General features: G+C 45.6%; 2 protein-coding genes and 1 long non-coding RNA gene across 12 annotated transcripts; 2 read left to right on the forward strand and 1 right to left on the reverse strand.

Annotated features, from left to right (window-relative positions):
* Positions 1–16021: 16021 nt before the first annotated feature.
* USO1 (USO1 vesicle transport factor) lies at positions 16022–53066 on the reverse strand. Of its 2 annotated transcripts, XM_055795301.1 has the most exons (25): positions 52911–53066; positions 52390–52476; positions 52205–52269; positions 45584–45663; positions 39754–39854; positions 37622–37724; positions 37405–37460; positions 36653–36773; positions 34716–34894; positions 33791–33931; positions 32886–32974; positions 32029–32183; positions 31569–31780; positions 30144–30164; positions 26676–26786; positions 25881–25999; positions 25303–25484; positions 24226–24347; positions 23064–23202; positions 21585–21748; positions 20893–20982; positions 20038–20124; positions 18358–18456; positions 17667–17882; positions 16022–16475 (listed from the first exon to the last, which is right to left on the reverse strand). In XM_055795301.1, exons 1-25 carry the CDS (start codon positions 52974–52976, stop codon positions 16398–16400), a joined length of 2883 nt encoding a protein of 960 aa, XP_055651276.1. In that variant the 5' UTR covers positions 52977–53066; the 3' UTR covers positions 16022–16397. The 2 variants fall into 2 exon arrangements, with proteins under 2 accessions (XP_055651276.1, XP_055651278.1); XM_055795303.1 differs by lacking the exon at positions 30144–30164.
* A 2979-nt stretch (positions 53067–56045) lies between these two features.
* G3BP2 (G3BP stress granule assembly factor 2) lies at positions 56046–86066 on the forward strand. 2 transcript variants are annotated; one of them, XM_055795706.1, is made up of 12 exons: positions 56046–56261; positions 64182–64300; positions 69183–69264; positions 70325–70498; positions 71399–71489; positions 72407–72509; positions 74030–74210; positions 75184–75282; positions 79692–79794; positions 81892–82020; positions 82210–82328; positions 83096–86066. In XM_055795706.1, the coding sequence occupies exons 2-12, from the start codon at positions 64206–64208 to the stop codon at positions 83366–83368; spliced, it is 1449 nt and encodes a 482-aa protein (XP_055651681.1). In that variant the 5' UTR covers positions 56046–56261; positions 64182–64205; the 3' UTR covers positions 83369–86066. The 2 variants fall into 2 exon arrangements, with proteins under 2 accessions (XP_055651681.1, XP_055651682.1); XM_055795707.1 differs by lacking the exon at positions 75184–75282 and having other exon boundaries at positions 56047–56261.
* Positions 86067–88547: 2481 nt separating this feature from the next.
* On the forward strand, positions 88548–106480 carry LOC129783909 (uncharacterized). Of its 8 annotated transcripts, none has more exons than XR_008746004.1 (3): positions 88548–88915; positions 90564–99406; positions 99508–99730. It is a non-coding gene; the product is annotated as an uncharacterized LOC129783909 (long non-coding RNA). The 8 variants fall into 8 exon arrangements; XR_008746003.1 differs by having other exon boundaries at positions 88548–88906; XR_008746005.1 differs by lacking the exon at positions 88548–88915 and adding an exon at positions 103781–106480 and having other exon boundaries at positions 89592–99406.
* The last annotated feature ends 36429 nt before the right edge of the window (positions 106481–142909 follow it).

The raw sequence follows: 142909 nt of genomic DNA on the forward strand, positions 1-142909 counted from the left end.
GCTTCCTCCTTGTGGAGTACTGGCCATGTTTACAACTGTTCTGCCTTAGCCGTAAAATACACACTTCTGCCTGTTGCCCTGCAATCTTTGTCAGCTTTTGGATCTCTGTGAAGGAATAGTAAAGGTAGGAGCAAGGATATTTATTGTAAGCAGCGATCCTTGAAACATCGCATCCCAGTTCTACCAAGAAATCTAGCCTTCCTTGCAGCTCGTGGACTTAATTCCCTTTCCTCATCCCTCAGCCAGCACTGAATGCCCTGAGGCTGTGACACAGCTGTGTAGAGAGATACTGGCTGGTAGAAGTGCTCCTTTGACACCTGCATCATGATGAAGTGCCATTGACTCAAGGAGATCAGGATCAGGCCTTCAGAGAGGAGGGAGGTAGCAAGGGTTGATTTTTCACTCATTTGATAACGTACTGTAGAACTAAGAGTGAACGTCACTCACATTCAGTCATTTGCAAATAATCGACCTAAAGTAAACCATCCCCAGTAACTTCTCCTTCGGGTGGAGACAACTTCCAGGTCCTGGCTGGGTGGGGGATTTCCTGTCTGCGTTTAGTTTGTACCTCTTCCAAGGCTTGTGGTTTGCCAGGTGCTTCGTGCCTTCCGTTAACACCTGCTAGATATTTAACCCTTTCTTAATTTTGTGACTGGAGGAATGAGTTGTGACTTCTGCGGCTGGCAGAATTCATCCTGGCAGATGAATCTCTGCCACTTTTCTCCCTGCTGTGAGCCAGAGGGTTTGCTCAGTTTTATTTCACTGAAAAATGCCTTGGTAGTGTAGAAATGGAAACCAAATAGACAGAAAGAGAACAACGCAGGAACATAGCTTCCGAGTGGTCTTTGTTAATTTGCCAACGGGCTATGCAAGCCTTGCATTCTTTCTGCAGACTCTAAAACAAAGCACCCTCCACCCTCACAAACAGAAAGGAAAACTCATGAAATCTTCCCTGGCTACGCATGAAGCTGCTTCAGATGAGGCTGGATCAGTGATGCCTGGGAAACCTTTTCCTGGGCACAAGAGAGGAACCAAAATCACCCACTTTCCTAAACACCTGTGAGCTGCCAGTATTTATGAGTACACGTAGTCAGTTTGTATTCTGAATTAATAGGGAACCAGCTTAACCCTCTTGTTACCCAACTCCAGATCATACCAGATCAACACAGTCAGCTACAGCAGCCTCCTCTTTGGAGCAGGCAACCACAGAAACTCACTGGCTTTCAGATGGGACTGTCGGTTTCACCGAGCAGAACGGGCACTTTGTCTCGGTCCACTTTTCAGTCAAGCAGCGTTTGCACCTTGTTGTCTGGTGGAGCTGCATCACCTTGGAAGTGCTGCTTTTATTTTTCAGTTTCTGCTTCACAGAGTAGATATATTTAAAATATATCTGCTGTGAGCAGATACATTTAAAAAGCTAGATTGAAAGAGGCATTTTCCTCTAAGGAGGAACAAAAAAAAAATAATCAAAGACTGTCTTTTGCGTCAACCTGAAAGCATGTTTTCCCCAGAGTGAAAGAAAGACTCATAAAAACTTTGTTTGGTGTCGACCAAAACATTTCCTTTTTTCAGCATCTAATCCCAGCTATTTTTGCCACAAACACATTCAAAAAGGAAAAAATCCAAAAGGTTTCCTTAAAAAGAAGCAAAATGATATGAAAACAAAACGAAACAAAAATGAAGAGTGCCACCCCCTCCTCGTCCTTGACTCAACCAAGTGTATTTGCCAAATCCAAGCTATAATCCATGTTTCCTCGGAGTGTGTTTCTTTGAGCATAGAAATAATCCACTGGATTAAAATAATATTAATGCATCCAGGGGTAGTATTTGAATATATTCTTACCACCGTTCCTTTTCAAGTTTCACACCACAGTAAAAGATCTTTACTGTTTTGACAAATACTAAGTCACAGGCTTAACAGGAGCTTCTCACCAGCAGCTGGGCGTTGTGCCATGGTCCCATGGGGGTGTCCTGGGGGCAGCTAACCCCAGCACCACAGTAGCTCTCTTTCCAGATAGATACTGAAGAGGAGCCCCCATCAGTACGGTTTCTGAGGTAACGGGGAGGAGCCCCCCACCCTGGTGATGCCAGCTCTTGGCACGGAGGGATCTTTGAGGCACGTGGAGGTGTTCCATTGGACCTGTGGCCATGGCAATACATTTCGAGTCCTAGGCAGTTTAAAGGTACAGTAACGGATGTGCGTCTCCATACTCATGCAAAATCCATTTCTGAGGTGCAGTGTTTGCTTCGCATGCCATAAATCCATCTCCAGGACACATCTCAGTCTGTATCATAAATACGCAGTTGGCATGAATGCAAACAAGCTGCTTTTTAAAGCACCTCCTTTCTTGAGCCCCATTCAAACCTTCGTGTCATAATAATGATAACAAAATGCTTCTACGAGGCCCCTGTTGTAATGACTTTTGAATTGCATGGAGAGGAGCTGGAAGGTGTTAGCGGACAGCATCCTGAATACTAAGTCACAGCTACCACATCTGATTTGCTTCTGCTAAATCCAGAGCAGGCTCACTTTGGCTAACCTCTGGCTTTTCAGCAGGATGAGCAAGTGCGTGTATGTAGATATACACACATACAGATGTATTATACATACATTATAATATATATGCAATTGGTTTTGTTGGTTCAGGGAAAACTGTGAAGTCAGATTTGGGAAAATACATGCTCATTCTATAGTTTCCTCACCGATACCAGGTATAACTAAACTTCTGGCATTTTGGTGTTAAACAACAGGCCTCCCCACACAGCAGAGCACAGCTCAGATAAACCAAAACTGCTTAGCACAAAGCCAGAAATCGCCAGAGACCAGGACACCAGAGATGCAGCTGCCCTGTATGCCATCTGCCATCGTGGTCTTCAGAGTTGCCGGGTCTGCAACTCCCAGGAGTGAGTCGTTGTGTCTTGAGGAAAACAAAGACCCTGGTACAGGAGGGCAAAACTGCTTCTTGTACCCTCTGCTGTCAGCATGGGGTGTGCAGGATGTTAGTGTGAGGCCGTGTTACCTGTAAGTCTTTATTCTGCAGTGGCTGGAAGCTTCTAAAGAAATCCTCCGCCACTTAGGGCTGGGCAAAGGGAGCACAGCTGAGTCAGAGACCAGCTCCTGGCACCAAGGTCTGCGCGGCGTGTGAGGGATGGCTGCGCGTGCTCCGGTCATGGAAAGGCAGTGGGAGGGCTGGGATCTGTCCGAGCAGCCCTGGGTTCCCGAGTGCCTTTGTTCACACAAACCGAGCAGCTCCCCTCTGCGGGTGGCGATGGGACAAAACCCAGCTCCACACAAAACAAACACCCCAGCAGAAACTGTGATTTTACAGAATACCTCCCACTGCCAAAATCTCGCAGGAGATTGCTCACCGTTTACTCAGGAGACAGAGCTTGTCTTTGCCCACTTGGTCTTCTGCCAGGCCCACTCAGTTACGGGCTGCTGCCCGTTGCTCTGACATGCAGCTTTTGTCTTCTGAGGTGTTACAAGAACCTGGCTTGCATGGGGCAGCTCCTTCCTCCCTAATTTGCCTTCTGCTTTGATCCAGAAAACATTGAGTGACAGGATCTCTCCTGCTTTCGCTCGGCTGAGGTGTTGGAGGGGCTGAGCAGCAAGGGGCTGTGCACAGGTCACATGAATGACATTGTCTTTAGGCCACAACTGCAAGGTGGTCCCCATTTCTCTCCCCATTAGGGTAGCTTTTCCATCACACCAGCAACCCTCTCTCTCTTGCTCTCGTTCTTTGGACAAAGAATGGAGAGATGGAGGGTTGAAATTGTTTTGTCCCATGCTTGCCTGTGTCCGAAGGGACTGGACATAAGGGGCTGCTGTGGAAAGCATGTAGGTGGCACATGCATGGTGTGAGACCTTTTAGGAGAGAAGCCTTTTGAAATGGGGATTTCCCTCCCTCTGTTTCTTTCCTGAGGAGTCTAAGACTCTTGTGTTTCTTTGGGGCCTAGATGGATGCAAGACATGCACACATGCCTGGAAATCTGCCTGGAAAACCACGGTCAGAGACGCAGGGAGAAAGCCCTTCGAAGTGGCTTCTTCCTTTCGAGCAGCACCACGGTCTCTGGCAGGGCCACAGGCTCCATGTGTGAGCCCGCAATAGAGGCAGGTCCCCAGGTCTTCAGCAGGCTCATGAACTCTGCTGGATGCCTGGCACAACAGGCACTTAGAAGCCCGTATTTGCCAGCATCCTCCAAGGAAAGGGGTGCTGCTTTCCCCTGCTGGCAGGGAGGGCTGGATGTAAGGAATGGCACTGGCAGAAAGCAGGGATCTTCTGTGCAGTTCCCGGTCTCACATTGACTTATAGCTTCTGTAAGTCCTGTCATCTTCTCATAGATAGAAAGATAGGCTACATCAGTTCTGTTGCCCTGACGCTTCATTTGGGACATTCTTCAGGGAAATACAGCAGCAAATCTACAAGTATTTGTAGGTAGGTCATTCCTGAAACAGCAGGTACCTGGAAGCAGCTGTTTTGACTAATGTCCTGTCACATACCATGAAGCAACAGGGAGGAAAGAATAACAGTCACATTATCTGCTCAATCAGAAGTCAGCACAAACCTCTGACAAGGAGCTGGGAATGTCACCAGGAACATTCAAACAGGAGTTGAAGGCTGAAGAAAAATCCCATATGTTGAACAGTATTGTAAGGAACATGGTAAAAGTTACATTTCACAAGTAAAAGCAGAAATGCAAGGGAATTACTCACTTGGTCTTTTCTGCTGTCTGCTGAGGTCAGAGCGGGAGATTTTGAGAGCAAAGGGCAGACGTGACTCAAACATATATGAAACTTCACCAGGAAATTGTCTCAAGTAGTCACGTCAGAGCACTTCACCCACAGCACTGGGCCCAGCTCGGACACTGGCACGCTCTCGGTGCAGATGGGAGGAGTACCTGTCTTCAGATGGACAAGTCAGTGATTTGTACAGATGATGCAACCAGCCCAGGAGTGCACATCTAGAGCATAGCTTTGGACAAAGGGCATCCTTTTGAACCTCTCAGGTGTCTGACAGAGCTGCCATAAGTCCAGCCACTTCTGTGGGCTTGCAAAGCGCACTGTAAAGTAACTGAAAAAGTAAATTTGTGACACTTCTTGATGTTGGGATAGCCCTTCAAGGCCACCGACTCAGAAGAACATAGCACTGTTGGCAGGACGGCTCAGTACCATCCATTCTTCAGGGAACAGTAATGCAGAGTCCTCAGGGCTGCACAGAGGCTTGAAGCGAGGCCACGTGCGCAGTGGCACAGCCACGTCTTGGAGCCCACTCAGTCGGCCAGTGCAGGCAGGACAACCTGTGGAAGTGGGACCTCACCGCCCCCACAGCACAGTGGTGCCACATGGCCGTAGCTGACATACGCTGGCTTCAGCGTACCCAGCACACAGGATGGGAGGGTCAGGCTGAGCGGTGGCACATGATAGTGTCAGTGATAGGTCACTCTTCAGCATCCCGGCTTTATTTTAAAAGCAAGCCAAACCAACAGATGCCTGTGCTGTATCCAGCTACGGTGGTTGTGGTGGAAACACCACCAACACAACACACCTGGTCACCACCAGGGCAAAGCCTGATCTGCCAAGAGCTGGGAACGACAGTCCCAAGGGGCCTTGTTACCCTGTTCCCCTTTGGCTTTGGGCATGCGCTCACATGTGTGGGGAATTGGGAGCCACATGGGCTGAACATCCTAGAGAAAAGGTGCCTCTAGGTCCGCTCTTGGATTATGAATAACATTTGGAAAATATCGTTGCGGATGAATGCATAATCTCCCTGCTGAAAGCTTCTAGCCTGTAGATGAAAGGTACTTACCCTTCTCGTACAACAGAGCAGACAGTGGGGGACAGAAGCAGCAGTTGCTCCGGGGCGTAGTGGTGGCAGGAGGAAGGCAGACCTGCTTGGGTGGCCCAGAAATTGCCACAACTCCCACTAAGTCAAGCCTTTCAGAGCCCAGCCCCAGCCCCATTAGTTCTGGCAGGGCAGCCGGTTGTGTGGCCCACAGCTACACGTGTTCAGAAGTACTTTTAAGAGCAAGTAGACTGGGCCCGGCCAGGAAGAGGAGTGAGTAAGTGGCTACCTGCAGCTGAGGTTGCTCAGAGTGGAAGCCTTGTGTCAGTTGCCCAACCATCACCCCCTTCCTTCCCATTGAAGTGCATTGCGTGCAAGATAAAATCAGTTCCAGACAGCTTATGACAAAAAGTTGCGTGTAGGTGTCTGAGAGATTTTAAAAAAATAATAGAGAAAGTTTGTTCTTATCCAAGCGGATTTCCTGGAGTGATGAGTGAGCCTGGCATGTTTCTACTCTACCTTTGGCATGTGCCCGTACACCTGGGCGGGCTGACACAACTCTTCCATTTGTACTGGGGCAGGAGCAGTTACGCTTACAAGTACTCTGTCCTTGCCTCTGCTGCACCAGCCCTTGTGCGTCCCTGCTGTGCACCCTCTGGAGTGACTGCGCTGGAGGGAGCAGGGCAGAACCAACCCCCGTGGAGAGCAGCTCAGCGCTGTCGCCTTGGGGTGCCGTACCTGCTGTCTTTGCTTGCTACTCTGGGCCAAAACCCACCATCTCCTGCCATGAGCAGCTCTGGGAAATCAGGCCCTTGGCAGCCTCCCATATTCCTGTACTCGCTGGTGGCTGTGACCATCAATATAATATATTTATATTGCTGTGACAGGCAGGAGGAGCCCTTTGTGCATTCACCAGGCATCCTAACAGATGCCCTCTTCTGCAGCCACCTGGGAAAATGTTTTTCCCACCACGGATGTTTGGGAAAAGAGCTCCCCCAAAAAGAAACCAAGAAACAACCCTCCCAACAAATAAACAACTTCCTACGCTTAAACCTTTGAGGCAGTCCATTCTGGTTCCTGGTGTGTGTGAGCAGAGAGAAACACTGACACATTTCGCAGGAAAAATGTGGAAGAGCTAGCATTGGCTTTATTTCCAGATTTCTTTTCCTTTTTGGACTTTAAAGCAGCTTAGAAACTTTTAACAAGATACCTCGAACACCCTCGCCTGCCACTGGCGCCCTGTGTGATCTCAAGCATGCCGATATTTCTGGTCAGATAAAGCTCTTCATCAACCTGGGTGACTTTTTACTAATTCCTTGATTTACTGAGATATAAGGAAACGAGAAGCCCTCCAGTCACCTTTCAGTGAACTCAGGAGCAGCAACTTAACAAAAAGAAGTCGGGGAGAGGGGGGAGGAGAGGATGGGAGGGCAGCACAGTGCCTGAGCTTGTCCTCAGCCTGGCAGCTCGCTGCACCTGCTTTCTCACCTGCATGTCCCTGGAGCCCCCCAGCCAGGGACGTTTGCTCCATAGCCACATACAGCACAGCGTGCATCACTGAAGTTTGCAAAAACCCAAAGGAAAGAAGTCACGTGGAGGTTAAGGCAAATCAAGCCACTCATTTGTGGAGGTCGCACAGTGGATCACTGGCAAAACAGGTCTTTTGCCTTGATTCAGCACTCTCCCTCTTAAAACTGTTGCTTCTGCGTCGCAGAGTGGAAAGACAAGCCTTCAGGTTCCCACGTCTGTCACCACAGCGGTGAATGGCGTTTGGAAGGTTTCAACCCAAGTGCGCACAGCGCTGGCTTCAGCCAGGCAGCTGGAGCAGCAACAGGCTTCCTTCTGTCCCACCTAAGGAGTAGGGACAGGGCGACCAACCCCCCTGAAACTGCCAGGCACATCCGTCTTTACTGGGGAATTCAGCAGGAGAGCCCCATCCGCTGCTTACCGGATACCCAGCGGAAACCCCAGGATTTCAGAGGCCACCGGGCGGGAGCACCCTAACGGGCCACCACCGTGGGCATGCGACGAGGGTGCCCAGGAGCAGGGAGCCCACGCTGGCTGTGCCCTCCCGCAGGTGCAGGCTCAGTGTGCACGCCCGGAGCAGCACAGCTCTTCCAGAGCCCAGCCTGGCGCAGGGGGCCCAGGCACAGCACAGCCCCTGCCCCGGCCGCACTCTGCAGGTGGGTGCCCAAGCCAGGTCCCATTACCAGCTCCGGTTCCAAGCCCAGCACCGAAGCCAGGTCCCGTTACCAGCTCCGGTTCCAAAGGGACCTACTGCTCGGCTCAACTCGGACTGTGCAGCTGCTAGAACTGTGTGTGGTTGAGAATGACTAGACTTCGGTAGCGGAAGCTGTATTACAGCTGTTTGCTCTGCAACTCTGTTTAAAACTAAAAGCAGCCCCCGATGGAGCGGGGAGCCCCCCCCTCCCCCGCTCGGCGCCGGGGCTGCGCGCCCGGGGGCTCCAGCCGCGCGCGTGGCGACCGTGACCTCTGGCGGCCACGCTGCAGCTCGGCCACCAGAAGCGCTCCCCAGCATCGCTGTGGCAGGCCCAGCGAGCTGCAGAGACACGCCGAAGGATAAACGAGGTCTGACTAATTACCTCCGCAGCTTCCTCCCGCCCGAGCCACACGCCGCCCGCCCGAGCCGCCCGCAGCAAAGCTGCTCCCTTGCATCGTCATTTCTGGGCCTGAAAGCGTGCGGATGAGGAGCAGGGTCCCCCAGGAGGGCAGGTGGAGACCGAGCTTGCGGCTTTGCACTGTCACCAGCCAGCTTGCCTGTGTTGTGGGAGATGACACGAAGGCAACATTTGGCTGTACTTTGGGCTCAGTTTAAACTGAATCTTGTCATGAGCGGTCAGCAGCGAGAATCTGTCACCAAAGGTGCGCTTCACCTTCCGGAGGTGCAGGAAGGCTCGTACCGATAGCTTAAACCTGAACATGTCTCAGGACACCACCCCCACCCCCCATTTGGGGGGAGCCCCATTCCCCCTTTGCATTTGGACCTTATCCGTATCCAGGAGCTAAGCTCTTTACCCAGTGACATGTCCAAATCCAGGACGGATTTACTGGTGTAAGTACACGCCGCAGAGGCAGCCTGCAGCGTCAGAGACGTGTGCGTGCAGCGGTGCGGCCCTTCCTCCGCTGAAGGGGCAGAGATCCTACCGCTTTGCACCTGTTCTGTGTCTTAAGCTGCAAATAGCAGCTATGCAGACCCTGCGTTCCACACCACGCTTTATTCTGAAAAAGGAAGTGTGAATAGACAGGACAGGCTAAAAGCTGGGGTAAATCAGATGCAGAATGAATAAGAAAGGTCTTTCAGGTAACACCCCTGGAAATACATTAAGATACAGGCAACAAATCTGTCTGCAGGGGGAGGAGCAGGTGACTGGGAATTCAAGAAGCAAATTTAGTCATGCAAGTGCTGGCAAAGCTTCTCCTTAGACTTGTGCGCTTCTGCAAGTTGGCTCCTGCTCTGTTGGAAATCTGTGGCCATCATGATTGAGAAGTGCACAGGCACCAGCTGTCTTTGCCCTGGCGTGGCCCACATGGAGAGCCAAGAAGCTGAAGAGCAAGCTGGTTTCCTATTGTGGATGCAGAACTTGCCTTCCTTGGGCTCACCACACGGCTCTGTGGTGTAAGACAGGGTGTTTAGAAATCCCTGCCCTGCCAAGAGACTTGGCTACACCAGACAACTCAGCAGCCATCAATCAGGGAAGCTCTGGGAACCCCTTGTTGTGAAACTTAGATATCTAAGAGCCTTCTTGCTCTCTGGATGTGGGGCGTAGTGCTCCCGTGCCGATGGGTTTAGATGAGGGCAGAGACTGCGGAGCCAGGCACATATCCATACTGCCCAGCTGATTTTCTTGGTGATGCTTCCAGGCGCAGCGAGGGACTTGCATAAAAGTCAGATTGTTCTTCCCTTGCCTAAATGGAGACGCAGCAACAGGAGAGGCAGAAACTGTTCATTCCTGTAGCATAGGCCTGATTTTGCAACGTGTGTGCTCAGTGCCAGCCCTGGGTGCTGGGAAGCACCTCTCCCACCTGGTCTGTCACGTAGCCCCAACACTCCGGGTCAGTACGGAGATACTGATCTGGCTGCCGACATGGCTGGGGGGGGGGTGTCTCAGCTGTCCTGCACCTCAGGTCTCACTGATGATAGGGGCCAATTCATTTTTCTTTTTGCTAAGCTCATCTGTCGCTTGCTGTCACAGAGGTCAATCTGAGGCCCCTGTAACACTAACCCTTGAGCACACGCTTTCTCAAGAATCTTCCCAGATCCCTGAGAACGCAGCAGCCTGAACAGCAACGGCTCTTCCTGACCGGTGCTGCTATCTCCCTCAATCAAGCAGGCTGTCTGCCCCACGATTTATTACCGCTACTAGTGAAACACATGCTGCCTGCAAGCAGCCGTTGATGACCACTGCCTGTCCCCTCTTTGCCCACCAGTGAAACTTTCAGTTTCAAGGCGCAACACTATGCACCAACGGTATTTTCAGCCTTGGCCTGACCTTCACATTAACCTCAGGATCCAAGTCTGTTGCATCACAGTTTACTCCCGGTAGGATGTCCTTTATCACGAACAGTGTCATAAGGTTACGGGTTTCTTATAGAAGTGGTAGGAAGTGATCACAGGCTTGGCCAGACCCATTTCTTGTTTCTGAAATGTCATTTCAAACAAACGTCATATTCTGTGCCTGCTTCATGGAGCAAAGGAGTCCAATATGTGCAGAAAAACCTACAGCCTTCCCCACAGGGCTATATATTTAGCAGAGAGCAGTTTGGAAGCGGCACAGCTACCTACATAGTGACACAGATTTACCACTTGCCTCCAGAGAGGGCCTATGGTTTTTCAAAAACCAGTTTTGTTGGATCGGTGAGCTACAGCATCTTGGTTGCTGGGGAGTCGAGCTGTAGCTGTCCCTTCCCAACACCCTTTTCTGCAAAGGGTGACTGACGGGGCTGTGTCACACAGGCCACACATGCATTGCACACACACAACAGTGCCACACAGGTAGGTGTGATTTAGAAACATGCAAAATGGCGTAACAGAGAGAAACAAGTAGTGTAACAGAGTCCCACCTTAAATAGCAGTTGAGAGGGATAGCCAGCAAATAAAAAAATGCATTTCACATCTCTTTTCAGAAAGGAGTTGCACTACAGATGAAAAGCACACTGCTCAGCCAACCGCCGGGGCTTCGCTCTTGTTTGGTGGCATCATCCTTCTGCATCTGCCATCCTTTCACTCATGAAAAGCAAGAACAGGAGACAAGGTCCTGGTTCTCCTCTAGAGTCTCTTGGGGGCTGGGGGAGGAACCACCCTCTGGGATAACGGCAAACCTTGCACATGGGATGGATTGGTTCAGCGAGCAAAGTGACCAAGGGAGCGCAGAATGGTGAATAATTCCTTCTCACTGGAAGGGAGAATGATGCTGCTGGTGGTATGAGTGCAGCTGACCCATCCTGAGAGGCATCAGGTTTGCCAGGATCAAGTCCCACTCACGCTGCCGAACACTGACTGCGCTGACAGCTGGCCGAAGGGCTTTAGTGAGCAGCCGTGTCTCATGGACACCCACACCTGCACGCTGCACAGGCCGGGGATTTGATTGCTTGGCAACAAATTCTCCCCCTCGACCAGTCTCCAACCTCTCAGCATTCAAATTTTCCCTTATTCCTATAGTTTAAAGAAAGGAAGACATTAATTCTAGTAAAGTATTTACAAAAAAAAAAAAAAAGAATCTCTTCAGCCTGCACACACTGCTGAACACTCTAGTTTGATTTCATTTTCTAGGAAGAACTTCACACAAATGAAGAGGATTTAGCAATTTTTGAGCTTGCAGAAGACCAGCGGCAAGCGGAGACCACGTAGCACAGGTAAGGCTGCTTTTACTTCCCTTAAGTCCTTACTTTGCAAACAACTGATCCAGAAATTGGTGTAGCAGCCATCTTAAAGAAATTACAAAGCCTTCCCCTGTTCAGATCAGGCAGCACTGGACCTTTCCTGAAAACCCTGGCACTGAAAGGGTATGTATGAAGTGACCCACACTGCCTGGGTCTAGACATGGTGCATAAGCACCAGCTCTGGACTCCAAGCAGGTTATGTTGTTCTACTGTTAGCATACAATAATGAGTACTTGCTTCTGCTCATCACTGCTGGTACTCGCTGCAGCTCAGTGCCCTTGGCCTGTTTATCTGTATCAATGTCAGTACGCGAAACAAGCAAGCTAGAAATCTGTGATGTATTCACCTCCTGACTATCATCAGCTGCTTGCTTTGACAAAGAGACTATGTGGAAAGGATCCAGACACTGCGCAAAATGAGGAAAAACACCCCGCATTATGTCCCAATCATGATGGAAAAGATTCCAAAGAACTAAGAAGAAATCTAATTTTCCTGACACGGCCAAGAACGAGATTCACAGAGTCAAGCGAATACCTCCTGGGCAAAGGCCACCCATCTGACAATAATACAGTTATAATCCAGACGTGTCTACTACCTGCAGGAAGATACACCACTAGAATGATGCAATAAAATAATCAACAAAACAGGTTTTCTAATTGGGAAAAGCACTTTGAACAGGCTTTAAAACCTGTTTGTAACCAGTTTGTCTGTCTCCTGAACTTCCTACCCCACCTAGTTGTCTCTTCCTTCGTTTTTTGCAATTTCAAACATTTAGAAGTTGCATCCAAAAGGACAAGCTTCCCCCCAGCCTAACACTGCAGCGAATGGCAACAAAATAGCGTTGCAGCATGCCATCTTTCGGAAGCAGCCCCGATATCCAGGTGATAGCCAGATTAGCAGCTCCTTATTAATATCTGACCAGACCATCAATCCCATGCCTTGTTCCTTCACATACTGAGTCTGTGTTTATGCTTATTTTCCAGCTGGTTCCACCTGATCAGCATAAGGAAAAGGTTCATTTATTTTCCCTTATCTTCCTTTTTCTGTTCCCTTTCCCTCTCCTTTGGAGAGGCACGCCTGCCTCCTAGGGCACGGTCACATTCTGAAGAGCAACTAAGAAATACCTGTATATTTCTGCCCACAGCATTTTGAGAGACCTTGCAGAAAGGCACCCAGAAGACGAAAGTAAAAACATCTGGGGCGATGTCAAAGGTGTATAGAACAGACAAAGAGCCTGCAAGGTCACAAATCACCTAGTGGGATGTGGGGAGGGAAAAGCAGATTTCCTGGCTGGTCCAGCTCCACAGGCCGCATCAGCTTTCCAGGCTCTCCGTAGGTGACAAAACCACGAGGCCTCCCAGCACCACTCCACTCCTCCACTGCCACCTTCCCTCTCTACCAAAGGATCCAACACTTCCAAAGAGAAGCACTGCTTCGCAGGACAGCTGGCAGTGATGGGGAAAGAAATTCAAGCAGACGTAAATAAGTAGGTCTGCCTTGTCAAAGTAGGGTAGGAGAAGCTGTCGCCGCGTTTGCAGGGGTGGTGCTGCTGACAGCAACAAAAGGCAAGGCAAGCGCTCGCAGGACACCCGCGTACTGAAGCTGTCGCCTCTACCAGGGTTCCTTAAAAAACGCATTTTTTTCAAACTGACTCCCCAAGACATGCAGAAAGGAGCTCCCATTTCTTTGGGCGATAACACAAATGGCTCCATGCAAACTTAAACTCCTTAACAAGCGAGCCTGCCCTTCCTTTCCACTGTCCTATCGAAGTGCTGTTCATACTGGCATCAGAGGCCCAACACGCCCAGCTGTGGCCCTGGTTAGATCAAAGCACCTCTCAGTGACCTCCAGCAAGCCCCAGGTTAGGCTCTGGGTTACAGTAAAAATCTCTCTGCAGTTCTTATCACCACCATTTATGTAAAGAGACATTGAAACTAGCAGGACAGGTCCATCCCCAGTCTGATCACTAGCTAATCTAATTGTATGTTTCGACCACGGTGGAATTAAGTCCAGTGGGAATAGTTAACAGGCCTTGCAGCTGGTTGGGAGACAGCACAGGGAGCAAACAAATACAGCAGTAAACGAGAGCAAAACTATCTAATGCTTAAATGCACTGTAAGGAGAAAGGGAAAGGCACATGTGGCTGCCGATGCTCAAAAGTAGTTCAGTTTAAAGCTTACAGAAGACATCATCATGGCAAAATTAGATTTAGGCAAGTCTCACCTCACACGAGCATTAGAGGACCTAACAACTAAAATGGTCTAGTCACTATAGAAAACCAATACCATAAAGTCCAGATTTAAGTTCACTTTTTCTTTAATAGATTATAGGCACCATGCTTAAAGACTCCCATTGCATAGTGCCTGAACAAGAAACCTTGTCGCAGAATTTTCAAGGGCTGAGAAATACCAGCCTATATCCATGCACACAGTGGGAGCTCGATACTTAAATTCTTCGGCTATTTGTAATAATCCCAATCTTGTGACTGTACTACCTGTGAGTAAGGATGGTAGCATACCTATTTACCTACTTTGTTCTAAATCCCAACACAGAAAGCCTGGGCATCAAGGATGGTAGTGTACCAATTTACCTACTTTGTTCTAAATCCCAACACAGAAAGCCTGGGCATCAAGTTACACTACTTTCTATTATTATTCCCCTGCTGACTTTAAAAGCCATGTATCTCTCAATCCTGTTTGTCACAAGAGCTCCAAAATACCCTTGGCAAAGCAAATACCCATCACTTCTCTTTGCACTGGAAAAAAAAAAATAATAATTAAGACCCGTTAGCTGACAATGCTGCTATTGTACCACCTTCTGCTTAGTAAGTGGCCACAAGGTACTCTTCTTCTGTTTCATGTCAAGAAGTGAGCGTAGTCACACTAGGAAGAGAGACTTGCCTAACTCACTAAATTGGGCTGAAGTCATCTAATGTCTCTGTGATGAAGGTTTGCAAACAGCAAAGCTGTCCGTTAATGTAGAACTTCTTTACGTCACTGAACAAGCAGCAAAGCACTCCAGGCCACCTGTGTTGTTTTTTCTACCTGTAGTTTGCACAGCTCCTGCCTTTAAAAAAAAAAAAAAAAAAAAGTACTGCCTCAAAACCAAAGTACACTTACCAATAAATCTATCTGCAACTCTTGCTGCATCAGAAAACATGGCAAAAGTCATCTAGAATATCGTTCAGGGGCCTGCATGCTTCTGTCCTCATTTTTGGATTTTGCACAGAAAAGAGATGGTGGAGAGGCAACACTTGTGAGCTGCTCACTCACAGTTCCTCGTTGGTGTGCAATGTTCAGCAAACAGCAAGTCACACTGAAAATAAGAACCAGGCCTTGTTGTATGGAAGTAAGCCCCCCCCAGTCACACAGTATTTCGGCTCTTGTTCTACTGTTGCTTCTCATCCTTGCTCTTTTCCAGACAAATCTGCCCCAGGACAGAATGCAAGAGTGGAGCTCATTTAAACTACTCCTTCCAACATTTTTATGTTAAACACACATTTAAGTGTATGACGTGACTTCAAAAAGTCTTTCTTTCCTGGCCTTCCTCAAATTATCATGATTAAGGAATCATTTATTTTTAAAAAAAGGTGTAAAGGAGGTTAAGCAACTGCTGCAGTCTATATTGGCAAAAAATGCAAAAACTGAACCAGCACCCCTATGTACTCATGTGATGACAGCCCCAGTACATGGTGTTTTATTACTTTCATCTGCTACCCTAGACTAGTTTTAGACAATTTTACGTGCATATTAAAATATACTTTATTAAAACAGGACAAGAAAATTAAATGAATGAGGACTAAGTGGACATACCTATTTTTATTACCAAAAAATGAAATAGATGCATTTACTGTATTGTTTTTTCTTTTAAAATTTTTTCTTTTATTCACTCATCAAGAGCCAATAAGTTATATAAATCATAGTAGTTTTCATTTCCTTACTGAAGTAGTCTACAAGATTTTTACTTATTGTTATCACGCTGACTCGGTAGCACATTTGAACTCTAGAAAGAGTGTATTGGTCTCTGTTTTTCCATAAAGATTCTTCTTAAAAATGCTACCTTTCTTGCGCAGGTTTCCGTGAAACCTCTTCGACGTTACCAGCATAGCGTTGCGGTTCCCCCCGGGAGGTTCCGAATGCAGCCATATCAGGTGTCAAGGCACTCGACGCTGTGCAGGTCCGTTCGCACCTAGAGAGCCAGCCCACGAGGCTGGCAGTGGCCACCACACACTGCAGCCACCCCAACCCTTCTACCTCACCACGGCTCTTTAAAGGAAGCCACGAATTATACTGAAGCTCCATGCTGAAGGCAGGGGCAATGATTCCATTTGACAGATGTTAAACCAAATACTTTCGTATTTAATTATGTTAAAGAGTTCCAGAAGGTTAAAACCGTAGACAAATGCACAGAACTTCTGTCAATGACAATGAACTGAGGCAGCAACATTGTCATCCCCATGCTTTAAACTGTGTCTAAAGCAACTTCTAAACAAGTACAATTTGGGCTACTCATGTAGAACTTAAACAGTGATTTTTTGTTTGCTTTACCTAGTATGAAGGGGTTTCGAACACTTCAGTAACTTATAACTAGTCCCACGGTTGCCATTTTCCCATCTGCTCCTCATCAGCAGATATTTTGCTTTGTACACCAATAATACATTATTTTTTCTGCCAACAATGCAATCTAGTTTTCATGGTAACACTCAAAAGCATTCTAGTCTTGCTCCTCTTCATCCCCATCCTCATCTTCATCTCCTTGATCTCCAGATTCTATATCATCCTCATCTTCAATCTGAAATTAGGAAAGATCTGTTGTGAGCAGTAACATCCCTTAAATCTGATCCAGCCTTCTCAAGGAAAGACAAATGCTGACAGAGTGAAAATATGCTTAAAACTAACCAAATGTTATCACACTGTAACAATTAGTGCTTAATAAGGGCAACAGTCATCTTGTAATGTCACACAGTTTTTAACTTCTCTGCTAAGGTCGGCTGACAACTGGGGACAACCGCCTCCACTCAGCACCATCGGTTCTGCCCCATACATTCGAGGAAGCAACTTTATATACGCTTCATTTTCCCATACAGGTGCATGAATTAAACCCCACATTCTTCACCAAATAGGCTGGGGAGGAAAATGTGTCTGTCCAGTGCTTTGCAGTGCCACAAGTGAAACTGCTAACGTCTTCTAGGGTACTCTTTTTAAGTCATTTAAAAGTCAACAGACTCAAAGATTCCGTGGCTGCACCTAGAGGATCTACACTTGCCACACATGCCATTCAACAGAAGTAATGCCTCTGCCCACCGCAGACTCTTTAAAACCCAATTCCTGCAGCTGAAGCTAAACCACATGACTGCCAAATACCAAAACGTACCCTTCCTTTCAGAAGGATGGCATAAATGACAGAATTGACAGTCTCCCAATTGGAAGCCCAGGCTCTAGCCTGGTGTTGATCCACAGTATCTGCAGCACAACAACTAGTTCCATCCACCTTACAGACACATCCCCAGCTCCGAGTCACAAGGATTCTTGAAAGAAACCTCCTGGAAGACAAGGCTCCCAGAAACTGCCCCAACAGTCTGCAGTGCTGCTTAAGAAGCAAACTAAAGCTTTCTGGTTCTCACTTGTATTATCTGTGGAACGATCCCTTAGGATTGTAACACAGCCGTCATCCGCTTTCTAGTTGGCAACCAGGACAAACTGCAGCAAGGCCAGGTATTGTTCCAGACATACACATGACAAGTAGTTTTCCTCACAGGAGTTTGGTGGGTACCTCTCAACATCCCTAAGCCAAACACTTCCTTCAAGAGGCAGTTACCATCTTTTATTGATGGCTGCCAATACAAGTTGAGAAGGCAACTCCGGTAGATTCGACAGCCCTCTATCTATAGAAAGAGGCCTCAGCAGACTTACTGGATCACGTACTGCTGTACTCAGACCTGACTCGGACCAAAGAACTCACTGGACCCATTGTTCTGCTTACCGGTACACCAAGATCCTTCAATTTGACCTTCAGTGCAGATAGTTTCTGATCCTGGTCAGCCAAGAGCACCAGAAGATCATCCTGCTCTTTCTTTGATTCTGCAACTTCTTGTTGAAGTTTACTTTTCTCATCTTGCAAGATAGCAACCGTACTACTGGATGAATCCAGGTGCTGTTTTAGTGATTCTTTTTCCTCAGAAAGGGCTTTGACTTCACTCTGGCAACAGGAAAAATCCCACGCAGAGTTACACCATAAGCACAGGACCAGCTGAAGCCCCATTTCCTACAAACACATGCCACATGCTACCTGTAAGAGCTCCAACGCCACTAAGGGCCTGGTGGCCTTGCTCCCACATACTTCCTTACCCAAACTCCCCTTATTACCCACTAGGAGCAAGGTAGGCAGGAGTCTTAACAGTGGCTACTTTCTTCCCAGGCAAACTGGACTGCCCGTGTCAGAATAAAGCTATTGCCTAGACTGTGCTTACCAGCTCTTTGAAGGCAGACAAGGTCTACATTTCCCAAGTGAAAAATGAAGGAGGAGACTCATCTGGCTTCCCCTACAGAGCCTGAAAAACTTCAGATGCTGAGGAAATAAACCACTTCCACCCAAAGTCTTTCCTGTTGTAGAAGTCCTCCTAACTAAAGGCCGAGTATCAAGCAACTTGGTTTGATGTTCATACACTACCAACCTTCAATTCTTTTATTTCTTGCTCAAGTCTTCCCTCCAATTCAGAGTTGTTTGCTGCTGTTGCACCGCTGCCTCCTAACACAGGATCTGCAGTTGCGTTCTGTGGACAAGAAATTTATTATCAGAGCATCGCATGCCTTGCACACAAAGACAGCAAGCTAAGATGTTATACAGTCAGTCACAGAATTTAAAAGCCTATTTTCTTCTTACAGCATAGCCAAGGTGTGGTAGTTACATACATCCTGCAAGGCATCAGGAAAGATCTGTGCTTCCTGGAGTCTCCATAAACACATAGGCACGTGCGCACAAAAAGGAGCCTTATTTCATCAAAATGCACTCTATAGAAGCTGTGAGGTTTTTTCTAGGCAGACCCTGTCTATTACAGGCCACCAGCCTTCACCGAGATGCTTCTTGAGTGCCAAAGATGATAGTTTTTTTATCAGGCTAAACATCCAGCTCTTGTATGGGACTAGTAAAACTAGCAATAGTTTAGTCTCAGACAGCCCTTTCCAAAGTTTTTCTTTACAAAATGCGGCAGCTGACTTTCAGCTAAAACTGCAACACGGCATGAATTCAAGACAGTTACTTCTGCGGTTATGCCACAATTAAGCCAAAGCTGTAGGAAAGGCAGGCAGTGTGGAGGATGGCAGTGAGGTGGTCTGACAACTGGTGACAGCACGGAGCACGTGAATGTGCCTCTGCATCCTGAGCACACAAGGCCAACGCATGCAACGGCATCCTGTATCGGAGCAGCTGAGACTTTCGACATTGGAAGTGTTAAAAGCTGCCTTCTCTCAGATCATCTGCACATTAAACACCTGGTATTTTGCCCACACCAGTCCTCTCAGAATACCAGAATTAGAACTTGGTGCATAAGTCAGAACCAACCAGCCAGAACCAAGAGTTTAAGCAAGTCCAGCTACCACAGACCAGCTACCCTGTTTTCATTACAAGCAGACTTGTCAAGCAGGGCAGGCAGGAGCTACCCTCGTTCTGTTTGAGCACTGAACATGACGCGTTGTCATCATGTCAATCATGTGACCCACACTCCTGCAGCTTTATCTGTTAGCTCTGCCGTGGAAAAGTCTAACATTTTCATGCAACTCATTTGAGTTCTCTAGCTCAACATTCACTTTCGAATGATAGTTTTGAGGACACAATCACATCTATTTAGCTATTCTATAAGGCTTTATTAGGTAATTTTTCAATACATAGCTAAAAAAAAAAAGAAGCTCTGAGGCATTCAGAGGTCTGTACAGGCAGATGCACCCACCATTCGCCATTGAAATAAATGTATGTCAACTTCCAAATTAGTATCATCAACTTTGTAAGAATAAGGATCCCTCCAACATACATGACACCATGCCTGTGTCACACGAGACTCTTCCTTTTGATTAGGGTATAAGCTTAAAACACTGCATAGCTGGTATTTCTTTGTTTAAAAATACCAAGGACCCATGGTCGCATGGTACACTGACTTACCTGGAATTCCCATCTTCCCTCATGAAAGATGTTGTCAAGTTAACACAGTACTTCATTTAAAACACTGTTGGAATCAATTGCTAATATACATTCTTAAAACAAGACTGGTTTAGGACAATAGCTACAGACAGCATAAGCAGGAAACAAGCCTTCAAAATTTAGTCCCCAAAGAGAAAATAAGGAACTTTCTCACTGGTACCATTACTTGTAGCTTTTGATTTTCAATCTGAAGCTTGGAGATTTCTGCAGACTGTAGTTTTATCTGACTCCTGAGCATTTCTAATTCCTTTAGGAAAAAAAGACAAAACATACTTTTAAGTTAATTCGGTAAAGCAAGGTAGTTAAGTCTTAAGTTGAATGCTACCAGACTAACAGCTTAATACTAGCACACATGAGAGAAAAGCTGTATCCTTCAAGAAGGGCACAGGAACCATTTCTCTGGAAGAGAAAACTAGCCAGAAACACACACCATTTCCCACCCTGCTCTTACGGACCCTCTTCTGTGGCATGCCCAACCAAGGCTCCTGTCCAAGCCTCACTCCTGTTTCTAAAGGTGTTTCACACCACTAGCGCTTCCATTAGCATCCTCTACGCACTACTGTTCTTGGCACAGAAACCCACGGTGACTTATTAATCCAGAGATTATTAGCTCTCCAATCAGAACCTTTGCTAGGTATTTTTTGAGCAACAGCTACCCTAAATTACTGAATCCACAGATATTTAAACACTTGATCTATACTGTACATCTAATACCTGGAAGATTTCATATCAACATTTAAAGATACACTTTACAATGGATAAATAGATTTTTCAGGTCTGAAGAGTCAGTTGAAGTGTCTTCTGCTGGTTCAAACCTGCTTAGCAAAACCAGCTGATTCATTTTTGGATGCACCATCTTGATGCGCCAAGTAGTACCATCATCACATAAAGGGACACCATTAAAAACATCAACATGCTCAGGAATCAACGCTCCTCCCTGAAGTTGGGCAAAGCTCCCTTCCCATCCCGAGCTACTACTGTTCACCGCAGCTTGGCTGAAATAACACAGGTTCACCTTCTGTAGTTCATTATTGTGCTCCAAGCCACCAGATTTGCTGGTCTGTGAAGACTGCTCCATTGTTCCCATTTCCAGCTGTGAAGACTTCTGTAATAACAACAGGAAAATCAGCCATAGAACTAGACAGACTACATACAGTCATGTTGTTAGAACACAAAGCAAACCATGTGCTTGCATGATCAAAGTTCCCAGCAGAGAAGGTGCAAATGGGCTAAGATATGCACAGCACAAAGCTCTGATTAAATGAGAACAGCTGGATGGTCCCCTCTAAGCTGGATGCAAGTGTCTTTCACCAATTCAAATACAGAGGACGCGCACAAAATAAAAGCAGCATGCACCATCCTGCGTTGTGACAAGCAAGCCACTAAATGTGTGTCTTAGGCATTACCCTCACTAAGCTCCTAGGAGACACCAATCATTTTTTTCTCCCCAAAACATGAGGGGGAAAAAAAAAAAATTAAAAAAAAGACTGATTCTACAGTAAAACAGGTCAGTGGCACAAATTTCTCTTGGGAATAGTGTGAAACAGAAAAGGCTCTGCTCAAGCCATCTCCCACCATATTTCCTATTATCATCATTCTACCGGTTACTTGACTACTGTCACAATGAGGATTTACACAGCTTAAAACAAATTACATCTGAAAACAGGAATTGGAAGCTGCATCAAGTTCTGCCCAGATAGTGCTTACCAATTTTTCAATCACTGAATCCTTTTCCCTTAACTGCCCTTGCAGCAGTTCATGCTTGTTTTTCCATTCTTCCAACTCCTCTTTCAATTTGCTCACTTCTTCTGTCTGAATACCATTCATCTGAAATGTATCACTGTGGGAATTATGATGCTGATTGTCCTTTCCTGAAAGACAGAGTTCATAAACAAAGGTCATAAACACCAACATTATTTTGAAGTTAGCTTCACACACACCAATTGAAGTATTTATTGGCTGTTCTCCTCCCACCCCACAGGGCAACACAAGCCATTTAACTCAAGAATGAAAGCAGAGTATTTAAGAATTCTCTACCAAAAGCTGAATAAAGAGCTCTAATTTGCCATCCCTTCAAGCATGTACTCATGACTGCACCTGCATGCTGCTTCAGTTGTTCAGTTCATCCAGAGTAAGTTCATAGACAAGTCATTCTATAGAGGAAGGACAATTGTTTCCTTATGTATTTTTAATCATAAATAATCCTGAAGGCAGAATTACTTTTTGAAGTCATGTCATATCCAGTTTATCAGGCATCTTGACCTGGGAATATCTTGAATATACTGCCCTGATTTAAGCATTCAGTTAGCAGTCTCTCCAGTGACAGTAACAGGCCTCATCTTGCACATCTGCTGTACCACTATTCTTCCCCAATTCACGCTTTCATTCACAGACCTGAACTTCAGCACACACCATGGCCCATCTGTTCATGTTCCGAGTGTTCTGCACAGGCAACAACTGTTTTGGATTAACTTAAGAAACAAAGGTGTAGAAATCCTTTACCAGCAGCTCTCTGGAAGCCCACAGTTCCTACAGCAAGCTTCAGCTCTTACACCTCTCCCCAGGCACACCTGCAGGAAAGTAGCTAGGGTGGCAAGGAAGGGCTTGGCTTGCCATTGTGAGCAACCAAAGTGATACCTAGATCAGGTCAGAAGCTATTGCTAATCCCAGTATTTCCACACATCCATCTAAGTGAACTGTCTGGTTTACAGTGGTCTTCTTCAGGTGCTTGTTTGCCCCAAGACCAGGCCTATGTGGTAGACAGGTCCTAGCTCAAGCGCTCAAACAGATCTTGCAGAAAACAGTACCATTATTTCAAGAGACCCAAAACTTAAGCAAAAAGCAAGAACAAATTGTATCTCATTCACATTTTCAAGTTGTCTTCTCAGTACTCGCTGTGCTTCATTCTGTAAGTTTAAAGGCACTTAAACTAAAACCTAGTACTTCTAGATAATGAAGCAAATCTGATGCTTAAACAAAATCATTTGCAATGCTGAACATCAACTTGGGGAAAAAAAAAAAAAAAAAGAGTATTTTATCTCTACGAATAGTTTTCATATGCTGCAGAACATATAACAGCATGCCTGAAGTGACAGAAGGTTGTCTGCTGGGGCTGTAGCTTGCCATAAATCACACAAGATCTTTGCACTAACAAGATTATTTTTTATTATTCTTTCTACAGCCTACCTAGCTGTACTTTAAGGAGATTGTACTGGTCCTTATGCTGTTGGATCTGCGACACTTGCTGTGTAACTGTTGCTTGGAGCTGTTCATTTTGAGATGTTAAGGTGTTAACGCGTTGTTTTAATTCTTCAAGCTCCTGGTCCTGTGAAAGGAATAAAAAAGGCACTTAAGAGTAACAACACTTTTGAGTACAATGCTGTTGGGAAGGCAAATAAAGACAGAAAAACTTTTAACTCCACCATTACACACTGTTGCCTAGTGACACTGTTAGTGATACATGTGACAGATGAGCAGAAAAGCCTCATGCAAACCTGGATAGCTATTCCTAGGAAAAAAGCCTGGGAAAGACAGAAGCAGCCTGTCACACCAGACCAACGCCTTCCAAGTATTTTGGAAGAGACCTCCAGCATCCCCACACCAGAGACAGCGGGGCGGGGGAAGGAAATTATGAAATCTGACAATTGTACTTTTTCTCCACCGCACTGAAGCCTGCACACGCTTGATCCACATCAAGAGTCTTTAAAGAAGTTGTGGTAATTGCAGTCACCCCATGTTCAATAAAGCCTCACTGGTGGCTCAAAAGTGCCCCTTAATTCCACATGTACCACTATACTCTGCATCCATTCCAGATCCCTGAACTCTATTATAAACACCTGCTCCAGTTCCCTGTTAGCTATTTAAGTTAATTAACTTTGCTCCTCTACTTCTCAATCTAAGCTGTGGCAACAAAACAAATGAACTACTGTTGGACAAAAATTTTGAGAGTCCAACCACAGGCAGGTATACTCAGCCTTCACTGAAAAACTTAATTTCTTCATTCAGCCACACTTCATCTGTCATCTTCGCAAAGGTGAGAGCACAGAAGTAAGAACTGTATCTCTTTCTGAAGGGCTATAAGACCTCCACTTACTCATTTGGAAAGGAACACTTAAACACAGGAAAGAGCAGATGTGCTCCCAGGCAAAGAATTAAACTTAACCAGTATTCTAAACACTGGTATTTCAGTTGAACCAGAACTTGGATTAAGTGTTTTTAGAAGTGCTTCTGCATTGCTATTTTCTTGTTACTTGTTTTGGAACATCAGGTATCAAACCGCACTGCAGCACCTCCGAAAGCCAGAACAAACAACTTCTAGAGGCACACATACAGTGTAACTCCCTCTTACCTGCTCTCTAATGACTTTTTTGTAGTGAGTCACGATGTTGTCATGCTGTTCCAATGTCTTCTTGACCTCCTCCTCCTTTTTATCTTCCTCACTTGACTTGTAAATAGCTTTACTTATGACACCTGTCAAAAACAGTTTCTGTTAACCAAAGCCCAGTTCACGTATCCTCAAAACAGTCTCACAGCCTCACTCAGTTTAACTGCGTTCATGGTCTTAGAAACTCAACCTGCACTTTAAAAAATAATAAATACAAGTGTCACAAACAGGCTTAAGAAAATAGGAAACAGTGGGGTTTTAATAGCAAGGTTTGCACAGTTACTGCTTTACTGTTTCAGAAAAGCAAATGGGTGTTTTGAGTCCTTCCTATCAGAGAGGGTGCATTTGGCTTGCATTATGGCTCCACTCCACTACAACTGTTACCCAAGTGGCTGTGCAAGTAAGCGAAGGACTTACGACTACAAGGGCAACATGCAGAGGAAACATGATTGGGCAAAACTGCCTTTAGTGTTGCTGCTTCAAGGTGTTTTCCAACTCTAGACTGATTTAAGCCAGGCAATATTAAGAAACAGGACATTAGATGTTACAGGTGACAATCTGTCTCTCTTGTGAGGGACAAAAACCACAAAAGAATGTGCCTATCGTTTTCTAACAAGCCAGGAAATTCAGCATTCATAGTTTTTCTTAATGACTCAAAGAGCAAATATCTGGTTTGCATACTTCCACGAATCAAGCTCCTGTGACCATCACAACGTGCTCAATACTTCAGTCTCTTTGTAAGCACAGGTAAATACACATCTCGGCAACTCAGAGCATGTACTAACAATCACTTCACCCAAGAACAGTTACCCAGTTTAGTACAAGCCCTGATTTTGGGCTTGTACTGGGAGTATTTTTCCTAAATACCTGAACAGCGAGCTTCGGTATATTATTACTTACAGCTATTACTGTAACATTGTTTTTCAGAATACTCCATTTTAGTATCATCACACTGCTTTCAAGAGGGTTACATTCACCACGTTTAGTAGTTCAGTCATCAGTTCATCACGAAAACTACAGAAGCGAGCCCAACATTCTCACCTTCCAATTCCTTTACAAGCTTGGTAAATTCATGATCAAACATCATGTGGTCTGGACTAGAGAAACTAGGCTGGGGTTTCTGAGCAGCTCTAGAATAAAGTTCGTGTTTGCTAATGAAGCCAAGCTTCTCAATGAAGTTCTCCCTGCCAATCCTCTTCTCAATCAGCTGTTTCAGCTTCTCTCTAAAAGGAAGAAACAAATTAATCTCAGTGCCATGCTCGGAAAGAAATAAACCCATCCCTCCCCTCAAGGTGGTTTTTGCAGTTATAACTTTGATTATCTGTCTCAAGTCTTAACCGCACTAGATGCTTTGCATTCAAGATGGGATTTTTCGGTGGCCGCTGACATCTGTTCTCAGCCCAGGAATACACAGGTCAGGAGGACCTATGCAAAGTAACTGCCTGCTTTGCCTAGCTAGAGGTGGGTCAGTCATTTTGCATCCCATAAGGAACACGCATAGGAAACATTCAACCAAATTTCTCAACTGCACCACCTCAGTTAAAAGCCTCTTAAACCACCATCTGCCATTCACAAAGCCTTTCCCTACAGTCCTCTTATTACTTCTACATCATACTTACTTCCTATAATTTTCAAGGGAATTGTCATTGTAGTAGATGGAAATGCCAAGCAAAAGTGCACACAGGCCTTGGACGAGCTGCTCCTCTTCTCCAAGGTTTTCGGCTATCTGCCCTGTGAGCTAGAGCTCTTGTTAAGGATATTTTGAGATACTTCATAAGCACAATACATGTAACATACTTCTCCCTGTATAAATACCCAGTTAAAATTATTTTCACATGTAAAACCAAGCTTGATTAGGAAGCAGGCAGAACAGCTGATGAAATCCTTGCAAAAGCTGGCTTCTATTCTGAAGGACTCTGGTAATCTGTGGTTTCCATGAAATTTCTTTTCCCGGTAACTGCTTAACCTAAGAGATTTAGTTGTTGCAAAACAGACTTCCAGTTTGGATCAGGAGACAGTTTAGCTTTATGTACTTCAATCAGATTTTTTCCTGGAAAGCTAGCATAGAAGTAAGCTCCAACAGTAGAAGGAAGCATTCTTTCTACCTCTGGGGTATAAGAGTAAGTCACACTAAAAACATCAACAGGCTTGTCGTAATAAAAACCCCACACTTTGCTAGCAGAATGCTGGCAGCTTTCCACTGTACTTAAAATTTACATCTGCATCTTATAGACAGGTCAGCGTATGCAGAGCACTGTCAACAACAGGCTGGTTACAGCTCTTGCCCCAGCGCATTTTCTTTTATGTCATATGGTATCACTGCAAACTCATCTAGATAAACATTTAAGTGGAATGTGAATAATCCAAATAACTTCTATGCAAGTGGTTCTACTCTGCAAGCAGGTCAAGGATACGAAAGGTATATTGGCTGGGTTGTGAAGGAAGTGCGTGACAGCAATTGAGCAGTTGCTTAGCCAAGTGCAAAGCAACATCAGTAGTCCAACCCTGGTCTGTACTTTGCTTCCCTTTGAAAAGAATAAAACCACCCATTGTTATCTTTCCACAGTGGAGGACTAAAACACCAAAAAAATCAGTACTGATTCAGAACTCCCCCGCTTCCACCACAACATTTTAAAAAACACAAGTCATGTCTTTCAAAAAACCCATTCGTTAGTGATACTGAACACAGCTTTAGTGCTTTGATGAAACAACTATTAAATCAGTCACATTTGACTGTTCTCAGAGCAAAACAACAAGCAACACAGATGTGAAATAGGACTCAATGCAAATTAACATCAATATAAAATCATAACAAATTAGTTCTGCATTTATAATTAATACTAGGGTAACATGAAGGAACATACACACAACCCCTGTAAAGAATGAACACGGTGTAAATTAAGTGAGCTAAGGATTCCCTGTAATAAGACTTCCCCTGCTGACTAAAAATAGCCATGTGTCCTAATAGTATTTTCTAAGTAAAGATAGAGAATACCAGAGTGGCTTTTGGTTTGGACAATACACACGTTAAGCCAGCAAGAAGAATGCCAACTGCAGTATTTGTTTTCGCTAGCTAGGGAAAATTACGTTTTCATCTGAAAATTGACTGCCTCTTTAATTCTGTCTACCTTATCTCTGCTGCACTTATCATGGGCACAGCAGCATTAAGACAGCCATACCTCTCTTCCAATAGTCAATATTCAGAAAGCAACCAAGAAAAATGTTCCCTGCATGGAAAACTAAGCTTCACACAGCACCAAGTACATCGTGTGAAGCAACTGGAAGCTCAAGGCAAGTCTTGAAGGCAAGATAAGGCATATAGAACTACTGGGATATCTTCAAAAGAGGGCAAGAAAATACACTGCAACAAGTGGTCACCGGGATCAAGACAGTGGCAAGAGAGAGAAGTATTCATCAATGACAGAGTCTGTGCTTGAGACATTGGACTTCCACCCTTGCTTCTGATAGCCCCTATGCTTCAGGGCTGAAGGCAGTGTAGTTTTTAACTTTAGCTAAGCATCTTAAAACAAACAAACAAAAAAACCACCAAGGTCTTTGTGTAAGCCAGTTTGCCCATCAAGATGGCCAGTGAGTAGCAGCCTGGTTAGAAGATCTTCTGTAGTAGGCTCCCAGCTACCCAACAGCCCCTACAGACCACAAGACAGACAGGAATTGAATCTAGCAACTCTGGAAAAAAATACCAAGCTCTGAAGAGACTGCCTTCAAGGACTTCCTTCTGAGGTCCTGTGATTTGCTGCAGTATACCACCATCACTAAGATGAAACCATCTCCTTAAAGGAGAACTCAGACTACAGATGGAGACTGCAGCGGCCATCCCTAATGCTGCACACTTAGGTAAGGGAACATATGGCCCTTTTTTATCACCATCACTACTTCCAGAAACCCAAGCGCACAAAGTCAGAACAGCAGAGAACACAGGTGCCCTCACCAACCACACAGCACCTGCCTGTTGTGTTTCATGAGGAGTACTACATGCCCTACTAGCAATCATTGTTTAGTCTTTGCTATAGGTTTGTCTGCAGCTTTGTTGTGACCCTGTCACGCTGCATACACATTATCTTCCTGGCTGCTACGCTTCTAGTTGAATGCCACAACTGGTGTCCACTGACCTAGACCTCACTGCGAGTTACCTAGTCCCCACCAAACTATTTTCCTCTTGCCCTCTCTCTTCCTCTGGACTCGCTCATCTAGCTTTCCCCATCACTACTGTGCATTTCCCCTACCCACCCTGTAGCTGGTAATTAGTTAACGACTTGCATGCAATGTGACACTTTCAGATCTCTGCTCATGAGGTGATATTTATTTCCAAGACAGTCTAACAACAAGACACGTTTAAGAGCTACTTGCATGCAGCAGGTTTACCCACAAAGGCAAGACAGGATGCCCAAAGAGCTGTCTCGCCACTTTTTACCCGCTAGGTAAGGCTAAGGACTGTGTTCACACCCCAGTCTTCAGGTGAAGCATGAACAAAGACACAAAGTGGCATATCATAGGTTTTACAAGCTTATATAGAAAATCGTCTGCCACGTCACATTGGTGTAGTGACCTACAACAGTATTGTCTTGTCAAGCACCTCAGCTGAAGAACCTGCTGACAACCACACAGGCCCTTCCAGCTGCACCAAATGGCTACATCACCATTATCTGCGCAAAGACATCAGCCACGTGAACATTTGTCAAAAAACCAAGTCGATTCTCCCCTAGCTGAACAAAAACAAATGCCTGCTTCAAACAGAACAAACAAGCAGCACTACAAACCCTTTTCCCCTCACTTACGTTTACAAATGCAGGCTGTTACTGTCCCAGTACTATTATGCAGTTCATACTCACTGGGAATTACTATAACTGGCAGTCTTGCCCTGCAGCACATGGGCACACCTTGTGCTTCAAAGAACACTGGTACAAGTGTCCCTTGTCAGAAATGCAAAGTTACTTCTGCGAGCGAGACCTGGCATTTACAGCACATTATCTGCTGGAAGCAGTTGCAAAACACATTTTTTCTCCAGTGCTGCATGATATTCCAAGGTCAAATTAACATGTTCTGCCTAAGTGTTTCCACACAGTCCAAAACACTTGCCTCAAAAAAACCTCCACGCAGCTATTTTCTAGGCATACCATGATAACACCTAGTGTGATAGATGACACCTCCCCATGGCTGCTGTTCTACAGTTCAGGGCTGGTAACAATACAGCCCCAGCCCTTAGAACAACTGTGGTAAATAAAGCAGACGATTCCACAGCAGCGGTATTTCAGAACTGGTTTTTTTCTGCCGCTGATAACCAGCTCAGCAGTGCTGTATGTAGCACGGCCTGAATGTCAAACTCACTTCAGGGGTCTCAGGGGTCATCTGCTACTAATGAGATCCCCACTATTCACAACTAGTAGCTCCAAGTTTAAAACTTCTACTGGTAAGTAGAATGTACGAAGTGGCCAGAAGGCAGGTAAAACACCATTTTTCTTTTAGCAGTCAGGAAATCAGCAGCATGTGCCCACTTCAGATCATACCAGCTGTTTGCTACAGGCCAGTTTGAGAAAACAGTATTTCTAACAGTTACAGTTTTTCTTACAAGAAAGCACATCTGTTAGGCGAACAGATGGTGAATGAGTCCACCCCACCAGAAAGAAAGCACCCGTGCTACCCAAGATCTTTATCCCATAGTTTTGTGGAGCACCCCCCGAGAATCCCCTGGAGACACAGAAAGAGCTTGTTATGCTAGGAAAACCCCAAACCCAACTGCAACACAAAGCTGTAAGTGGAAATATGTCAAAAAGCAGTTAAAACCTCCCCAGCAAAACCCAAGACAAGAGGAAAAGGCCTGCTTTTGGCAAGAAAATGCCAAAGCTGTGCCAAAATATACATACCCGTCTGTCGATCTTATCACCCTGCAAGTTACATACATATTACTTGAGAACCTTGAAGCGGAACACATTTCAGAAACATCCCCCCAGAGCCTGAGTCCCTTACATCATTTAAAGCTAAAGAGCCACAGGCAGTTTTACTGACTCAAATTTACCTCAGACAAAAATGCCAGGAAAAGGATAAAAAGGAACACTGTCTGTTTTCAGGTAAAGCAGATTTTAAAAAGTCACATGAACAAATTCAGGATTCCACATTCTGCCATTATTCTTAATCACAGAAAAGTCTAATTGCTGACAGAATTAACTAGCTTATTATTACAACCATTTGGGGGAAAAGTGTGCCTAACAAGCCAATGTCGCAAGAAAGTGCGGGCTAGGAGGTGAAATTCAGGCACTTGCCATTTGCAATGCCAGGTGTTAAGCAAGTTCAAAAAATGCTTTTAGCTTTGAATAGCAAAACCCACAACAATCAATACATGGGAGCCTGGTATTTTCAAGATGTTTCAAGTTAGCAGTTACAGGTTAAATACTAATCAAGCAGTTCTTCAGCAACAAAACGTGACTGGGGATCCTGCCAGTTTGTCTTGTCTTTTAAACCACGTTTAAGGTCTAGATGCTTTAGGACCCTGCCCTGGTTTCAGCTGGGATTGAGTTAACTTTCTTCTCAGTGGCTACTGCAGTGCGGTGTTTTGGATTTGGTGTGGGAACAGTGCGGTTAAGGACTTTTTGGTTTCTCAGGCCTTGCCAGCAGGAGGGCTGAAGGAAAACAGGGAACTGTGAGGGGACACAGCCAGGTCAGCTACCCTGAACTAGCCAAAGAAGTATTCCATACCACGGGACATCATGCTCAGTATATAAACTGGGGGGTTGGCTGGGGCAGCAGATCATTGCTCGGGGACTAGCTGGGCTTCGGTCAGCACGTGGTGAGCAGTTGCACTGCACATCACTATCTTTCTTTTCTCCCTTCCCTTTGGTTTTCATTGCTCTCCCCTTCTCCCTCCTTCTCATTATAATGGTTATTGTTATAACTATTGTTCCTTTGGTTTTAGTTTATCTCAATTGTTAAACAGTTCTTATCTCAGCCCTCAAGTTTAGCATTCCTTTCTGATTCTCCTCCCTGCCCCCCTGGGTGAGGGGAGAGTGAACAAGCAGCTGCGTGGCACATAAATACCAGCTGGGGTTAAACCACCACAAACCCTCTGCCTACTGAGAGTAGACAACATTAAGCAGCAACTGCTGATGAAAAAGCACAATTTGCTGCTTTTCTCCTCCCCCTGAAGCATAGAGCACTTTAAGCAAAACATAAAAACAGTTCGCAAAACAGAGTGAACAGTCATTCATGTCTTGCTGCCACACGCCCGCACAGAAGCAGCGTTCTTCCTAGATACCAGAGTTTTAACCCAAAGCGGGGGGAAGTCAGTGCTGTACCTGCGAGAGGATGTTGGTGCACTGCTGCAGCAGCGACACTGGTGGGTTGCCGATGCTCGTTGCTAGCTGAACCCTCAGGAGCTGTTCTTTCAAAGTGGCGTTTTCCTGTAACGCGTGGGCCAGGGCCACAGCGGCGCACCAGTTTGAAAGAGAGTCCGTAGAAAAGAGGCCCCCACAGAGCAGCTGACCAGCTGAGACAGAGTTACCTGTCGCTACCAGAACAGGCAAGAGGTATAAGCACGATTAAAACAAGCCACAAAACCAGCAAAATATTTACAACATCAACAGTTAAAACACAGAAAAATTAAACCAGTGAAGTTTTAGAGAAATCATAAGCCAGATCCTCTTGCTTGGATCAGACACTTCATGGCAGGTAAATAATTTTGCAGAACACATCGGTTGATGCATTACACCTCAGAGCTAGTACACAGCTCACTGCAGAGACGTTAGCTTTGCGTACCGTCAATAGTAGATGGCAGAAGCGTTGAAACGATTTCTCCTTGTCCTTTTTGGTTTTTGTATAAAAAGCACTGGAAACAATAAAGAACGGCACAGCGTAGCACAAAAGGCTGCCTTTCGTTTACCATGGACATGAGAAGGACTACAATTGCAGGCCTGTTTGGAAAGGGAAGAAGAAAACTGTTAGGACAAAGTTGTGAATGAAGACAACAGCAGACACAGAATTGGGAGTGTAGACTTCTGTCTACTCTGTAAAACCATTGATTTTACTACCAAAGTTTTTCAGTTACTTAAACCACAAAACAGCATATTCATTATACATGACTGCACTGAGCTACTGCTCCTCCACAGTATTTTCATTTCCCATCAAGTCCCCCGCTGCTCCCTACTAGGTTCAAAAACACTGCAGAAGATGTCTCATAAGGCCACAAGCAACTCTTAAGACAGAATGCTCTTTTTCTACCCACACTCATATTCAAATGCTGAGATGAAGATCTCCTTAAGCTAACACTTGCTGCTCCCCAGTCTGAGTAAATATCAATTAGCTGCCTATTTTCTGACCCTCTAAATCCTTTTGTAGACTGGCTAACAGCGGCAGTTTGTCCTGATGTAGGAATTTCAACTATTGCTCTTTCTACTTTTCAGGTACCACAGAACAAATAAAATCAGTTCTAGGCCTCATCTCTGTGGAAACACACCTGACACCTTCATGCTATATCTAATACACCCAGTGTGAACTTGAAGCTGTCACTCTGTATCATAATTCCAAACTCTGAATTCAGTCCTCTGGATTAGACTACCATTCTCCCATACCAATACATCATTACCTAACACAGTTAAACACTTTTCTTCCTCTACCTTGGTGGATTAGAAGGTGCATTTACAGAGGCAAAGTAGTCTTGATTCATCTGGCATCCTCGAATGACTTCTGATACTGTATTAATGGTCTAAGAAAAGGCAGAGAAAAATATTAAATGGATAGTTAATTGTGAGCCATAGTTTACTACCTAGATCACTCAAAATTATTCAAGACTACCCTGACAGCTCAGTATCAAAAAACACACACCAAGTCTCAGCATAGAGATTTGTTCAATAAAACCATTTCAAATGAAATCCCAACAGCTAACAGCTGTGAAGCATGCTGAGCAAAGCTTAAGGGGCAGAAAGCTCAGATGGGTTTATTATACCCTGTTACCTCCAGCTTTACTTTCTATGTCAGATCAGTTTGGCTATGACAGCCAGTTAAACTGGATATTTTAAAGAAGTCAAAAGGTGAAACCTTTTAAGAAGTAAAGAACTGGAACAGAGGCTGCTCCAAAGGAACCGGTCTATGCTCAATCTAAGCACATCGTTGTATCAAGAGGCAAAAACACCTCATCCTAACGGCTGACAGGGCTTTCTAGAAGCTAGAAATCCCTCATCACTGGAAACCAGCTGAGGCAGAATGGTTCTAGACTCTCTAAAAAGAAAAACAACAACAAAAAAACCTCACCCCCAAAACAGGAATCAATTCAGCCACTCTGGGATATGCTGAAATCCAACAGAAGGAATAAGCAAACCCGAATACATCCTGGTCACAGAATATCATGCAGAAGACTATCTTACGTGTACATTGCCCACACAGGAAGCCGACATCTCTGGCATCTGAAATACTTTCTTAGCAAATACTGTAATTTCAGTTTGCAGCAACCAGCTATCCCTGTAGACCCCTGCTTTCACCCGTTTAGTTGTCCCCACCCCTACATCCTTTTGCTCCCTCTTACTTCTGTCAGGATATCAGCAGGAACTCCAGTTGCCATCAGGATTGTGCAGAGCTGCTCTAACAACCCACAGTGAAACATTGCCTTCTGACAACTGCTGGTAGCTCCAGGAGGATTTGTGGGAGACACGAGTACCCGCACAAGCTAGAAAAAAAACCCCAAAACATTTCTATGTGAAGAGAGCCTGAGGCCTTCTGAAATGCAGACCAAAGCAGATTTACCCATTTAAAGTTTAGCCATGAAATACGTTTGTGCCTAAAAATGGAGGTAGAAGACAATTAAAGAGCACATTCATCTCATTACCACACGTGGCTGTTTGACTTCAAATTCATTGAAAGCCTCTAAAATCTCCCAATATTGGACTCTGTCGCAAGTAAGCGATGAGAAATCAAGCTGTAATTATTCTGTTGTCCTGGCAAATGGTGAGCCAAATTACATTTCATGAAGTGAGAAAATGCCTTCATCACAAATGTTCAGCTTCCACACAAAGTGCCACAGAACAGAAACAGCTTATTTCATTTATTTTTTTTTTGAGGGGTGAGCAGAAGGGAGGATGCCCAACACACAATAATTACGAACCCATAGTGAAGACAGCTACTGAAATTCAGTTAATGCACCACAGCCATACATGAATTCATACAGAAGGATTCTTTATGTAGAACAACCCTAATTACGTATTTAGCTTAAATCACTGTTACATCTTGTTACGTGAAATGAAGTTACGTGATATGCCAACTGTTACAAATTGACAATTTGGCAGTAGTATTTGTGCCAAAAGCAGTACACCTCATGCATGTTGGCAGCTAATTCTGAGCTAAAGACAACACGTGGATTTTGTAGTCACCTGTTACCTTACACTTATTCTTCATTGCAAGAGAGCTGAATAAGCGTTGACATCAGCACACAGGAGTTAGATGAGGTGTTTTACCTGCAGCATTAGATGAAGATTAGTTACTTTCTGTGCAGACCACCCACAGTTGTCATCTCCAACTTCAAACCAAGGCTTCATACGCTGAATGTATGAGCCTTCTTTGAAGAAATTCTGATTGGAATTATTATTCTTCAACAAGCTTTGTAATAGGAGGAGACAGTCTTCCACTACTATTCCTGGTGAGACAAAAAACCCCAAAAGATTAAGCAAGAGGTAACATGTAGAAAACTAAATAGCTTCTCCACGCACTAAGTATGTTCTAGATGGAACAGAGCACACACTTCTAAACTCTTCATTCTTAACAAACATTAGATTTGGATCAAGAACTGTGAAACTTATGCAAGAAAAAAATAATTAAAAGGTCACTCTAAATTAAATACATCGATGTTGATCCAGCATATTTCCAAGGAAGCTGTATTTGTGTTTCTTCCACAAGTCTGAAGCAAAAATGTTATTTCCAAAGAATACATAGTTTGTATGAGTTAATTGGGTAGGAACGATAAGAACTTCAAAGCCTCACAATCGCTTTGTGTCTTGAAGTATACCTACTTCAGAGTCAGGCTACATAACTGTCTCTCAATATTGTAAGCACTAAAATGACATTCCTCTTGAACTGCATCATGATACAAATGGCAGTTCTTACTGGCTTACAGATTCACTCTCTTTAATCACTAGCTACATCTTCAACTCATGTCAAAGCTACTTTTCAGGTTATTTTGGTGGAGAAGAAATTCTTAGAAGCAGCCCTTAGAAAGAACCAATTCAAACTCAACACCTTGGATTTGCAACAACTTTTTTTTTTTTTTTTTTTTTTTTACCCTCAGGTTTTATCTGTACTTAAAAAGCACTACAGCTGCTAATCAACTATCTACTCTGTAAAGAGAAAAATATTCAGACAACGCTGCCCAGACAACAACATGAATAAAGGCAGCCTGCTTCTGGTATTGCTGGGATGCCTCCAAATCTGGACTCAACAGAAAGGATAAAGACTTCCTCCTTGCATTTCTGAGAACACACAGGCAGTGCCAGACCCAGGAATGGGAGAACAAAGACCAGCTGTCACACTCCCCCTTCCCACTCCTGCTGCAGAGCCACAGCTGGTAACCCAGCCCTCGGCAGGGCTGTGGACAGGAGGAACAGACACGGAGCAGGGAGGAGGGGGAAGCAGAGAATTCTTAGTACTCAGGAATTTACATACCAAGTCTCCTAAAATTATTAGCTGCCTAAAAATAGCAGCTTTGAATCAAAGGCTTGCTTAATCCTTCCATGCCAACATACCTGGAATAATTCAGCTGGGAGAGAAGCATTAACTGCTCCTGCAACCCACAGAAAGGTCACGGATCAGCAAAACTGTCTCGTTACTGAAATAGATACTGTACCAAACTACAGTTGGTGGTAAACTCATCATGTGTTGCTAACCAAAAAAAATAAACAAATCACACCTGAAGTGCTACATCATTTTTGCTCGGGTTTTTTAGCCTTTTTTCCTATGCCCTAACATGTAAATGATTTGGCAAGGAGCTGACCAGAAAGGTGAAGTTATTAGTGAGGCTGAAGAAACTAAGCAAGCTTTTACTTCCAGTCACTCCAAGCATCCAAGGATCTTGCAGGAGGAATACACATGCTTAACTCTGTAAGTGACAAATGCAACACTCACATATCTGACACTGTCATTCAAAACATACACATTCACAGACTTACTCATGCTCAGAGAAATTAACTGATGTTTTAACTAAGTACCTCAAGACCAGTTTTCAAAAGATGCTGAAACCCTGCCTACTTGCTCAATCAGGTTTTGCTTGTTTTGTTACAGCTAGGCTGTCTGTTTTGATCCTTCTACCCACTGACCTAGCTCCAATTACGTACTAATGTCAGCCTCTGAACACTGTCACCTAATAGAAGCACAAGAGTGTAAGTCTTAGATTTTTCTGTACCTCCATCACTGTTTCCTTCTTCTGTTATGATATCCAAAAGTCTCTCAAAGGCATTTTCAAAGGCAACAATCTTCTGTATGGCTGCATTGCTTTTTGTCAATTGCTGTAACAACAGGACTCCCTTGACAGGTTGCGGAGAGAAGAAATCAAACTTAAGTCTTATTAGAACTACATTGCTTTTCACAAGTCACAGCTCTTACAAGGACACTAAATCAGCAGCATAATTCTTGGCCAGAATCACAGGACAGAACTGCATCTAACAGCTCAGCGCATCTAACAAAACCCACCGTGGACACCACAGAAGAGTTCCCTTGTGCCTCACTGCACTTCGAAATAGAAGCACAGTACTGTTAAAAAGGACACTAAGTGGCCATAGAGAAGAAAGAGGAAACCTGTAAAGAAACTCATCTTTTCTGTAGTAATTAAAGCATTTTGGCATCCAATGAGTAAAAAAGAAGAACTGAAGTTAACCTGGCAGAAGGCCAAGAGAAAGATCAGTTAACACACCAGAAAAACCCTACCCAAGGGTCAATGTTTGCATTTAATACACAGTAACAGTTTGCCTTTCTTAATGTGAATTGTGGTAAGACATCTGAAAACCACACAACTGACATCTTAAATGTTTTCAATTAGCAACCACAATGGATTATTCACATTTGTTTAACTTAATCCAAATTCTGCACAAGTGCTAAGCAATTCAACTGGCAGTTACTACTTATTAAGAGAATAAACTGCCTTTGTTCTGTACTTACATCATTTCGTATAACCTCCCTGGAGTCTGCTAGTAAATCCATGAGTCTGGAAACACCTGTAAGAAGTGCATAAAAAAAAAAAAGTATAAAAAAAGGTGCCGGGTTTTTTATCCTGCAGGTCTTTAAAACACCTTGCTTGAGACTCCTCTAGCCTTCTGCCATAATGTGTGCTGAGCTTCCAGCTTCAAATTTAGCAGCAGTAAACTCAACTGCTTACCCATAGGGCTGACAAGAATTATCTGCTGCACTTGAGGTCCTTGCTGCTTTAAAAGAGATGTAAGTAGTTTCACTCCAGGCCAACGAACATGGAAATCAAATTCCTGCAAAGATGAAAAGGAGTACATTAAGTAATAAATTCCTCAGTATTCGGCTTTCTCTTCTACACACCAGTTATGAACAGACACCAAACAGGTAAGGGATTTAATCTCTTCTCAATTGCTTTTTCCATCCATCCTATTACAGCACATGGCCAGCAACTCAAAACACTGTTGTATTCTGTGGTTCTTTCTATTTTATTATCAGCAACATGAACTCCCAGCAGTTTCCTTTCCTCCATCTCCTCTCAGGTAGCGTTCCTAGCTATTTCTTCCTTCAAAAAAACAGTAAGTCACATACTCCAGGGGTCAGCCCATACTCCCCAGAAATCCAAAAGGGAAAGGAAAGCAAGCCCTTTCGTATCTTCTTCCTATTCCAAAACAGTAACAGCAGCTTCTTTTAAAATTGGGTCTCATCAGCAAGAGAAAGCTCAAGAACTAAATGAGTCCATTGAGCTCAGACTTGACCAACCACAACCATTTGGGCTCCCCAAGTCAGTTCAAACTCATTCAACAGCAGTGACTGGACCTACATCTCAACTGAATCACCTCACAGAGCTTTCTGTACTTCTAATCCTGCTCGTTTTAAAGCATCACCTTCAAGTAAGCCAGCAGATCACTAATTTTGACAGGCAGTCTTATTTTAACTCTGTTCCAAGTTACAAGTGAAAGATGAGTGCATGTCATCCTTTCCTCAGCACCCTACCTACCTCAGTCACTGGCTGAGAAAAACACCTCCACCTGCTGCAAAAGAGAGGTGGCAGCTAATCAGTCTTCTAACAGTCTCACCAGACTAGATGATTTATAAAGCTTTTTCTAAAACTGACTCTTGTACACGACAAACCCTGAATTGCATGTATTTCTAGCAAAGAGGATGCTGAACTAAGGCATCTGTAGAGAAAAAGAATGGATAACCTACAAAACACATTGCAGGCTTCCAGCTCTGCAGAATGCTATACACCTTTTTATCAAATGACACTTCTGTGTGCGCTTGTACACCAAGCTCATTTCAACAGTCACGCAGCTACACCTATAGGTTTCACCCATCTTTAGGACAAATGCTTGCTGTTTTGAACTTGCAGACCTCAAATTTGGATCAATAACATCACCAGCACCCTGCTGCAGAATAAGACCCTAGTCTACCTTGTAACAGATACATCAAACAAGTATTTTAGGAAAATCCAGGATGTACATATTGCAATTACGCATCTCAGGAGTGTATTTATAAACCAACCTTTCACACTCACGAAGTAGTTTTACAGGACTGTCAGCCACAAACAAAAGTTTCAGAGATAACTTTACTAACTCACTAACCATAGTCTACAAAACTGCTCCTGATTTGCATTTCTATCTATTGAGGCCATAAGCTGGCATTAGGGGATATAAGCCTCAGATATACTGACAAATGTTTAAAACCGCTGAAAACATGACTTAAATTCCATACAGAAAGAGTAGAACATCATCTTTTTACTAAAGATGGACTCCAAGGAGGGGGAAGAAAAAGAAGAAAAAAAAAAAGGAGGAAAATAGATTCACATTGCTCTTTCTTTCAAGCAGGATCATATTCTTAGTTTTAAAACAAAATTTTTAACAGCTGAGAACAGAGACAGTCCTTGCTTGAGGATAAAACCACTGGAAAAGGAGTTAAACATCATGCTGATAGAAAGCAGTCACTCTTTCTACTTCAACTGCATTTCAACAGATGATATTATCTCATTATCATTTAATGATCACCTGAAAATTATACTTGCACATGTGACAACAGTTGCAGTTTGTGGAGCAGTATTTTTCACTGTTTCCAATCAAATATCTAAAACCCTTTCAGTGTTACCCTGCTTGAAAAGCTGCACTAACGGCATACATCCAGGTCATAGTCTTCACTCACCTCCAACCCCATGTTCACTATGTCTAAGAATAGCTCACAAATGACACAGGCTTCACTAGAAAGACAAAAACATAGCTTTATCCATCAAAATAACCTCCCTGGACAGTGCTACACATCCCTCAGTATTGCCAGTATGATACTGTTACTCACCTCCACAAGAGTCAACAAGAGTGTGACATTTTCTTGTTGTTTAATGAAAATCTCTGTGAACTGACTTCCCAAATCATCAACTTGTTTTGGTAAGTTTTCTTCTGTAATAGTAAAAAAGTGTGTTACAGCACATAATTAGAAGGACTTCAGGTAGCTGTGATTTGTATTGTTACAAAAACAGGACCATGGGTGACAGTTTTATAGAGTCACTGCTATAAGGTTAACTGACTTATTTTCAAAACAAACACTGCTGGCAAGCTTTGCAAAAAAGAGAAAACCTACATTATTCTAAACATAACTTCTATTGAGAGATACTTTGTTTTAAATGCAGGAGGAAACCAAGAATCTACTAAACAAATTCATTTCATCATTAAAAGAAAAAAACCACACTATTTCCATTGATCATATCCAATCAGATTCACAGTTCTCACCCCCATAGCTGCCTGTTAGAGATATAATCAAGCACATGCCTAAGTGAGGAGAGAATTCCGGGAGAAAGAGAACCCTCCCAGCAGAGGAGGCACAGAAAGTCTCAAAGCAGCTACGTTCACATGCAGCTGAACTGATCTGGTAGAGAAGTTCCTCATAGGGACCATTCACTAACATGCAAAAGCAAAGTACATTTCATGCCAAAAGGCTTGAAGCGAGCGGTGGGGAATATAAACCATCTAAAGCTAAATGGCTCAAACACCTCATTTACTTATTTTGGTTTAGCAATAGAAAAGACTCAAAATCAGGAAAGGAGAGTAAGTTTGAAACAGATGAGCATCAAAACCTCTCAAGTCTTGAAATCTGAATTAATTTCACATGGGTGAGGAAGTGCCATTCTGTTATTTACTCTTCAGTTGTGCAGAATTGGGGTAGCACACAAATTCTGTCTTACACCATTGCTTCATGTGTCATTGTTGCACAAACAAAAAACAAATGCAAAACTGTCCCACAAAACAATAGGAAACATGCCAACAGCATCTCTGCACTGCTGCTGTTTTTCTAGGCTGAGTGACAATTTACAAAGCTATTTCACAAAACAATGCCATGTAGGTACTACTCATTAGTGTAGTTAAGGAATTTCCATAGAATTGCTCTTCCTCAATTTTTCAAATTAAAAGGGAGGTTTTTCACTATACTTTCATTTTGGACAGGAAGAGAAGACATTTCACTCAAATCCAGCAGAGTTTCTGAGACTTCAGCATTTTAACTACTCAAGAGGAGTTCAAATCCAGCCCCACTCAACAGGGATGGGAATTCAGTTGTACATGACACCACTGGCTACCCCGTGTGAAAGGAGTCTCTCACTTTCTTAAAAAAATAGGTTGGTTCTTTGCTTGGTCGCCTTTACACAAGGCCTCTTGCAACAGTACAGAAGAGTGGTGAGCACAGAGTAACTGCTGGGAGGGCAATACAGAAGGACATGCGCACTTATGTCTGACTCCAGCCAAGCACCCTTCTCCCTACAAAGCTTCCTCGCCCTGCGCATCCCCTAAACCACTTGCTGCTTTGCTGCCATCTCTCTCCAAACCTCTAAGCCCCTCCTGTCCCACAGAGCATACTGCCACCCACCCAGGCTCTGCTCTGTGTTTTAGGCAGCTCAGAGAGCTCAATGCTTCATTGAAGAGCCACAGCAAAGGCAATACTGTGCATCTTCTGAATCAGGTTGCCCTGCAAATCACGCAGATGCGCGTTCAGTGCTGCGCCATCCCATGCTAGCTGATCAAACCACAGGCACAGGAACAGCTTGAAGCATATAGCACAGAAAAAACATGGAAAGCCACTGAATTTCTGACCAAACCCAAAGGTCTGATTTGATTAAGTGAAGGCAAAACAGGGATTTTCCCTCCTCCTTACACTGCAGGATTTACAGCCTTATCAAGGAATCACCAACAAATTGTTAACAACTAAGCAGCTATAAAAAGGGTCAAAAACCACCTGTAATTTTCAAACTCTGTACTTTGTTAGGGGTATGGCAAAACAGAGAAATCAAAAGACTCTACCATAAAAATCTGGCACCAAGAAAACAATTCTAATTCCACCAACGCAATTCAAACTGTTGGCAATGACAATTCACTGCAAAGTATCGGGTTTTAAGATATAATTTTTAAGGATTTCCAATACAGGAAAGACATCAGAGTAGCCAATAATTTCTTTGATGTAGTACAACTCATATTTCTCCCTTAAAGCAGGCTTACCGGTAGGTAGCTTACAAGAGGGAGAGAAAAGTAGCATTAGTCTGCTGTAAATTCTTAGCTGCAGAAACAATAAAATACTAACAAAAGATGACAAAAGGGAGAACAGACTGGGAAAATAACTCTGGCCCAGGCACATAGCATCTAGCAGAATACAAGTCCAATACTGAGCTCTCTGAAGCTGAGGGGCTTATCCAGCCTGGGTTGCTACTAGTTTACATGAACAAGCAAAACAAACAAACCAACCAAACCAAAACCACAAAACCAGGTAAGCCAACTCCACAGAAGTTCAGTTGCTGCACCTGCTATTGTAGAATAAGAGGCAGCTCAGCTGAGAATCACACACACTACAGCTTGCTGCAAACCAAGGAAAGCCCACAGACTTAAACTTTTTTTGTTTTAAGTAGATGCTTAAGTTAATATTTTACTTCGAATTTTCTGCGAGCTGTGACTGAACACCTTTTCATTTACCCAGACGCAGCTACAAATAGCAAGTATTTGAACTATGTATTCCTCCTAATGCCAGCTCTTAACCTTGCACAAGCTGCAGGTGCTAAGGCAAAACCTGAGTAATATACACAGCCTCTTACAAGTTTGATGTAGTTTCTATTTATTCCAAAAGCTTGACTCTAGTTCAGGATGTTTAGGGTTCTTCTGTAAAAGGGTCAAATTAAAGTTGTGGTAGATTTTTTTTTTCCTTCTCTCGACACTTGCTTTTTCCTATCAGTATTTCTTCTATTAAACTTAAAAATTAAGAAACAGAGGCAAAGAGAAACTGCATCTTCTGCTTCTGCGGATATACCACAGATCTCACAATTCCACCCATAATCGCTTCTTAAATCCACACATTCACAGTGCTCAAATAAAGAGAATTACTTCAGTTTGCTAAGATTAGCTCTTAGGGATTCACTAACAAGCAGCAACACAAAATAGAATTTAAGCTTAAAATAAACAGATGAAGTGCATTTTGATAAAACCAGTTTAAACAAGGAGAACACGTTAGTGGTAACTTAGGGGAGAAGTGAACACTGTATTTTAACATGCATTGCTTAAAACAGACACTGTGAAGAATGCTTACATGCAGTGCATGCACTTGTGTCGAACTTCAGGGCTTCTTGAAAACAGAAACTCTGTTTACAAACTTTTGCCCATTCAAATCCTACCAGTTCTGAAGCTGCACGCTTTCATGACATCCCAAATGAGAATTTATCATTATTACAATTGCTGGTGATCTGCTGGCATTCAACATGCCCAAGTCACGTAAGAAACAGATTTGGGAAGACACTTCAGCTCCAAATAAAATGCGTAGAGCAGAAAGCAAAAAAGCTTTCAGTAAGCTGCAATGCAATTCTTTACAGTGTCCTTTTCAAATGGCAGCGAGTGTTATGGGTGTGAGTAGCAACCAGACCTAAAACAAAGAGCCATATTTATGTAAGTAAAGGTTCTTTTACCTTCAGAATCATCTGTCAGTGCAGATAAAAGAAAAAGAAACAAGAGAATGGTTTACAAGTTGAATAGCTTTCCAAACAGCACAACCAACAGCAGCATAAGCTCAGATTTTCAAAGCAGCCATCCTAGCTTTCTACAGCAGCAATTACTCCTTCAGGTAGTTCTTATCAAAGTGGCTGAACTAAACAACTCTGCACTCTTTCAACACCGGGGTTGTCACATACATAAGTCTGTCAATTGTTCGCTCTTCCTGAGTGCGCTAATAACATTCTTGTTGAGTCCATAATCAAGGCCGCTACCATGAACATATGGATTCACTAGCACTGTAAAACTCTCATCATCTCATTCAAAACCTCTTTCATCAAGATAAGGCCACTGGATGAACAAGGAAAAGAAGGGCAAGTAAGCAAAGCAACAATTTGAGAGATGGTTAAGAATAACGTATCACAGAAGTATTTCAGCTTGTAGCTACCTAAGACTAGACAGTTCACTGTAGAAGGCACTATGGAAGGACATACCGCACAACATAATGCCAACATATTAGCAGAAATTTATTCTTATTGGAGAACCCTGACCTACCTTCCATAAGGTTATTTATCACTTAAGGAGCCTTTGAAGAAACACTTTGGGGTAAGTACTGCAGACAAGAGACTTCAACTCAAGCAACAGTATCACCTCATATTTTGCCCATTCACAGGAGCATTTACACTCCACCACAAGTATCTCATTTTTTGGTTACCGTTACAAGTGCCATCAAGGCTAGAAATACTCTTGAGATCCACAGCAAGCGCAGGATGTTAGGAACCCACAGATATTTCATCACCTTAAGCGTAGCCTTCTCACACTGTATTCACACTTGCCTAAAATCTGATTATTTTTTTTTGGACAAGCTGGTACAATGGATTTTCATATTCATTCACTCAAAAGCAGAATGGATATCCTACAAGTCTTTTTATTTGTTTTTTATATTTTCCTCTTAAAACCTTGGAAAAAAGTCTACAACTGTTTGGCTTACGTCCCTGGTTTAAACAGTGATCAAGCAAAGACTTGATTTGCAAATACTAACAGAAGTGGTGTTCCAACTAACACCCACAACAAGGCAGAAGCTACACATCAGAAAGGTCAGGTGAATCCCACAGTTGGCTCTACTACACAACCTGCTTCAGATTAGCAAATAAGTCACCTGCTGCATGACCTTAACTAGTACCTGGTCTCCATTCTCCCCAATGATAGCAAGCCATACAGGCTCAGCATCTGACAGACATTGCTCTTGGACCGAGGCTTCCTCCCAAGGTAGCACTTGCATGGCCCTCAGCCAGATCCCATCCCCACTCTCCAGACATGTCCTTGATGCGAAAAACAGGGAAACTTGGACTGTCCAGCTCTCTGCACCATTCACCCTTCAAGAGCCTGAAATAGTTATTATCAACAGATGTTTTACTTGCCAGAAGCATCTGGCTCTTCTTCAGCCTGGGCACTTGTGGCTCCTACTCACATATGTAGTTTTAAGAACATTTTTCTTGTCCCAGCCCAATTTGGGTTACTGCTGTCATTTTCCTCAGCCTGGTGGTCCTGTGAATAGGCTTATTTTTGAGAGCAGCAACCATTTTAGTGGCCTTTGAGACCAGTTTTGATGGCCTATTAAGAAAGGCCTTTATAAAGAAAAAGGCAGAAGAGGCAGGGAGTTGGACAGCCCAGCTGTCTACCTCTGCATCTATCTTGGGAAGGTCAGGTCAAGTCTCTTTGTAAAATGGCACAGCAGGGCTGGAAAAGAAGGTTTTCACACTTACATATAGCCACCTTATACAATAGGTACCTGAGATTTTTATCTCTCAATATCCTTGTTCAATCACCAGATAGCAGTGTCCCATTTGACAGTAACAGCCAGAACTGTCCTTTCCCAATAGCAAAGAAAGTCACTATTCTTTATGTACAAACTAGAAAAAACAATTAATTACCCCACTCCAACCTGGCTGCTGTTCACAGAACACAGATTTTTTAATTAGTAAGAGATCCAGTACTACTGTAATGCAAGCTCTGTACAATGAGATTTTTAGCACTGTCGTAACAGCTACACAATAACAAAGCAAGTCTGTCTCAGCATTAGTAAATCACAGGTATTACAGTTTATAATTTGAACAAAACCACCAAGGAAAGCACCCCCACAGTTAATACAACTATGATTACCAAGTGCTTACCTTGCTCCTCCTCTTCTAGGTCATTCGATATTACATTGTAGAGAGTGTCCAAGGCATAGCCAATTATTTCAGAATCTGAACTGCAAATGAAAGAACCATTTTTCTTTAATAACTTATTTCCAACTACTCTTACAACATTGTTTTTCTGCACAGGCAGTTCCCTTTAGATCAAGTGAGAAGGACTGATGCTGACAGACACGTTGTTATGCCATGTAACCATGAGCTGTCTGGTCCCTGAATGGAGTCAAGCTCCTTTTCCCAGTTCCATTTCCTCAGGTGGCCACATCCAGAAAGTCTGGTGACTCCAGAGGACCACAGGAAGCTTTGCTATAAGCGTGCCTTCCATTTTCAGAGTCACTCTTTCCAACCTGCTCCTCAGGTATACCAGGAGAAGTCTCTGGGATGGCTTCAGAACCCTTCCCAGAAAGTCACCCAAGGAAGCTGCAAACAAGCTTCAGCACCATCCCAGGAAAGACCCTCTCCACTACGTTGTCAGTGAGAACTAGGGGCCAAAAGCTTGCACTCCCCGTGAATGAAATGACAACAGCGGTGGATTCTGGCCAAACAGGCCAGCCTCTGTGTCACCAACTCTGACTACACCCAGTTATTAAGGGTTTTTGAACTCCAAGCTTCCCTGGGAAGCTGCTGGGCAGCCAATCCAACCTCAAAACATTAGTTCACCTGCTTATGTGAAGACTCTTCTCTTATTAAGCCCTGTTTTAAGTGAGACCCATTTCTGCATTACAAAGACCCAACAACCTGTAAGCCCTGCAACAAAGACACAATGCAAGAGATTGGCAGGGGGATGTAACCACTGCTGCTGCTTGCTTTGCTGCTCAAAAACTAGCAAAGTATGATAGCACAGCTGGTCAAGAACCAAAGGAAAATAAAACCTAACATCACAAAGGAAGGCACCTCATTGAGCAGAAGGACACACCTCACAGCTATTTTCATGTCTTGCCCAAGCATCAGAAGAGCACACTGCCAAAACAAGACCTTTCATTCAAGCTTTTATTTGCTTCCACTGATCTCCAAGGCATACAAATAAGGCCTCCACACCAAAGATAAATTTGCATTTTAAGAAGCTATTAGACCAGTTCAGAGCAGAGGCCTAAAAAACAACCTAACCAGCAATCTTAAAAGTCAAGCCTTAACTGAAGCCAGCTATCTCTGCTAGACCACTACAGGACAGACCTATAGTAGTAAGAACACTAGAGATGCCTCAAGGTGATCCACCACCTTTGAGAAGAGAGAACGGGTCAATTTGTACCTGCATTTCTTGTACCACTAATGCAAGGGCTTTAGTGAGCTGTCAAAGTGACACCTCACCTCCCTTTCTACCACTTTCACACTAAATCAAAAGGTAGAAATCATCAAGTGCCAGTGTAGTTTGTTCTTTCACATTGGTTTTTGAATTTAATCCTTGTGCTGCTGATGCCCTCCCAGGACACATCGGTTTCTCCTCAGCATGTCACTCAACTCATACCACCTGCTTTTAAGCTGGGCTGTAATGGAAGCAAAAGGGGAAAAAATTATCTCCTCCTCTGCCAAACTGTTAGTCAAGGCAAGCAAAGGAAGCTTTCAGTCCGTGTAAACCAGGGGTCCTCAAACTTTTTAAGCAGGGGGCCGGCGCGCGGATGAAGCGGCGGGCAGCCATCTGCAGCTGCTTGGTTTCCCCCCCCCAACCCCCGGCGGGGGGGGGGGGGGGGGGGGGGGGGGAGGTGGTCAGGGGGGTTCTGTAAATACCGGGGGCCAGATTGAGGACCCTGGGGGGCCCGTAGTTTGAGGACCCCTGGTGTAAACAGTCTCATTCAGCAGGTATACTCGGGTTTCCAGCCTGCTTATGTTTTCCATTCATTGCAATTGCAGTTCTTCAACACGATACTACAAAGCCAATCCTTTCCTTTTTGTGCAAGTGAAACAATTCCACATCTGAAAACCACTCAGAAAATACTATTCCTGGAGAACTAAAAACCAAAACAAAACAAAAGCAAGCTGTAGCCTTGCTTATCCTTTCCTTTGTTAAGGAAATCACAGAAGCTACAAAAGACCAATTTTATGTAGATGTGGTAAAAGCAGGCCTTGTTTCTTATGTTGAAAGAGGAACACATCACAAAATTAGGACAGCAGCATCCTGTCTTTGCTGTTCATTGCCCTGCTACCATCAATGTGCTGTTCACCACATACAACATTTACAACATTTTATTGATTATTCTGTTCAGACTGAAGCTGTGCAGCTTTTGCTCTGTAGTGGAACATCAGTCGAGAGAGAGACTTCCTGTCTCTCATGCATCCATAAAAGATGCGAACTTTAGACAATGCAAGAATCCAGCATAAGCCACCCTGGGCATCTTGCCTCTGCTTGTTGTGCTTTTGTGTGGCACTCAACCCAGATGTCAGTGCAGCACTCCATGGGTTCACAAACAATAGCAGGGACTAATCATATGGAAATTAAGGCACCCACGTATTGTCCTGCCCAGGTAGGGCGCCTCAAAAATCCTTTTACCTATTCTTCTAAAATTCCGGCATTTCACCGTCAGAACAGAGACAAGCATCATCTATATTGTCAAGAAAAGCATGGAAAAGCACAGTGTTTCTATCATGTCATCAATCACAGCATGCCTAGAAAGGAGGGCATTTTGTTACCCCTAAAAACTCAAGTCATGGAAAAGTTATCAAAGGGGTAATGACATTTATATTTCCTCTTAAGAAAGTTTTAATGAGAAGTGTATTACAATTCAAAAATTTGGAACTAACAGCACATAAATAATTGAGGTTTGTGCCTTAAGGAAAAAAAAATTCTTAGGTTCGTATTAGGCTTCAAATTATTAGAATCATCATGTTGAAATTAAAAACCTTGTTAGATAAGTAGAACCAAAGCAGTAAAGATCAAGCCGACTTCTGGCTCTGGTGCTTTCTGCCACACCAACAGTTAAGTGGTACTGGCCCATCCTACAGCTGATGCCAAATTTTTTTCAAAATAATCCCCGGTGGGATGTGGCAATATCTAGACAGCAAGTCAGGAAAAGTCCTCTAGTAGATCACAGTTCCTACTTCATGTTCCAAAATAAATACATGGCCTAAGAACACTGGTGTGTACAGAAGTCTGTAAGATTAAAGGCTGACTCAGGAGCGTCATCAGGTTCTGGGATGGCTGATGCACACAGAGGTAAAAAAATAGTGAAAAGTCAGTTTTCTATAGAACAAGTTTTAAGCACTTAGGCAGGAGCTAGAGCTTAAAGCAATCTTTAAGTAAACCATTTAACAAGTGAAATGATGTCTTTGTGTAAGAGACAGAAGTGGTGTGTTTCTGTTCCAGTATAAAGCCTGTAAATAATTCCAAGCAACAGCATAAGATCTGAGGACAGAACTGAGAACAGAGCACAAGAAGCACTAACCATTTCAGCACAGCCACACAAAACAGGCCTCTTCCCTACTAAAATCAGGAGATGAAGCTATAAATGCTTCTCACCCTGTACTAACAACTTCAGAATTAAGAAAATATTAGTATGCCTTATAAAGCAAAGAGCTGAAGAAAAGATTCACTACAAGGGAAGTAAACATGCTGCAAATGGAAGGAAGGAAGGAAAGAATGAATTACTACTGCAGAGCTGACACTGTACTTGTGCTCATCACTTCAAATTTCAAGGGAAGGAACAATTGATTCACCAAATCCAGGAGATAACTGGCAGTGAATGACAGCTACTTTTTACTCAAGGACTACACTAATAATAGTTAACAATTCTCAGAAAAGAGCTGTGCTATGATACTTGGCTGAGAAGGTCTTAAAACTAAATTACTTTTTGATTAGATACTGATTTCACAATGGCCTTATTTGCATTAGGAAATAATCAACTCCTACCAGCAAAGTTGCTTCAGTTTTTCATATTGCTATTACATATTCCAGCAAGACAAATGCTGAAGATCGAACAGTTGTGCATCTTAAACTATTCCATTAATTTCTGGTAAATACATAATAGGAAAGCACATTTGCACGTCACTGTTCTCATGTTACAGTACTGTGTACATCAGCTATCCATTCCAATCACACACTCAAGTTCTGCAAATTTAGAGACCCATTCCTGCTGCTGGCTCATCTCCCATAAGTCATGCCACCCAAACATCCCATCCCTACAGAAAAGGCTGGAGAGCCAATCAAGCCTCACCTGACATGGCCCAAACAAGCCCTGCTTCTACTCAGCTGGGAACTAAGAGGAAAATCCCATGGATTATGTTCCCACAAAACACAGCAACTACAGGCATATATCCCAGATGACACACAGATAGGAGCGTACCATCTCCAGTCCATAAGCTAACAACCATCAGCATCTTCATGGCCAAAATGCTTCACCTCAAGATCTCAGTCACCCATCTGCAGACCAACCTAGGATCAGTGAAGAAGCAGACCTCCCTAAAGCTAAGCTACAGAGAAAAACAAAAGCCACCATTTTGATTTTAGTATACTGGTTTCCTCGTCCTTTCATATTTCTAATCAAGTTAGACCACCTGTAATCTTAAACTCCACAGCAACACAGTCAACGTACAGCACCAGCACATGTGAATCACTCACATGAATACAGTGACATGTGAGAAGACAACTTGAGTCAATCACCGACTCCTGTTTTCTCTGAAGTTGCATTGCTGCTACTTATTAAAAATAATCTTAAGCAGCTACAATGCAAAAAAATAAAGGAGGAAATCAGCATTTTCCACTTCTGCAGAAAGCTTCAGGGCACCTCAGGTGGACACTGGAAAAGTCCAAAGGTCATACCTACATACACACGCTGCAACAGCAGTGACAGCACAACAGCAGTGACCTCCATCACACCACCATCCTCTCAGTCCAATAGGCTGGTCAGCCCGAGCACTGGGGACAGCTGAGCCTGTGACTCAGTTATCAACCAGTTACTCAGATGAACTGGCTTTGATTTCTATTCCTACAACTGCAAGTCCCCAAAGCCTCACCTCTACAGCCACTGACACCAAACAGTGCACTCACACCACCTGTAACACGTACCTGAACTTACACAAGACACAGTGGCTACAGCTAAACATCTCTCAAATGAACCACAGCATCTAACACTGAGGACAGCTGATGTGCTGGTCCACTGACAAACATGCAACAGGAAATCAGCCTGTCAATATTTGTGGAAGACAGCTTTTTTTTTCAGCTGGAAAACCCCAAAACCAGAAAAATGTATTTACTGTTTCTTGAACTGCAGACCAAGTCACACAAGACATCTGCACAGAGCCCCCAGCACACACAAATTCCAAAGGGACAACTGGAGCCCTAAAAGCACAGCTCTCAAGCTCCTGCCCGGAAGGGTCTGGGTTAGTCTCAAAGGAAAGGAGATCAGCAGAGCCCCGCCTCCCTTCTCAAAGTTCAAATCTGCCCTCAAGAGCAGATAAGTGGATGAAAGCAGCCTCCTTGACCTAATTTTTCTGAAGGGTTTCCCCTTCATGTCAGTGACAGTTACTCCTATAACCTTCCCTCTAACTGTTCGCACCACACAAGCTGCATGCAGGCCAGACATCCATTTTTAACTACCCAGCCAACAGAATGGAATACACTGGACTCGCCTAGACACCAGCCCCAAACCTTCCCTTCCAGCCGGTGTAACTGGCCAGGCAAGGGAGGCCCCCAGCAGCCTCCAGATGAGCACCAAAGGGTTTCTTGTCCTACATATGTAAGCAAAGCACAATGCCTCCTTCTAGACACTGAACTGCTGCTTTTCTAGTTCCTCCCTGTCTTGACATTAGAAGACACATTCCTGCTTCCCATGTACACACATGTAATTATTCCAAGTATGCCTTTATTACTGTTTTTTAATATATATTAAATTTACCAGCTTTACATTCAAATCCAGACCAAAAGACCATACCGAAGCACCAAGAATGCGCAGTACTTGAAGCTTAAATCAGAGCACTGTAAACAGGATCGAAGTCACGACATGTGGGTACTATCAAGTACAGCAATGCAATTAATTGCAGAAGGAGATGGATAGTAAAGACACTTGAATTGCTAGTTACGTAAATTCTAGTCCATGTAAAGTATTTAGACTAATGTCATCGGTCTTAACAGCAACCATGGAGTCCAGCTCTCCTATTTACATGAACCCTTCAATATAAATGCATTACTCCCCATGACGGAATCGTTCTACCAATCCATCTGATGACACACATCTGAGAAAACACACATTTGCTCACTTCATTTGTTTCCTCTTAATTCTGTCTAGTTCACCTTTTGCCCGGTAACATGTTGATTTGGGTTACTCCAAACCCTGCACTGAATTAATACTGTGATTTTGGATTTACCTTTCCAGAGCAGTGGAAACCAACCACTAGAAAGCATTAAGACATGCTGTGCTACCACCTTCACTCTAGAACTGGTCTTTCCATCCCTCATGCAAGTTTCTGGAATTCTGCTCTTTTTACCTCTGATTACAGTCTGATTAGGTTTACAATCATAAAAAGCCACTGTGACAAAAGAGCTGTTAGAAACCCCACTCCCCTCCTTGCTTTATTAGCACAGAGAACAAAGTCTGTGTTTGTTGGTTTCAGCAGCAAAGAAGGGTTGGGTTATCAGCTGCAGGCAGCTGCCAAAGTCAGCAACGTGCTTACCGGTCTGTCTGAAGAACATGGATGAGATGTTCCATAGCCTGTATGCCTACCTCCAATCGGTATTTCTGTTTGGAGAGAAAGGGAACAGTTAATGCTCTAGGCCAAAATCCAAACACAGTTTTTGTAAGCAACACATCAAAAGAAGACGAAGAGCCGTGCAGCTCTACAGGAAGCGCGGTGTTTACCTTGGATAACGATTTGAGAGCACGCACAGCATCCCTTCGGTCATCCAGTAATGTGGAAGAAGCTACTCGGTCACACAGCTTCTGAATCTGGAAGCGTACAAGACACGGGTGATGAACGATAACATGCCACGACTCCAAAACGCCCCCAAAAATCACAGCTCGGCGGCGGTAACCGCACGGGAGAGCGCTGGTTCCCCACGGCCAGCCGGCGACTCCGTCCCTCGGAGCAGCAACGGGCCCCGTATGCCCGCAATACCTGAGCGGCCCAAAGGCTCCTGGCGCGGCCCAGGCACAGGCGGGGAGGCGGCGAGAGCCTCCCGCGGCTGCCCCCGGCCCCCGAGCCGGGCGGGCAGGGCGCTCCCGGCCCCTCAGGGCACCGGCCGGCCCGCCGGGGCCCCTCGCAGCCGTCACCCGAGAGGCACCGAGGACAAGCCGCCGGCCCGGCCCGGCCCTGCCCTGCCCCGCCGAGGGACCCGGGGCCACCGCTAGGCCCCGCCGAGCTGCGGCCCTGTCCCGCTCACCGTCTCGGCGCCGGAGGGCTGCGGCCCGGCGCTGGGGCCGCCCATAACGCCCCGCAAGAAGTTCATGGCGGCTCGGCGCGGCCAGCGCCGCTCGCCCCGCGCCCCCGGCCCCCGCCGCTCCCGGCCCCCGCCAGCCGCCCCCGCGACGGAAGCGGGCGCCGCGCCTGCGTCGCGACGTGGCGCCGACGTGGCCTCCGCCGGCGGGGGGGCGGGGCTGGGCGGGGCTGCCGGGGCCGCGGCCGAGCCCGAACGCTGCCGCCCGGCTCGGTCGGGTCGGCCCGGCCCGGCATGGCTCGGTGCCCTGCTGCCCGTGCCGGCAGCCGCCTTACGCTTCTCAAATACAGTGGAACGCAGGAAGGAGCTCAGCCTTCGCTCCCAGCTGACAACGCTTTGCGCCAGTAGGGCTCGCTGCCCACCTTCGGCCTGCATTTTTCACTAGGGGGAAAAAAAAAAAAGCAAGTGCAAACCAGAAGGGTTTGCTCAGGGTAATCCACAGGGGCTGCAGGCATGAACCTGCCTCAACGCCAAAGCCAGCCATCCACTGTAAGCCAGTTACACACACACCCCCAACATCTCCGGGGTCTGCGTGCCCACAACAAATCAATGAGGCCTGGAATTCAGAAACTGTTGGCTTATAATGGAAAAGGACAGTGGTAGCTGGGTACAGTACCACATTTTCAGAACCAGAATCAGCTCAGTGAGAAATAGCAGCTTAGCCAGACACCAACGATACTTCAGCCCACAAGCAGGGCACGAAGTAGTTCAATTTCTTTCAGATGCTTGATTTCCTCTTGCTGGATGCTACTGCAGCACTTTCTGTATTCCTGCTGAGGAACAACAGCCAAGGACCAGCCCTCCAAACACTTCCCACGCCGCATCTGCACGTGAGCTCCCAGCCTGGTGCGGCCCTCCTGGTAGTCACCCACAGGATTTATGGGTTCCCAAAATATGGCAGTATTTTGGGGGGTTCTGCCTATCAAATTACAGCAACTTTTCTAGCAACAATGGCAAATATTGATTTGCAAATATTGAAAGAAACTGATCATCTTACTCGGGACCAAACTAATTTGTTTCACTCCAGAGAGAAAACGCCTCTCACGTCACAATTTAAGAGCTTTGGGGATTTTATTTTCTCCATCAACTGAGAAATTAAATCAACATTTTAAATTACAGAATTGAAAGCAAACATTTACTCTTTCCATATTCTAAAACTAATAGCTTCCTCTCCCATCTAAAGACAGACACTAAAAATCAATTCATTTGTCTAAAAAAGATGAGCTATCACAGCAGTCATTACAAAATGGGCTTTCATCAAGCAGTTTTGTTCATCCCTTGTGACATTAGAAGCGAAGCCCTGAGCACCTCCAGTCCTTGAGCTACATAGGGTTTTGGATGCAGCAAACCCCCCAACCTAGTAAAAAGAAGCTGCAGGGCAACCTAGTCTCATTTCTGTGATTTCACACACACACACCTGCAATTCATCTCTCACCTGCCCTACATTCCTCTCTGAATTCCACCTGGCATCATTTTCCATAACGGGCAAGAAAACCCAAACTTACTCTGCAACTCACAGAGCTCTCTGAGGTGCCACTAGGAACACACCGAAGCCTCAGGGCTGGCCACGGTTTCCTTTGCCATTACCCCTTGTTTCCCTGCACAGACATCCCTCAGCACATGTCCCAGAGCACTTCTACCTTCCTGGGCAACAAGGAAACCTTCACTGAGGCTTACTCACACAACAACCAGGTGCTTTTCTGCCAGCACAGCCGCATCAGCAGTTTCATGAGCCACAGCAGGGCAAAACCAGGCTGCAGTCACAGCATACGCCTGATGTTGGCTTCACTGTCCTCCCCGATGCTGCGACCTAGCACAGCACGCTGACCTGGAGGGGCTTTGCATTGCTGACGCTGCTTGCCCACTTCCCAGCAGCAAGCTGGCTCGGCAAAATTGAGCTGGAGCCAGCTGACACACAACTGTCCTAGTCTGTAAATTCCTGGGATGCTATCTTGCACTTCATTGCCTGATAGCAGAAAAACAGGTTTTTGCGGGGGGGGGGGGGGGGGGGGGGGGGGGGGGAGGAAAAAAAATCCTTCTTTTAAGTAAAAGTGCTTTGGATACCATCAAGGTCAGGAAAGGCTCCCCTCCTTCCCAACCAGGACAGGTCAAGGTACTTACCTTTCAGTGGCAGCCACACAGCAAAACTAATCAGTAAGGTTAGGCATGAGGAGATTCTGGCCCACATCAAGAAGAAAAAAACAACATAAGCCAGGTTCTCACACAAAGCAGAGTTCTTTATTATAGTATTTCAGTGCTTGCATCCTCACATACACAGCCTCAAAGAAAGAAAGGGATTTGCCCCCCCCCCCCCCGAGAGAGCTATTTGATGGGCCCCAACTGCTAGCAAAGCCCCTCCCAAACACAGGGTTTGGTGACTTAATACACCCCAAGGTCAAGCTTTTGTCACACTGGCTAAGAGTTATTTGATGTTTAACCTACAATCATTATTTTAGACCTCAACATAACTCACAAGTTTTCTCTGTTTCAGTGCAGAGCTCTGAAGTTTTAACTGAGCTACAGAAAAGGGCAGAGCTCTAGGCTGACTGCACCCCGTATTATGTAGGCTGCCGGAGATGTCCGCCAAAAGCAAAACGGTGCTCCCGTTGAGACGCCGCCGAGCCAGAGAAATGAGAGATGTCAGGACAGCGGCTACCGGGCCCACCCCGGTGCACTTGCTTCCAGCCAGCCTCCGCACCAGTACCCGGCCGCGCCACCGCGACGGGCACCTGGGCTCTAACTACGGCAGGGCTGACAGCACAGTAAGAACCGGCCACACAGACACACCTTCCGCGGTACGTGAGAACGCCACAAGATTAACAAGGAGCACAGGGGCCCCTCACGCCCACCCCAGAGGCCCCGCAGAGCTGGGCCGAGCCCACGGCCTCCCCTCACACACGCTAACGACCACCCGCCCCGCCAGCGCTCGGCGGGAAACGGGCGCTGCGGGGTACGTCACGGCGGAGGGCGGCGGCGATTGGCGGAGGCGCGGCCCCGCCCTGCGCGGGCAGAGCGCAGACAATACGGGCGGCGCAGGCGCGCCCCCCTTCGCCCCTCCCCTGGCGGCCCTGCCTGCTCTCTCCCTCCGCGCAGGCGCGCCCGCACGCACGCACAGGCACGCGCGCCCGGGAGCCGCGGCCCGCCCCTCCCCCGCTCAGCCGTGACATCGCTGCCGCCGCGCCCCGTCCTGCCCCCCGCTGCGGGACACGCCGAGGGACCACGTTCGCCGCGCCCGACATCAAGCCAGGCCCAGGGGGGGACGTGCCCCGGCCCCGCGCACCGAGACTTTTTCCCTAGGTGAGTGGGGGGAAACGGGGCTAGGCCCTGGGGCGGCGGGGGTGGCGGCCCGCTTAACGGCCGGCAGGGCTGAGGGGAGCGGCGCGCACGCCCCGGGCGACAGCGCCCCGGGGCCCGGCTTTGCCCTTCGCCGCCCGCCCCCGCCTCGGCGCAGCCGGGCCCGGCTGCTGGCTCCCGGCCCGGCTCCTCGCCCGGTGCGGCGCGGGGGCGGCGGGGCCGGGGCGCAGGGGGGGTGGGGGCTTTTGTTCGCCGTCACCTTGGCGGCGTGTCGCCCGCCGGCGATGGCTTCTCCGCCGCGCCCCGGGCGGCGGGGGGAGGCCAGGGAAAAGGCGCCCCCTCGCTCGGCTGCCGCTGCCGGGCGGAGCGCCCCGAGCCCCGTCATCCCCGGGGCTGGCTGCGGCGTGCGGCCCTGCGCTCGCCCTCCCCCGGCCGCCTGCATCGCCTCCCGGCGGCCTCGGGGGTGCTGGGCCGCTGGCGAGTGCGGGGCCGCCGTCTCGGCCTCGCTGGTGCTGCAGGAGCCGCCTCGGCTTCCCACCCTGGGCGCGGGGAGCCCCCCTCTTCCCTGACGGTGGTACCCGCGGCGGCATCTCCAGCTGGGAGATGTGCCGGCTCCGCAGGCCTCGCCTTCCTCCGCTTCTCTTTCCCCGGCGGCAACCTGGACTGCTCTGTTCTCACACCTAATATGGCTGAAGTGGGTGCGAGCACCTTTTATTCTGCGGATTTCGATGCCAGGAGTAGATCTTCTCTGAGCTGCTCTCGTTTATAATGAGCTGAGCTCGGTGTGTTCTCAGGCTTTTGCTCCCCTTAACCTCGGAGGGCTGAAGTAGAGGTCATTGCAGATCCAGTGTGGGTGCGCCGGGGCAACCCCACGACAAAGCTTTTACATCCCTTGCTTAGTGGGGTGACCCTGGATCTTGAGGTTGGTGCCAAGTGCTGCTGCGTGAAAGAGCCAACACAGCAGATAATGAGAGAAGACGAGATTGTTGTTTGATTTCAAGCTTAGTCAGTCACGCAGGTTTTGTTACTGTGGCCTTCCATGTTGGTTTGGCAGTTCTGTAGTCCTCTGTATGTTCTAGGCGTTTCAAGCTCAGTGTGCAAGTGTTCTGCTTTGCTACGGGAAGAAATGTAAAGATACCCAAGGCATTTTTGAGCTGTTGAAAAATAGGGTAAGTTATTTTGTTCCTTGCTTAGTTTGTGTGCGGGTAGACTACTTATTGCACAACGTGTATGTGTAAAGCCAAGCACCAGTATTCTTTGGTCTGTAATGGGATGGAGGAGTATGAAAGATGTCCTCTCTGAGTAAGCTTTTTTTGGGGGGCGGGGGTGTGTGTATAAAGCACTTTCTGCTGTCTCAGATATCTCAGGGTGGGGTTTTTTGTTTTTTTCTCATTTCTCATATGGCCACTTTTAATGAAGGGGTAGTAGCAGAATGAAGATCGGTGACAAACTTAAGCAAGAAATGGAGGAAATGGTTACTCTGCAGTGTAGGCCGTGCCATCCTGCTCAGTGCAGTGTGGCAGCCTTCCTGTGAAGGAATATGGAGCAAGTGCTGCTATGTATACCCAGGTTCCTGAAGGTAGCATAGCTGTATTACCATAGCACTGTGAGTGGGGTATTGAGTTTGTCAACTTGCATTCTGAGCCAAGATGATGTTACTGACAAGCCAGTATTGCTTTAGCTTTTGGAGTTAATTTATCATTAATGAGTCATTCTGTGTTTATTGTGATTATAAGTATGCCTACATACCATCCCTAGGAAAGCCTTTTCATTCTTAAGGATTCCTTCCTGTTGTGGATTCTAGTAGCTTGGGTGTAAGAGATGTCATCTTGGTTCATGATTTGAAATGTTCTTCTAATGTTCTAATTGGCAGGCAGATGTGGGCTCATCATGTGCAATGACCTGCATCAGATGATTTTTTCATTGACAAAATCTTTTCTGTGATTGCTACCTTAAACTGCAGAGAAAACAGCATGAGCTGACCATCCAGTCTACTTACCTGCCCGTGCCCCTATGAGTGAAATGTTTTCCTTTGTGGAACTGAGGTTTCAAATTATACATCCATTCTTACACTTAAAGAAGATATTATGGTGCTGAAAATGTGCTGAGGAAACATGGGATCTTAATGCAGTGTTGAACTGGAGTCTTCCTTCTTACTGTAGCAGTTGTGACACTGGATTTCATTCTTTTTGAGAGTATTTGATAATTGAAGAACTGCATTGCATCTCAAAGAACGTGTGAAAAGGTTAATATATCAGACTAATAGATCTGATGAGGTACCAGGAGAAAGGCGCTGAGCCTGGCATTGGATGATGACAGAGAAAGATGCAGCGACTTCCCCAGAGCGTGTGGTGCCTTTGATTACAGTAGCTATTGTTACTGCTGTTCGGGTGGGTGTTAGCTCTTTTGCATGGTGCAGCTTAACTGCCCAGAATATGGTCCCTTATAGAAGTCACGAGCCTAAAATAGAGGGCGCTATTAAGTGCCTCTCAAGAAAAAAGAAAAAAAAAAAAAAAACCAAAACAAAACCACAGACAACCAAAAAAAAACCCAACCCTGCAGGACAGCTTGATTTGAAATCATTGCATGCTGTGCCTTGAGGCTCAGCCAGTTCAGATTGCAGCAGATTAGGTAAAGGAGATCATGAGGTAAAGGGATTCCGGTAGATTATACAGGTTTGATGGCCCTTACTGCAGATGGAGGATGATCTGAGTGCTTACCTTGCAGAGCGTGAAAGCGAGAAGGTGGTTTCAGTACTGAACCTGGTGGTTTGGAACTTCCAATTGCTCTTTCAATACTTTTCCATTTTAGTTGATTCTTCTTTTGCTTTACGGTGGAGTACCTGCCAGTCTTTGCAGAGCTGTGTTACAGATGCCCTGGCTCATGTCAGCTGGACTGTCAGTTGCTGTTCGGCTTTTTTAGCTTTACTCGAGGTGGCTGCTCACATGATGTGTTGTCATAGTGGCATCTGAGTTGTGTGTATGGTTCACAGTAGCAGGTACACTCTTTAAGGCATTGTTTGCGTGCCTGCAGTAGGAATTGCAGTTTAGAAGTGATAATCTGGATTTAGGAGAAACCTGCCCAAGATTGTGAAAGCTCCTCTTCCCTTTTCTTCTCTTTTCCTCAGCCCTTATGGTGTGGGAAGCAGCACAGTGTCCCTTGTGGCTTTACTTTCTATGCCCACTGTGTGGGGGGCATCTTTCTGATTTGCAAGAGCATTTTGGCCAGTTTTATTTTCAGTTTAAGTGGTATATTCAAATCTGGTCAGTCACTTGGACACAAGTTGCAGAATTGTGGATTTGAGCAAACCACGCTATTGCAGATTTATGTAAAACTATAATAGCTGGATGTCTATGTGCCTTTAGTCATGGACAGATTGTTCTATGGAAGATTGAGGAGATTAAATTTGCTTGTCAATAAGACAAAATATTTTACTTGCGTGATGAGGCCTGCCTGCAGGTCCCTCCCAAAGTTTAAAAGTGTCTTGATGGAGGTTGCCTTCAAGTTCAGGTGACACCTCTCTGAGATCCTGTCAGAACTCTTTGGCTTTTTATTTTAGTAGAATTGGTGAAGCATCCAGGCAGTGCCTCTGTTGTTGGTCTGTCTTGAAACAGGATGGAGGTGGCTTTGTAATACCTCTTGGCACAACCAAAAACTTTGTGCCAAAGTTTATTCTCTGGATACCTAGATTTGAGCATGTATGCCACCGTTTGCCTCAGGTAAACTTAATGCATTGCCACACCTGACTAGTCATGCTTCTGTTTTTTCTACAGAATGAGGGAAATGATAATGAGAAAGCTTACATGTATTTTAGGGAAAAAAAATATTTCTGTAATGGTAGAGCTACTTATTGAGCAAGATGCCTGCCAGTGAACATTTTGACTACTCGGCACATGGTGGCCTGCAGTACTTCAGAAACACATTGCTGCTGCCCTCCTTTGCAAACTGATGAGTGATACTCTGGGGTTTGGTTGGGTTTTTTTACTCAGTTGAAGAAGTGACAAACACAGTTTAATAAATAAAGATTTATGAATAAAGATAATTACAGACTGAATGAATTTGCACGCTGTTAATTCAGTGTGGACTTGAGAAATTACTGTAGCAGTTGGTTCCCAAGTACTTCAGCACAATTGTCCTAATGTGAGCTGTATCTCATCCTTCTAGCCCTTAACAGTTTCAACTTGTTGCAAAGGCTAACTTATTGCTTTATTTGCCATGGCTGGTGTGTGTAATCCCAGACCATCAAAAGATGCTTTTCACAGAGCTGAGGTAAGTCTGTAATAATCTGGTACCTCAATCTAACAGGTTGTAGCTGGGATGTTGTCACAAAGTTAAATGAGTGGTACTATTTAGTTCAGCAGTACCCTGCAGTTGCACTTGGTGTTGCTCTTCGGAGCGAAATATCCTTTCAGCTTTTGTCCATTTGCTTATCTTTGCATGCAAATAACAAATAATTCCTTTCTGTGCTAACTTTGCCATTGTTTTTATTTTCTTGAAAGAAGTGACCATGGACGAACCTTAGGATAGGAACTTGGTTGTTTGAGGTAATGGTGACAAGCTTGTCCAGTCCCGCCTGGAAGCTTAAGTTGTTACGGACTGGAGTCATGCCAAATGAAGTTGCAAGAAGCAGTGCACTGGTGTGTGTGGATGTTCCTTCAGTTTTAGAATCCGGTCCCTTGGATGGGTGCCTCTGGGTCCCTCACCTCTGAGCCTTGTCTGGAGAAGAAAGAGATTCCACGTTTCAGTTAGTCCTCCAGTACTGAATAGGGTGGAAGTTAAATCTTGTTGATTAATCGTTATGTCAGCACAATGTAGGCAGGATTACCTGTGGACGAGCAGCAATTGCATGGGTGATCATGTTACCCTGTCTGTGTGGCTAACAGCTTTTATCAGTGTGCATGGTGAAAACGGGGGGCTCTAACAGTACAGCTGCACCGTAAAGAAACCAGCAGATAAATTTATTTGATTTCTGGTGTTTGACATCTCAGTTCCAGTATTTTGTTGCTGGCTGGTATGTATGTGAGTGCCTCAAGCAATAAGTTCTCATTAAGACACTTTCCTAGTGGCTGCTCAGGCTGATCTAAGAATGTGACTCATTTTGAGTGAGAAGAGTGCTCAGATTCTTCTTTCTTAGCTGTTATTCCTTGACTCTTCAGTATGTAGCAGTGAAAAATGGAAAAATAGCTTTTATAGAGTATGTGTATCTATGGGGCTTCCATTAGTGCCTGGTAAAACATGGTGCATGGTAAAACTCATAAAACGTGCATAGTGCATGGTAAAACTCACATTCTCTGTGAATTTGGACTATTTAAATTTTTGATGCCAATGCCTTGGGTTTTCACTGTAGTCTTTACCTCCAAACCCCTTGGGCCTGCTAAGACTCAGGCCCTTGACTTTAAGGAGGTGCTGTACAAATTGGGGCACATGGAGATTTTTAATCTTTTTTTAAACCTGGTTTCATGGCACCCATTTTGATAGCAAGGAGTACTTGCATTTTTGTTTTACTGCCTTTTAATGACTTGGAGACCTGAACAGTTTATTAAACCTCTGCTACCCCTTTTGAGATCTCTGAAGTGATAATGAAAGGAAATAATACTGAGACAGGTGAAGAATTGTACTGAGATACCCTGTAAAATACTGTGGTTCTATGATGTAAATCAATAGTGCTGTCACTTGAAATATGGACAGAGGTGGACAGTACTCATCTCTTTGGCAATGTAAACAGACTTCTGTTTCAAGTTGTTAGGGAAGAACTGGCTGTGTGTGATCATTGCCTACTTGCCTTTGTCAGATTTTCTGAAAGCTTTCGGTGGCCTTTCCTGAAATAGGGCAGCTTCCAATGAATAAAAGTTCTAGTGTGATACAGATCTGATGTAGTATAATAACTTACCACAGGTTATTATGTTTTGTACCCAGAGGCATTTTCAGTGTTCTTGTGGTATGCCAGAAATTTGTTAATGCACATACTTTGATTATTGCTAGATTCATAAATTTGTGTGTTGGCTATCATCTGCTTATTCATAGGTTCTTTAAAAGTAAATACTTTGTGATGAAGTTCCATCCTTGTGTATTCTCACAAGTGCTTGTGGTGAAGATTGTGTCACCAATTTTTTGTTCATCAACTGCTTGTGGGGCATGGGTGCAGAAAAAAACCAACAGTCTCATCTGTAGAAACCGAGGTCCGTATTCTTTTAAGGTTGGTTGTGAAGTTTCTGGAGGGAATCTCATGACTGCAGATGCTCACCATTCATGAATTCAGCCTTCCTGTCATGAGCTGGAAGAAGTGACATTTCAGTTGCTGGCAAGCAATCAAAAAGACTTCCAGGTGCTGAAGATCATTTTATGACATGGATGATCTGTGAGATGGTATGGATGGGTAGGAGCATAGCAAGTAAAACTAAGAACAGTTCGAGTCAGGGAGAAGTGGGGGATTTATAGGTTGGCTGGCTTCTCGATCCCTGTGAAGGCTTGTAAAGCAAATCCATGATCCATAAAGGCAAGGTGTTTGTAACGGCCAGTGCAGATTTACCCAGGACACGTCATAACTGACCAAGTAGCTGGCCTTTTGTAGTGACAGGAATGGCTCGCTGGGTGAGGCATGTGCAGTAGATGTGGTTTACCTTGATTTTTCTGGAGGGTTAGGGTGGAGAAATGACCATCAGGAACATCACAAAGTTCGGTAAAGGCAAGTTCCCAAGTTCTGCAGATGCATGGAAGGACTGTGTGCAAAAGTAAAGGCCGGGAGATGACTGAGTATGAAGCAGCATTGTACAAATGGACCTCGATGTGCTGGCAGAAGAGTTGAACTTGAGTCAGTGATGTCCCTTTGCAGTGGTGAGGGGCGGTTACTTTCTGGGCTGTCTAAGCAGGAGTATAGCAAGCAGAAGTGATTCTTTCTTTCCATTTGGACTCTTGTGACACCCTGACCCTGAGTATTGCTCCCAGTTTTAACTCCTCCACACAGCAGAGAAACCCTGTGGGATCACCAGGATTGTTAGAGGATTGGAGCACCTGGAGGGAGGAGACTTTGAGAGGGCTGGGCTTGTTCAGCCTGAAGAACAGAGGACTGCAGCCAGGGGATGAGATGTTACTGCTACCTACATCTATCTGGTGGGAGTGGGTGGATCCATACTTGTCCAAGGTGCACAGTGTTAAAATGACAGCTGACAGGCAGAAACTGCAGATGGAAGTTCTGCTTTACATGTTAGCAAATAACCTTATTCAGAACTTGTTTTAACGAGCAACATGTTAGAAACCGGTCATGCTTTGCTCCTGCGATTGAACCTGGTGACCCTCACAAGTCCTTTAAAACTTAAATTATTCTGTGGCAAATGTGAAGTGCAGTTAGGTTGGACAAGTAGTACCTATGGCTTTGGTCATCTCTGGAGCATAAAGGTTTCTCTTCCCAGACTTCAGGGAATGCGAATCCAGCCCTCATAATCACTTCAGAATATTGGAGCTACCATCTTCATGTTACAGATGTGACAGCAACATTTTGAAGCAGGTGTGCTTCAAGGTAAAGGAATGTTACTGGCTGATTTAAGAAAGTATATCCCTGTTTGTTTTGCAGTGCTGTTGAACTTGGATTTTTAATTGTTCATCAGTGTATTGCCAAAGGGTTAAATAAATGGCGCTAGAGGTTTTTGACAGGGTTTTTATTTGTTTGTTTGTTTGGGTTTTTTTTTTAAAGCACCTGTTCTGTAAGGGACTTTGTCAATATAACACAGGAATTGACTGAAATCTTTTTGTTTACTTAAAGGATGTGTGGGGGAGGGTGTCTGGAATTGGTGGAGTAGTTCTGTGTGAATTAAGTTACTGTTTGCATAAATGTTTCAATTCTAAAATCATTATACTCATCCTTTTATGGGGAAGTTGTAATACAGAGAGCTGTCTTCAAACTAACCTGAATATTTCCAATTACAGCATTTGACACTGTGTACCAAAGAAATGGTGATGGAGAAGCCAAGTCCCCTGCTTGTAGGGCGGGAGTTCGTGAGACAGTACTACACTCTGCTAAATAAAGCTCCTGACTTCTTGCACAGGTAACACTTTCACACACACCAAGTGACTAATGTTTCTGAACAAAAGTCTGTACTGTTCATTATAAATCAGATAAACATTAATTTCTGAGTGTAGGAGGAAATGGACCTGGCTAACTTTTGGACTCTTGTAAAACTGTTTCATCTTACTGACTAGTCCTTAGGCTATAGAACAAAGTCTGGTCATATGGATGTATGGCATGGTATCAAGGTATTTCCTGTGTGGGGAAAGTGAGCTGCTTCTCAGCTGATAAAATGGCAATGTGGACATATTCCAGAAATACTTTTTAGAAAAGACAGGAAAGGAGATAAAATGGCAGAGGAAACACTTGCATTTGGTAACAAAGGTAAGCATGGTAATTATTTCAGGTTAGTATATTGTGCATTGCCTCTGAGAAGTTTTTATTCAGATCATGATTGGAGATGTAAGTATGAATGTCATGGCCTGGACAAAGTAGGTGGATAATACAATGGGGTTTTTTATCCCCTGTGTCCACTATTTAAGTGGTGCTCTGAATGTGTTTCTTCCTTCTTCTGTGGTTTGTGTGGTGGTGGTTTTTTTGTGTGTTTTTTTTTTTTTTTTCTTCCTCCTTTTTCTGGTTTTGATTAGCTATTTACATCTTGTCACTTAAGATTTTGCATTTCCACATTTGGATTTAGATCATCGTGGACTTGTAATAAATAAAGATAAAAGTAGCTTTGCCAGTATACAAAAAGAGAAAATCCCAGTCAGTGGTTGGGTTGTCTCAGAACTTGACATAAAGTTGATGGGGAAAAAATTGGACTGTTTGAGCACAAGTTAAGAGCTCTCAGATGGCTTGCTTTAGAATTCAGTTTTTTGAATAATGCCTGTTTTCATCTATAGCTTTCAGACAGGGAAAATTAATGGTATCATTTTTACCTAAATCACTGAACTGCTGTGGAACCAAGTTGTTTTCTGTGTTGAAATCTGTTTTTAAGGTGTCTGAGCAGTGTAATCCAGACTTTGCTAATCTATGTTTAGTAATCTAACAGAAATTAAAGGCAGGATTTTCAGTGATTGCAGATTTTCCTCACCCCCAAAACTTCAACAAATGAGTCAGATCAGATCAACAACCGGAGAAGCATGTCCGTGTAACACATCAATACCTGCAGCACAAACTGACAGGTCTCTCTTGAGCCCAGAACTGTGTTCCTTCGGAATGTGTTGTGCTGGGGTGTTTTCTCAGGGTGGCCTGGGAGGGGACATCTTGCCTTGGAGTTAGCTTCGGAGGCACCTTTTAGGCAGGTCTGTCAGCAGTTAACATTTTGTAATAGCCAAGCAATTTAAATTATTTTAAGAGTCTTAGAAAGGGTGTGACTGTACCAGTTTTTCAATGCAAAAATTACGTTGTGAGCAAACAATGCAATGGAAATCCTGATATTGGAGCAGCAGGGTAATTTTTGAATGATAGAAAAGCCCAAGTTAAGAAGACAAGTTTCATGTGAAGTGTATCATCGTTTTGCTTTGACACCCAGAAATTGTTTGCATAAACAAAGAGATGGAGAAGAGTTTGTAAGGGATGATGAGGCTGTGTTTCACAGCTTAACACCAAAAGCAAGGGGAGAATTGTATCAGTTCTGCAGCGAGATTGCCTTTTCCTTTTGTAACGGTTATTTTCAATGGCGTTTAAACTGTATATTGGTATAAATCACTCATGCCTCAAACTTAGTGTTGAAAGTAGTCTTTGATTTTGCTCATAAGAGCATTTACTTGTAATGTAACCTGTAACCTTGGCAGGATTTGGAGGGGGGTATGTGTGTTCTGATTTAAGGAGTACAATACTCTGTTACGTTTTTTCCTCCCTAACTGCTTCAGTCAAAGAGCAGCCAGCTGTTCCAGGTTTTCCTTGCCTCCTGCTTTCCCTTGCTATGGCAACGTTACTTCGGTTGCATCAATATTAACTCATGCTAGGGGAGCATTATAGAGCTGGTGTTCCTGGTGCATTTGGGATGTAGACTGATGTTTCCAGATGGGGGTGATAGGAAATCGGCAGAAGTGTATATGTGAGGAAAAACGGTGTCTGCAAAAAGCCTGTTGGAAGATGACTTCGGTGTTTTATAGGAGGTACTCCCACCCCTCTGAATCTCAGGCTTTACTGGAAACACTGAAATGGAGCTTTCCAAATTATGCTGTATGCGTGGTATGTTGAGTGGGAATGGAGAGTTGTCCACAAAATTTGCTGTCTTGCAGGAATTGTGTTTTCATCAAGGGCTCTAGTCCAAGAATGTTACAGAATTTTTTCTTTTCCAAAGTGGAGGGGCTGTTGATGACCGGTTGGTTACCTGTTTCCTGGAATGGCCCTGCTGAGGTCAGGTGAGCTAGATAGGCACTCATGAGGTAGGCTTCCCTGGTGCGGGTGGTACTCTGTGCTCACAAATATTCTCTGTCTGCTTGAAAGGTGGCACAAGTGTCACTAACAATAGCATCAGTGAAATTTCTCTTAAATACCTCTGCATAGAAGCATCCTAGAGGTTTTGATCTGGTTTGGTTGAGTCACAGCTGATTCTTGAGCTGCTGTCTACTAGCCAGTTTTAGTCTCTGCTACTGCTGTCCCTTTTTTGGGGGAGTGGAGGTGGCTGATTTTTTCCTAGTCAGGCTCAGATGTGGAGATGTGGATGCCTTTCTGTTCTTTGGTCCCACCTTGTTTATGAGTGATGTTCTTCTGAGAGGGCATCTTCTCTTCCCTCTTTCTCTTGCTGTTAGACTGAACAACAGTTTGCTCACTGCCACAGAAGGATTTTGGTTTTCATGGCTTCCTGCTGCTTGATGTGCTCCTTCTACTAAAAGCTTGAGAAGAGCACCAAGTATCCTGTGGCTAGTCATCCAAGGCTTATCCAGGGGTTACGGATAAGCAGAGATCAGTTTGCCCTCTAAATGGGTGTTGCTTGGTGTAGTTTGCATGCCTGTTGCACTTTAGGTGAATTTGTATGGCTTTACTTGCCCCTTAACTGAAAATCTCTAATTCCATGTAACTGGGGACTTAACTTATACTGCTTTCCTGATCTGCAGTTCCCCCGTGTTAGGTTTTCTGCCTACCAAAGAGTTTGAGCAGTTCCTTAAAAGCAAGTTACAACTCTTGGTCCCCCTGTGAAAGCACTTAGTAAGATATGCTGACTGTCAGAGGGCTTACTTTAGAATGTAGAGAGTGAAAATAAGTTTTCCTATCTGCTTGTGCACTGCTGCAGCTGAACCTCTGTTTATCCTTGCTGTTAGGAGGTGCTGGACCATGCTCAAAAACTTGGTTATGCAGTTGGTACCAAAGAAAACAATCTAGTATTTCCCAGACTTTCTCTGGATGTAGTCATGGGAGTTACAATCTTGGATTGGTGTTTTCAGGAAAACAGACCTGGAAAGATTTTCTAGGTTTAGTAGGATAAACCAAGAAATGGCAAATGCGGAAGTTCTAGTACTTAATTCTGTATCTGAACACTGACTCTCTGCATTGGCTTCTTTGAGAGAAATGCTCTGTATCCTTGCTAATCTGTGTGACAGTGAGTTTCCAGAAGTACTTAATGAAAATTTTATTTCATATATACAGTACAAGGGTGGATTATAATAGTATCTTGTATAACTAGGGCAAGTCTTAGCATTCAGACCTCATGGGAATCACTCCCAAGGCAAAGCATGCTTCTAAATAGAAAAAAAGGTGTGATATGATGATTTTGTCTGATCTATTAATGTAAATGTACAGAAAATACTAAGCATTTGTCACATGCTTTATAAGCTGGGAGTAAAAATCCAAAACAAAACTTAAGACTATTCTAGGCTCAAAATTTGGAAGTGGAATAAAAGCATGAAAAGAACTCTGAAATGTAAGAAAAATATTGAAAGCATATGTATGTATATTACATATAAAAAGTATGAGATTTTAAAATCCAATCCAGAAGCTGGGTCAAGAAAGGATCTTGGGGTTTGTTTTCTTGGAGTGGTCCAGAGATCTATGCTATTTGAGACGAAAACCACAACTACTACTTGTTGAGTAGTATAAATAGGGAATATTAGTTTTCAGTCAAAAGTCACACAGTGGAGGCTGCGCTCTAAGTGGTGATTTAGTTATTGTACACAATAACGTGATTAATGCAAATGAAATACTGTTCACTGCCTAAATGTAAGAAGCACAGAGAGAATGTTGCCTTTGGACTACACCTAGTACTGGATTTATCCCTTGGTGTGGCAGCTGTAAGATGCAGTTTTGTTTGGCCTTCTTTTGTTCGCTGTTTTTTTTTTCACTTGATTTCAGACAACATTTCTTCTGGGGGTTTTGTGTTCAGCTGTGGTGCCTAGGAGGAATAAGGTCTTTTCTAATACTTCAGAGGTTTGTAATGAGTCTTTGCCTGTTGCTTCTGAGAAGCCAAGTGTGAAATAACAGCTATGGATAGCAGAGATACAGGATAGATGGGGAGGTGGGTTGGCTGGTTGGACAAGTTGTCAGTACAGCCTAAATCTAAGGCAGAATCCCTCACTGTTGCCCAAAGCTTTGAAGAGAATGGGGGTTTGGAGGAGAGGCAGGTGGGTTGTTCCTCCCTAGGCTAACACCTTGGCTGGGTAGCGCAGCTTTAATGCAGGCAGATGGTTTTGACGATGGGGAACCTTCAAGCCAAAATGGCCACCTTGCTTAAAGGAAGCAAGTGAAAGGCTGAGGTTGTTTTAGGAGCTTGCTACGTATCTTGAGCAAATGGGAATACTGAACATTAAGCTTGTTTGTTCCTGTATTCTTGGAGCCTTGAAGCTGAAAATATAGCTTGAATTGCTGTTTGTGCTGAATTTCCCAATGCATTGAGCTCTGCAACTTTTGGCTAAAATACTTGCTGAATTTGGTCCTATTTTTTCACTACTATGACCTTTATGTCTCTTTACTTGCAGGTTTTATGGCAGGAATTCTTCTTATGTCCATGGAGGGCTGGATGCCAGTGGGAAACCACAAGAAGCAGTGTATGGTCAAGCTGTGCGTATCAGAAACAGTCCTGTAGTCCTCATTAACATTTTCAAAACTTACTAGTATACATCAGTATTTTCTTTACCAATTATTTTACCCATTACTTTGACTTTCTAATCTGGTAAATAACATGTGACACTGCCTCCTGTTTGGAGGCAGATAGGAATTTGTTGGCCTGAATTTTTTTGTTTGATTGTTGCTGGTTTTACTGTGGGATGTGTTTGATTCATCAGCTTTGCATCTGGACTGCAGAAAATATATTTAGGCTGGGAGACAGAAGCAAGAGGACCTCTTAGACTGCTGCTGTTGATGTATCTTATTTCAGTTAGAAGTGGTTTCTTGGGAAGGGTGCTTTGATCTTTGTGAGTTACATGGAGTTCTTGGTGTTACCAAGTTCTTCTGTGAATGGAGTTTTCTTAAAGTGGAAGATAATTCACTCTTCACGACTTAAGTCCAGGAAACACAAGTTTTCACTTTAGTTGTAGCGCTTTATTAGAATAGTGTTTGTCACCTAGGGGCATCAGTTCATGTGGTAGCCCCATCTTTGAGCAATGTGGCTTTTAGCCCAGGGCAGGGTTGGTTTCTTCTCCTTTCACTGGCAGAACCTGACTTGGCAGCCCAACAATCATGGCAGTGCAGATGTTACCCCCTCCTGTGACATTTGGATACTTTGTGAATGCATAGAGGGTTGCGTTTTTCCTGTGGGAGGTGGTGTTTTGGCTTCTTTTAAAACACAAGGTAAATCCTGGCCCTCTTGCAGGCCCTTTGAAAAATGAAAGCCTTAAATTAGGTCGTATGTTATAATACAGCTGGAAAAATTGGATAGCAAGTTGTGTGCTATTTGACCACTCTGAGCAGGACATGAGTTGCAGTGGAAAACTTCAGAATAAAAGTTAGATGTGCTCAGATAGACTGTTCCTGGCGAAAGACACTTCTTGGTTCCTGTATTTCATTTACCTTTTGAGCTTCAGTGGGGTGATTTTTTGTGTTGGCTTAGATTTCGGTATTCATAAGGTGTAAAGCTCTGTACAAAACTCAGTGTAGCTAAAATGCAACTCTTTATTTCTAGGAGATACACAAGAAAGTGATGTCATTACAGTTCAGCGAATGCCACACCAAGATTCGTCATGTGGATGCTCACGCTACTCTGAGTGATGGAGTGGTTGTGCAAGTAATGGGAGAACTGTCAAACAACGGGCAGCCGATGAGGAAGTTCATGCAGACTTTTGTGCTTGCTCCAGAAGTAAGTATATGTAAGATTGTGTTTAACTTGAAAATAATGATAGTGGAAATCTCACTGGTTGCTACAGTTTGTCATATTGGGGCAAAAAACATGATTTGGCTTTTACAGCTTGGCCTGAAGGCTATCATTAAATACATAAGGAAGTGTGGAGAAACAAGTGTATCGGACCCATCCTGAGCTGTTTTATTTTCTTAGACTCGAAGTATTGGAGCAGTAATACAAAGCAAATTGGAACTAGCATTTGGGAGCTGACGTTGGCCAAATAAATTAAAAAAACCATGTTCAGCTCTGCAGATCGAGTCTCTGGCATAGTTCTGTACTTTGTTCCGGTCTGCTGGCAAATGTGAGTATGGGTTGATGCTGCTCAAGTTATTGCTCAAATTTAGCTCTTAGCAAAGGCAGAACTCTGTAAGGGTAAAAGGTGTTTTGTGTTCTTTCTGCTTCTTTCCCCCCAATACATCATAAACTATTGTGTAGTTGGTGATTAATGTGTTAGAGTCTTATTGAATTTGTTCATTGTTTCCCTGTGCAATGCTATAATTATACAGTCACCTTGTTAAAGTTCATTCTGTTTTTTTTTTATTGCAAGGTTTTTGTAATAGTGTAAAATTCCAATTCCTTGATGAAACTGAGGGACTTGATGTTTATTTAGAACCTATGATTGCTGTGACTGAGAAAAATTGGTTTTTTTCTACTTGAAACTTCCCTTTTTCAGTTGGGTAGAAGTTACCAATCAGTTGTTTGCTTAGAGAAGAGGTGGTGCTTGGAAAATGGCTTTAGTGAAATAGTCCTGTTCCAAAATGTTGGTGTGTAGCCCAAAGCCCGTATCTCTCATCTATCCTTGATGTTGACTGCTAGTATACCATATATGCAAAAAAACCGCACATTGCTGTTTTACAGGGTTCTGTTCCAAACAAGTTCTATGTCCATAATGATATCTTCAGATATGAAGATGAAGTATTTGGGGATTCAGAAGGAGAACTTGATGAAGGTGAGGAAAACTATACATGTAGAGTTTGTTTTGTTCTTGTTCTTCTAGCATGTATGCAGAGCTTTCAGAAATATCCAGAGATGGAAAGACGTGAACTGTATTGCATTCTCATGGATCATAGCGGTTTAGGAGGTGGCTGAGGTGGGGAGTGTAGGTTATGTTGCTGGAACTATCTGCTGGACCAAAACTTTCTGTAAAATGAAGGTCATATGCTAGTACCTTATTCCTTGAAGGGCTAAACTGGCTCAGGGTGGGTGAGGCTTGGCAGAGAATGGAAATAATGAGCAATGGTACTTTTGCTGCCACTGGTTTAATCGGCTAAACTTAATTTCTCTGATCAGTCAAATTTTTGGGTGAAGTGATTTGAAGATAAACAATCTTGCATTCAGTAATTCATTTCTGTTCAGGGGCTGAACTTGACCTGGGTGGGTTTTTTTGCCCCCCTGTGTTCACTGAGGCAAAGCAAATTAGAGTGCAGCCAGAATGAATGTACATGTGTTCACTGGATAGTTTCTGGAACGTTTTCATCTCTGTTCTGTGGAGCAGAGCATCTTAGGCAATCATCCCTGTATTTGAGGTTAATCTTTTTAGTTTGAGGTACTGAGATTTATGAGGTAATAGTACAGGCTTTCTCTTTTACTGCCACCCAGTGAAAAACATGTGCTGCTTTAAGAGACCCTCAAACCCTCCTCCCAGAACTTCCTAGCACCAATATGTCTCTAGTTTCTCCTTTTTGTGAAAATAGTAAGAAACAGAGCCTCCTGAATGAGCAGAAGGGTCTTCTGTCTTTTGCAGCTAATTTTGCCTTTTTTTGTTGATGAAGCTTTATTTTGATTACTACTAGTTTAATATGTTTTTAAGTGTGGCTTGTGTACATCTCACAGAGATGTATAAGAAGGTTTTTCTTTTTGTGTCAGAGTCTGAGGAAGAGGTGGAAGAGGAGCAGGAGGAAAGACAACCATCACCTGAACCTGTGCAAGAGAATGCAAGCAGTACTTACTATGAAAACCATCCTGTAACGTAAGAAGTCCGTTTTATTGTATGAAGCTGCTTTTTTTAATATAAATGACAGCATTGCTTTGGCGCTTGATTCTGGATATGATCTAACAGGCAGTTTAGGAAACTACACTGAAGTTGATACAGATCTGTGTTATGTTAACATTGTATTATTTTGAAAGGTTGGCTCTTGGATGAGAGAAGATGTAGTGGATGTTCTTACCTTTGTTAGTTATTTTCATTTCTGGTTACAAATGTGAGCTGAAGACTTAGCAAGCGTGTTTATGTACACAGTTAATGGAGTCTTTGTTACATAAACTTGTAACAGTGAGTTGATACAATGTAATTTATGTGAACAGATGGGTTAACAAGCGGGTGGTTAATCCTAGTTACTCCTCAAATTTGGGTAGCACTGGAAACTCAAAGAAAGGTCCACTTTTTGAGACGTTGCTCTACAGCTGTATTGGAAGAATAAATCTCTGTCCTGAGTATCTTAAAATTTACAAAAAAAAAAAAAAAGGGTAGAAAAATGTTTCTTTATGTTTTTATTAGAAAAATACATTTTATTAAAAAACAAACAAAACTACCCTAAAAAACCCAATCCACAAACACAAAGAAACGAGCTGCCAAAACCCTGTGTTTTTATTTAAACACAGGAATGCTTTTTAAAGGGCCAGAACTGACTTCCTGGTTTCCTTGTTAAAAAAACCCCAACAAACAACACTTACAACATCACTAGATGATGTCTGTGAAGTGTACCAGTGATAAATGGTAAATACTGGTCATCTAAGGCTTTTCATGATAAAACATAGGGAAGAGGAAGGGAGCCTGCTGGAATTCTGACAGTGACTTACTTTAATGCAGGAGGTTTTGGGTGCCTAAAAGCTTTGTCAGGTCTTGGTTTTGGGTTACTGTGCCAAGAAGTTGTAAAGGCGACATGCATCAGGTAGTCACCTGGGCATATGCTAGCCTGTGGCAGGAGCTGCATAGATAGAAGTAACCAGAATTCGGTAAGCTTTGAGGATGGCTTCAGAGAGAAGTGAAAAACTTCATATCCCCTTACATTTTGAACACACAGAATAGAGAAGAAGTTGTGTGTGATTTTCAGTAAACAAGACTCATGAAGCTTTTGGTAAGGAACTTATACAACATTTTCTAAATAAGCTGTGGGTTTCATTCCAAAATTGGCTTCATTTATGTGTATAGCTTAATCTTCCACTGGTCTCTCACTGTGCTTCTGTTCTTTTAGGAGTGGCAGTTCTTGAGTTTAGCATATATTCCTTAAAGGGTTTATATGTCTGTGATTTTCACATTCTCTGCAGAAAACTGTAAAACATGTCTTCACTTCAGCAGGAGTAAAACGTGGCTTTGTACACAACTACAGGGGTACAGCTTAACTTCTAACAGTATTGTATGTACCATATGGTAGCAACTGGAAATAGAATGATCTTTCAAATACCAGCTGTTACCATAGCATAGCTTATAAAAAGTCATAAAATACAAAGCTATTGGTAAGCTGCATAAAATGCATTTGATTATCTTAGCAATGGGATAGAGGAGGCGCTAGAAGAATCGTCTCATGAACCTGAGCCGGAATTGGAATCTGAAACGAAAACGGAGGAGCTGAAAGCTGAAGTAGAAGAAAAGACCCTTGAGGAGCTAGAAGAGAAGTCTCCATCTCCACCTCCTGTAGAACCTGTTTCGCTACCACAAGAACCACCAAAGGTTAGTTAGAAGTAATTATCTGTGCTTTTAGGTGCAGATGGTAAACCAGATTTGGTTTTGAACTTAGCCTTTTGGAGTGGCCAGACTGGTACCTCTTTTCAGTGTTGGTACTGTATGTAAACAGCTAGACTTGAACCTTGAACTTGTAAAAATGCAAAGTCTCACTAAAAAAGGAAATAATGTTATTTTTAAGTGCTGCTCAAGTCACCTATCGTAAATTGAATGCTCAGCTTGTAACGTGCGTGTGTGTGGGTTTATGCATGTGTAAACCTTTTTACATGTGGAGTTAACATACCTTAAGAGAACACCTCAAGCTACCACCACCAAATATCTCATACAGTGGGAACCACTGCTCTTCCTTGAAAAGAACCACATAATGCATTGACACTTGCAAAATTGCTGGCAGTATAGGTTTAAAATCCATATGGGGGCATTGGCTGTCTCCCTTAGAGACAGGATGCCTAATCTTAAAACCCACCGAGCACACTGTGTGTCATCTGGTATGGTTACACTTAGGTAGTTTGAAAGAGGTGGGAGGAACCAGTGGAAGCTGGAGAGACGTCTAGCTCCAGCGTGTCTCCCATATATGTTTTTTCCAATCCCTTTTCTCTTTTCCATTTTTACTTCTAACTTCTGGCACCCAGTTCCTTTCTTTGTGTGGAAGACACTTCACACTACAGGGTTTTCAGTCCTAGGTTTGGTTACATCGTGGAAAGCAGTGATCTGGGGATGCTGAGGGAACTGGGCTCACTCAAGTAGCAATAGTGGACACTGTGCACAGTTGCTTCACGCTGTTGAAGTCCACAGATGGGTAGAACTGCAAATCCCTCTGTATCTTCGTTGTAATGCTTGCACAACCGTGATTTAATAGTCAGATGTGAACCGAAAGTGTATTTTCAGCAGACGAGTTTCCCTGTAGGAATGTCAGTGGTTTGCCATGATTAGTAGCCTAGGTTTGTTGCATTTCCTGCAGGCTTTCTCTTGGGCTTCAGTGACCAGTAAAAACCTGCCTCCTAGTGGTACTGTTTCTTCCTCTGGAATTCCACCCCATGTTAAAGCACCAGTCTCACAGGTAACCCATCTGTGAACACCTTGGATTGTCTCATTACTTCTGCAAACTGCTTCCGTTTTTTAAAATTAACAGATCACTTTGTTTGACTTAAATTGCACAAATTAATTGTGTCTTAAATGTTAATGCACTCACCTTCTTGTCGCAAGCGAAGGCACATACTACACGTAACAGGTGTAACTGGGTGATAGTGACGTTAAAATCTGTTCATATGGAAACAGGAAATCGCTACTGAAATTTTTTTGACCTGTCTTAATGGGATATGGTTTGGTTTACAAGGGAAAACAACAAAAACCCAGCTCCCCTCAAAATGGTATTTTTGTATGGTGTGTTGGAAAGGGATATTTCATTGGCGGGAGCACCCCAGCAGTAAAAAGGAATGGCACCGTTTCTGAGAACATGCAAAACTGCTTTGTAAGGCTAACATCTACACAGAAACATGCTGGATTTCATTATCCATTTTACATTAACTTGTCACAGAACCCTGTACCAACTTATGACTGTATGAGGAATGGAAGGATTCACATTTCCTTGACAGGACAATGCTATCTTTCCATTCCTAGGTTGACTGGGTGAGGAGGGGAAAGAGGAAGGGAAGTTTGACCGGGTGGTAGCTCATGTCCTGCACATGCCAAGCTGGTGTGAGACAGTCTGAGACTCTCAATTCAGCTTCCTCCATCTGTATAAAAATCCTCAAAATAGAAAATGCGTGCTTTAATTTTTCTACTGACGCTGTGTACCAAAGCCCTGTATGTTGTGGTAGCTCACGTCCAGCCTTTTTTAAAAGACTGCAATTTTCAGTAGACCAGCTGGGTTATTGCAGCTGTTGTTTTTGCACTTGTTTCCTCTCTGTTTTTTACTGACAGTGAGGAACCTGTCTAGGATTGCCTTTCAGCCAAATGCATGTTAAAAAAGAAAACAAAAAAGAAAAAAAACCCCAACCAACAGAAAAACAACACCTTGTATGGTGTTGCTTCTGATCTGACACGGCTGTCATGGAGATAAGATACTGGCTATGTAATGAGTTGGGAAGCCTGTCTGTCTTCATCAGCTTCACCAGGGCTTTGAGCATTTGGGTGGTATTTGAGCTGTAAAAACTGTCGTTTTTTTCTAGTACAGAATAGATTTTCCTTGTGCAAAACCAAAATTGGTTCTGATTTATTTGTCCTAGAGAGGGTGGATTTTTGTAATATGCCTGCAAAAGTAATTTAAAATTATCTGTAAAAGGGAGCAGAATATAGATGTCCCCTTAAACTCCTGCGTTGCCTCTGCAGTTTGTCATGCTTTCTGCCTTCTAGATTACTTTTGCCGTGACTTGGTGTTTAAGTAATTCTCTGTGGAAGTTTCTGAACAATACTGAAATGGCAAGAATTTCAACTCTCAGCCCTTCTGGGGGCAGAATTAGTCAGTTCTTAGCTCCTTTTCTTGCACACTTTTCAGGCATGGTATACAGAAAGCTGGTAGAAAAAGCACCAGAACAATTTGTACAAGGGGTTACGGGATCAGCAGCAGCTTTTTCCTATTCTCTTAAATCCATTTGCTGTGCATGTAAATGGGGACAGTAGATTGCACTATTGAGTGGGTGGCTCCTTTGGGATGCTGCTGTTCTAGCCAGCTTCAGTGCTGTTACAAAGTAGCTGTTAACTGTCCTTCTCATTCATTTCTCTGCATCACTCCAGTTTTCCCCCCATCTTTTATGAAGTTAAAAATATAGCCTCTGTAGTATTAACTCTGAACCCCTCAAAGGACTGCACATGTACTGACAGTTCAGTTCCTGTTTATTTCCAGCTGTGGACTTGAAACAGGTCAGCGTTTCTTGCTCTTTTTCTTGTGGACGGTTAGAAATGGTCCTACACTGATAAACTGGGCCTTCTCTTTATAGTGTTTTCAGGTATTCTGACCTTCTGTTTGCATTAACACATCCACTGTCTTAGGGGTGCTGGAGGTGGGCAGGGTGCTCGCTGACTCTTGTCTTCTGGCTTGGAAGTGGTGAGTTCAGGGAAAGATTTGTTTATAGACACTGCATTCTCATTGCCTTAAATCTGTTTGGACTGTGGGTAGATTCTTCTGTAATCTATAGTGCCTTTATGGAGGTGATTGACAGGTGGCTTTAGTAACTTGTGCAGTTCACATTTACCTCAGAGAGTAGCTATCTGAGGTACACATCTAACCTAGCTACTGGAATTCTGGTGAGATGATGTAGGTTTTTTCTTTTTGTTTCATGTCAAGTGTGGTTTCTTATTTGCTTGGCTAGTTGGTTCTTTGCATGTGCACATTTTGATTGTGGCAGGCATCTCACCCTAGAGAAACTTTTAAGCCTTGTAAGATTTAAAAAATAGAATTGCACCAGCCTTTGGAGCCACCTGTTCTCTTGCTTGTTCTGTCTCCCTCTGTTTCAGGGGGGTACTGAGTTCCAAAGTTGGTGAGTAAAGGCTGACTTGCAGCTGGTTTTGCTGTCATTGCTAGTAGCGTTGCTGTAGGAGAAAGAGGTCCCTTTCCCTCCTCATGTGAACTTGTGAAGAGATGAGATGATGCCACCTTTTCCTTAATTGTTCTCAGAGCTCCGTTAGGCTGAGGTTTTTGGCACCCTTGGCTCCTGGGCCGAGGGCTCCTTTAGCCACTGTCTATGGAAATCCTTATTCTGTGCCTTTCATCCACTTGGTGCAGTCTCTGTGAAATGAGAGTTGCAGTTAGCTGCTGCTGGGGCTGTAAATGGCAGCCCTTAACAGGCATCTTGTGTTGCTGCTAATAATTACAGCATTTTGGGGGAGCATGGTTTTGCACAAGCGCTTTCCTCTTCAGGCAGTGCCAGAAACTGAGGCAGTCTTCCTCTGTAAAAAGGGGTGGTAGTGATTAGAAAGCAACTAATGAGATTAGCTTTCTGTTGTTTGGGTAGACAGAGTATTTGTGTGATAGAGAAGTTCAGTGAAATGCAAAGCAAGCGGGTAGAAGTTAACTGTTGTTCAGGATTTAACAGGAGATCAGTGACCTAGGAGGTCTTTGCTGTGGTTGACAGAAGGACTGTATTTAAGCCTGATAGCTGTAAGTAGCTAAGAAACGTGGGTCTGAATGTATTGAGTTTGGCTTTTGAGGTATACTTTATAATGCAGTAAAGACGTGTGACTAAAAGACGGCAGGGGAGCTCCAGTGACCCATAAGGAGGTATAATGAGAAGAGATTCTACAGTAAGGCTGATTTTTCTACCTTATTCTTGGAATTGAAAAAATGATCCTAGAAATGCTGGAAGAACAAGGTAATGCCTAGCTTGGTAGAGCACAAGTGAATAGGAGGGTTGAAACATTTATTTGTTGCATCATACCTGCATGTTTCATGTAAAATACAGGGGGTTTTACCCCTGTGAGGTACTCTCTGGCTGGAACCGTCAGTTGTCTTGTCCTTAAAGAAAAGTAAAGGAGATGTTTAACATAAACTACTGCTCTGCAGCAGTCTGGGTCTACAGCCGTTGTCCTTGTGTTTATCTTCCTTGGAGGCTAGTGTTCTTTACAGTCCTAAGGATAATTTTGGTTTTCTAAGATAAGAGCCCAGCACAGCAGCAGCTGCTGGACTTTTGTACAGAAAGTGGTATTTTAAATGTTGGAAATTGCTTTGGTAACCAACAGGCTGCACAGAAATATTTTTCATTGTTACATGTCTCTCCCCCCCCCCCCCCAGGTATCTTTATAAATGTATTTTTTGCTTGCAAAAAAGGGAATAGCTGTTCTAGTTCCTGAGAATATGAAGGGTGTGCTGGTCTCGACATCAGGAAAGTTAAAGAATATCCTCAGCAGGTAGTTGGTAGAAATTGCCATTTCAGGTGGCTTTGTTGTATCAGAAATACTTACTGCAGCACTTTTGAGGGGTTTTGTTTTGTTCTCCTTTGTCTTTTTGGTAGTTTCCTTATAGTTGGTCTGCACTCAAGGAAAAGAATCCCTCAGGGACTCAGACAGAATGTGAGATTTGCCCATCTTTTCATGTTCATCTTGGACCACCTCCTATTCATTGAAGTTTGAGCTTGGCATAAGGAAGCTTTTCTTTCGTCTATGTGGGATTTTTAGTCAGGTTGAAGGATTCTTGAATAATGGAGTGCTGGGATCTCAATGCCTGGTCAAACATGGAAAATTCACCTTAGCCATGTTTTAGGGAGATGCTCTTGAGAGATGCTCGCTTTGCACCTTTTAGCACAGATAACTGAACACTGCAGTCCTGGATTGGTACAGAGGAATTTATAGAGGTGAAAAAAACCACGTATTCCCAAACACATTGACATGGATATATATCTTCTGGAATTAATTTTGTGCATGCCACTTACCTGTCTTGTGTTGTGGGGTTTTGTTTGTCTTGGTGAGTTGTAGGGTTTTGAGGTTTTTTAGCTGGGCTGGTGTTTAATAACGCATGTTCTCCTCCTGTTTTAGCCAAGAGTTGAAACTAAACCTGAAGCTCAGTCTCAACCTCCTCGTGTACGTGAGCAGCGTCCCAGGGAAAGACCGGGTTTTCCACCCCGAGGACCTCGACCAGGTAATGCAGATCAGCTTGTGTGTCTGCTTGGGACTAGTTAAGGAGAAGTTACTCTCCTTGACAGGTCTTGTCTGTAGCTGTATTGTATTTGCCTGATAATGAACTCTCTTATTCCTACTGCCGTCAACTAGAAATAGGGGGATATGATTTGGAGTCCAAGCTGGTGATGAGCTGTTGCAAAGATCGGGCGTTATTTCTGATCTTATGTTTTGTTGAAATGTTTTTTAATAGTCAGGCCACTCGCATATATGCTTGAGTACTTTTTATGTGGCTTGATGCCTTTCTGAAAAGCTGGTATGGAAATCTGATGCTTTTTTCCGTGTCCTCTAATTTTGCTGAACCTTGGAAGCAAGAGCTCTTGAATGCCTGGTATTGCTCTTTGTTTTGGAAGAAAACCTTCCCACTGTGTCACCCTCAGTCAGTTAATAATTTTGTATGTGTTTTTCCATCTTGTGTAATTGTCTACAATACCGTTCTCAGTTTGGCTGCCTTGTGTTTTGTCTTAGTTTGTGAGCAGCCAGCTCTGTGCATTTTCTTACCAATACAGAATATCCAAATACATAGGATGGGTCTATCTAGGAAACATGCTCGTTACTGACAGCTGTCAGAAGTGGTGTTGAGAGGTGAAAGCCTGAGTTGCATTCATCACTCCAGCCTGGTTGCTTGGCAAATCTCTGTGCAGCGCTGGGCAAAAGCTATCTAGTCAAAGGCCCAGAACTACAGGTTGCTGAATAGTTCCTCATCTTCCCTAAGTGTGAAAGTAAGTCACGAGTCCTAAGGGGAGGGGTGGTATTTGTGATTATCGTGTAGAGCTGGCAGAGCACTGCCTGCCAAAGTGTTAAGTCTCAGTGACTGTAAGTGTCTTCACCAACTCTAGCTAAAATTGGTTCTAAAGAAGGTTTTCAGTAAGTGCATACCAAACTGTGGTACAGATTGGGCTTAAAAGCGCTTTTGGCTTTGATCAGTGCAAGTATATCTTTGCTCAGGGACAGCACTGAAACTTGAAAGGGTTTGAGGCACAGAGACGGAATCATGACATCTGTTAAAGGTTAACATTTCTTGTTATTTTTTTAACATGTCATCTGGAGCAGGGAGAAAAAGCCAGAACTTGTGGCTAAATCAAGTTGCAGACCTGCAATTCTACTACTCTTTGAGTGTATACAAATCATACAGAAAACATGTAACAGAGTCAGAGTCTTTTCATTTTGATCCCAAAACTGCTGGGGCTGGGGGTGGAAGAGTCAGGGGAGAAAAAGCTGAAATCTCAGTTGACCAAATGGTAGAGGTTTCAGCTCTATGGTCTTCATTTTCAAAGGAAGTCAGCAAGCTGTTTTACCTGCTTAAGGAAACCTTTCAAATGAGCTAGCAAGCTTGCTGCAAGTGGGCTTGTAGGGGAAGCTGTTGAAAGGAAGGGGTACATACCTACGCTGTAATACTTTGGGTATAAAAAGGGTAACAGCGTGCTTCTGTCACACTGCAAGCCAGGTAATGATTTAGTAGGGAGATATACTCAGAAAGATTTTATCTTGCATGCTGCTAAGCCTACTAATACTTCAGTTGAGCTGGAGAGAGCATGAGGAGCTCTCACTTGTGTTTGGGACAAAATGGTGGAAGATGAAAGCCAGAAGAGGTGACTGGCAAACTTTGTTGATAATATGAGTGCCAAAGTAAAGATACTGTTATTATGCTAAGGAGTTGATAGAGAGGTGACTTAAATCCATATCTTTTAAAAAAAAATGCATTTAAATAGGTACCAGGTTGCTCTTCAGTGTATGATTTAAGATACAACAAGAACCTCTTAAACAAATTTGCCCAGTATGCCAGCTGTTTTAGTTAGCATGGATTTTATTTAGCCTAACCACAGAAACCAGACCAAAAAAACCCAAATACTTTGTTGTTTTACTACAAAATTGTCAGGACTATGTAAAGAGGAAGTTAGTGTCCTTCCTGTTGTCACCCATGGTAAACATATGCTCAAGAGCTGAAGGTACAGCACTGGTTGAGCAAACGTGCCTGGTGCTGTCTGTATGTGTTCGTCTGAATCTGCACACATCTTCTAACTCAGTGGCTCTACCTTCTTCTTTCTATTGATGATAGGGAGAGGGGACATTGAACAGAATGAGTCGGATAATCGTCGAATAATTCGCTATCCAGACAGCCACCAGCTCTTTGTTGGAAACTTGCCACATGATATTGATGAGAGTGAACTGAAAGAGTTCTTCATGAGTAAGTAGCAATTTCAGCTGCAGAGACTAAGAAGAAAAAGCATGTTGAAAAGTCACATAGTGTTCACTTAGGGTCACACAGGGGAACTTCATGATCTAATGCCACAGGTGTTGTCTCGAACAAGCAGAGGAGTGATGAAGCTGGTACTGTGGTTGTTGGTAATGGGGCTTCTCCCTTGTGTTTTCCCAGGCTTCGGAAATGTGGTAGAACTTCGCATAAATACTAAAGGAGTTGGAGGAAAACTGCCTAATTTTGGTTTTGTGGTATTTGACGATTCTGAGCCGGTCCAGCGAATTCTGGTTGCAAAAGTAAGTGTTGGCATTGAGTAGCCTTCAAAGGATGGACTGAATTCCCTAAACCCCAAGTATTGTGGGTCATCCCAGTTTGCATTGCTGCTGTTTCTGGCATTCAGACAACAGTTGTAAGAAAAACATAGTTTTGGCATACTCGTTCTGTCAGGAGTGTTCTGTAGCTTACAGAAGTGGTGCCAGCATTCCTCAAACCACATCTTACCAAATTCAGGTTTTGTACCTCTGCACATAGACACCACACAGAGGTCAACACTTACTTTTAGAGATTGTTTAAGCTGAAAGTTGAATACGTAACCTTTTGAAGAGCATCGCACGGATCTCTGAATTCTGTATCCTGGGGCTGACAAAAAGGAGCAGGGTTATTTGCAGTTGTGACTTGAGGAATTGGAGAGGAGAAAGCAGCAGTTTTCATGTCTAGTATGTGGGAGTGAGACCTAGTAGAGCAATTTTTCAGGAGCTTTAGCCCTGAAGTGGAAAAGCTAAAGCCGGCAGTGGAGAGGCTAAAAACAACACTGCCCTTATTTGAGAAAGACATTTAATTCCTTGCATGCCAAATGAATTTTAAAATGCTGTTCCATTTACCATAAAACTCTAGGGCGGGGGTTGTGTGCTGCTGGGAGCTGTTAACAGTTAATTTTTTGTCTTTCGCATGGAAGTGAAGGTAGGCTGAGGTATGCAGCAAATGCAGTGTTTTCATATGGGTTGTATAAATGGACTTTGTGAAATTGTGACTAATGTGTGCCTTGAACGCTTTTCCCTATAAGCCTATTATGTTCCGGGGTGAGGTGCGCTTGAACGTAGAAGAGAAAAAAACAAGAGCCGCTCGTGAAAGAGAGACCAGAGGTGGAGGCGATGATCGTAGGGATATTCGTCGCAATGATAGAGGCCCTGGGGGTCCCCGTGGAATAGTGGGTGGTGGCATGATGCGAGACCGTGATGGAAGAGGACCCCCTCCAAGAGGTGGCATGGCACAGAAACTTGGCTCTGGACGAGGAACCGGGCAAATGGAAGGCCGTTTCACTGGACAGCGTCGCTGAAATCACCACTGTGGGCAGACAGTCTTGGCAGTGGTACATAATCCATCGTGTTTGCATTCTTGTTAATTTTTTTTGGCTTTGGAATGTGACACAGCCCTTCTGATCATTTCTTTGATGTGAAAGCATCCTTTTGGTTTCCAGTTTAAATTGAGGTGGACGTTCTTTCCCCAGTTTCACAACAGGAGTCACACTGTTAATTTATAAATGTAGACTTGGAGAATTGAGGACTGAAAAAAAAAAAAAAAAAAAAAAAGAAAAGGAAAAAAAAAAGACCGGTTAACTATCTGCAACAAAAGTGAACTAAAGGACATGCCCAATAGAATTCAGGTCCTTTCAGTCAAAAACCCTCTGCTGCACATTTTGTGTAAGTGTTACTGTTTCTGCCTATTACTGTTGGAAACACAGATAGTGCAATTTGTGCAATTGGAGAAGCTTGCCTTTTTTTTTTTTTTTCCTTCTTAGAACACTCGGCTCCAAACAAACTTGTGTTTACGCACTCATCAAAATGCACTAATGGGTACTCTGAACTCATTTATATTGACATCTGCAGGAGGCATCGGAGGAAAAAACCTTCATCCTCTTATTCAGACAGAATAGCTTGTGAAACGATGCGGGCATCTGATCTGCTTGCTGTGACCAACATATGTACACACACAAACCTTAATAAGACTACAAGTTTATTCCAGAAGGAATCCATTTAGCTGTAAACTAAACAGAACCTAGAGTTTCAAAGTCGTGGCCCTGAGTACGCAACAAGTTTGATAGCTCACGTCAGATTTTTCTATCTGCCCCTCTTCAGTACAGGGATGGCTGCTCAACACACTCCTCCTTCCCCTTTCCCCTTCGATAAGCATTGTACAGTGAATTTGTCTTGACTGTATTTGAGTTCTCTGGTAATGTAATAAGCATGATGGTGCCTTCTATGAATACATCATTCCAGTCTTGCTGGTGATTTTGTACAGTATAGTGTATGAATTTCTGTGCTGCAAAGCCAATTGGCTGCAACGCATTTAAAGGAAGTAATTGAAAAATTGTATTAAAAAAATTGCAGTATCTTTCAATCAGTAAACGTTGCTAAAATTATCATTCACCTTGCTCTTCAATTAACAAGTTTGCCTGTTTTTTTGCAGAGGGGGGGAAGGGAGGAAGAAGGCATCCAAGTAGTCTCCAGGTTGTCTCTTCTTTTTAATCAAAGTTAAAGAAAATGGAGTTGAAATCTCTCTTGGACATGAGTTTCAGAAGTCAGTCAAGAATGGTGAATGCTTTTGGCCAGCTTATAATTAGTAGAACTGAGCATCCTTTGTGAGGGTGAGCTTATCAAACGAGGATACTGCAATTTTCAGAACAAAACAGCAGCTCTTAAGTATTTGCATTTTCCAGTTGCACTTTTTAAAAAACTCTTACTCATTTTGCACATAACTCTCAGCTGAAGTTGACACTTACGTGGCTCTGGACTGAAGGATAGAAAGGAGACATCCTCTTCTTCATTTGACTGGTGCGTTTTTCCAGTGGAGAGGTCTGTTTCTGGATGACGTTCTGGAGCGCTTTTCCGTAAGCTGCAGCTGCAGCAGACAGTACAGTTCGGCTCGATGCCAGGGCGTGCAGCAAGCGCCTGGCTCTGAGGCGGCAGGAGTAAAAGAGGGGGGTGTGTTTGTGTGTGCGTCTGTGCGAAAGTGTCACCACTTAAAGCTGCTTCTAAGCACGGAAGACCTCAAATAGAGTAATTGCAATTTCAAGCAAAAGCAGATAGGGCATCATAGCAATCTGTCTCTGGATTATGCAATCATTTGCTGTTTTTTAGTAAGTTGGAGGATTTTGCACATACTTTTCTGATACGTTAGGCAAAGTGAAGCGGCATCTTTCCATTTTCTCCCAGACTCGAGGTCTTCTGTGTTCAATGGTAAGTCTTGCACTATTTTCATACTCTTTATTTTTTTTTTTTTTCCGGGGCACATTTCTACCAGTTTTCATTTTCATATTTCAGTTTTTTTGTTGAAGGTCTTGCATTTTCATCTGTTACCTGGAAAACTGTAGTACTTGAACTGCTCGCCACACAACACCACTACTTATGTTTTAAGCCTTCAGACAAATTGCTGTCATCAGTTTGCCACCAGTGTGGTTTGCGTGGCTTTTTTTTTTTGTAATTGTTTTTTCCTTTTGTAGTGCTGCAGTGTTTTGCTGCCACCTAATTAATTTGTATGGCAAATGGCACTGGGAATAATTTCAACACCACAAAGCGGAGTATTAAAAAGAGCTACTGAGCCATTCTGCTTTCTGGCTTGCTTCTTGTTTAAGTGACATGAACAACCATTGGAACGTCATCCAGAGAAGTTTACATGGTGATAGCTCACCTGCTGTACTGTGGACTCTTATGTGTTCTTGACCCTCTCGATAGTAAATGTACCTCTTAGAGCAAAGGAAGGGATTCACTGACCATTACTGTTAGTTGCTGATTTGTGGATGGTGGGAGTATTTTGTCATTACGGTTCTATTTCAACAAACTTGGCTGACCATCTTGGCTTTAGTAGGTATACAAGACAGTGGATTACCATCTTTATTGCTGTAACGTGTCAAGCATTATATGCTAGTAGATTCTAGTTTAATTGTTGCAGGTGGAAAGTATTTTTACTTTTAAGTTTCCATTCTGAATGTGTTTTGACTAAACATACCAATAAACTACTGATGTCTGCAGCATTTATCCATGTCCCTAATTCTCTTAAATGCAGGTCACTGTAGAGCACTGTTCCATCCCTTCCTATACAGAAAATGCTTGTTTTAAGAATGTTGTTGCTGGCTTGTCAGGTGGCAGTGAGAAGCCATAGTAGCACAGCATCACATATTTTGGTTGAAGAGTCTTGACTTGAGCAAAGTTGATAAGCTCTGGCTCGTCGTGGCTGTATAAACTCCCTTGCTGGGACACTGGCTTAAGAAGACACAAAGGTCGGAAACCCTGCCTGTGCCACTGAGAAACCATGCCTGGTCCCCTCCCAGCTTGGGTTGCTCTGGCTCCAGAGCTGAAAGGCAAGGAAAGTGGGCACAGTTTGTTCATTCAGTGGTGGCTGGTAAGGCATGGCCCCCCACACAGGTTGGTCCCCTCAATCTGGTGGCTCCTCTCACCTCGGGGTGCAAGGAGGATGCAAGCTCCTCTCGGACATGTCCCAGCTGAGTTGTGGGGGCTGCAGCATCCAGCCTGGAGATACGGCTCACGTGGAGGCTGTGGTGGTACTGGGAGGAATGTGAGCCCACTTGTCTTAAAACAAAAAACAACCAACAAATCTGGAGTTGTTCGCTCTCAGACTTTAGTGCTGCTTACTCTTGATACTGTGGAACTGATAGTTGTGCTGCAAGGTAATTCCTGTTTTTTCCCTTCTTGTGTTTGGTGGCATTGCCGATGCCAGCATTTACCCAAAAAGGTTGGTACAAGGGTTATTCTTGCAGTGCTTGTAGATAAATAGTGTCGAGTCATGGAATCTGTGCAGAGCTGTATTGCTCTGGGTCTGGTTCCTGGTAGCTGCTGCCTGTTGAAGTCCTCTGCTGAGTGCCTGCCTTGGCTGTAACGTTTTCTGCTAAACCGCACTTCGGAAACATCTGAAAAGTTCTGTGGTTGTGTGAGTTGAAATACTGAACTGAAAAAAGGAGATCCTATAGAGGGCTCCTTAGCCCAAGTCGGCAAAAAATCATCTGAGGAACAGCCTCAACAGCGAAGAGATCTGTGGGCACCAAAGATCCCTGAAGAAGCAGGATCCCCTGGGTGCTGTCTCCCAATGGCCTGCAGCATTCAGAGCCATATTGCTTTACAAGGTAGGCTGTGGAGGCCCCACAAACTCGTGTTTACCTGGGGCTGGGGAGGAGATGGCAGAGAGAGCGGTCTCAGAAACCAAACAAGGTCCGCCGTGGCGGACCTTGTGCCACATAGTCTTTGGTCTTCAAAATCGTTCAAGAGCACGTTTTATCAGCACCTGAGCTGATGTTTAGGCTTTGTGAATGACTGTGCGTACTGATCGGCCTGCTTGATGGTTTTGGTGGTTTGTTTTTTTTCTTTTTATGTGGTTGAAATGGAGCAGGGTAAAAGTCAACCCACATGCTTACTGTAGTGATAGCTGGGGGGCTTTTAGTGGGGATTAAAAAGTGAGGAAATGCCTTGGGGGCAGCTGGAGGGTGTCAGAAAGCAGTGACACATTGAGTGCTGCTCCCTTGGTGGAAACTTTATGCGGACACAGCCTGCACTACAGTGCCGTTAGGAAATTTTGTGGACATGATTTTAGAAGGGCCTTTGCAGTCACCATGGTTGCTGGGGCTTTGCCTTTCATATGGAGAAATACAGTTTGGGGAAGTAGATTTATTGGACACGATGGAGAAAGACAGCAGGCTGCCTGACAGTCCTTGGGAGGGCTCCTCTTGGTGCCTGTGGTTAAAGTTTGGGTTCTTGCAAGGGGAAGAAAAACGGCTTGGGACACTGACATACCTTTTGCTCGCGTTCTGACTGGCATCTCCAGGGCTGGAGCTGAAATGAGACATATGGGTGCTACTGATGGCCGTCGCCACGCTGTTCCTGTGACAAGCAGGTGCGGCGGGAGGTACATCCCGCGCAGGGGTGGTTGCCGGTGGGTGAGTGAAAGTCGAGGACAGCTTCTGCAGGTGCTGAGCGGGGCTCTGCCAGCCCGCCCGTGTCAGCGTGGGTTTCACTGCAGGTCGTGGCGTCCCTGAGCGCCCTGGGCGGCAATTGGACCCGCGGTCGGTAGAACAAGGCAGCAGGTGGGCGTTGTGCCCTGAGAGCTCTGCGGCGAGCGAGGTCCCCCTGCACCTGTTCTGGGACACGTGTCGCACCGTGGGACCAGGGATGGGACCCCCAGGACCTGCCGCGCCAGCCCCGGCCGCCTGGGGGCGGGGAGCCCTTTCGGGTGTGCTGTAGGCGGTCAGGGGGGCGGTGGGGGACCAAGTCCCCCGCTCTGGCTTGGCTCCCCTCCCCAGCGCCTTTGCGCAGGGCAGAATGCGGCCCCGGCAGCGGGGGACTGCGGGCCGCCTCCCCCGCCCCTGCCCCAGCGTAGTGCGTAGCCGGGGCCCCGCGGGCGGCCCTTCCGCCAGCGGCGGGGCCAGCAGGGGGCGCCGGAGCGGCGCGGGCGGGGCCACACGAACCCGCGGCGCCGCAGTGGCGCGCAGCGGCCGCCGGGCGGCGGTACCGCGGCGGCGGGGCCCGGCCGTGAGCTGTGAGGGGCCGGCAGCGAGGCCGGGGCCGCCCGCAGCGAGGGGGGCCGGGAACCGCCGGGCCCGGGGCGGGCAGGCGCTTGTTTCTCTCTGCTCGAGCGTGCCGAGAGGCCGCGGGGCACGCCCGAGGCTCTTGGTAAGCCGGGCGGCTCCTCAGGGGGAAACGTGCCGCCTGACCGTCCCCGGGCCGTGCCGGCAACCCGGGGGACCCCTCAAGGCTGCTGCTTCTCTGGGGGACGAGAACGCGTCAGGAGACAGAGAAGGGGCCCGGGCGGGGGTCCGGAGCCGTGTCCGTGCCTGCGCGGGTGCTTACCGCCCTGCCCCCGCGCTCGTGTAAGGCTGGTGAGGGGCCGCGGAGCCGCCGCAGGGCTGCCGTGAGGCCGGGGCTCGCGCAGAAGAAGCGGGACGACCTGGGGAAAGGCCGCCGGTCAGCGCCTGCCAAATGAGCACGGGAGGGACTGAGCCTCCTGAACGGGCCCAGCACGGCCCTGCCCCGGCCCTGCCCCTGGGCCACCAGCTGCGGGGCGGGGGGCGGGGCTGGTGGGGGCTGAGGGAGCGGGGGGCGCTGAGGGGTGCGGGCTGAGGGGAGCGGGGGCCGGTGGGAGCGGGGGAGGCGCTGAGGGGAGTGGCGAAGTGAGGGGAGCTGGGGGCGCTGAGGGGAGCAGGGGGCTGAGGGGAGCGGGGGCCGGTGGGGTCTGAGGGGAGCGGGCAGGGTTGGGGGGGGGCGCTGAGGGGAGCAGGGGACTGAGGGGAGCAGGGGACTGAGGGGAGCAGGGGGGCGCGCTGAGAGGAGCAGGGGGCCGGTGGGGTCTGAGGGGAGCGGGCAGGGTTGGGGGGGGGGGGGCGCTGAGGGGAGCAGGGGCGGAGGGGAGCGGGCAGGGTCCGGGTGGGGCGCTGAGGGGAACTGGGGACTGAGGGGAGCTGCGTGGGGCGCTGAGGGGAGCTGGTGGCGTCTGAGAGGAGCGGGTAGGGTTTGCGGGGGGGGCTGGGGGTGTGGTGGGGGCTGAGAGGAGCGGGGGGAGCCCTGCAGCCAGGGAGGAGGGGGAGGCAAAGCCTCCACTCTGGCGCCGGGCCCAGCAAGGCCAGGAGGAGCTACCCGAGAGAGTCTCCGTGGCTGCTGCGGGGTCAGGGTTGTGGCTGCCCGTCACGTCTCTGTTGTGCCTGGCTGTTGCTTGGGTAGAATATCTCTTTGCTTGCAGCTGCTGGTTGTGTTACGTGTCCTGCTGCAGGGCAGTTTGGGGCTGTGCTGGCAATGCTCCTGGACAAGGAGCCCTGACTGCGGTGGGCCAGGTCAGGGATTGGGCTGTGCCCCACGGTTCTGGGACCGGTCACTGTGGGGCAGAGCCACCCCAGGACAGCTTCTCCCCACACCATCAGCAACCACCCAGCCTGCACCCAGCAAGTTCTGGTGTGGCTCTCCTCACAGCCACACTGGGGACAGCCCTGTCCTGCTCCCCCTGGAGTTCCTGGCTGTTCTGGGCCCCTCCTGAAACCCACGTGGCTTGGTTCAGCTTTATTTGATGTTTAGCACTGGACGTGGCTATGACATCTAGCAGGATGTGAAGCGCAGCCTGCAGCTCCCCCAGTCCCACTCCCGGGCAGGGTGAGGGTGACAGGTGAAGAGGGGGCAAGTGTTGTACTAGGCCGTGTTCTGGATGGGAACAGTCCATCCTTGGCCCCAGTATTGTGCAGTGTCATAAGTGCCCCTTGCTGAGCAGGGGGGTTTCAGCAATGTGCACATTCTCACCTGCTCTTGGGGGAGGAACATGTTTTTTCTGGCTGAGCCCTGAGCTCTCTGTTGTCATTTCTCCCTCTCCTCCCTTGTGTTGCCCATGTGTGGTGCTGGGCAGCCTCTGCCAAAAGCAAGGGACAGCAGGGAGGGGAAGGGCTGCCCTTGCCCAGGACAGGGGCAGCCATCTCATGTGAGTTATGTGGGGTTGTGCTGTGCTTCCCAGGAGCCTGGCTCAACAGTTTTGCTCTTCTTTCACAGGTACAGAGGAGATGCTGGCACTGCCTTGCCTGCCCCAGGAGATCTGGGGCACCCCCAGTTCACTTCTGCCCTAGGGAATATAACTGGGGGAGGCCCTCTGTGCAGAGAGGCATCTGGTGTGGATTTAAGCCCCAGTGGAAGAGGCTGGGCTCCCTGCTTCTCAGAGCTCCTTGCTGGGGACAGCCCTGCATGTGCCTGCCTCGCAGTACAGATCCAGCTGATGGACACCTGGGCTTGTTACAGCTCCAGGTAATTTGAGCTCCAGCCAATTTGAGCTCCAGCCATGAGATATTCCTGCTAATAGTCACTCCTTCCTGTTACAGTTGCAGGTAAGCTCGGCTCTCTCTAATAGAGGTGATGGAGAGCAGATGCTCTCCTGTTCAGCCGTGCTGGGAGTGTAGCCCTGGCTGACGGACATCACAGCTTGCCACAGCTCCAGCAACTTGATGCTCTGGATTAGAGATGTTCCTACTTCTTTCAGCTCCTGCTGACAGACTCTCCAGCATGCTGCTGCTCAGGGTATTTGAAACTCCAGCTAATTTCAGTTCTTGATGCTTGTTCCAGTCTCAGGTAATTTCAGTTCTAGCTGCTGGGTGTTCCAGCTTGTTAACAGTTTGAGGTAATTTCAGGTCCAGCTTCTTGAAGCTGCAGCTCTGGCTATGAGATCCTCCTGCTGATGGAAGTTCCAGTTTGTTTCAGCTTTGGCTGATGAATGCTCCAAGGGGGTAAGTGATGTTTCTTGTCACCAGCTCTGGCTTAATAAATGCTCCTTCTGTTAAAGCTCCAGGTCATTGCAGCAACCTGGGCTTTTGGCAAGGTTGCAAATCAATCAACCAATCACTGTTATAACTTGTATATAACTATGAACTGTCATAATTACACATTGTCTAAATATGTACTCTTGGGTTAATAACTGTTCCGGTGGTTGTACACACCTTGAATAAGGAGTTGGATACACAGTGAGTGTGAAAAGCACCTTTGACTCCAGAGCGCAGACGTTTAATTCGGTCTGATGCATGCCAGCATCCCAAGCTTTGGGGACCAACATGACTGGACACCCACCTCTGGCAGGGGTCCACATACCCCCTCCCCCCCCATCTCCCACCTGCCTGCAGTCCCCCCAGCGTCATCCCAGACTCTGTTTGGGGGGCTGAAAACAGCCAACTGAGCCTGTTTCCAACTCTCAAAACCACAGCACTTAGGTTTGGTGGTTATGTTTTTTTTTTCCTGGAGCCCAGAAACACGGGACTTAGCCTGCATTTTCAAGAACCGAAAATGCATGACTTCTGTCTTTTCCTAAGCCTCAGAAAAGCGGCAGCCACCCTCTGCTTTTGAGCCCCCAAAAATAAAGGACTTAGATATTTGGTTTTTTTCTGAGCTGTGAAAATGTGGGACTTAACCCACATTTTCAACTGCTGAAAATACAGTACTTGATCTTTTTTTCTGAGCTTCCGAAACAGAGAGCTCTGCCTCTAGTTCTGAGGCCCAAACCCAGTTGCTAGAGCTTGTGTTCAAGGACCCAAAATGCAGCACTTCTTAATCTCTGTTTTCAAAAGATGAAAACTCAAGACTTGATTTCTGGTTTTAGTGCCTGAAATACTAAAGGACTTGATATCTGTTTCCAGCTGCTGAAAATCCATGACTTGACCCCTTCTGGAGCTCCAAAGCCAACCCACTCACTATGTTTCCAAGCCCCCAAAACAGAACACTCACTCTTCATTTTAGGGGGGTTGAAACCCAGCACTGAAATTCTGTTTCCTGACTCCATGTGTGATGTGATGTGATTGTGGGGGGCAGGGGAGGAGTGGAGCCCACAGCAATTTGGGGGAGTGCTTGGGAACTGGGGTGGAGGCACCCTCCCTGCTGGGGGGGTGTGTCTAGTCCTGTGTCTGTGGGGCAGCACCAACAGATGTAGAGAATCACTTTATTCTGCTTTATTTCACTAGCACCAGCGGCCCCACACCCCAGACATCACCTGCCAGAGCACAGCAGCTGCAGCCCCCCACAGGGAGCCTTGCCCGGGCACCCTGGTAGCACAGCCTGGCCAGGCAAGGAAGGCTGCAACCCCCTTCCAGGGAAGCCCTCCCCAAACCTCCTCCAGGAGGAAACACACCCCAGTGGTGAGCAGCCTGGGGTGGGATGGGGCTGCCCTTGCTCCCCCACCCAGCCCTGGATCTCCCTGGATGCCCTGAGAGCCCCGTAGGCTATCCACAAGGCTGTGTGTCTCCTGGCCATGTAGGAGGGGGTCTCCGTGCCCTGTGGGTGGCTGTGCCCCCAGGAAAGGGCTGGTGGGACCTTTCCCTTTGGGCGGGGGGCTGTGTCTCCTGAGCTGCCGAATGGGCATCTGCCCTAGTGCAGGGGGGTGCTGGGGCCCTGGGCTGCCTGCTTCCCTCAGGAGGGTCCAGGCTCCTGTGCCTTCAACAGCCATAGCCTACCAATGCATGGCATCCACTGTCTCCGTGGGAACTCTGGTGGGGAAAAAGCAAACCTCAAGAAGTCATTAAGTAATTATCTAGAGGAAGGTGTGTCTTGGGTAGAGCTGAGCAAGCTCAGCTGCTTGGGAGTGTCCACTCATTCGTGCTTAATCTCACCTGGGGAGCAGCTGGGTCCTGCTGAAATGACACATCCTAGCCCTCAAGCCTGCAGAGCTACAAGCAAACTGCCTTTCCCACCCAGTCTCGAGCCCCATGCACACTGGCTGCACCAGCGAAACCAGCGCCAGAGGCTCTAGGGCTGCTGAGGTACAAGTCCCTTCCTGACACTGTTGTGAGACCGGTGAGAGGCATTGTCATCCACGCTCCCCCCGGGGAATGGAGCATCAGCAGGGCACAAACCTTGGAGAAAGTGCAGGAGGAGGTGTCCCCCTGAGCTAGACATAGGCTGCCGGGGCAGGAACCCACCACCGCGGCAGGTGTCCTGCCCCTGGCCCACGCCTGGGCAAGACTGGCACTCGCACCTTGTGAGGCCAAGAATTACCAGCGCAAATTCTCTCCATCTCAGCCTCGGGGGTGAGGGAGCTTGATGACAGCGCATCTGGGGACACAGGGATGGTCCTCAGCCCCCTAAGTCCTGAAAACTGGGATCCCTTAGAGACCTGCACTGCAGAAACAGCAACAGAAACCAAAGCAATCATCAAACTAACACTAACAAAACAAGAAATACAACCAACCAGACAAACCCAAACCAAAATAAACAAAGGCTAGAGGAAAAAACAAATCTCCCCAGGCAGGCACAGACCAAATAAACAAGGCAGTTTTTGGCCCCATGGAAATGCTCCTTTCCCAGCTGTACCAGTTAGCCCGGACTGCCAGGCAGCACACAGCTGCCTCCAGTTTGAGGGCAGAATGGCAGGGCCACCTGCAGCAGGCACCAGGAGAGAGGGGAAGGCAGAGCACCTGGCAGTGAGGAGACGTGGGTGGTGAGGCCCCAGCAGGCAACCATCATGAACAGGCCAACATCTTCCTCCCAGAGGGTCAAAGTTTATCCATGAAGAAAAATGGAAGTAAAAACAACTGGAGCAATCTGCCCAACCAGGCGACGAAGAGGCTGAAGTGCTGCCTCAGCACCACGAGCAAACATGACCTTGTCCTGGGCAGTGAAGCCCAGCCCAGGTGCCCGTCCTGTTTGCTCCACCTGCAGGGGCACCCATCACTCGTGTGTGCCTCAAGGAGCAGCCTCCCCTGGGGCTGAGCTGGGAGGAAGGCGTCTGCCTTCCCTGGGTGGCACTGCTAGGCTGCAGGAGGATGGGAACCACTCCAAGAGTGACAGCCTCCATGCTCTGCCACAAAGACACCACCTCTGAGGTGGCATGGGTGATCTGCAGAGACACTCAATAGACACTGCCAGTGAAACCAAGGCCTTTTCCCACCAGCCTGCACCTCCCCTTCTGCAATGGCCCTGCAGACTGGGAGCTGCAAACTGCCTCGGCTTCCCCACTGCCAGCACTGCGCAGCACCCCGGGGGCTTTGTGGGCATTCACACCGTGCCCCAGGCTCCCTTGGGATGAAGGGTAAGTCAGAAAGGCGAACGAGCTGCACAAAGGTATATGCCAGAAACACACCGAGCAGCTCCAGCGTGGCCTCAGGTCAGCAGAGCTGGTCCCAGGTCTGTCCTTGCCCGAGTTCTTTAAGTGTTCCATTAAAATCTTTAGGATGAAGCGTTTCCTCCCCAGGGATCCTCCACGGCTCCATCACATCACTCCAAGGGAGCAGAAGTTACCCGTCAGCCTGTGGGCTCTAGTACCTGCATTGCTGTCGACACAGCCAAGTGCCGAAGGGGCTGTCGGGGACCAGGCTCTGGCACTGGATCTGCCTGCGCTCAGGCTTTCCCTCCCCAGAGGGGCAGGACCAGCATCTTTGCCAGCTCCTCCTCAGCCACCAGACCGCCAGTCCCCACCTGCCTGCAGGGGCTGGGGCAGGACTCGTACCTGTCCCGGGGCAGCTGCGTCTGCAGCAGGCTGTTGACAATGGCCACAGGGTGAGTGAGGATGCGCACAGACACCGTCTTGATGAGAAACTGTTAGAGAGCATTGTGTGGCGTCATCAGCACCTGGATGTACAGAATACTGAGGATTTCTGGCACCTGGTTGAACAAGACAAGAAGAGCTCTTCTGTTCATCCTTACCCCATCCTCCTACAGTGTACAGACATGACCATGCGGATGATGAGCAATGTCAGTTCCCCTGACAATTTCTCAAGATGCAGCCCTAAATGGCACCCCAGCAGCTTGCAGTGAATCCTTTGTGCACACAGAGAACACACACCGACTCAGCTGCATTGGTCTGATCCCCTGCACAAGATACTTGCCAGCCCTTCTGTACAAACCCAGCTCTCTGAGGACTTTTTTCTTCCCTCCAGCCTCCTCCTTTCCCCCATGCCCACCCCTTTCCCCACAGGAAATGACCTTCCCCCGGGTCTTTGAAGCTCGAAACTGCAGCTGGGATCAGGACAGCCAAACAATGGGATCACCGTCCCATGGAAGTATTCGGCTCCTTCTGATGGGGCTGGCCCCCAGACAAGTGACATGGGCACCAGTCGGTCTCTCTCTTCGCTGTGGGTGATGGCCGTGCAGCCCAGGGGACACAGGATCGCTGGGAACAGCCAGGCTGAGGGAAGACAAGAAGAACCAAAAGCTGGTATACAGTATCATAACATGCACCAAACACAGGGAAGATCGTGGAGCTGGGGACTGACAAAGCAACAGCAAATAAAAAATGTGTTAGAAAAATGTGTAAAAAACCCCTCAGCGGTGCCAGGGGTGAGGAGGAAGAAACCCCCAGTGTCAACATCATATTCTTCCTTGGGAAGGACTCGGGGGTGCCAACAACTCGCTGCAGCCCCCCCACCTTCCTCTTGCAGACAGTGGTGCTGTCGCCCTTAGGGCCCAGGGCAAGGAGGGCTGAGCACCCAGCCAGGAAATGGGGAGCAACTGGGAAGTCTGGGTGTCTCAGCTGTAACTGTCTGAGTCATGGGAACAAGCTGGGTTTAGCCTGGGAGCGTTAGCCCCACCAGACCGAGAAGAAGTCCAGAAGGTGGCTGCCTGCATTCGGGTCAGACAAAGCCCTCGGCTGGCAACACCACATGTGGCTCTGTAGCCCACAGCAACTGCCCGTGGTGTGCTGCAATAGCTGATGTGGGAAGCTCAGAGCCAAGGGGGAAAAAGTGTCTATTTGACCTCTGACGGTAACTGCCCCCCTTGCATTTCTCCTGAAGGTCACCAGCCACTTGCTGGCTGCCTGAACACAGGTGGCTCTGACGGGCAGCATCCCATCCAGCACAGCAGAAGTGAAGTCTGCGTGGCCTGTGCTAGGGGGATGTATTTTACGTCTCCACAGTCCAGAGAGAGATCAGAAACAGGAGAGATCGTATCGCAATTCTGGCTCTTCAAAAAAGGGAGGAAACTCAGGGGCGTGATTAGTGGGGCAGCCAGTTAGTCCTTGAGGGCACAACTGCTTTAACGTCCAGCTGTGCTTGCGGGGCTTTTGGTATTCTGTGTAGCTAAGAGATCTGGATGTGCATCCCTGGCTCAGCTCCAGACCCCAGCTGGGAGCAGGGCCACAGTAGCAAGGACCTGCCACATCCGTGCCACGGGCCCTGTTAGGGTAATGAGGGCTGTGCCTTGGCACGGGCTGACACATCAGCCTCCTCGCCCCTCACCACTGGGCAATACAAAGTTGCAACCTACCCTCTCGCTGGCAGCTGCCGCTGTGGAGAAGCTTGGGCTGATGGATGTGCTGCTTAGGGATACTAGGAGCTCATCAACAAGAAGCTGCTGTTGATGTGAAAAACTTGGATATGAAATTGGACACAATGACCTGAAACCAGGGTGCTTTTATTGTCTTGCCAAGGTGGTGTGTCGCACCCAGTCATGGGAAATCTCTGTTCCTCTGACCATCCTCTGCAACAGGAGGTCCCTAACATCTCTGACCCTGCTACTGCCAAGCTTGAAGCTTTTCCTGCCACCCATTACCGCAGGCCACCACCTCACTGATCTGCAATGCTGCGTGACAGCCCAAAGCAGAGGAACCCCTCTAAATCATTCATTCAATTCTCCCCCTCTCTTGGGGGTCTCAGTAGATGAGCTCCCGCTGTGGGAAATTCACTAAACAAGGGCCTGTAGGAAACCACTGGGAAAAGAAGGAAACAATGCTGGCAGAAAGCGAGGGCAACCTCAGAGGCTGAGGAAAGCTCCCTGAGCACCAGAAAGGCTGTGCGCCGTGTCTGACACCCGTTTCTCGCAGCCCCGTGGTGCGGCACAGCAGGGACAGGCACCGGCAGCGTTTCAGTGCAGAGGCAAATGCTGGGGACCAGGGACATCTGGGGTACATGGCAGCTCTGGGGATCTGTGACACTGACTCATGGCCATTCTGGGACTGCCCGCTGTCCAAAGGAGCTTTTCTGCAAGCCACATAACAAACAGGTCTCAGGTACAGTAAGAAGCCAGAACTGCTGGAGGATGTAGGATGATTCAGGTTGGAAGAGGCAGTGGGAGGTTGCTAGTCCAGCCTCCTGCTCAGACCAGTCAGCCATGGGTTCAGACCAGGTGGCTCAGGAACTTATCCAGTCGGGTTTAAAACACCTTGAAGGATGAGGATGCCGCAGCCTCCCCAGGCAACCCATCCCGGTGACTGACTGTCCGCCTGATAAAACACTTTCCCTTACATGCAGTCGGATGCAGGAGCTTGTCTGGTGGGAGCAGGAACTTGTTGTTGTGCAATTCATGAGCAGCCCAGGGGCACCCTGCGGTGGGGGTCAGTACGGATGCCTGCTGCAGAGCTCAGTTATCAGTCTCCTGGCTTTTATGAGCTGCCCCTTTACCCCCTCACTGCCAACTACCTCTGTAAATAGTGCAGCAGATCAGCTGTGAGCGTCCCTGGGGTACCCATGGCCACGCTGGCCAGCTGGCAAGCAGCTGAAGAAAGGGAGGATCAAGCACCACAAGCTGGGCTGCCTTTCCTGTGCAGCTTTTTCCCCACAGCCTCGCCGAGTGTCTCTGGCTCCACCATGAGGTTGGGAACATGCTGGGACCCGTGTGTGAGCATGGAAACATCATCTGCTGCGCAGCAAAAGCTGTAAGCCAGCACTCGCCGAGACAGCCAAACCTGCTTGCTCTTTTCTCCCTGCCTCCTCGCTTGTTCCTACCCAGCACAAGCAACAGAAGCATTGGTGTGTCCCCGCAGCGAACTGCATCAGGGAGCTGACTTGTCTTACGAAGGACTCAGCTCGTCCCCCGTGCTGATCTCGCTCTGTGCAGACTCCGTTTCCCCAGGGGCGTCACCGCATGGCTGCGCTGATGCTGGTGCTGGGGCACGACAAGGAGCAACAGGCTGGGGAGGGGTGTCTGGCTAGCTGAAGGAACTCCAACGCTGCACATTTAGTATTAATGGACCCAGGCTAACTGGGTTTGTGCTAGATGTGCTTTGATCTCCTTGAGACTTCTTGCCATTCAGGTATTTATGAAAACTTGCTATCTCAGCTTCACAGCCCTGGGAAATATTTGGAGCCAAAGCAAGAATGGTCTCAGGTCCTTCCACATCACACATTTCATTGCCCTGCAGAGCAGAGGGGACAAAAAGCAACCGCAATGCTGATCTCATTTAGCACACAGACCAAGGTCTCGCTGGGGCCAAAGTTACCCTTGCCTGAAGGCCAAGTTCAAGTTCTTGCCATTTGCTCTGCTTTCTACCTGCCCCTGTTGCACTTCTGTGGGACCAGCAAAGGGTGTTTGAATCAAGTGGTTGTGTATCCAAGTGAGAAACTGGTGGGAGCTCTGCCATGGCTGTACAGTGCCCGCAGGACAGCGGTGGGGGAAAAACACCTGAGAATGTGCTTTCCAGGAGTATCTTTCATTGCTTCTTTCAGTTCACCCAGATCAAATCCATGCAGAGGAGTTGGAGTGGACGGGAGCACAGAAATGGGAGGAAGCTGGATTGTTAAACTGAGCAACCAAGCATTCCTGACAGACTGAGCTCATGCCCTGCCTGGGGTTTGCTTCCCCACGCCTGGGCATCTCTCTCTGGTTTTCTGTGTCAACGGTTTGAATGCTAGCAAGAGAAAGTGAGATTTGATTATGCGTATGGATCACTCTCTCTTTTCCCCCCAGGTATGGCTTTCACTAAGTGCCTGCTTTTCCTTCTGATTGTTAGTTAACATTGCTTTACAGCAAAGCTCCGGTGCAAAGTACTGCAGTCCTTTCTGAGGGTACAGGACAGAGAGGTGGGTGAGAGGAGGAGGAAGGAAGCCCCTTCTTCCCTGCAGGCCAGTGAGTAATTGCGAGTGAATGAGAAGTAGCTGTTAGCAACTCTGCCTCCTACTTGTCACAAATTCATCTGAGAGACCTGTCAGGTAAATGTCTGCCATTTTCATGAGCATCAAAATTCTGTTCAGTATCCTCCTTCTACCCCATTAACCCATTAACCCCTGTATGTGTCTTCCCCCTCTTCCAGCATGCTGAAGAGCTGAAAAGTGCGTCGGCTTCTCAAGGCTTTGACAATATGGTGCCTGTAACTGAGAGCTACTTGACTGACATGTTCCAGGTCTTAATTTTAGTACATGTAGTACAGCAGGACCAAGCTGCTGGCTGGCAGGTGACCCAGTCATGCGGAGCACTGCATACGCTGCAGCTGGGGAGTCCCTCTTCTAAGCATCCCCCCCTCCCCAGCCAAACTGGTGAGTACATGGACAAAAGAGAGGTCCCATTTCCACAGCTTTGCTGCTGGAGGACATGGGCCCATTGCCTTGCCAGAACTTTTCTCGCTCCCTTCCTTCTGCCTACACATGCTGGGTTACATCTCAGGTGTGTTGTGTGAATATCTGAGCCGTGCAGGGAAGGGGGTGCTGCAGGAGCTGGGGAAACACAGCCCAGGGCAGGAGGGAGAGAGGGACTGTGGGTTTGCTCAGGCTGCAGCCCCCAGAGGGACAGACAGACTCAGTATCCCCTCCAGCATCTGCCTGCCCAAACCGTCGGCCACTGCCGAACCACGAGAGCTAGCTTGCGCCTTCCTCGCATCCCAAGGGAATCTTGCAAGCAAGCGCTGCGCCTGAGAAGCTGCCCCTCTTCCTGTTACAGGCTTGGCCTCAGGTGAGGTAGCAGACCAGGAACACCAGCCCTTTGTGCCACAGGTAATAGTTTCTGAGTGCTCTTACCTCCTTTCCCCCAAACTGTGTGAATTCACCCTTTCTTGGTTGGGTTTTCCAGTTATTAAAACAAGTTTTCTTGTCGCTTCATCTTTGTGATGTTTTGTTGATTTAAGGTCAGCTTGTTAGATAGCAACAACCTCCCCCACTCCAAGTTCCTGGCAGTGCCCGTCAGGAACACTGAGTTGCTCAATTGAACAACCCAGAAAATATGCTTTCTCCCATGTTTGTGCTCCTGTCCACTCCTGTCCTCTGCAATGTCTGCAGAGAGAGACCTCAAATGATGCAAGCGTGGAGATTAAATTGTGTGCCTTTACACAAAGAAACGGGCTCTGCATCCAGACCATGGGTTGGACAAAGGAGGAAAAGCTGTGCGGCTGCCTGCATCTCCTCTGTGACTAAGCAGAGCATTTAGATATCCGAAGCTGTCAAACAGTAATAAAAGTTTCACTGCATGTGCTAGAAATCTTTCAGTGCAGATTAATGTATATTAAGTCAGCCTACTTGTCATCTTTCTTCTTATGAAGAATTAGCATGAGTGTTAAATCTTGTTAATGTGATATGAAAATTAATCTGTGAATATATATATATGCTACAAGCTCAATTTTGGTATGTTGCTACACTGAATAATGTAGGAGGGAGCAGTGACTGTCAGTTATCCTTATGCTACTATTAAACACAATCACTGCAGTTGGCCTACACACGTAGGAGACCTCTGGAGGGAAAGGCAGAGAATGTTTATAATAATGAAATCTTGGCATCACAATTGTTATTCCGAAGTACATATTTCTTACTGATACCTTTTGTTGAGGTAATTACTCTGGATAGTATTCTTGATCTCAGGAAGTAACTTACGTGTATGGGCTTCCTTGCGAGCGCGTATCAGCATGTTCCTAAAGGAGTATGTTGGCTTCTCTTAGGCATGCAGTGTAGGGCGAGCAGGAGTGGTGTTTACGCAGTAATGCTATAGCACGACTCCCTGCCGAGCTGTGCTCGTGGCAGGCCAGACACAGGCACTGAAACTCGCGGCTTTCGCTTTCAAGTACCTTTGGATCTGACTCCAAATTAATGCTGCATTCTCTTGTCTTTAAATCTGTACCCAGCAGTAACAGCAGCATTTAATCAGCCAGAAGCCCAGCCAGGAGAGCCCTTTCGGAAAGAGACGCGGGCTCAGTGCCCAGCACTCCAACAGACCCGGCAGCCCCCTGAGGCTGTCTGGACCTACAGCTGCTCACTATTACTTTAAAACATCCAGCCTGTGACAACTGATGCAGGCTGCCCAAAAGTGGGATACAGTCACAAAATAGGGTCATGCTTGTTTCTGTAGCTGATCCTGGTACTACCCGTATCAGCTCACAGCTTTTCACCACAAATCTTTCTATTGATAAGCACCCGTATGATTTTGGTCTAGGAAGGCGACTCACCCTACTTCCCTTTTTGTATAGGAAGTGTTTGAACTTGATGGTGTTGAAACTTTTTTCTTATAACCTTGACATTCAGCGTTGGATCCACGTGGCCCCAGACCACATTCACTAGCCACTGCTACAGCAAATGCCTTTTCCTTCCCCAGCCCCTGCACCCAGCTGTGCTTGCTTTCAGATAACCTTGCTTGCTTGCTTGCTTTCACCCTCCCCTGCAGATCAGTGACCTATGGGGAGATCAGCTGGGATGAAGCCATCCCCCATTACCGTCCATTGATCTCTTTTAGTTCTTTGAAATTTTGTATGCCAGCTACACGTAGAGTCTTTGTTTAGGCTAAATAAGACTCAAGAAGGTTTATTTCAGTTTTCACAGCACTGGCCTTCTACAGTGATCTTTTCCCTCTATGTCAGGACCAAACCGAGAGAGTTTTCTTTCAGTCTGAAACAGAAAATGGTCTGATGCAAACCTTAAAAAAGAGAAGTGAATACCATTTTCCTGTATTTAGAACAGGATGAGGATTTAAAAAAAATCCTCATATAAACAAAATAGCTCCTGGCCCTCAGGGGGATAATTTTGTACCACCCCTGCTGATGCATGTGATAATACAAATATTCTCTTACAAAAGCACATTATAAGAACCACTATGCCATCATGCTTCAACCAGAAAGACCCAAGGGTGGGTAAAGTGGTTTGGGAAATGACACACTTCGCTGTGCTGATTGAGGTTGTTTTGGTAATTCATTTTTGCCTTGGTTTCCACAAAAACAAAAAAGCTATTCCTATAGCCAGGCACAAATTTAAAGTCAGGGGAACTGGGGACATCCAGACTTATATGCCTGTAGCCAGCCCTCCGTGCTCATTAGTCTTTGTGGTTGCATGTGTGTGTGAAATGCTGTCTAAAGGTACTGCTTGTACTTGTAAAAAGGCCACCTGCTTTTTTAGTAGCTATTTTAGCCATTTTAAGCACTTCTGTTATCCACGCTGCATGGCAGAAGAGGCAAAAGGCTAAAACTGTACGAACAACTTGCAAAGGAAGATGTGCAAGTACAGTTAAATGACACAGTGCCTGAGAAGGAAGAACTTTTGCTGTGAGATACAAGGACTTATCTTTGGAAACAGGCCTTATGTGATAAAATTTGACATTTGAACAGCTTCCAAATATAGCAAGGCTATAGAACACAAGGATTTTTTTCTTATTGCTAGAAGACAATCAAATAAATAATAAAAAACCCCTACAAGCTCACATTATTGCTTTCTCAAAATCAATGGGGCAATACTTTTACTCCATGGGTTCTTCTACCTATTAAGACTCATGTACTTTTGCAAGTCTAAAAGCCAAGTAGTGCAAATTAGCATTTTTTAAACACCTGAGAGGAAAGCTGTTGTTACAGTGCACCTTCTGTTAGCAAAACAACACAGTGATGCTATGCACATAGGAAAAGTTGAGTTGGGATTTGAGGACTTTGAGCTAATGCAGGTCATCAGTGTGATGCATCTCAAGACCTTCTCCACATCAATTTGTGAGACCACTTCTTCAATAGCGTTGGCAGTTCCCACGGGATGCTGCCGTCAGCTTTCCCTACCTTTACCGGCAGGAGGACTTCTCTGAAAGTCTGTATCTGGAGAGTTAAGAGGGACCTTGAAGACTTTCCGATAGAAATGAGTGGAGTGAGGCATTGAGAGCCATTCCGTTTCCTGAACAAGTGGTGTATTAGTACCCAAACCACAGTTTCTACTTGCTTTATTGGAATTGATTGAAATATTTGCCTCGCATGTAAAACTGCATCTTTTATACTAACGATATTTACACTATGTTCATAGTCATGGAATGGGAAAATTTTCTGCATCATGCAAAAAAAAATAATAATTCGTTAATCTTATTTTTCACAATAGTTTAGGTCATGTTGAATCCCAAAATGAAGATGAATTCTGCATTTTATAATGCCTCATACCAGGATGAAAGACATGCCAAGCTCGAAATTCACCTGCTGAAGAAGCAGTAACAATGCACAGCTATGGAAATCCCCGTATAGGGATTCTTCTGCTAGTCTTCGGAAGAGGGAGAATTTGGAGAGTGGTTTGTGGTTAGGTCAGATCTAACAGAGGGGAACAGAGGGTACGATGCAGTGACAATGTTCTTGTTCCTTCTCCCTTTGGCAGATTCACTGCAATGCTGACGAGAAGCGGGTTGCAGATGAGAGTACACTCACCACAGTTCTGTGCTTTAGGAGCAAACATCACCTGAAATGAAGCACCTGGTCTGATTGTAAACTGTTTGTGAGATTTTTATTGAGGTTATTATTTCTGCAGACCATCTTAACATGCAGACATGTTAAATTTAGAGCTGAGCTGACAAAGGCGGTAGCACTGTCATTGCTGTCTTAGCATTTGAAGATTTCAAAACTCTTAGCATTAAGTCCTTAGAATTTCTAACATGACTTGTGAAGGTGGACCACACCACATCAATTTCAGGAAGCCTTTAACCAGACTGAAGACTGAAGCAATTGCTCTAGAGCACGGCTTGCCCTAGCTGAGCACTCCTCAACTCAGAATCAGTATCCCCCCACAGAGCTGAATATCTCTTCACCTTTGCTGAGACAAGACAGGATGTCTGATCTTAAATCCTGCAGCAAATGTTGTTTTCCCTGGTCTCTCAAAAACAGCCGGGATCATGGCACAGGTCTAACACGATAGGTCAACATAAATAGAGCATACAGACCAGAGGCTAGCCAAACCTCTGGCTGGATGACTGCATTTGTGCTGGGCACCACTGCGGCTCATGGGATGTACTGCTCAAAAAGTGCTCTCTGTCCAAAAGATGCCTGTAATTACAAAACCTTCATTGGATAAAATTCTTCCCATCAGAAGGACTCAAGTGCTATGGCTGGCTGTCAGGGTTGCAGCTAGCTCGCTACCTGTGCTCTCTCAAGCGGTGCTAACCTGAAGCATTCAAGAACCAGCAAGATCAGGGAGCTCTCGCAGCCGGCCACTCCAAAACAATTTTTGAGGGGTGTCCCATGGCAATTCCTTGCTGTGTCCTACACCTCACTCCTTTTTGTGTTCACATTAGGCATTCAGTGTGCAAGATGATGCAGGTTTCTAGGCTTGGCTTGCTGACTGGTGTAATCAGTGACAGAGCGACTCAGTTCTGGAGGAAGAAGTATGCACAGATGCTGCAGACCCACTTCAGAGACTGATGAAGTACCCTTTGGGATCTTCCAAGTCCCCTTTCCCCATCAAGAGTTTGGCCCCATTGCATTTAATCTATCTGCTGTACTGTCACACCAGGATTTATTTGGAAATTCTACATGTATATGTATCTATACCTATACACAGCTCTTATGTTCCCTACATATATCCTCCAGTGAAACTCTCCCATCATAATCCCAGATTTTCTTAAGGAAGCTGGCTCTGCTAAAACAGTGAAGCTCAATTTGGGTGACCTAGGGCAAAGTCTTCTGCACATACTTGTCTTCATTTCGGTAGTTTAGATGAGAATCTTTTCAAGGCAATCTAAAATATTCCCAGACTGGAATTCCTTAGAAAAGAAATTGCAGCCTGGGTATCTTAATGAACTTAGGCAACAAAGCCTTCATTTAAACCTAAAAGCATCAGCTACAATTAAAGCACCGCTTCATTTTGATAGGATCTGTTTAAACCACTGCCAGTCATATCATAACAGGGGCCACCGACCTTCCATTTCTAACAAGCAACTAACTCTAAAACACTCAACTAAAACTCAACTAACATTAAAAAAATGTAGTCCTTTAGCAAGTTAGGAAGAAAAAAAGAAAAAAAGAAAACTTCCAATAGGTGATTCTGACTGGTTTTATTTCTTTAGAGCCCCATTTGTCATTGCTGAGTTCTGAATTCCATTGAAATAATTGCATTCACCAGGTACCCAACCCCCATGTCCCAAACCCAAAGAACTTAGCAACTGATTTTTAAAGCAGAAGCAAGTATCTATACCTCCACACATCAGCATTTAGGTCAAACCTCCAAGAAGTGGATGCTAACAATAGCAGAGACTGATTTTTGAAAAAACAGCTGGTTTTCCACTCCCAGACAGAAATTCCCCACAAGCATTACAGCCTCATGGCTCAGCTTGTTTTTTGTTGGGCAATCTCAGGCTTCCAAGGTCTGCATGGCCCCGCTGCTGACAGTCTGTAGAGGAGGAAGGTGAAAGTAAACTCTAAAGGAACACAACATTATTATTACATTTTCCCTGCTTAGTGCCATTTACTTCGCAAAGCTCTTAAATTTTAAGTGTACAATTGCAACACTGCTTTCTCATTAAGCATCAGAGTAAACAGATGCTTATTTTAACACATTTCTTCAGGCAGTTGCTGATGGTTATCTTGCCATGTGCTGCGGTCTGGGTAAACTGTGCTTAAAAATTAGCAGAGGCTGACTCTGTTGAATACAGAGACTGTGGCTGCCTGCAAGGTACAAGCATGTGTGAAAGTACTAACAGCCCTTCAGCAGCTGTAAGCATTAAGAAAACATGATAGAATTGTGGAGCAGTGGAAACACCAAAACTCCCTCCAGTCCTGATTCTCTAGCTGTGTTTTGTCAGCTAGGCACCTAAACCCTGGACTCTTTTGCAAGAAATCCACTAAAATTTGAGTACGACATTCTGCATTTGATCCCACCTTCACGCTGGTAAGTGCCAGCCACAGGTATCACCAATCCTGGAGGAAGCAGTTAGGAGAGGTGAGGACAAGTTTCAGGATTAGTCCTGCTATCTATTATCACAGCAAAAAGAGATCACTATCCTTACAAAGATATTTTTGGCTGCAGTTTTGAAAGTGAGGTAGGAGCGAGAACAAACGGGCAAGCACATGGCAATGTCTTACTCTGGGCAGCTCGGCCAGTAGCTGATGGTGCAGGTGATTTTCTGATTCTTGCATGTGGCCCAAGTGCCAGACCAGGCTTCTCACAGCTGCAGCCGCTGCATCGTCACTTCCACTTCAGCCTGGGTATTTCTGCTCACAGAAATCCTCCAGAAATAACCTTTTCTGGAACTTCTTTGTTGTCTGTTTGTTTTTACTGCATGAGTTTCTGTTTCTGATCTTCTGCCTCTGTTATTTCAGTTGCTGCTAATCTGATCATTATCTTGGGCAGTTAAGGACGTAGGCTGTAAAGCGGCTGTTTTCAACAGTCTGTTCTAGAACCCTCACGAATCTAACAGGCTATCACAGAAGGAAAATACCCGTTACTGTGGTGTAAAAAGTCATGCAGGTTGTTCCCCCCCAGCTATCACAGCTGTAATAAAGTCATTAAGGTTTCCACACTTTCCCACTTACTTCCTCCCTGCATCGACGTTATTTTATATCTCTGCAGGAGGGTTTGGAGACAGAGTAATCTCCTATCTGCTGGTGATCTTATGACCTTCTACAAAATACCAGAGCAGGTGCAGACAAGATGAGTACTTTCTTTTTCATCTCCCAGTTGCCAAATCCGGTCAGGATTTCCTAAAGGCATCAGCACATCTATTTAAATCTATACCTCGTGTGCAACCTTGCCACCAAGATGTGGGAAAACATTTAAAAGAAAACTAAGTCCATAATGCCTTGTCTGAATTTCCCTGCCTGAGCTTTAGCACACTAACAGCCCCAATGTTTGGCAGGCGGCTGTAGCAGCCGGGGAGAGGAGGAGGCAGCTTTGCAGGCTGGCAGCAGGTGGTGTCACCTCACTAGAAGAAATGTGCTGGAAATGGAACATAAAGCAGTGCAGCTAACTGGGAGAAACAGCCGTCTGGCAAGCTACCCAGTACTCCCAGATCCAGGGTCCAGTTTCTCTCCTGAGAGCCACTACCAAGAACACGAGCCCATCCCTGACCGCAGCGAGCCAGTTCCAGAGCTCGTGCATGTCACGCCAGATAGGTACAGAGATCAGCGCTGCCGTGACTCCTAAACTGTCATAACCCAAAGCAATTACTCAGAAACTAGGGCAGGAGAAGCTTATCTTGCTATTATCTCGACAAAAGACTGCTTAGGGAACTTCTGTCACCTCAAGCAAAGCTTCCATTTTAAAATGAGAACTAGTTCGACTATCAGACTTATTTCTATGACAGGACGAAGGAAACCCAGGGCAGTCCAGCTCACCTCTGCCTTTGCTGCCTCCTTAACCCTTATGTGGAAGAGCTGCTCGTTGCCCCAAGATCCCTTGCCAGGAAGCCAGGGAGAGGTTTTCTGCCTCTCCAGCTACCCGCAGTGACCTGCAGAAGGCATCGCTTTGTTCTACACAGGTCTGTACCCAGTAACGTGCTTTGCTAGCACCGCCGATGCTGCTGAGTTGCCAGAGCGCAGTAAGTCACTCCGGGCTTCTCTGCACCCTCACTTGGCAGCTATACCAGTGGCAGAGCCCCCCCCAGCGCTGCCTGCCCCCCTGAGGGCAGCCAGGCATCTCCCCAGCTCCACCAGCGTGGTTTTTCCCAGTTCCCACGGCTTGGCAGCAGAGCAGGTTACTCAGGCCAGCATTGCACACAGCCTGCTGCAGCACACCCCCCGACATGTCCCCGGGGTGCTCCTCTCAGCACCTCTGGAGCATCGCAGGAGAGTACAGCAAGGCACTGCCCAGCTTGATGTCTCATCTAGTTTCGGACACATGCGAGTACCAGGCAGTGCCCAGATGGGCACACAGCCTTGAAGTCCCTCACAGCACCCAAGAAGATATTCTCAGCAGGGGCATGGAAAGACTTGCTGGTGCAGGTACCCATTTTGAAGTACTTTAGTGCTTTGGTGCCAGAAAAATGCATTTGAAGGAAGACATGTTCTTGGCCATACTTGAAGGTGCAGGGCTTCATCCACACCCTCCTGTTTCAGCATGTGCCTTGCTCAGTGTGGTGGCCTTTGGATTAAATCATGGAATCATTGCAGGTGCTTTTTAATAAAAGCCATCTCCAGTAATTTCCCTATAGACCAGCTCTGTAAAACAATTACCTTCCCCTGTACCAAGGGCTGCTGTATTTAACTCGACACAAGATTTAATAAAACAAAACAAACCACTTGAAAAATCAGTGACACGTTTCTCTTCATGGATCTGGCTCCCACCTTGACAAAAATCCTTCCATGCAGGGAACAGATAAAAAGAAAGCACTGGCTAGGAGCCGGCCACAGTCTCTAGACAGCAGGTGGGGAAGATAGGTTAAAGCTCTCTGCCTGCATTTTCCAGCTGCAACTTAAGGGGTTGTACTTCAACAGTAATATCCTCCCCAAGACTCGAATTCCTCTTTACGCGTATTCTCCTTATGTGCACTCCCTGCTGGGCCAGCAGCTTTGGCCATCACTATTGTCAATTAGCTTCAACTTGCAGAACCGAAGACAAGATAATTATGCTCAGAAAAGAGCCGGGAAGGGGACCTGTGCACTGAGCTGCACAGAAAACAAGAGGTCACTTCAAGACTCTACTGCAAATTTCAGACTACTTTAAAAATCTTCCACTCCTGCTTGCTTATCTCCTACCCCCAGCTGGTTCATTAACCGGTTTAGTAGTGTTTTCCCAGCAGCACAGGTAGCTACACTTGCATATTTCCTACAGCAAACTCCACTATCAGCCAGCTTCGAAAAGCCACATCAAGGAAGCCGTTAGCTGAATTATCAGGGCAACAGGGCTCCCGGTTTCGTTCCTGGTTGGGCTTTAGTGTTGCAGCATTGGATGACTGCATAAACCTCACCAGAGCGCACCCACGGAATGACCTAGAAAAAAACCAAACTTCTGCAGGGAGCTTACAGGCGCACAATCATGCTAGCTAGCAAACCTCTGGGAGAAAGGCGTTTTCCTTAACAATTAGATTTGATACTCTCCAAGTAAATAAATCCCAACGCTTCCTCCTTCCTTCCTCCTTCGCCCCCTTAAGCACTTGACTGCTGACAGGCTGCATGACCTTTCCTAGTAAATCACCCCAGCTTGCATCCTGCTTAGTGAATACACCAGATTGCAGGAAACTTTAGTCTATAAGGTAGAAGGAGTCCCAATTCCCCCTTTCCCACACCATGAATACTTGGCAGAAACAAAGCTTGATATCATTATTGGGTGGGTGTCAGCAGCTTGTTTAAGTGAGCCATTTGATAAGACGTAGAGCTTCCTGCAAAGTTGCTACTGCGCTCCTTTCTCGAAAGATGGGATCTGGTGCACTTATCACTGAGAAAACCAGGGAATTATTCTGCCTTGTAAATACTTTTGCTCCTTGTAAGCCAACATCTGGATTGAGTTATCACTTAAGCCAAACCATTTCACAGGTTCTGCCTACAAAAACATCAAGTAGTTACCAGACTGAGGTGTTTTGCAATCCCCAGCTGTCATGGGGGCTTCAGAATTAGTGCAAATTGTTTTTTAAAGTATCATAGGCAACCTTTACGTAGATGATATCGCTCATCTTCCACAACTTTTCTTTCAGTAAGTCATCTGTTGTTTATACCTCCAACTAATGAAAACATAGGCTATCAATAAACAGAACAACCCACTGGCACACATCTCATTTCTGCGATTCTCACCATGTTCCTCAATCAGATGACTCACCAAGCTCATGTATACAGCTCTAAAATGAAATAACCAAGGGAGCAACTGAAAAAAAAAAAATCTATTGCACCAAACAAAACTGTAAATTAAAAAGCTTTCATCATATAAACAGTAATGGGATAGCAAAGCTCTCTGAAGTGATTATAGACCCCTGTTGAATATACCAGCCAACAAAACGTGATGACAATTTACAGAGAAATCAAATCCTCACTTACAGCTGCACTTACTCTTAAAGTATGTTTATAAATACAGCGGTATCTCGCGCTACATAGCAAGCAGGGATCCGGCACTCGGGCAGGTTATTGAAGCCCTTTTGTTGTTACCCGCTGCCAGCGATGGGTAGTAGGTTGAAGCTTAGCCCACCTGTACGAAGGAGCAGCAAAGCGCAGGCTACCTGAAAGAAGGCAAGCCAGGATCTCTGGCTAATTGTCAGCAGGCTGGCTGTGCCCTCAGCAACGCGGGGCACGGCCCCACACAACTGAAATAAAGCATTCACCTTTTAAAGGCAACCACAGCAAGCCACAGCTTCGGCAGACCACCCCACAGCAATAAGATAACCCTGAAATACATTCAAAGCAGCAGGACAGCAAGACAACGACTAAAAAAACCGAACCAAGAATCAGCACAGCACCCAAAAAAGAAACAAGTGCCCGAGCCCAAGCTTAAATAAGGATGCTGGGCTAAGGGGCAGAGGGCATGCGGTGGAGGCACCAGGTGTAGCTGTCAGGGCAGCCAGCTCTGACAGCTTTCACGTCAGTTGTCTAGTGCAAATTCTTCTTATACTCATGTATAGGAATGGAAACATAGAGGTGTGAGCTTGAGCCAAGCCACCTGACCTGAACGAATACCTCCTGTGCCTGCAGCTGCTGGGATCCCAATGGTACGTGGCAGGCTGCTGATGTGCCGTTCTCTGTGGGAAGGTGGCCCCAAAACGCAGCAGATAGACTGTCCTAGCCACGTAAATTAGCCGTACTTCAGGAAAGAATCAACGGGGCTACTAACTGGGTTGTAGTCCATCAGAATGGAATATGATTTGCCTCTTTGGGAATTAGTGATATTCTTTAATGCCTGTCAAGTTTCCACTGTGTGGAAGTAACCCTTGATTTTTCAGAAAAAAAGATGAAAATGTCTTTATGTATCTTTAGGTCTTCATTAAGCTGCTACATTTAGCAAGAGATTTTACCACAGCACCTCAGAGGACTGCAACATTCAATTTCTCTTGGTTTAATTGAGTAGTCAAATCCCCAGCCACTTTTGAAAATTGTGTCTTTAAAGCTTTGTTTGTGCATAGGTAACTCTCAGCTACAAAAATGGCAACGCTTTTTCAATTTATGAAAAGCAGTGACTCTATTCAAAACTCATAGGCAATCCCCTGGGGTGGGAGAGGAAGCACAACCTTGTAAGTATGAGGAGAGAAAAGGCTACGTAAAGACTAGCAAAATCTACAAGCGTCAGAGCAGAGTGACTGTGAATTTCTCTTTAAAGTCCACAAGTGTAATGCATTTCCATAAAGCGCAGATTTTGTTCACGAATATCCCGTTCTGGCACACAGATTCCATCACAAAAACAAAGTTTATGGAGCTTCTCTTTTATCTTCTTGCTTTACATGCACAGGGGGTGTTTGTGCTCTTTTGTCAGAGAAAGGAAGGTTTGCCTGATGTCCCGAATCAAGAATGGGATAATAACATCAACAATTAAATAAAACAAGCACACTGTGTTTTCTTCCAGGATTTGCAGGTGCTTTGAAAGGAATGCGTGTCCTTTCCTCTGCTGTCTTAAAAGCAGAGCAAAAGTGATGAGGACTGAGATTCCTCTGTAGATGAGAGGAAGGGCCAGAAAGTCTGTCTAGCTGAAAGGAAAATGAATGGAGATTTGAGCCGTTTGACTTTTCACACTATGAGATCTCTCCCCTCGGAAGCAGCTGGCTTAGCGCGGATGGGTGTCCTTTCGACTCCCAGCTTTATCTGCCTACAACACAACCCGTGACCTCAAGCTTAATATGTTTTGACTTGTTAGTAGGGAACACAAATGCCTCCTTTAGCATGGCAAAACCTCCGGGGGACCTCAAGAAGCTGCCCGCAGACCCACCCGAGGCAGAGTGGGGTTTTGGGGTGCCAAGCTGGCTGGGGACACCCTCTCTTTGCTCGGGCAGTCGCCAGCACCTTGGCAAGCAGCAGCTGTATGTGAGGTCACTCTTGCTGTGGAAAGCCGCCTCTTAAACACAAGCTGGGCACACTCAGATAATTCTGTTCCTTGGTGAGAGTTAGTACTTACAGAGTTCCTCAAGGCCTTGCTGAGATGCAGTCCTTTTACAGAAGCTAACAGCTATCCGAAGGTTAAGTGCCCTGTACCGGCGCCAATCAACATGCCAGTTCCGTACTTTTTGGTCTCACTGGTTCCCAGAAATCCCCCTTCAGCTCTGTTTTTACATAAGGGAAGTTTTCTGTGACTCATATGATGTCCTTTCGTTTCCTTTTTACAAAAGGAAAATTCTTGCTGTCAGTATTGAAGCAGTTTGATAGGGCCCTGCTTCACGCAGGCAGGCTGACAACCTCGCAACAAAGCATTTTATTCATCGGGAAATGCAGCTAAATGGAATGAAAACTTCCTGCAGGAGGGTTTTTGCCACGGGAGGAAGAAGAATTTGCTCTTCCCTGAAAGAAAATGCTTCAATCTCATATTTGGGAACACTTCCGCACTTTGTTTCATCACAAACGAGAGGGTATTAATGCAGAAGAACCTGGGCAGGATGTTTGAGGGTTAGCAAAACAGGGTGGTTTCATGGTCCCCAAAGTGCTTTTGACCTCCTGCCCTAAGCCAGCCTCTGAAGAAGCCAGTTGTGTACTAACTGGTCCACTGACTTGACTGCCTATCCTTGCAGAGTGCGAATACCCTCGCCTCATTATCTCTGTGCTCTCTTCCAAGCGATAGACAAAAGACAAGACATGCATGCAGTCACTTGGCTGCATGCTTAATTGCTCTAAACGAGGAGACAAGTCCCTGGATCTGTGCGTGTCATTTCTTCATCTCCAAAACTGATTTTTACGTGGCAAGAAGCGAGCAAATAAGCGCAGGGAGCACAAATGCATGACAGCCTTGACCACCGATTTACTGTGTGTCTGTCTTGGCTCTGTGAAGCCTGCCTAGGTCTCTTCTGGTTGCATTTTCCGCCCTTTTGTGGCTAATTTCTCTTGGACAGCGTTTCTTTCTTCCAACGCCAAATCACTGCCCCCGAGCTTTGTAAAAGAGTTCTGTTTTCTAGGGGATGTGAATTTTCCAGCATTTGCAGATAGTTTGCCTTCCTAAAGGCTCAGAAGATGCTAGCGATGTAGCACATGGGAAGAACTTTTTTGCAGTGGATCCTGTTCTGCCGGTGCAGAGTCACTTGTCAAGGACAATAGCTGTTGGCAGAGCATTAATATGACAGAATTGGGCATGCTGCCAAGGAAAGCAAACTCTTTTGTGGTTTATGCAATGTTTCGCTGACCCGTCAGTTTGAGATCACCATTGATGGCGAACTGAAAACTGCCTTTCACCATTAGTAGAGGAAAAAAAAGGCCAAAAAAAAAAGGCTACTCAGCAAAATGGATAACGGGCTTTGCTGAGCCCCCACAGCAACAAAAGCAGGTTGGGTAGATCACACATCTGTACGTGTTAGAGAGAGTTTATGTGTGTGTGTTTGGGTTTGTGAGCGTCTTACAACAACTACACTTTGTGTTGGAGGAGCCCTGCACATTAGGCGAGAAAGGTTGACCCTCTACAAAATGGAGGTTGGACTGAGGTCCTCTGCATTGGCTTCTTAGAAAACTTGGAGGTGATGCTGACTGCATGAAACAAAGAGTCTTTCAGCTTCAGAGATGCTGACTACAGGGCCATCTTTGTACTTGGAAATTCTGCCTGTTTTCGCAGGATCATGGGATTATCTAATTTGGCTTAAAGAGGCTGCCTTGCTTTTGCAGAAGAGGTCTCCTGGCATTTAACAAACTAAATGGACAGTTGCAACTGAGGTCCATGAAGTTTCAATTATTTTTTGAGATGTCTGAGTTAGGAAGAACAGTGGTTATTGATTCTCATCCTGTCATTCATTTGCGGGAAGTACCCATGAATGCTGGGAGAAAGGCTGTGTTAGAAAGGCTAAATGTCTGTAATGATTTTAATTCACAGAAGGAAGGAGCTGTGTGGCTGCCACCAGGCCAAAGCCTTAGTGATATCTGTGACTTGTCTCACCTGACGTCACAACCTGATACACAAGGATTGCTCTTGTCCCTAGACACTCACCACTTCTAACCTTCCCTTATGGCTCACACTTCTGGTCTCAACCCTTAATAAGGACCCTGCTTCCTCTCTGCTTACACAGGCACTAAAATAAGGTAAGATAAATGAACGGGACTTTATTTCTAAATGGGAATGCCCACGCTGGTTCATTGTGATCCAATTGATCCATTTTTACCCTAGCACCTTTACATCCGAAGACTCTTTCTGAGCGTCCCGGGGAAACCAATCTGCTGGTGAAGAAGTGTCAGCTGACGCTTTCGAGGCTCCCGCTGTACAGCACCCCCCTGTACAGCATCCTGACAGCCAAAGAATGGAAACAATGCTGCGTGGTGTAGCCAGTCTCATCACTGAACAAGCTGTTTCCAAACATGTGGAAGAGCATATGCCACTAAAGGGTTGTGACCATGCCCCGTCTGCTTCTAGAAACCACCTGGAATGACACAGGCAGACTGCACACATGAAAAGCAAGTGTACACACTCAGGGCTTGTCGCCAGAAGGCTGGTTTCTCTCTCCAGCTGCTTGTCCAGTCCTGGCGCAAGCTGCCGTAAACTCTGTCCCTCTTCGGGGCAAGGTGCAACGGTCTGTCCGTACGCTGCAGGATGTGAGCTTTAGGTTGCCAAATCAGCAGAAAGCTGGTTTTCTTTCACCTCTCCCTAGCTGCCTGGAGTTTCATAGAAAAATGTTTTTAAGACAGCACTGAAGCATTTCCTCTTCAGCTGGAGCTTCCTGTTTTGCCTACGTGGTCTGTCCCCATGCTCTGCGCTGCCCCCTCCTTTCCCTGCCCTGTCTGGAATGGCTCTTGGTTTTTGCACCTCTAGTGTCATTGTGCTCAGGGGGTGAAGAGCATTGCAACTCCCCCTCCATCACCCCCCAAAACCCCCTCTCAAACACTGAATTCTCTGCACGGTTGAATATCAAGGTGGTTTCAAAGGAAGAAAATAAAAACTTTCAGCAGATTCCAATAGATTTTATTATTTTGTTGCCAAGCCATTTTTTTCAGATATTTGATTTGGTAAGGGAAACGTATTGTTATAAAGAGGACTCACTTGGGCTAGCAGGTGTTTGTGCCTTTTGGGTGCAGGTGTACAGAGAGACTTTGAGTTTAGAAACACGAAACGTCCTTCACCCTTGCTTAAGGTGATTTTCTTAATAATAAGTTTACACACTACTGGATGACACACAGCATGCTAACCTGTGTGATCAGGAGAGTGCCACAAGCTCTGCCACCTGAGGATGCGCAGATCGCTTTGTTTAGCCATGTCCTGTCCAGAAAGTGTAGTGAGACCATAAGATTATGTTATAGTTACTAAGCGACTCCACTGCCCTGGTTGACTCTCCAGCTCAAGAGAGGTGGCTCCCTATGGAATGGAGCCCCAGCTCTGGGAAAGAATCACTTAACTCTGGCTAGAGCTGCCTGTGCTTTGGCCTGAGCACGCTGCCAATGTCTTTGTAACCTGTATAAAATAGCATGTGGGACATCAGACAAGCTAGTACGAAGGGATGAAAGAAAGTGATTTTGTGCCAAGAACCAAGAGCTTCAGGAACAAGAGATGCTTGGACTATCAGTTATAGGTGTGCTGCACTAGAAGGGCTCAGCGATGTGATTCGGTTCAGATCTGTTTTACGTTATTTAAAAAAAGGCTTTTCACCAGAGATTGAGTCTGTGAGGAACAGACTGTGGAAAGGGCGCTCTTTGGTTTTAGCATCCAAGTGGGATATGTAAGGGTTCCTGCCCCTTTTCACCCGGCGAGCCAAGCAAGCAGGTGATACTACTGTAACTCCCAGTTGTAACTGTGCGAGTGCCCCTTTAAATGCTTGCCTTCCTCCAGAGCAAGGGTCAGCCGGGGCCCTGGATCTGACCCCTAAACAATATAAAGGGGCAAAGGAAAGCAAGTAGCTTTCTTGCTCTGCTCTTTGTGGTGAGTCTGCTCATGGGAGGCAACATCTATTTGTGACACTGTTCTCTTCTCCTGTAAGGTATTTGTGTAACTTCTTGTTGTACGTAGATGTAAGCTTGTGCAATGCCTTCGGACTGTGCCCCACAGCACTGATGCTTCCTGCAGTCAGTTCTGACCCAGTATGTTCGCTGGCCTATATTTTGGTTATATTTGTAACTGAAAATTGCTCCACTGAAGTCGTAAATTGTGTAAGCAAGAGTACCTCAGTACCATAATCCTAAGGTTTCTCTGTTTACTTCAGGGGCAAATCTAACTAGAGCTACTGGTTTCATTACTGCTGGTAGCTGTTGCCTGATATCCCTTCAGCAGCTGGTGGCACTTGTGTTTATTCCTGAACTGCAGAGGTTTTGCTTAACCCACCTGTACTAAGTGCTTGGGAACTGCTGGACTTGGCACTGAGGCATCTGACGGTTGTTTGTGTATAGCGATCTGTTTTTCATGAAGGGATGAGGAAGGCGGCCTTCAGCAGAGGTAATAAAATAAACTAATGAATAGAAAACCCTAGAGTGCATGTGTGCTAACACAGGTGTTTGCTCGGGCTTTACTACAGCCCTGAATTAAGACAGTCGCTCTATTGGTTGGAGCATTACACCAAGAGATTAGTGAGGTGACACCCAAGCTGTGGGGTGACTTGTGCCTCAGAGCAGGGTGGCTGTTAACGCTGATAAGCGATTACACCACCCCGTTCCCTCCAGCGCTCCAGGTAGGGCTTGTGCTGTAACTTATCTCTGGCAGAGGGACAGCTGGTCTGCACTTCATACAAGGTACAGGTTTCCCTGAAGGACTTACATAAGTAGGGAGCAAATGACTTGTACTTCAAAGTAGCAATGCTGCAGGGACAAAGCTAAAGGAGCTCAGAGAGGCAAGCCCGGAGTTAGTCACACCTTTGATGTATCCTTATCTTATCAGGATATGCAGATATGCAGCCTCTGTAGAGGCTGGCCAAGTGGCAAGCTGTTGGCTGTGTAAAGACTGAGTCAATGGCCCTGAGTCAATAATGCTCCTTAAGGTGAGCAACACTTTAATCCTAGAGCATTAAAAAAATACAATGACATTACAAACTACGAACGGTAACGTTATCTCCCCCATAAAGCAGCAGAAGTTAAGCAGATGGGGCAAAGGCCTGGGCTGGGATCCATGCAGTGTGTTGCACCCCTGGGGATATTTTGAGTCCACCCGGCCTCTGAGTTTCGAGGTCACCGTTTCCAAACCCAGGTGGCTGCTTTTTGTAAACAAGCTCCTGATCCACTTGCTTCAGTTATTACGGAAGAGCCAGCTTTGTGGCTGCCTGCCAGCTAAGAGCCTGGATTATACTATGCTGGAAGAGAGCAAACCCGTCTTTAATATTCAGTACAGAGAGGCTTGGTTTTAGGCTTTGTGAGGCATTTGCCTTTGAATCTGTTTGCTTGTTTCAAGCCTCCAGAGGAGAAGTGGTTAATGGGGAGATAACCACCTGACAGCTTGAAGGCTTTACTCTCCCCCCTACCCCCTTCCATGTTATCTGCTTAGCAGCCTGAAGAAGGAGGGTCTGTCTACCTTTGTGGCTTTGTGATGTTGCCACCCATAATCTACTACAGCTATATCCATGCTGCCCCTGGGGGCGGCTGGTTTTCTGTGAGACAGAACGCGGCCTTGGAGCAGCATCACTTGTAGACGTGTTCCAGTGCTCTTCTTTAGGTATCCTGAGATTGTGATGGTTTCTTTCAATGTTGTCAGGGAGAGATTTCCCCTGAGAAAACAGATCTCCTGTTCTTTGGCTTGTTAAATCCTCCACAGCGCTCCTGAGACAAAAGTGCCATGCTGTGCCCCGATGGCTGGTGCCTGCTGGGATGCCCAGGGCATGTGCACAGAAGGTCTGTCCATGGGGCTGAGCCTCCGTGCGTGCGCAGCAGCTCGCAGAGGACAAGCAGCCTGCCTGGCACTAATGCTCCGACCGGAGTCTGGAAGCCCTGTGTGAAGGGCGGTGAGAAGTGACAGGGACCACTGGCTCTTGCCGTCCTCTGCACTAGGGTCTCATTACAGCAGCAATTTTTTGTCTGCTTTTTCGTTTTACTGGCTACAGGCTCTGGAAGAGCAGGATCTTCAGTAGCTAAGCTCGGTAGGCACTGCTTTCTACCAGAAAGGAAATCACAGTTTCTCAGAGACTGTTGTCTCATGATGTTTGTTGCAAGTCTGTTTGTTCTTTGTCTATAGGTGATTGATACTCTACTGTCAGACAGTATTTGGGAGTGACAGTCAGCCAAGAAAGAGATACCTTGTTAGTTCTCTATCAAAAATATTTTTTCTAAGGAATAGCAATGGGATCCTTTCTTTATGACCAAGGAAAAGTAATGTATTGTTGAAATTAATTTTACGCATCTTACATGCTCAAGCCTACTTCTTAAATAGAGAAATACATAAAGTTGTCCTTTCTTTCCTTCAAAAAGGGAAAAGCCTACAAAAAAGAGGCCTCACCTAGGTTAAGACATTTCCCAGGAAGAGACATGGCGCACACCTGAAGCTTCCTTCTGAGCAGGTGACTCTGAGCATAGGGGCGGGTGTTGCATGCCATGTCTCTTGCCACAGAAGCGTAGCCATCTGTCAGAGGTGTAATTTTGACAAATACCTTTCAGAGCTCAGTGACCTGATAAGGGATGTACTATCACTTGCCCTCAGACCTCCTACTCAAGCTAAAAAGAGTGACCGAGCAGAGCACTTCTGAAAAAAGAACATCCTGCTTACCTGTGTTCTTTCAGATCAGCTTAATTTTTCAAGTGCCCTCCAAAGTGACCCTCGAAACAACTGTGTGACCGGCTCTTTCTCTAGCTGCCTTGCCCTTTGACAGCTGGACGGGACCGGCAGCTGTCAGTTCTCCTGGGCATCGTGTTCTTGGCGAACCACTAAGCCCAAGCAGTCAAAGTTATACGGGGAGCCGAGAGCAGAGGGAAAGGCCTGATAGGGGGAAAGGCTGCAGTGCAGGTACAGAGTCCCTGCCTCAGAGCCTCCCATTTTAAGGCTTCTAATTTCTGTCAGCTCAGGCTATCAAAAAGCTTCAACAGTTTACTTTTCCCCCTTCCAGCTTTAAGGGAAAAGGCCTTCCCTTCCAGTTTGCTGAAGTGGCGAGCCCAGTACAAGCTGAATGAGTGGCCTTGCACTCAAGTGGTTAGCAGGCTCGTTTTCTCATGTGCGTGGCAAGATGACCATTCCTCTAAAGCTATTGCTCTGCACGATATGCTGCTGTCCTTCCTGGCTCTCTGCAGCTGGCGCTAGCTTCCTCCCTTCAGATGAAGTGAAGTTTATCTACAGAATTCTTAGCAACTAGAGGAACAAGCGAGAGGGGCAGTCATGAGACCTGCTGGTATAAGCCAGCCTCACAAACGGAAGCTGAGGACGCGTGCCCTCCCTAGTGCTCAGAGGAACCCCCTTCTAAAGGGGAAACTGGTGTCTGGGTCACCCAGCTCCGCATTCTCGCACACGAGGTTGTCACGCAAAAAAACCTTAAAGCAGCATGTTAAATGCAATGCAGCAGAAATGTTAACGCTGCTGTCTCAGACTTGGTTTGTACACTGATGGTGGAGTTAATAAATGAAGGACTTTGGGGGTCATGTTCCGCTTGTTAGATTTGAATTTTGTGACATGTTTTATAGCCCTTAAAATGCACTGCTTTAACCACATATATGAGCACAGATTACATGTACGTGAACTGTGCATTTAGCTTCTAGTCCTACTGTTTGGCCAGGAGTCAGAGGTCAGGGTTCTGGGTGATGGTACAAGTTCAGCTTTAAATTATGCTCTGGAAGATTTCCCTGTGCGTTTGTGGCTGTTTGGAAGTGCACTAGGTAAAGAACATTGGCTTTTAGTTACAGAAGGGAAAAAACTGAAAAGGAACACCATTTCAAAATGCCGTGTAAGTAAGGTTATTTGGAAAATGGATTTTAAAGTTTAAAAATGGAAAATGGATTTTTAGGCTACCTTTGGTCTGGTAGCGGCTTGGGCTGTCTGAACCCTCAGGACTGGATCTGCCTTTGGTGATCCAGACAGCGGCAACCAACTGCTAATCCTGTGCGCTTAGGTCTCCACCACCCACATGGAAAGAAATTATTGACCCTAGTGATGCCCCATGTCCTCACGTTTTTCCCAATACTTTTGGTTTTGCTGCAATTACAGGGCCCAAGGCCCGTGGTAAATGGTTAAAAAAAAAAAAAAAAAAAAAGGCAATGGGAAGAGGTGTGTTGCTTAGTGCACTTTGGATCACAGTTGTGGTTTACTGGGATTAACTCTGTCCCCGCTGCAGTCCCATTCTACACAAATGGTAATGGGAACTGATGGCTGAATTCAGAGTCCTCGAAGGAGAACACATGGTGGTTCATAGGAAAGGTGCCAAGATGTGGAAAAGATGGTTCTGAAACCACCTTCTTGACAGAACAGCGAAGCTAACAAGCATCTGTTTAGATGGACCTTATATGATACTGCTGTCTTTAGGAACAAGACTTCAGGCCTCTATTAGCCAGGAATTTCAGTATGGTTCTGTATTCCTGGGACCAGTGGGTTCTCTCTGCAGATCTGTAACAGGTCATGTGTCACTTAACACCAACCTGATTCTGCCACCTCTTCCCTGTCAAGATTATCAGCTCCTTGAGGCAGGTGTTTCTTCTGCTGGGACAGAGCCTTACTACCCTTCTAAAGTAGTAAGTTGTCTTTTAAAAAGTAATTTACTTGTTGGAAGGAGTGTGTAAATCAAACAGTGGCATTCTCCTATTGCCTTTCTATGTCTGCCTAATGGGAAATTAGTGGCTTTGTGCTGCTGATGGCGCACTCTCATTTTCTGAGTCCAGTATCAAGAGCTGTGCACGGCATTTGGTGTGGTACAGTGGCTGATCATACCTGCTGCAACAGGTGCTATACAAGGCAAAAAAGTAATTAGCTATCAGATCGCTCCAGGGTTCCTGCGGTTGTGCTCCTACACTGTCAAATGTCCCTTGTCCTCCAGTGCCTGACAAGCCCAGAGTGCTTTAGTGGGGCTATGAAAGGGTCTCTCTCTTCAGTGCTCCAAATACTAACAGAAGTGCAGGATCTTTGAGTCTTTGAGACATCTGTCAAGTGTGAGCTCACCTTCCAAGCCATGCCTCAGATGGATCTCACCTCTGCTGGCAGTGGAGGTGGGGACTTTGGTCAATGCACAGCGGGAAGGAAGCCAGTGGGCAGCTTGTACGTGTTCTTTTTGTCCCTGGGTAAGCTGGATTTGTGAGTTACTGAAGAGGGAGGGGGAGGAGGTAAGAAAGGAAAACAGCCCTAACCAGCTGGAACTAGATCTCTCCTAGCTGGACAGTTACAATTTGTCAAACAGAAACAATGCCTAACTGTTTGCCTTGCAAGTAAACACGACGGGAACAAAGCGTCAGCTGTACGTCTGTGTGCTGGTGGACCTCCTTGCACCGACTTTACTGGCTGTCCACGTGCTGGTCAGTGTGTGGCTTACATCTTTATTCAAAGACAAAAGGAGAGGGGTGGGCAGGCGGCAGCAGGCAAACATAACCCTGCCACGCACTGGGAGACCTGCCGTTTGTCTCCGGTGTGTCTGAGGGAGTTCCTTATGGAGTTCCACAAGTTAGTAAAAGCGGAGTTGGCAAGTAAATTTGGACGAATTCAGACCAGTTACGGTTACCTCGCGGAGCTCTACAAACAAAACAGCTATCCTAGTGAGGCTTATAGCATAGCTAATGGGGTTACTGACACGGCCGTTAGGGCTGCCTGGTGAGAAGGGGTGCGATGGGCAGCTCGGCGCTACCTGTGCGCCCTTCGTTCCCCCCAGCAGCTGGGGAGTTACGCTGCTGCCCGCGTAGTCTGGAACGCCCCTTCGGTTCTGTACCAGGGAACATCGCAGCCATTTATTGTCAGCTAGTGAGGCACAGGGCTGGGGTTGCTGGTGGAGAATCCACTCCTCTGCTTCATCACTGTTGGCTCACCACCCAGCTACTCTGCTCTGATTGTGAAAGCTGGAAACAGTGAGGCTGAGGCTTTATTTTCCAGTGTCATTTTCAACCGCCAGGTTTCAAAGCGATACGTAACTCGTTTGCCACTGCTCCTAGAGATGGGAGGGGAGAATGAGGGGAACGTGTCCCATGGTGCCAGGGTGAATTGGAAACACAACAGTGAAGTTCTGGTGAAATGAAATAAATCAGTCTAATTAGCCTGTCCACTTAATTAATTTTTTTCTTTGTGTCAGTTTGCCAAGGTTCAGTGACATGAGGGGGGAAGAGCTGATGTGTGTCTAGCAGCATCTGGAAGACTGACATCAGGGAGAGAAAAGAGGTGCTCAGGGAGTGGTGAAGTGTAGGACAGGGAGCAGGAATGCTGGAAGGAGGAAAAGAAGTATTGGCAGTGATGGAGATCAGACTCTCGGTTTCGTTTACTTGCAGACAGTGACGGATTTCTCATTCAGGGAGAGATGACTTGATGCTTTGATCTGGATACAGCACTGAGAACAATATGTAAAGGGATTGCCCTCCCCATAGATGCAGGGACAGGCTGTGGGATTAAGTGCCTGTAAATTGGGCATTAAAATCCCCGCTTGTTTTCTGTCTGCTTTCCAGGATCCCTGAGCAAGCTGCAGCACTGTGTTCCTTAGCCACACAACTCCCTTTGAGCCTTTCGATGCCGAGGTCTCTGCCACAACAGTGGTCTCCTCCTCAGCTGCCACCTTTCAGTTTATTCTGACCATGGAAGATGACACCAAATGGCAGTATAAACCGATCCTTGGCTCACAGTACTTGGCAACCCAACCCTGGGACTGATTAGCCTTTAACTTCATTTATCTGCTTAACAGCCCAGCTCTCTAAAGTAAGAGATTGGCACTGGCGCCAGCAGGCTCAGGAAGGTGACACTGTATTGGCTCAAGCTGAGTCTATAGCCAAAAGGTTTCCTTTAGGGGTGTAAGGAAAGCACTTCATGAAGGCTGATGAATGAATGGCTTCTTTTCTGACGTGCATGCAACTAAGCTTGCCAATATCCAAAGGCGAGTGAGGTTTTTGAAGCCCTGCATGATGAAACAAAAGCCCGGGAACACTGAAATAGCCAAGGGTATGTTTTAACGGGTTATAAAAAGTTCCCAGCACCCATGAGGCTAACGTATCTTGTATGCACTAACCAGGTGCCCAAGCTTAGTCTCCTAAGACCTCAGGAGATGCAGGCACAGGGCTCATGAAGCAAACCGGTAGTCTTTGATCCATCTGACACAGGTCTTTCACAGCGTATTGCACTAATTTCCCCTTAGGTCAGCCCATCCTTCAAGGCACTTGCATCCCTTTTCCAGCCTGTGTGTTGCAAGTCTGGAGTTGTGTGGGTTGGGGAATTTGCTCAGTTGATCATTGTAGAAAAACCAAAGAGCTTTTGAAAACTTCCAAATTAAAAGAGGTAATTGTGTCAGAACTGAGAAACAGGGCATTGCCAGGCTCCTGTCATTGAGAGGAGCAAGAGCAGGACAAGGGAGGAGGGGGACATGGAGAGAGAGCACAATGGCAGTGAGTGGCGAGTCCTCGTGTGGAGCAAGGCTGTCTCCTGGCAACGTGTGGCGATCAGTGGACAGAGCGAGAGAAGCCTGAATCAGGCGCCAGGGTCCATTTCAAGTGTTTTGGAGACATTTGCTGTTCACTTATTGCAGACCTGCCTAGTTTATTAATAACGCTTTGTTCTGATGTAATCTTCGCTGCTGCAGAAGCACCAACAAGAAGCGTATGTAGGGCACAGATCTGCCTGCGGAAGAGTTGGGCAGTGCTTTTCTTGGCCCTCTTCTGGACGTGTTCCTTTGCCGTGACATTTTGTTGCCAAGCATTTGGTTGCCATGCCGACTTTTCAGCATTAAATCATAATCTAAGCACAGCAGGAGGCCAAACGCCTTCTCAGGTCTAGCTCCTGTTCTCTCCCCATTGATCAAATAACTGGTTGCGTGAGCGGGACCGGCTGGATGCTTCGATGGCTGGTCAGCAACAGCTCAGCTGAAAACTTACCAGCAGGGAGATGACAGTTCCCTTTGGAAATGGGTACAGAAGTTAACGGGAAGATTTCTGGCTTCCCAGCTCTGGCACCTATCTGGAGCCAAGCCCCTCACTGTCACCCAGCTCGCACACCTCCACTGCCACAAGCTGCTGTAGCCTGCCAGGGGAGCACGGGTGCTCCAAGCCTGCTCGGGCGCTGGTGGGAGCTGGGAAAGGCTTCCATCTTCCACGTTCACTGTGTTCATTAATGTGTGCTTAGCATTAAGTTACTGCATAGGTTCTCTCACAGTAAGACTGTTTCTGGACTACAAAAGACATGCTTCGGCTTGCCAGGATCAAGGTCTTAAAACAAGAAACACTCCATTGATAACAATGTGTATTAGGTCATTAAAATGTTGAAATATGTTGAGTGCACCGTTCTTGGGTATATTCCTCTCCTGATGGGTCAACAAAGAGGCAGGCAGTAATGCTGAAATGGCTCAAAATGAGGAATCTGCTCTGGGAATGAAAGAACTGAAAGGACGGTTAGAAAACTTGTGAGCTCTGTTCTAGCCAGACAGGTTTTCATATTATTCCTATCAAAGGAAGGTAGCTGAATGTATATCTGAATATAACTCTGATCTTGTAAGAGCAAGTTGCTTAATAAATGGGGGCTAAATCAGTGAGCAGAATCAGAGCAATCCTGATGAAAAAGCACTTGGTTAAAAGTAAGATTGTGTTTTGCAGAGAAGAGATGGGACCTGAATTCTCCCTCCCAACTACTTTTTTTACTGTTTTGCAGCAGAAAGCTTTTGGTTTGTTCCTTTAATGAAATCGAATACCCACAGCCTGGAAATTATCAGGTGCATCAAAACACAGAAAAGGATTTTTAGATTAATTTTTTTCAGCAGAGACAATTTGACTGGCCCTGTCTAAGCCTTAGGATTTCCACCCAGGCTGTCAGGTATCACTGGGGAGCATCGCATAAAATGTCTGCCTTTTTTAAATACTTCAAATTTCACCCTTAATTTTGGTGGGGTTTTTTTGGCATTTCAGAATGAATGCATGATTTCTCTTTGCCTCTTTGTGCTATCACGACATTGCTGTGAAAAGCATCCCAACATTACAATCACATTAGGTTTTTAATTTTGCTGTAGAGATTCCTGTTATTTAAATATGACTTGGACTGTTCACAGTGCGCGGTGAATGCAGAGCAGCTCTGCATCCTGTTTTCCTGTTCACTTAATATTGTTCAATAATGATCAACATGATCTCCATGCCAATCTGCCCTAGATTTGACCTGATTTTTCCACTTAAATTACTTTGCTAAAATTGCATTTGGAACTAAAGAGTGTTGAGTAATGGCCGTGCAAGAAAGAGCAACAGCTGTCCTGGCATTCAAGAGGCTTTTCAGTTGCAAGGAATCTATATCCCTTGGAAGGGATCTCTACCCAGGGGAACTCAGGTAGCTGAGGGAGCCTGCTAACACTGTTGGATTGAACAGAAAAGGTTGATGTTATGTTTAAGTCTGTGGATGATTGGGGGAAAACTGTATCCAATAGGCCAGGGGTCCTGCATAAGTTTTTGTGTGCTTGCTGAGTTTTTTCTCGTTTGACATTCAGAGAGAGCATGTATGTGTGGCAGTCCAGGTGATGGCATTTGTTTCCAGCTTACAGAGTACTTGCCACACACCTGACCTTCTGCTTCACCTTTCGCCGTCATTTCCACCTGCTCACAGAGGGGGCACAAAGCACTTGAGCTGCTTTGTGCTCCTCTTGTGCTACAGTAAAGCCAAATGACTTTCACTGGCATCATCTGGCATGGTGGAAAGCAATGGAAAGTCTGGCCCTTGTGCTGCAGAGAATAATGAACTTTTCTTTTGCTTTCTTGCCTGAAATGTCATCTCAGATGTAAATAGAGAGTGAGAGAAAGAAATGGACTGATGAATATGCAGGACAGAAGGGTTAAGTGAGCACACATCAGGTGTTACCTCTCTGATCCAGATAAATTTTCACGTCTCCTCGTGCTGGTACAAATGATCGTAGAAAGAATAAGATACAGGAGCAGGGGACAAACCTGTTAAATACAAATATTCATGCAAGCCTAATAACCTATAACTTTTGGACCTGGCCTGCTGCTTTGGGTCGATGAATTCACACCATGTTTAAAAAGGATACTATATTTAACATACTCTCACTCTCTAATGCTGTTCAAGAATAGGCTGGCAACTGCTGCCTTGAAATACTGAACTGTACAGCAGGCATCAAGTGAAAGGCAGCCTAACATGGCAGCTTTTCTAAATGGCACCTTTGATTTGGAGTATTGGTAAATGAAAGGCTTCCGTTTGTCCCTCAAAGAAAACAATCAAGAGTCATGCAAAACACAAGACCCTCTAAGGACATAATTCCCATACTAGTAGATGACACTGGGAGAGTTTTTTTAAAAAACAAGCACTGTGGCAGTTTACAGGAGCTCTGGTTGTACACCAAGACCCGTTGTACTGGCTGCTATACCAGCACAGAATAAGGAGAGTGCTTGGAGTGTCCAAATTCTGTTTGGTTTTGAAGCTAAAAATACCTATTCAAGGGTTCCAAAGATGCTCCCACTTAAAAACACATGTTCTTAAAGAAAGTACTAATTATGTGGTGAATGTTGACTGTAAAGGCACATGTTGGGAAGCTCTGATTTCATGCTTTCTAGATAAGTATAGTTCAGTAGCTTGGACATAGTTTGTTCCTTTCAAAACCAGAAACAGTCTAGTGAAGCCTAAGTAGTAAAAGGATTTGGTAGTTTGACGATAATTGAAAGTGAAAGCTTGCATGCTAGTTGTACATATATCTCCCTCAGTTTTTATCTATGATGTACAAAGGGTCTCAAGCCAAACTGTCATTTCAGTTTGACTCTGTACTTCACCTGTACTTCTATACTCTTGATCTTGACATATTTCAATGCACATTAAATTATTAACATGTTGGATGTACTTTAATGAAGCACATAGAGGTTTTTATTACATGAATTAAGCAGGAGTTTGACTTCAGATGCTTTAGTCCTCCCGACCTTGGTTCTGTTCTTGTGGGCTAACGTTGTGTGTTAATACACCAACAGGAAAATCATGGTTACTGTGCTAAAAAGAACAAGGCAAAAAGGTTCAGAAACGTGGCTGATGCTTACCTTCAGGGCTCAGAAATCAGAAGAGTACTAAAGGGGGAAAAAACCTGGATTTTTATTGATGTTGTTTGACTGATGTCTTCAATGGCTGCATTCTGGAAGGTTGATACTGGCAGCACATGGATGAGAGCCCCTGGAAGAGACTGCTTGGAGTTTCGCCACAGCTTTTGGCTTAGCAGAGCCAGATCTTGGCGACGGCTGACTCTTCAGGACAAGGTTTCCTACTTGACTTTGTTAATTACTCTTCAGCTGTTCCGCAACATAATATGGTACTGAAAATACAACGAGGAATCAGAGGAAATACCTGTAACGGCATGGAGTAACCGCCGCCTGGACTGGTGCGTGCGCATTGGAAAGCACATGTCACGGTTCGTCCGCAACCTCCTTCATTTTCGTGGTGCCCAGGAGGCGGTTTGTGCAGCCCCTGCAGCCAGAGAGCAGCCTGCCTTGCTCAGCCCAGGTCCGCTCCAGGGGACCGTTCACAGGCAATGTGCTGGGTCGGCAGGCAGCAACCAGCCGCCATCCTGTCGAGCGCCCCAGCTAAAGCAGCGCAAAAGGAGATGCTCAATTACTCGGTTTCGTGGCTGGCCAGCAGCATGGCTAGTAGCGTGAGGGTTTCCTCACTCGCAGACCAGTGTCCTGTCTCCTCAGCACTGCTTTTTTGCGTCAGAGTTCCCGCCAGCCTGAACAGAAATGCTGTAATAAAGCAGTAAAGACTGTGGAGAGGGAGGTGTGGGGGTTTTCTTACTGTATAAAAAGAAATGTCACCAAGCAAAAATTCCATTTGATGAAAAAAGGAAGTGAGAAGGAGATTGCCTTTATGCAGCAACTCTGTTGTTCTGTTTTGCAGAGATGCTGGCATGATTACAGAAGGGTAAGGAGGATCAAAGAGGCAGCCTTGCAGATGACAGCAGCTCTTGCCAAATCCTACTTCTTTATAGCCTTTGCTTCAGGGAGCTCTGACAGCAGTGCTAAAGCTCTCTACTTATCAGGCTGTAGGGTAAAGGAAAACTTGTCTTGAAGGCTTCACACTGTAAATGCGAGTGCTTTCTTTGCCTGTGCAGCATGGTATCTGCCTTAAAGGTTACACACCTGATTACAGGGACAACTTAAATAAATTTTCCTGGAGGATTAGGCCCCCTGGACATGGCACCTTTGGAAGAAACAGGATGATGACTCAGAGGCTACAGGAGGCAGAACTATCCTGTGGGACTGGGTATTTGAATGGTTGGTCATTGGTAATCCATCCCTAAAGCTAGCTTTGAGACAAGCCCCCGAATCTCATGGGGGCAGAGCCAGGCAGAACTAGCCCAAGCTTTAGCTGCAAGAGTTTATCATAATGCTCGGCGTGCAAATCGAAGCGTGAACAGAAATGCCACGTCAGTAAGGAATCATGGCTAACTTGGATGTCAGTTGGTATCTTGGTGGGTGGAGGAGGTGACTGCAACTGGTTAGCCACCCATCCTGAAATGGGTGGGAAGGCCTTGATCAAACGGGCCCTAGGAGGCAGCAGCGGTGCTATACCTCACATCACTACGAGGTGGTCCGCTGCCAGTTGCAGGGACGGGGTCTTTGCTGCAGCATCATCTGTTATGAAACAGTCAGGCTATGTGGAGATGCGATGATTTTTGTTTTGTCAGGCAATGTGGCTGCAAAAAGACTGCCTCTAGCTGGGCACAAAGAGCTTGCGGTACATTAAGCTCCAGAAGGCTTTTTTGGAAAGCAGCTGTTGGAAACATGCACCCATTTTGTTCGTATGTGCTTCCCACTGTCTTTGTAGCAGCTGTCCGTAAGGCTGTTAGCAGGCACCAGACACAGCCTGAATGCAGAATGCTAAAGAGGGGCAACTTCCAGAGCAGGAACAGAAGCCTTGAAAACCACCAACAGATTCTCAATGATACTTAGCAAAGACAAAGCTATCCTTGGGCAAGGCTCTGTATCCTGGCTCTGTCAGCCAAGCTGGGAAACAGCCCTTGCAAAATGCTGTGTGGCACTTGACCTGATTGATTCAGAGGGGAGTGGGAGGATGGCAAGTCAGCTTGGTAGTTTTGCTGCTTAGGTTCTAGCTTAGACACGTGATGTGGAGTAGGTTGCATCTTTGTTATGGACAGATAATATTTCAACAGTAAGGCACACCAGACTTTATTCCAGCCTGACAAAGAAACACTAAATTGCAAAACCAAGCAAGTTGCCAAGGATTGTGTGGGATGTGTAACCTGACAGACCCTTGGAAGTTAGCTGACACTTGCGGGATAGATGGGGTGGTGACGAGGTAGTTAAATCCTCAGGGAAGGAGCAAGGGAGCACTGGGAGAAGGGACTGCATGGAGAATGCCAAATGGCCTAAAATTACTGTGCTTGCTCTGGAGCTGGGGGACAGGAGGAGGAAGGCAGAGGTTGGACTACCCAGGTAAAGAGAGTATGGGGCTGGTCAAGAACTGTATTTTAAAAGCATACTTGCACCCTTAATTTCACCTGTAGAAGCAAGGAGGAACTGAAGCTGCTCACCGTTCTCAGTGTTTCCTCTAGACTACAAGGTAACTCTCAAAGAGATCTCACAAGCTCATCCTGTTTCTTCTCCTACCCCCAAGCAGGACTGACTACCCCCGCTTGTCTAACCTGTTATGAAAACCTCCCTGTGCTGGAAACATCACCATCTCCCCAGGCAATTCATTCAAACTTAATTATCCTTGCAGCTACAAAATTTGTCCACGATGTTTAACCTGAATTTCCTTTGGTATAATTTAGACACACCTTTATCTGCCCTGATTAAAGGGAACATGGCTGCACAGACTGTCCCCTTCCCATTTGCTATTTTTGTAAATAATAGGCTACGGACTGACTCTGCCTTCCCTCTTCTGGGCTAAACTGCTCCTTCCACTTAACGTTTACTCACAGGCCATGTGGTTTCCAGACTTCTGATGGTTCTCACGGACACCCTCGGGAGTTGATCCTGTTTGTCCACTCCTCGGTTTGAAGGGCGGTGTGCTACTTGGACACTGCATTCCTGTGGATATGGAAGAGAAGGGAAGGGTTACTTCACACTTCTTGCACCCTCTATTCTTGTTTAACATGGCTCTATTTAGTGCCTGCCCCTGGTCAAAACCACAGGACGCAGCTGACCCTGGGTCCAGCCTGTGGTCTGCTGTAACCCCCCGAGCCCTTCCTGCAGCAGTGGCATGGCAGGTGGGCTCCCTTGGCCTGCTCCAGAGCAGTGAGCACTTCACTCCTGTCTGTACCTAGCTGCACTCCTGTTTGTCAAGTCATACTTAAAAATCTAGTCCTTTTCTTCTGTGGTATATTAAGGCCTCCTGGCTCAGTGTCAGGTTTTAGACACATGATCTTTTTTTTTTAGTTTTTAATTGTTTTCATTAAAAGTATCACCCAGATTTTCTGTGGAAATATTTGACGGCACTAAGGTAGGAAAATATCCCTCTGGAAACTTGCAAAATATGTTTTTCCATCCGGACAGTGTATTACTAATAATCATTGAGTTTTCTAGTGGTTTTCACACTTCCATTAAAATATTTGCCCGTATACTGTTTCTTTTGCTTGTTTAGAACATGTGACAGCCAGGTCCCAGGCCAGAAAGAGAATGCTTCCTTGTCCTCACTTATCTGTACCCTCCCTGTGGAGCTCCCAGGATAGTATTCATAGCAGCTGCTGCTTTCCAGGCAGCATTGTGCTGACTGACCTTCACGTGCCTACAGATTTTGACCCATCAAGATTTTCCTGAGGTGCAAAAGCAGGAAAATAGTTGTGTGGGGAGCTGTGGCTCTCTTAGCTCTTCATACCCCAACTAAATCTGATGGCATTGTTTTGGGGGCTAAGAAAATGTACTTGGGCCACAGGGTGCATGCCCTGACAAGTAATTGGAAATGCTGTTGTGCCATAGAAGTGTGAGGTCTTCTTTAAAGGTGGATTTGTTACAGTGCATTGTACTACGTCAGCCTGCTCTTCCTTCTCTAGAGATGTGAGTTGGTACAGATGTTGTAGCACTTCGTGCTGGGCTGTGCTACTAGTACTATTATTTCTCCTAAGCTTAAACCAAATCACCGTGTGACTGCCTGAGCTAAATGAGAAGATGTCACCTTGCAGCATTTCTCAGCAGGTGGATCTGAGACCAGTTTCTTTTTGTGGTTGCTGAGTAATGGGTTCAGCATTTCACAGGATCCTTGGAGTCTTTCTTAACCAGTGTCTCAGGCTCCTCTAGAAACTCATTTCTCTCTCCCACCAGTCTGTCAATGAAAAGACCTTATGTGACTGGTGCAGCAGGGCCCCATGCCAGTCCCCTTTGTCACTAGAGTGGCTCTGGGTAAGAAAAGGGAACATGTTGCTTCCAGAAGAAATCCACTGCCTTGTACAGGTCATTTATCACAGAAAGCTGTATTGCCAAGGCCAGAGCCTATCTATCCAGTGTGGCTGTGCGGGGATGGAGTTAGGTTTTTTACCCTCTACCCACACCCATGGAGCAGTAAGGACTGATTTTATGCTTGTTTGATCTTGCATCGTAGGAGCAATATTCTCACCGGCATCCACAAACTGACTGGTACTAGGCTCATGGCTGGGAGGCACCCTGCCTCTGGAGCTCCCCAGGGCTTTGATCATGGATGCTTAGGGTTGGGTGCGGGGAAATGTGTAACATAACTGATGTATAGCAATGGACATGTTCCTCGGCTCCATGTTCATCTGCTGCTTCTGGCTCAAGGTCTGTGTGTCGTCCTAGGTTTCTCTCCTCTCCCTTCCCTCAACACTGATGCAGAGATGTGGCAAAGGACCAAGCTGCAGTCACTTGCCATATGTCATTGGTGTGACAGGCAGCTCTAGCCTGTGTGGGACGCTAGGATTCTCTTCAGGTCCAGGGGAGTTAAAAAGTGGTTGTAGGCTTGACTGACTAGTTTTCTTGGAGGGAAATATTTTTTACAAATCCTCTTGTAGGCATCACATATATGTCCTTCAGCTTTATTTCAAGAACACCTTTTCTATGCTTTTCCAGAGAAACAGTGCTAGGCTTTCCAGAAGATTTCGCCCTAGCTGTGTTCGTCAAGCTTAGGGAATATAACACTCTGTGTGCTTCAGAGCACTGGGAACCCCTGTTCAACTTAACACCAAATGTGCAGTAGGTTGGCCCCTGTGCTAATAGAAGTGAATGTAAGAGGTGCGTGATGCAAGCAGCACTAAACCTGAATGTGCATTAAAAAAAGCAGCACCACTGAGACCCGACTCTGCTGAAGTGGATGCTTTTGACCTCCCACTGTTAACACACTGGGGAGGAAACGTCTGTCCTCCCGCTTGCCGCTGCCTTCCCTTCTCCATCTAAAGTGAGTGCTTGTCCAGTCAAATGAACGCAGAGATGAGCCACAAAGAAGGGAAGATAGCTATGAGTTCCTGGCCTTTTGCACCCCATCCAGCAAGCTCTGCTTGCTTTTGTTCATTTCTGACTCCAGTGAGTAAGGCTATGGTTGACCTTAAACCTCCTCAGAATTTGGGCTGTGGTTTGGAAATTGCTTTAGGATCTTCTAAAGTATAGAACCTGAAATCCAAACAAAATGGACATTTCTACAGCAACACATGTTACTTTCAGTTCCATGAGAAAGTGATCATTTGTTATACCTCTGTTTTGTCTTTTCTTTTTGTGACCCTCTTGGAACTTTCTAAGTTCATAATCTTGATGGTTGTCTGCACACACCAAGGTAATGCAGGAGCAAGGCTACTAGGTGATTTCCATGTCCAAGATAAAAGGTATCTGCCTCTGAGGGAATAGTCCTTTAATTGGAAGGCAGTCAGCCCTGCTATCTAAAGTGACTGATACTGCCTTCTCTTTCTGGCAGTAGATGATCTCATGCAGCTTTCGCTTCAATTTCTGGAGGATTTTGTGCTTTACAGAGGGAAAAATACCCTTTGTTATGTCAGTTAAAGAATGTGAAGCTACTGAGAGGTGTGGCAGGTCGGTATTATTGACTCTATCACTGTAAACCACAAATCTCATGTGAGCTGTGCCTTGTTTGAAACAGCAGCTCTGGAAATCTTATAATTAAGGGAGAATTTTCTGGGGAATTTTAAATAGGTCTCTTTCATGATGGTAAAGAGAAGCTGAAAAAGTGAATTCTAGAAGCACAAAATCCCATAAGCTAAGAAATATTCCTGCTTGAAAAAAGAAAAACCCCTACAGTTTGGGTGGGAGTTGGGACTCCCTGGCTTAACAATTACCTGAATACATGTTTGCCTACCTAAAGCACATTTGAGTCATTGACGTGAGGATGTGGGCATCTCAGAATGGGAGGAATAGGCTAATGGTGTACTGCTGACTGAGTCCTTTCACATGATCTGCCGTTTGCCCTTGGATCAGTCCATCAGCGTGCTGTCCACCCAAGACAGCACACCTTACTGTTTATATTTAAGAGTTACAGCCTTGAGAACAGTCAGAGACCTGAAAAAAATCTTTTTGCCAAGAGTCATTTCTAGTAGGTAGAAGTGAGGGTGTAGAAATCTGCGCTTCAAAGCAGAGAGGTAACAAACTAGTTAAGATAGTCAGTTGTATCCAGGCTTTTGATGTAGGGTAAAAGATTTTTATTTTTTTTTTAATGAAAAGAGGTAACTCCTGAAGTATTTACATAACCCTTGCTTGAGACATCACCAGAGTACATTGAACTTAACCATCTGTTGGTTGTAACGTTTCTGCTCTGCTGCAGCCATCAATGCAGAAAATGCTGTCCAGCCTTTAGGAACACTTGAGCATCCTAAATTACTTGGCTGAGGCTGGGCTCAGAGCTGAGTTATTGCTCTGTGACAGTGCTCCTCTCTCTCCCACAGTTGTTTCCAGCTGTCCCTTGAAGAGAAGGATTTTGATGCCATTACCAAGCTGATGGGCAGCTGGGGTGGCCAAAGAATGTCTCTGTCAAAACAAGCCTAAGACCCTATCATGTTCATTTTCTTATTCACAGTGGGAGTTTTGCACTGTGCTTTATTCCACAATTTCTCCAAGAGCCTATTTTTAGTCAGGCACTTATGTTAGAAGATTTTGAAATGCAGTCCTAGCCCTAGAAGAGAATGTTTTAAAAAAAAAAAAGGAGTGGTGGTGATGGTGCATAGGACATGCCACCCCATGTGGAATGAAAGTGTTGAGCAGTTTCCTGTGTGTCTCCCTCAAGCGAACCCCAGCCACTGACAAGCAGAAAGGTTTTTTTTGGTTTTTTAACTGTCAATGTTGAAATGCGGAAGCTGGCATTTCAGCTAGGTTTTCTCACATACATCCTGAAAAGGGGGGAAAAAAATATCTTTCTGAATTAATTAGCATCTCTCACAGGTGAGATGACAGTGGAATAAAATTCTGCATGCTATGAGTAACAGTCCCGCAATCCATTCCTTGACAATGTGAGATGAAAGAAGCCTCACTCCTGTTACTATGTTTGCTCTTCAGCTCCCAGGGGAGTAGAGAAGTAGGAGACTCTTCTTTTGATCAGTCACTGGGTCTGGATGCTCACAGAAAAATCCCAAAATAAACAGATTACTTCATATATGGACTCACCCTGCAGGGTGAAGCTTCCACTCAAAATTGCATAGGGAGCTTCTGAAACAATTTTGTATGGAAGCAGGTGTTAGACTGAAGCTAAAGTCCATGGCCTAAACAGTTTTTTAATGAGTTATGCACATTACAACATGACATGAACAGCTGATGTGCTTCTGACTGGGACTGAACGCTTTTGCCTCCCACATATTGTGGTTCTAGCAGTTATTGCTGATACAGTAGTTGCTCTGACTTAAAACTTGCTTCCAAAACAGCACACCATGTGCATACTGCTTTAAGATGTGAATCTGATTGCCTGCTCAGGAGTCGACGTAAAATAAAATTTCCCTATGGAAATGGCATCTGTTTCATCTTAATGGTTTTATTTTCACCAGTGTGGACTTGATTACTGATGGAGGTAAAAAGTATTAAGTGTTTATGGAGACGTTTCTTTCTGACAGATCACTAGAAAAAGCCTCAAAGGAAATTAATCTGGCCCTACTTCTTTCAGTGTTTTTAAGCTAAGGCAGGAAGCATTTTTTTTTTCTTGTGGAAAGTTATAAAACAATTGTGAGTCTTTGCAGGGGATGAAACACTGGAACTAGATCATTCTTTACAAAAGAGACTTTAATTGCATGTCATCAGTTTGTCTTTGCAGCACTGCTCTAGCCGGCCTTCAGTTTATCTTCTGTCCAAATGTGACACATCGCTGTGTCCTGCTTGGCTGCACATTTACATCTGCACGCGTTCTATAGCAATTAGCTGCTGTTTCTCCCTTTTTCTCTCCCTTCCTCCTTTCTTTCCTTTCAGTGCTAAAGCTTCTTGAGTCATCTGCTTTCCGTCCAAAACTCATGGAGTAAACTTTTGCAAATCCCTCTAATAGAAACAGGTATCTAAAAATGCTATGGGTCTGCTGCCTTCCCAGCTGTTGCAGCTCTGAGTGCACAAAACTTCCAAATTAGCTGATCGGATGGAGCGTTGCTATTTTTCAACTGTTTTTGCTGTGTGTCAAGTGTTGACACTGAGCCAGTCTGAATTGGCAGCAGACCTCTGGAATAAGCCGTGGGGAGAGCAGCAAAACACAGTCATTTATCTTTGAAACAAAAGCACTGAAGATGGAATGTCTGATTCTCTTCTCATTTAGACTGGTGTAAAGCAGGCGCAACTCCTCTGAAATCGAGAACAGCAGGAGGAAAGAACTGAGCTCTTGCACTGTATGCTTCAGCAAAAGTGAAACGGCAATTTTGTGTGATTGAGCAATAGCTGCTGCTTCACTGGGTGGGAGGGGGAACAGTGAAAAACGAAACCCTAATGTCCCTTAGAAAGCTTTTTTAGATTGATACGGGTTTTTTAAGATATATGCTCCCTACGCTGCTGGTGTAATACCGCCATCACTGAGGGCGTCTCTCGATTTCTGATACTGACACTGACAGAGTTTAGTTAATGCTACTCAATTCCCTTGATAGCAGGAGTTCTTGAGTTAAAAAGTGACAGACTTCAATAATTTTCAGAACATTGTTTATACTTTTTGTGAAGGAGTTTGGATCAGCTTTTCATCCGTTCTATCCTAATAACAATCCAGAGTACCAACTATTGACTTAGTGATGTTTTGCTGGCTCGGTGCTGGTGTGAGATCAGAGCCGGTGCTTAAACCTTTCCTATGTTCAGAAGGGCGCTGTTTTGAAACAATCTGATCATGACTGCCCGTACGGACAATGCGGAAGTGAGAAAATGCTGAGGAAGTAAAATGAGCTGTTGAATGAGGCAGATCTCCTCAAAACTTAAAGGGAAACTCTGAGATTTTGAAAGAGCTGTTATGAGCAGCCGATGACTCAGAATAACACCTGTGATACCCAAGTCATATAATACAGCCTGATACAGGGATGGATTCTATACTTACTCAACTCGTTATCAAGCACAACTCCTACTGAAGCCAGTAAATGGGACTTCAGAGATAAGTATCACTTGCATTTTACAATGAGGCAGTCGGTGTCTGTGCAAGAAAAGGATTTTTTCCAGCATCATGTCTATCCAGTGAATTAGCAGCGGAGGCCAGGTAAACTTGGTCCTGTATCGCTAAACTGAGTGCAGCATATGCTGCTTGCAGATTTATAGTCTGGAGTACGAGCACATGATACTGTGTGGTTTGCAGTATTAGCTTGTTTCAGCTTTTGTGGTCACCTTGTCACATGAGAAATGCAGCTTTTCTCTGTGTGTTCATGTACACGTGTGTGTTTATATACACACGCAAGTAAACTGAGTACCAGAGGAAAGAAAAAAAAAAACCAAAAACAATTCAAGGCAAATTAAAGCATAACCAAATTTTTAGTTCATATATGCCACGTATTTTAGATCAAATATATCCAATATTAATAAACAGTCTTAAAGCAGCTCTTGACTTCCTGGGGGCTTTAATGTCATTTTTCTGGCTAGAGTTAGGTGGTAAGGGTGATAGAACTCTGGTGACAATGCCTTGTGTCATACTTAAAAAGAGAAGAACAGAAAAATCTTCCTTTTCTTTCGCATCTTGTAGGGAAGGAAGCCACATTTGTAGTTTGTTCCTAGGTGCTTTGAACTGTGCTAAAGCCTGGGCTGTATAACCATATCATTGTCAGCATGGTTGCTTTGTCAAGTAGATGGGAACTGATATGACAAAAAGACCAACGCCTAACAGGCAAATTATACTTTCCAGTGGATAATTGTTTTCCTCATCTCTGGCATGAAGAAATCCCCCCCCCCCCCTTTAAATGCCTATTTCACAAAAATGCAGCTGCACCAACTACAAAATGGGCCCCATGCTAAGTGCTGTACAAAGAAATGGAGAGCCCTGCCTGAAAAAAACAAAAACCAGCACAAGATGGGCACAAGCAAAACCAGGGGTTTTAAAACACAAGCCAGGAGGGTAGTGGCAACACAATTTATGTTATGTGCTCATTAAGTTTTCTTTCGCTCCACAATCAGGTGGGAGAGGCTTGATCAAGAAGAGGCTTTGCTACAGGGAAAAAAAGTGATGCAAGCCGAAGCAAAGCAAGTATGATGAAAAAGGCAGAGAAGACAGATGTGGATTATGTTGTACATCACTATTAGGTTATTTTCATTGGGGGATAAAAGAAATGAGTGATTTAAAACAAAAATAAATTTGGAAGATGATTTTTTTCTTTCACAGCATTTCCAGTATAATTTTGGAGACAACATGGCTTGTCTACCAAACCAGAAGCTGTGTGGTTCCCTGGGAGAAAAACCTTGTCCTATCAAAGAAAAGAGGTGTTTTGCTTCATCTTGTCAATGTGGCAGGCATGCGCCTAAGCCTATTCCAGGTGTAGTTAAGCCACCGCAGCTTCTCACATGAAGGTTCTTAGGTTAGGGGTGGCTGTCAGCTATGTTCAGCAGCCCAGTTCACAGTGCAATTACCCAGATAGTTGAACTAGCCTAGGTAAAGGGTGGTATTTCACAATGTGAGAATTAAATCCAGGATGGAAAAGCTAGAGACAGCTATACCTTACCATGGTATTGCCTTTGGCAATTTTTTCACTGTTAAGCTTAAGTCTTAGTTTGGAAATGCCAACTTCACCCCATAGTTTTAAGCACAGACTGAGCTGGTCAATCAGAGCTTGGTACTCTTTATTTATAACCTGAGATTTTAATACATGTGGTGACAATTAAAAAAGGAGTAAGAAAAAAGATCACGTGCTTTAGACCTTGCATTTCAGACTAAGCAGATGCATATGAGTTGATGTATATTTACTTGAGTGAGTAAATTTCTGCTGGTTTTGGCTTTTGGGGAGGGGAGGAGGGAACCATCTGTGGCTTCTTGCATTTTTCAGTCTTGAACAAATTTCTTATTTACAATACAAAAATAATAACTAAGCTGCTCATTTTTCATTCTGACATGTGAAGGCAATAATAATTGTGCTTTGCATTAGCAGGCTGAGATGGTAATATGCTTCTGTTGTCTGGGTTCATTTTTAGTTCAGGTTAAAGAAATGCCTTTGCACTCTGCTGGGTGGGTTGAAAAGCTATTATTACGGACTTATCTCTGTTCCCATAACAGGGTCGGTAAAGGCTGAGAGTAATTTTGGCCACGTCTAGACAGTGGTGTAAGACATAATGTTGGCATGTGCCATGACAAACTTCTTTTTGAAAACAAGGTCGGTGAGTGCTTCTGGCATTGCTACAGATAATTATTTATCTGAAAGTTGATAGCAATATCAACAGACAAAAATTTGTATATGAAGTGCGTTCAATATGAAGATGCAATTTAACCAGCTCTTTATTTGTTTTACTTGGTATCCCTTCCAGGGAAAAAAGTGGAACTTGTTTTCTCATACACTGCGATGTGACTAGAACGTAATTTCCGTGCCAGCAGGGCAAAGGAGTGATATCACAGACAACAGAAATTAAGAGTATGTTTTCTTTAAGAAATATTTGGCATGCAAAACAGAAAAACCTCTGTTTGAAAATCTGGCAGCTCACCTTAAGGCATCTTAAAACACACAAGCAAGCACATCAGTGGCTTCCTGTTGCTGGCAGTGCTCTTGAAGTGTACCCTAACAGTATGGAGAGAGAATGCAAAGCCCATCTGGAAAGCATGCAACAGCCTCTTCAGAAAGCACTTTGCCTTGGAACAAATCACATCCTACTGCTCTCAAAAAGAGAGGACTAGGAGAGCAAATTGTTTTCAGAGATTCTGTTCCTGTGGCAAAAGATGGGAGATCACCCCCTCCTCCTAAAAACACGACTCTTCTTTATATTTGCAGCTTTCATGGTGGTGAAGTAAATTGATGCATAAATTTATTTATTTTTTTCAGTGTAGGCAGCAAGATCACAGACTTGTTAGTCTCACGTCACTGCAGGCTGCCTGCAGAAGCAGGAAGAGCACCTGGGTCTCCACACCATGAGCCCCATGCACAGTTACTACACTATGTGCTTCTCTACCTTAAATTTCCTGTGTACTGCAAAGTGGGGTGAATATATATCCTGTCTCTGCAGCCTGTATTTTTTGCAGAATAGAAATCTACTGATCGTGAGCATGAAGAGAGTGTAGCCTGAAAAGAGCTTGCAAATAACATTTTTTTCTCCTGATGCGGTCCTGTCAGAGAACTTGTGATCAAGGGAGGAACTGAAAGCAGCACTCCCTGAAGGGACAGAAATGCTGTGACATCTGAAAGATCATTTCAGGAACAGTTACCGCATTGTAGCTGTGCAAGAGCAGCATTCCCTACATTTGACAGCTACTCTGCATTTATAGCCTTAGCAAAAGAATAACTTTTTTTTGTAACTTCATTGTGAGAATAAATTGTTTGGTTTACGTATGACTGCTGCTTCTTTGGTCCTTCGTGCCGAGATTGAATTCTGAGTTCCTTTCAGGAAGCAAAAAGTGAGCATGATGAAGTGCTGAGCCTCAGTCAGGCTTCCTGTCTGAAGTCTGCAGTGCTGCTGCAGTTCTGCAAGACAGTGTTCATGCTGATTTGAACCTTGTGGGGTAATTTCAATTGGCCTGGAGAGTCATTAACCAATGGCAAATTGGGAATGGCACCATTCTTCACTGGACCTCTGTTAACAGATGAAGTCCTTGTAGGATCCCTTTTAGCACCGCCATGGAATCTCATACTGTGGCAAATCACTGTGCAAGTCCTGTGGCTTTGGCTTCTAAGGTGTACCTCAATTTGCTTTTGCTGCTGCCATCTGCAACATGAATGCTTTGGGAGAGATGAGCTATGAGGAGTTAAAGGCAAACTGCAGATTAAGACCAGAGAAGCAAAAGGGAGAGTCAAGATGAGGAGGCAGAAGCAGAAGGCAAAGTGCAAAATCTATGAGCGCACTCAGGCAGAAGAGTAACATGCAAACAACTGAAGGGAAGGATGACATGGAAAAGGGTTGGATAGAGTGTTACAACATTCAAGAGGGTAAACCTGAGAAAGAACAATGGAGGAGGAGGGAGTGATAATTGATGGGGTTTTCTTCTTGGAATGCTTCGGTGATGTGTTATCTTAAATATTCTCTTAGGGGGGCGGGAAGCGAACGAGAAGTGGTTTCCTTAGGAAGATGAGGTTCAATTAGCTGTCCCCTTTAAGCACTTCTGACCTCCCATCTCTTCTCCACTCCCCATTATAAGTGTCCTAATTATAATCAAACTGATTGCCCTACCCACTGAAAGATTTTACCCCTCCTCCTTAACGCTACAGGGCATTTTCTCATTCTAGGCAAAACCATCCTGTCTGTGCTTGTAATTGTATCTGTGTTGTTATGGACAAGGGTCTTTTCATTCCGAGACTCAGTGAGCTATTTTGGCCAAGCACACTGAATGAAGCATTTATTGCTTTCCCTCTAATGCAGTTCCCCTTTTTTTCCTTTTACAGGACACTCCATTTTTAAGAAGCTGAGATTAAATAGCCCAGGAAATGTTGGACCAAAATATTACAGAAGAGATTGCTTGTCATAGCATATAAAATATTCCATGATGCTATCCCATAAGGGACACCAATACTCTGGCTGAGTCTGCGGTAGATGAGGTTCAAGAGACATACACGTTTAAACACACCACTTAAAACAAATGTGTTTAGGTGAAAAGGCGGCATGGAAGGGATCCAGTTCTGGAAAGGAGTTTAGAGTGCAGAGAACCGTTTGGTTCATCTCTTTGGGAATAAACAACTTCTATGTGTGCATTTTTTTTAAAGCCTTTGAAATTGAGTTATTTTGAGCAGTCTTTAGAGAGATCTGTGTAGGCTCAGTAAGATTACTTCTTAATAATTTTGTAATAGCTTCACTGGGACTCAGTCTTGTGGTGCAACATACCTGCTTTCCTCATGGTAAACTTCTAAAAAAACCAGGCACTGGAAATCAGCAGGGCAACGTAACTCACCGGAAGTTACAAATCAAACTAGAGAGATTTGGTCTTCTGTCCCCTCCTGGGTTGCATTATATCCAGCTGGAGTACCTCATCTGTATAGGGAGCAAGCCTGTTACCAGCTCTGTCCCTTTTGTGTGCCCTGCTGAAAACTTGCTGCATTTCAGTGCTGTGGAGTCTTCCAGAGGCAACCATACCAGGGTGTTTTTGGGCACAGTGGCTGGACACAGGCTTGAGGGGAGTTACTTTGAAACCCACTATTGTTATACTGTCAACTTTTTTTAAGAAAACTGTGTTATGTGAAAATCAACATACTTCAAGAATTTATCTGCAGGCGTGTTTTGTAACATGGTTGCTCCCTCTCCACCCAGCCGGAGTCTAGGGAGCTGTGCTCAGGCTTGCATCAGCATGCAGAGCGTCTCAGAAGTACAAGTACAGTATTGCTTTCCCAGATGGAGTTCACTGACAAGTCAGGCAGAAAGATGTGACTTAAGAGTCAGAACTGGAAGCAGGATTTATATGTTAATATCAGATTTGGAAATAACCAGGTAGTTACACTGCTGGTGGGAGTATACATAGCTGTATTCTACAGCCTTTTGCTGGTCTATGGCACTGTGTGGATTTAATTAGCCTCACTAGAGATAGGTGAGAAATGCCTGTAAAATCCATGCCAGTGGTGATTTGAGGTCTGCCGTAACAGCATGCCATCATCAGGATGAAAGAGACCTGCCACAGGGAAGGGACTTAGATTTTATCTCTGGCTATCTTAATACTGTTCTCCCAGGAGGAGGTCAACCGGATTTGTTGCTTGTGTCAAAAAACAGTACCAACCCTGAAGCAGGAGCTAGGCGTCAGGCTTACACTACAGCGTGCTTTGGCTGGGAGGTGGCTCCTCTGTCCGACTTTGTCACTTCCAGCACCCTCAAATGCATAGAGACCGCTCTTCCCTACCTTCCCCTGAGCGCCGGTTTCCTCAAAGAACTGCAAAGCCAGACAGCAGCTGTATCGTCCCTCTGAGAGTGCAGCACAAGCAACCTTCCCTCCTTGTTTTATCCCACA

Source organism: Falco peregrinus, chromosome 2 (genome assembly GCF_023634155.1).
Source record: "Falco peregrinus isolate bFalPer1 chromosome 2, bFalPer1.pri, whole genome shotgun sequence".
NCBI classification, from domain to species: Eukaryota; Metazoa; Chordata; class Aves; order Falconiformes; family Falconidae; genus Falco; species Falco peregrinus.

Bases quoted from the DNA above. Each gene is read 5' to 3' on its own strand.
- USO1 (XM_055795301.1), bottom strand. From the start codon at position 52,976: ATGAACTTCTTGCGGGGCGTTATGGGCGGCCCCAGCGCCGGGCCGCAG. The intron at 52,270-52,389 runs GTAAACACCGCG...CTCTCCAAACAG, and splicing joins CTCTCAAATCGTTATCCAAG to AAATACCGATTGGAGGTAGG. The intron at 37,725-39,753 runs GTGAGTAACAGT...TCATCTTTGCAG, and splicing joins TCTTGTTGACTCTTGTGGAG to GAATTTGATTTCCATGTTCG.
- G3BP2 (XM_055795706.1), top strand. From the start codon at position 64,206: ATGGTGATGGAGAAGCCAAGTCCCCTGCTTGTAGGGCGGGAGTTCGTG. The intron at 64,301-69,182 runs GTAACACTTTCA...CTTTACTTGCAG, and splicing joins GCTCCTGACTTCTTGCACAG to GTTTTATGGCAGGAATTCTT. The intron at 71,490-72,406 runs GTGAGGAAAACT...TTTTTGTGTCAG, and splicing joins AGAAGGAGAACTTGATGAAG to AGTCTGAGGAAGAGGTGGAA.